At 38.4% G+C, this 144,179-nt stretch overlaps 1 protein-coding gene across 7 annotated transcripts; it reads left to right on the top strand.

Annotated features, from left to right (window-relative positions):
* The first annotated feature begins 39,673 nt into the window (after positions 1–39,673).
* Positions 39,674–133,833, top strand: UBE3A (ubiquitin protein ligase E3A). Of its 7 annotated transcripts, XM_069559111.1 has the most exons (15): positions 40,375–40,460; positions 71,315–71,378; positions 72,910–72,994; positions 73,729–73,848; positions 75,408–75,608; positions 77,098–77,142; positions 102,691–102,995; positions 109,560–110,806; positions 118,656–118,800; positions 121,275–121,480; positions 122,076–122,240; positions 123,632–123,787; positions 123,883–123,956; positions 130,697–130,840; positions 131,908–133,833. In XM_069559111.1, coding segments are annotated over exons 6-15 (2,565 nt in total). In that variant the 5' UTR covers positions 40,375–40,460; positions 71,315–71,378; positions 72,910–72,994; positions 73,729–73,848; positions 75,408–75,608; positions 77,098–77,140; the 3' UTR covers positions 132,029–133,833. The 7 variants fall into 7 exon arrangements, with proteins under 7 accessions (XP_069415211.1, XP_069415213.1, XP_069415209.1 ...); XM_069559110.1 differs by lacking the exon at positions 72,910–72,994 and having other exon boundaries at positions 39,674–40,460; XM_069559109.1 differs by lacking the exon at positions 75,408–75,608.
* Positions 133,834–144,179: the final 10,346 nt, after the last annotated feature.

The raw sequence follows: 144,179 nt of genomic DNA, 5'->3' as shown, positions 1-144,179 counted from the left end.
GGAAGATCCCTTGGAGGAGGAAATGGCAATCCACTCCAATATTCTTGCCTGGAAAATCCCATGGACAGAGGAGCTGAACAGGCTACAATTCAAATGGTTGCAGAGAGTCAGTTGTACATGCCTTCATAGACAACTGAGCACACATGCATATGATAAAGCCTTTTCAAAGAGGTGTTTAACTTAAAATGAGGCGCTATTCCATTTTGACTGCTGTTATCATAAGAAGAGGAAATTCAGACAGAGAGACGCTAAGAATGCACATGCGTGGAGGAAAGACCTTGTGAGAACACAGTAAGAGAATGACTATCTGCAAAGCACAGAAACAGGTCTTCGGTTCAGTCCAGTTCAGTTGCTCAGTTGTGTCCGACGCTTTGCAACCCCGTGAATCACAGCACGCCAGGCCTCCTTGTCCATCACCAACTCTTGGAGTCCACCCAAACCCATGTCCATTGATTTGGTGATATCATCCAGCCATATCATCCTCTGTTGTCCCCTTTTCCTCCTGCCTTCAGTCTTTCCCAGCATCAGGGTCTTTTCCAAAGAGTCAGCTCTTCACATCAGGTGGCCAAAGTATTGGAGTTTCAGCTTCAACATCAGTCCCTCCAATGAACAACCAACCAAGACTGATCTCCTTTAGAATGGACTGGTTGGATCTCCTTGCAATCCAAGGGATTCTCAAGAGTCTTCTCCAACACCACAGTTCAAAAGCATCAAATCTTCATCAGCTTTCTTTGTAGTCCAACTCTCACATCCATACATGACCACTGGAAAAACCATGGCCCTGACTAGACGTACTTTTGTTGGCAAAGTAATGTCTCTGCTTTTTAATATGCTGTCTAGGTTGGTCATAACTTTCCTTCCAAGGAATAAGCGTCTTTTAATTTCATGGCATGGCTCCAAAACTATGAGACAATAAATTTCTATTGTTTAAGCCAGCCATTCTGCTGTACTTTGTTATGGCAGCCAGAGCAAACAGACACATCTTCTGTGATTCTATCCATGTGGTTTGAATGACAGCTTTCATTTTCATAAAGATCCTATTCTGTTCATCTCAGACACAAGACATGATGAAAGCCAATCGTGGTATTTTATAGTCCCCAAGAGTTACACTAGGATATGGATTTGTGACCTGAATTAGGATAATCAGAGATATTTTTCTGTGATTTTTCAAACTGAACCTTGGATAAAGCATTTCTGATTTCCTTTCAAGAGTAGGTGTCTAATCCAGTATTCATTTTCCTCTCCATGATGGAAAAGGACAAATATATTGTATTGCCATGGGGTAACTTTTGCCTTTTTGCAGGGCTCAAAGTTGTTCAGTTGTTCTTTGCTGTTGACAGTTTAGGCACTCGTTACTAGTTACAGCAGAGAGCTCTGGTGAGGATAATTTCATGTTGTTGGGTCCATACCCACCACCCTTGTCATGCTGGCTGACTGTCCATGAGTCCACTGAGGAAGCACTGGGGCGGCTGAGGAAAAAGGAAGACAGACTTCTGCAGAATGGGTTGCTGTGCTCCCCCGTTGTTGACAGATTCTCCTGTGCTCGTTATCGGGTTACTACCTCTCAGCACCAGATTTACTCTCTTTTGCGTGCTCTGTGACAATGGATCTGGACCCTTTAGATTTTCTTTCTTTCTCTTCCTTTTATATTTTTTAAATTAAGAAAGTTTTTTTTTTTTTTTTTTTTTTGCCTTCTGGTGCATGTTAAGCTTTGTCAGTAAAGGAGAGGGTACTGAAGAGATGTTTAGGGAGGACAGGGCCCCCGTGTGCTGACTTGGCCAGCTCCTGCCCTGCAGGCAGCTTCTGCACTCTCCAGTCTCTCCAGTCCTTTGTGGTTGGCAGCCTAGCAGCTAACATCAGCATCGCTCTCCATTAGGCTGTGCCTCTGGTGAGACACCTTTCCTGAAGAGCAGAAGTTTCCATTGTCACGGCACCATAGCAGCTTCTGTGCTCTCCCGGGAACCATGGCCATGCCATCTCTGACAAAGTCTGAATCTCAGCCCCCAGACCGTTCCTCAGCCCAGGTTAAGGAGATCTTCTCTGTACCCACTATCCTTGTATTCTATAGTCTTCTTTTTACCTCCAATTAGCCAATCTCTCATTACATCAGTCCTCTATATAGTTAATTGTTCTTTAAACTTTCTGTGTTCCAATTATTGAACAGATTTTTCCCTTGATTGGACACTGACTGACATACTGTATCAGAAGTCTCTGGTGACATTGACCTGGGACCCTGATACGCTTGCAATGTAGGCACATTATGAGAGTTCTACCCTCCTACCAAACCATCTTGTTACTGATGTATCCATGTTGTTCCTTATAAGTCCCCAGTCATCTAGCTGTCCCTTAGCCACTGTGATCGACAATCTAAGAAGAGGAACAACTCAATGAACCACTCAAGTTTCTTTTCCCCTGAAATATTTATTCCCCACTAGCCTTTAAAGCCTCACTGAAGTAGAGATAAAACACTGTAATGATCAATCATTTCTAGGCGGTGAGAGTGTCTCATGCAGACCAACTGTGTATATTTGTTGTTTAGCTGCTAAGTTGTGCCTAACTCTTTTGCGACCTCATGAACCAGGCTCTTTCTGCCCATGTGATTTCCTGGGCAAGAATCCTGGAGTGGAGATTTTATCCTTACCAGGGAAGTGGGTTGCCATTTTCTTCTCCAGGAAATCTTTCTGACCCAGGAATCAAATCTGCATCTTCTGCATTACAGTTGAATTCTTTAACTCTGAGACACCTGGGAAGCCCCAGCTGTGTATGAGGCTCAAATCAACTGGTAATGATGAAATCTCCATAAGCCCACAGGTGAAATTTGAATAAGAGATGGCAGTGCGTCAAGAATTGGCCTCCTGGGAGTGTGAGGCAGCTAATTAAGCAACTTAACAAACTTTCATGGCCTACTTGAACTGTTTGTCCTGTAGACCACCCACATAATAGTAGTGAAGTTGCTCAATCATGTCTGACTCTTTGCGACCCTATGGACTGTAGCCCCTCAGGCTCCTCTGCTCATGGGATTTTCCAGGCAAGAACACTGGAGTAGGTTGCCATTTCCTTCTCCAGGGGATCTTCTCGACCCAGGGATCAAACACAGGTCTCCTCCATTGCAGGCAGACTATTTTACCATCTGAGCCACAATTCACTTGGTGGAACTTTATTGTTCAGTGGTCCAGATAACACCTAGTAGAGGAAGGCTACTCAAAATGGATGGACATTTGATGTCATATCTATCTAAGGTCAATTACAAGAGAAGAACTCTTCCTGAAAGGGAAATGTTTGCCAAAGAGGACCTAGCTTTATTTTAAAACCCTGGGGTCTTTACCATGATTTTCTAATTGTGACTTACTTCATGTAGCAAGTGAAGTGAAAGTCTCTCAGCCATGTCCAACTCTTTTCAACCCCATGCAGTCCATGGAATTCTCCAGGCCAGAATACTGGAGTGGGTAGCCTTTCCCTTCTTCAGTGGATCTTCCTGACCCAGGAATTGAACCAGTGTCTCCTGTAGTATCTAGTCAGTTACAGGCACTTCAAGTTTGAGTGGACCCATTAGCTCTTATAGACTAGATGGCAGAGATGCTTTCTTGAAGCTTGCTTCAGCTGGAGAGCCTTTTCTTGCTCAAGATTACTAAGAGTTGGCAGTCTAATAGACTCCCCAGTAAATGGTTTGAAACAGCATGCCCAAATGTGGCATATGTTGCCTCTAAAACCCAAAGAAGCCCAACAACCACTCTTTCATCTTAGCCCTTCCAGTTAGGAGACTATTTTCAGAAAAAGTAGTTAGTCAATAAACATATGAAAAAATGTTCATTCTCATTAGCAATCATAGGAATGCAAAGTTATAATGATATATAACTACTACCCTGCCAACTTGGCAAAACAATTTAAGTATAAAAAGCAAAAATTGGTAAAGCTGTAGACAAGTGCATATTTTCACACTATTTTGTGGGGAATATAAATTGATAAATTACTTTGAAAACTGTACATCATCTAGTGACGTTGGACACATAACACAACCTATGAATAAGCAATTCTACTCCTGGTTACATATCATAGAGAAACTCTTGCACAAGAAGTTTGTAACAAGGAGCTTCCCTGGTGGCCCAATGGTAAAATATTGGCCATCCAATGGTAAAATATCTGCCTTCCAATGTAGGGGTCACATGTTCAATCCCTGCTCCAGTAACTGAGATTCTACATGATGCTGGGCAATGCTCTAGGGCCCATGCAATAAGATTCACCTGCATACTGCAACAATGACCCAGTGAAGCCAAAATAATTTTTTTTAAGTTTATAACAAGATATATGTATAAAATGTTCGTGGTAGCTTGTCTGTTATACTAGAAATAGACAATAACACAATTGTAAATCAACAGTAGAATGGTAAGTAAATAATACAGGTACAATGGAATAACACAATTAAAATAAATGAAGTATAGATATCATGTTTAGTGCAGTAGGCAGAATTCTAGGATGGCCCCAAGATTCAAAACCCCTGGTATACACACAATAATCCCCACCACTTGAGTGCTGAAGGGACTTGTGAATATGATGGGATAGTCACTCCCTTGATTATGGTGTGTAACATGAGTCCACTGCAGCAGACTGGTGAGAGATTCTGCTCACCTTGAAGAAATGAGCTGCCATGTTGTGAATGGAGTGACACATACAGCAATGATATAAAAACTGAGAGTTGTCTCCAGTTGGCAGCTCATAAAAAAAAAAAAGAGAGAGAGAGAACCTCAGTCCAATAACTATAAGGAGTTAGATTCCGCTAATAACCAGTGAGAGTGAGAGAGGATTCTGAGTTTCAGATGAGGCTGCATCCCTGGTTGACACCCACATGCCATGCTGGTGAAACCCTGAGCAGATGACTCAATTAATGCAGATGGTCTGACCCATGGAAACTATGCAATAAGAAATGTGTGTTTTTAAGCCATTAAGTTTGTTATAATACAATTACAATACAATTAGTTACAATACAATAGAACACTAATACTTTAAAGTGAAGAGAGGAATCATAAAGCAAAATATATAGTATGATTTTATTTATGTAGTGGTCAAAATACCATGTATATTCCCTGGAAGCCCTATGTGGAAACAAACCTATAAAGAAAAGTAAAGGCATTATTGTCATTTGCATACTAGTGCTAAGTTGCATCAGTCGTGTCTGACTCTGCAACCACATGGACTGTAATCTGCCAGGCTCCTCTGTCCAAGGGATTCTCCAGCCCAGAATACTGCAGTTGGTTGCCATGCCCTCCTCCAGGGGATCTTCCTGACCCAGGGATTGTACCCATGGCTCCTATGTCTCCTGCATTGACAGACAGGTTCTTTGTCACTAGCACCAGCTGGGAAAAGTCAGCGCAGTGATTCGTTCTAGGGTAGAGGGAAGGTTTACCATTTGAGAAGGGCATGTGTGAAACTTCTAAGGGTCTAGCACTAGTTCATATATTACCTTGTGTAGAGCTTACATGAGGGTACACTTTATTATCAGTGATGAAACAGTGCTTATAGATGTTACATATTTCTCTGGAGGTATGACATATTCTGCAAATACAAATTTTAAAAAGCAAGAGAAGCAATGGAGGGGAAAATGAGGTAGGAAAGAGAAAAGGAGGTGAGGCAGATAACCATTCTAGGAACAGAAGTTGCAGTTGAAATCACCATCTGACTAGACCTATGATAATCACAATGTCACTCTCGAATATCCATCTGATTTTTGCACAGGGCAAACAGGAAAGTTAAACGGGAGATGGGATAGAAATCAACACTTCTGTATCTTTCAGGGTTTTGGTGGTAGCACTAATCACCAACATTCCCATCGTAGAATGGTATTAATTTGTTTGTTGTTTTTTTAATACAGGGTAGGTGCATAGCTTAATAGAACCCCACTTCATGGATCAGAGAGCTGATGTGAGGATCCTGCCAGATGACAAGCATGCCTATTATAAGTGCCATTCAAAATCTGGAAAATTAATCACAAGAGGGTTTGTGGGCCTACTGGACCTACTGAGAAATGATGCAGCTGGTGCTCACAAGTCCCCCTTCTGATTGAGGCATCATGGTGTCTTTCTGGAAAGTATGTTGTCTCTACTGAGAGGCTATCAGTCAAGCCTTGTTTAACCAGAACTAAAGTTGTACTGATCAAAAACAGCATAGTGGACTACACACCTGTCTCAGTCCTTGTACTTTCTAATCATGTGTGTGCTAAGTCACTTCAGCCATGTCTGACTCTGTGCCACCCTATGGACTGTAGTCTCCCAGGCTCTGTCCATGGTATTCTCCAGGCAAGAATACTAGCGTGGGTTGCCATGCCCTCCTCCAAGGGAATCTTCTTTCTAATTAACCTCTGTTAAGTGTCTAAATGTCTATGTAGACCAAACCATTCATATTTCTACTCTAGCTCTTTTATGTAAGACTTAAGTTAGACTTTGTAAATGTCATCTAGGAGACTTCTTAATGATATGGACAAAGAATCTCTCATTTCATCACAGTCTTTCTTTCAATAACCACTTATGTCCAGTTGACTCTAAGACATCATTTAAGTAACTACTTGGTCACTAACTGCCATTGACTTCTGTTCCATTTTCTAACACTACCTAGATTCTAACTGCCTTCAAACCAATCACTTTAGACACTAGTCCCAGATTTCTGTTTCTTTGAGGATCTTTTAGGATCAATTCTGTATCAGTAATAGTTCTCAATTGGAGACAACAGAATACACTGTAACCAGTTTAGGCAGATGTGTCAGAGTTTCCCTCCACTCCCCTCAGGCTCAATGATTTGCTAACGGACTCACAGGACTTCAGAAAACCTATGGTTATACTCATAGCTACAGTTTATGATAGCAACAGAATACAGATTATAATTAACAAAGAAAAAAAAAAAGAGATAGGACAAAGTCCAGGAGAAGCAAGACAACAAACTTCCAGATGTCTTCTCCAGTGCATTCACATGGGGGTTTGTGAAAGTTTCCCAGCAATGACGTGTGACAACACATGTGAAATATTGCCAACCAGAGAAACTCATCCAAATGTTGGCATTCAGAGGTTTTACTTGGGGTCATAATGTAGACATGTCGGAGAAGGCAATGGCAACCCACTCCAGTACTCTTGTCTGGAAAACCCTATGGACAGAGGAGCCTGGTAGGCTGCAGCTCATGGGGTCGCTAAGAGCCAGACACGACTGAGCAACTTCACTTTCATTTTTCACTTTCATGCATTGGAGAAGGAAATGGCAACCCACTCCAGTGTTTTTGCCTGGAGAATCCCACGGACAGTGGAACCTGGTGGACTGCCGTCTATGGGGTTGCACAGAGTCAGACACAACTCAAGCGACTTAGCAGCAGCAGCAGCATGTAGACATGTAATGCCTTATAAGACAGAGTGTTACAAAGGCTCAGAGATTATTTCCCAGGGTTCCACTAAAGGGCTAGTCTTGAAGACAGTCTTTTTTTAGAATGTGCAGGATTTGAACAACTCAGGTCTGTTGAGGGAACCCATTCCTGGCCAGCAATTCAGTTCAGTTCAGTTGCTCAGTTGTGTCCAACTCTTTGAAACCCCGTGGACTGCAGCATGCCAGGCCTCCCTGTCAATCGCCAGTTCCTGGAGTTTACTCAAACTCATGTCCATTGAGTAGGTGATGCCATCCAACCATCTCATCCTCTATTGTCCCTTTCTCCTCCTGCCTTCAATCTTTCCCAGCATCAGGGTCTTTTCAAATGAGTCAGTTCTTCGCATCAGGTGGCCAAAGTATTGGAGTTTCAGCTTCAGCATCAGTTATTCCAATGAATATTCAGGACTGATCTCCTTTAGGATGGACGGGTTGGATCTCCTTGCACTCCAAGGGACTCTCAAGAGTCTTCTCCAACACCATAGTTCAAAAGCATCAGTTCTTCAGCACTCAGCTTTCTGTATAGTCCAACTCTCACATCCATACATGACTACGGGAAAACCATAGCTTTGACTAGACAGACCTTTGTTGGCAATGTCTCTGCCTTTTAATACGCTGTAATTAAAGGTTTATAAAGAAATATTGCAAAGATCACAGTGAAATCAGAAGGGATGAAAGGCCAGCCTCTATTTAGGTTTTGTTTCTGTGAACATTTCTCAGAACCATTTCATAGAACTGTCCTGCTGTCCCATACAAGACTGTTTTAGTTACAAATAGAAAGTTACTACTATAGAACAGATAGAGCCTAAGTCCCCTTGCACAGAAAGACAAAAGCCTGAGGGATGTAAGACTGTTTCAATTCCACTTTGGGGAAGTAGAATTCAGAATGTGAGAAGCTATCAAAAGTGATGGCAGGATATTCAAAAGAACTGGGGGCAGCCATTAATAATTAATAGTAGATATTCTTTGAAGTGGGTTGTGGTTGCAGGGGAACACAAGGGACAAGGGTGAGGGTGTGTCTGGATAAATACCATTGAAATCACCTAAAGCATTTGGTAAAAATTCAGATTCCTGAGATCTAAGACCGACTTGTGTGTTTCATTGCTAAGTCAGGTCTGACTCTGCAACCCCATAGACTGTAGCTGCCAGGCTTCTCTGTCCATGGGATTTCCCAGGCAAGAATTCTGGAGGGAGTTGCCACTTCCTCCTCCAGGGGATCTTCTCAGATCAGGGATCAAAACCACATCTCCTGTATCTCCTGCATTGGCAGGGAAATTTTTTACCACTACTCCACTAAGACCTGCTGAATCATAATCTATGATGTTAAAGCTCCCACATTCCCAAATATTTTAGTAAGCTCCCTTTGTTAGTTTAGTACTACAGTGCTTGAATTTCTGACTTCGTAAATTCTCTGCTTTCTTTCACATACTTATTAGAGCAAAATGATTAAGCAGAGGCAGAGCAGCAGCAACTTACTGCCAGAGACAAGCTGGGTGTGGGGCTACAGTACGGAACAAGGCCAGAATGATAATTATTAAGGCTTGCCCTCCAGGGGGATTTTGGTGTTGGCCAATAGATCCACAAGGTACATAAAAGAAAAATATAGGAGCAATCCATGAAGCAATTTTTTTTATTTTTTTTTAATTTATTTAATTTATTTTCTTTTGGTTGCACTGGGTCTCTGTTTCCGCTCATGAACTTTATCTAGTCGTGGTGCACGCGAGCTTCTCTCTGTTGTGGTGCACGCGAGCTTCTCTCTGTTGTGGTGCACGCGAGCTTCTCTCTGTTGTGGTGCACGCGAGCTTCTCTCTGTTGTGGTGCACGCGAGCTTCTCTCTGTTGTGGTGCACGCGAGCTTCTCTCTGTTGTGGTGCACGCGAGCTTCTCTCTGTTGTGGTGCACGCGAGCTTCTCTCTGTTGTGGTGCACGCGAGCTTCTCTCTGTTGTGGTGCACGCGAGCTTCTCTCTGTTGTGGTGCACGCGAGCTTCTCTCTGTTGTGGTGCACGCGAGCTTCTCTCTGTTGTGGTGCACGCGAGCTTCTCTCTGTTGTGGTGCACGCGAGCTTCTCTCTGTTGTGGTGCACGCGAGCTTCTCTCTGTTGTGGTGCACGCAAGCTTCTCTCTGTTGTGGTGCACGCAAGCTTCTCTCTGTTGTGGTGCACGCAAGCTTCTCTCTGTTGTGGTGCACGCAAGCTTCTCTCTGTTGTAGTGCACGCAAGCTTCTCTCTGTTGTAGTGCACAGGCTTTTCATTGTGGTGGCTTCTCTTGCTGTGGAGCATAAGCTCTAGGCACAGGGACTTCAGTAGTTACAGCATTGGGCTCAGTAGTTGTGACACATAGGTTTTAGTTGCTCTGTGGCATGTGGAATCTTCCCAGACCAAGGATCAAACCTGTGTCCTCTGCATTGGCAGGCGGATTCTTATCCATTATACAACCACAGAAGTCCTATGAAGCAATTTCACTTAATCTGTATTGAAAAACGAATTCTTAGCTGGGGAACAAATACCAGGAAGATTCAAAATCCTGTACCAAGTCCCAAGTTGTAGTTAGTTCACAGACCCAGAGCCCCTTGAATGAAATGGAGAACCTTGAGGAAGCAGTTTCTGATAATATCATGAGAAGTAATAGTGAATTTATTCTTCCTAACATTTCCCAGTCTGAGTTATATCCAGTTAGAAGTCCAGTTGTGTGCTGGAGAATGAGAAAAACCCAGATCTTCTGTGGACACTTAGAACTAATTCTGTGGTTCACTAAACAGGGAGGAAACACAAAGGGTAAAAAATAAAAAAAAGATTTTGAGCCTATGTCAGTGGTTCACAAACACAAGCTAAAGTTATTCTCCTATGTCTGAGCATATGATTGGACTAACCATCCTTAGCAATTGTCAGAACCTTCAATTGGCTCCCTAATCAATGGAGCAAAACATATTATTGGATGAAAGACCAATGCAAACTATGGAGCTACCTCTTTAACAAAACAGAAAAACACAGCCCTGTGAAATTTCAAAGATTTTACCACATTCAAAATCTTGAAATATATAGTAGTTGGTGATTCATATCATATCTCCAGAGATCATATAGGTCTTAAAGAATGATATCATATTACTATAAATGCAATCAAATAATGATTACAATCACAGTTGCTGCCCCAGGTATATTTTCTTAACCAGAGCAAATAAATATAGTTCTTGGTTACTGGTACAAAATGATGAATCTGGAAGATGATAATTTTTCTGTCTCAGTGACCAGAAAACATCTGAATGAATTCACTGTGTCTGGCAAGAACAGTGAGACTCTGTATTCCCTTACCTCAGGGCTACACAACCTCTACCACTCTGCCAGAACAATCTGCAAAGTATTTGCTTATCTTAGCATTCTACAGGAAATCATTCTTGTCTGCTACATTGATGACATTTTACTGAGAGAGACTGGAAAACTGGGAGTGGCAGATACCAAAGATGCCTAGGGAAGGCTCCAGCATTGCAGGCAGATGCTTTACCCTCTGAGCCACCAGGGAAGCCCATAGAGATAATAGAGTAGATAAATGAGATTTCATTTGAAAAGGAAGACCTTTCCTAACATTTATCATGTAGGGAGGAAGATGCATGTTCTCAGTTAAAAACTGTAAGCCATGGTGACTCTTGAGTAAACAGCAAATCATATTTATCCTAGTCTGAAATTTTCCAATTATCTTAACTACTTGGCTCTGAAAAAGACTAAATGCCTGATAAGGGGACTTCAAGTGACTTCATGAACTGAAATTTCCATGGTGGACTACTATTTGATCTATCAAGTCATAAAGTTGCCCATGCCCAGCTGCACTCCATCAGAAAAATGGAAACAGTTTACATAAGATTAGAAGCCTGACAAATTAATCTTCCTGCAGATAATAGCTATGAAGTCTAAACAATAACAACAACATTGAAATGCCTAAAGGCTCTGGAAACTGAACAAACACATGTAGATTTGAGGAAAGAGCTGAAATTGGGAACAAGGGACCTGAAGGGAAAGTTCCCATGTTTTGCAACTTTGCCCTGAGAACAGCCACAGTTAGGGAGATGGCAATGTGAGGCAGGTAAGATTTGATAGAAAGCTTGCTATCTTCTGGGGAGAGGAACCAATGAAAGGAGACCAAACTAATCAGGGTCATCAGAGAATAAGGGGGATCCTCACGAATAATAGAATCAGAGAAGGTGAATCCCAAATTCCATTTTTAAACTCAGCCAAACCTTCTTGCTGATCACTTAAACATACATGGATGAAGCAAACTGAAAACATTGTGCATGTGCTCCCCACATCAGTTATGGCAGTTTTGAGGTTGAGTCAACCCGAGTTAAATGTCTGCATAGTTCAGAACAGTATTACATAAGCCAGAGTCTCCACAACATGTCTTCCTAATGACCAGGATATAATATAAAACAATTTGATACATAAAGTACCAGGAAAATATGACTTGGCCTCAGGGGAAAAGAAGTTGATGGATGTCAAGCAGAAATGACTCAGATGTTATCAGTCAAGAATTTAAAACAGCTATTGTACCTTTGCTCAGTGAAACAAAGGAAAATACACTTGCATTGAATGAAAAAAAATTTTAATTAATTTTTCTTTAAAAAGAAAACTTTAGAACTGAAAAGTATCTGAAGTAAATTAACTACATGGATTTAATAGCAGAATGGAGATGACAGAGTAAAGAATCAGTGAACCTGAAGATAAATCAGTAGAAATCATCTGATATGAAGAAGAGAGATGGACTAAATTGGAAAAAAAAAAGGACAGAGTTTCAAAGAGATGAAGGGCAATTTCAAAAGGTCTAATAGAAATGGAGATATATGGTGCTCTTAGACTGGAAAAATTAATATTGTTAAAATGAGCATGCTACCCAAAGTGATCTATAGATTTAATACAATCCCTATTAAAATGACAGTTTTCACAAATCTAGAACAAATAATTCTAAAATTTATTTGGAACCACAAAAGACCTTGAATTGCCAAAGCAACTTTTTTTGCAAAGAAGAAATTCAATGAGAGGTAAAGTGATAGGCAAGAAGTAGATTTATTAATACAGGATACTAGTAAGGGATACTGGAGAAGGAAATGGCAATCCACTCTTGCCAGAATTCTTGCCTGGAGAATACCAGGAATGGGCGAACCTGGTGGGCTGCCATCTATAGGGTCACACAGAGTTGGAAACAACTGAAGAGACTTAGCAGCAGCAGCAGCAGTAAGGGATACAAGCAAGCAGGTGAGGTGGCGCTGCCTGCCATTGCAATCTTGGGGGGGGAAAAAAAACTCTCCCAGACTTCAGACTATACTAAAAGCTACAGTAATCAAAACAGTATGGCATTCACACACACACACACACACACACACACACACACACACACAAGGGAACAGAGTAGAGAGGGCAGAAATAAACTCATGCACCTATTGCCAGCTAATCTATAACAAAGGAGGTCAGAATATACAATGGAGAAAAGACAGTGTCTTCAGGGAGTGGCGCTGGGGGACACTGGACAGCTACATGTAAAACAAATAGCAACCTAAGCAGCTGACTGGTGTAAAAAGGTATATATATATATATATATACATATATACATGTATATGGAAAAGAAAAGGAAAGATATACCCATTTGAATGCAGAGTTCCAAAGAATAGCAAAGAGAGATAAGAAAGCCTTCCTCAGTGATCAGTGCAAAGAAATAGAGGAAAACAATAGAATGGGAAAGACTAGAGATCTCCTCAAGAAAATTAGAGATACCAAGGGAATATTTCATGCAAAGATGGGCTCAATAAAGGAACAGAAATGGTATGGACCTAACAGAAGGAGAAAATATTAAGAAGAGGTGGCAAGAATACACAGAAGAACTGTACAAAAAGATCTTCACGACCGAGATAATCATGATGGTGTGATCACTCACCTAGAGCCAGACATCCTGGAATGTGAAGTCAAGTGGGCCTTAGGAAGCATCACTACGAACAAAGCTAGTGGAGGTGATGGAATTCCAATTGAGCTATTTCAAGTCTTAAAAGATGATGCTGTTAAAGTGTTGCATTCAATATGCCAGCAAATTTGGAAAATTCAGCAGTGGCCACAAGACTGGAAAAGGTCAGTTTTCATTCCAGTCCCAAAGAAAGGCAATGCCAAAGAATGCTCAAACTACCGCACAATTACACTCATCTCACACACTCGTAAAGTAATGCTCAAAATTCTTCAAGCCAGGCTTCAGCAATACGTGAACCATGAATTTCCAGATGTTCAAGCTGGTATTAAAAAGGCAGAGGACCCAGAGATCAAATTGCCAACATCCGCTGGATCATGGAAAAAGCAAGAGAGTTCCAGAAAAACATCTCTTTCTGCTTTATTGACTATGCCAAAGCCTTTGACTGTCTGGATCACAATAAACTGTGGAAAATTCTGAAAGAGATGGGAATACCAGACCACCTGACCTGCCTCTTGAGAAATCTGTATGCAAGTCAGAAAGCAACAGTTAGAACTGGACATGGAACAACAGACTGCTTCCAAATCAGAAAAGGAGTATGTCAAGGCTGTATATTGTCACCCTGCTGGATGAAGCACAAGCTGGAATTGAGATTGCCAGGAAAAATATCAATAACCTCAGATATGCAGATGACACAACCCTTATGGCAGAAAGTGAAGAACTAAATAACCTCTTGATGAAAGTGAAAGAGAAGAGTGAAAAAGTTGGCTTAAAGCTCAACATTCAGAAAACGAAGATCATGGCGTCTGGTACCATCACTTCATGCCAAATAGATGGGGAAACAGTAGAAACAGTAACACTTTATTTTGGGGGGCTCCAAAATCACTGCAGATGGTGACTGCAGCCATGAAATTAAAAGACGCTTGCTCCTTGGAAGAAAAGCTAGGACCAAACCAGACAGCATATTAAAAAGCAGAGACATTACTTTGCCAACAAAGGTCCATCTAGTCAAGGCTATGGTTTTTCCAGTAGTCATGTATGGATGTTAGGGTTGGACTATAAAAAAAGCTGAGCACTGAAGAATTGATGCTTTTGAACTGTGGTGTTGGAGATGACTCTTAAGAGTCCCTTGGACTGCAAGGAGATCCAACTAGTCCATTCTAAAGGAAATCAGTGCTGAATATTCATTGGAAGGACTGATGCTGAAGCTGAAACTCTAGCATTTTGGCCACCTGATGTGAAGAACTGACTCATTGGAAAAGACCCTGATGCTGGGAAAGATTGAAGGCAGGAGGAAAGGGGACAACAGAGGATGATATGGCTGGATGGCGTCACCAACTCAATGGACATGAGTTGGGTAAACTCCAGGAGTTGGTCATGGATAGGGAGGCCTGGTGTGCTGCAGTCCATGGGGTCGCAAAGAGTCAGTCACTGAGTGACTGAACTGAATTAATATATATGGAAAAGAAATGGAATGTTTCATATATATATATATAATATACATGATATACATATATGTATGTAATATATGGATATATATGTATATAGATATGGATATATATATCCAGATAAAGATAGTTCTAGGCTGAGGACCTGAGCCATTGAGGTATTAATACAGTCTCACTCTATAGTCAAAATGAAGATTCTTTCTTACTGCTGCTGCTGCTACTGCTAAGTCATTTCAGTCGTGTCCGACTCTGTGCGACCCCATAGATGGCAGCCCAACAGGCTCCCCCGTCCCTGGGATTTTCCAGGCAAGAACACTGGAGTGGGTTCTTTCTTACTAACCTAACCCTAATTAAGTACTGCTGATGACACTTGCAGCCTCAAATTCTCCTCCTGGTGCTGTGCTGTGCTTAGTTGCTCAATTCTATTGACTCTTTGTGACCCCATGAACTATAGCCCACCAAGCTCTTCTGTCCATGGGGATTCTCCAGGCAAGAAAACTGGAGTGGGTTGCCATGCCCACCTCCAGGGGATCTTCCCAATCCAGTGATAGAACCCAGGTCTCCCACGTTGCAGGTGAATTCTTTACCATCTGAGCCACCAGGGAAGCCAGTACTTGTCTCCAAATGCCTGTCCCTGTGCACATATCTTCTCAGCCCAGCATTGTGGTGAAGAAGAATATTATGGTGCTTTCTCAGAGTATTTCTCTTAGGAACCCAGGCATGCCCAAGTCCTGCCCTACCAATCTCCCTTACTTGAATACTACTCTCCTACTGTGGTAATCAACTGTCAAATCCTAACTAAAAAAAAAAATCATAGTGTGTCTTTATCAACATATCTACATATTCCTAATAACTCTCAGGATAGGTTCCAACAAATGCTATATCAAAGAACAAAGCTTTGTCCTTTATATTTAAACTCCCGGGACCAGTTTGGTCAGGCTACAAGCAAGAAAGCATGAAGCAACCATATATTGAGAGTGAGATGACTTGGACTCCAGAGGATTCTCAAGTGAATATATATACCCTGGCAAATGGAACAAAACACAGAAAGAGAGAAAAGGAGAGAGAAACAACTTTTAACATTCAGTGACTATGCCTACCAACAAAAGTAATCTAATAATTCTGACATACTTTTTGTTTTCATGTCTCTTTACTGAATTATAATCTACATATTATGAAATTCACTCATTGTAAGTGTATAGTTAAAACAATTTTTAGTAAATTACAGTTATGCAAACATCATCGCAATATAATTGCAAAACAACTGCATCACTCCATGAAGTTCTCTCATGTCCATTTGCAACTTATCCCTGCTCCCACTAAAAGCTCTTGGCAGCCTCTGATCATCTTTGGTCTCTTCAGTTTTCCTTTTTCTAGAAATTTTATACAAATGGAATTATACAATATACAGTGTTTTCTATCTGGCTTCTTCCAATTTAGCACAATGTTTCAACATTTATCCATGTTGTATGTAGCAATAGTTTGATCCTTTTTTATTGTTGATTAGCATACTATTGTACAGATATACCAATTGGTGGAGACTTACATTGCTTCCAGTTTTTGCTATTATGGATAATGCTATATAGACATTCACATACAAGTCTTGATGGGGATATATGTTTTTCTTCCTGGTGGATAGAGATCTAGGAGTAGGCCCAGCTGCTGCTGGGGTAGTTGCCAGAACCAGCGGTGGGATCCCAAGAGCCTTTCCCCACCTTCCCAACTGGCTCCTTTATTTGCTCTTCGGGGAAGCGCTGCCTCCCTTTGTGCTCGAGCCCTGGCAGGTGGAAGCAGCTTTTCTTGAACTGGACTCTGTCTTCTGCAGCACGTGTGGGGTTTGACAGACCAGCCCTAGAGCCACCACACCCTAACGGGGGCAAAGCCATCGTCACCAGAGCAGGGCAAATGCCGTGGCAGGTCGGTCCACAGAGCGCAGGAACGCAGGGCCAAGTCCCTGCCCCGGCACGCGCTCTGCCAGCACCAGCTACTGGTCAGACACCAGGTCTGCTGCTTGCGCAGGGCTCCTGCTGAGATGACAGCCCCCGTGAACAGTTACCAGGAGGCCGCTGAGAGTGACACCCTTCTCACAGCCCCGCAGAGGTGACCCGGTTTCACAGGGCAGCGTAAGTTTTCTTGGAAAGGTGGCATTTATAACAATGTGACGTGGTGGCCTTTGGATTCTGCCGGAGACAGCTGGGGAGAGACACTGCTGACCCCCCAGGGGTGGAGTCTGATTTCTGCCGCTCATGAAGGTTTCCTGGCAACTGGCTTTCAAGAAGAAGAACCTCAGAAATGCTGTCACTTGAGAGACAGAGGCGGTCGGACTGGGCCATCACGTGCCTGCTGACTTCCTCTGGGGTCAGAGACCATCACCAGGTCCAGCAGCCGAATGGTCAGAGCGCCCCAGACCTCCGCCCTCGCCTCTGCGGACTAGCAGGTGGTCCGTGACATAGATCAGACACAAATTATGTGTGTATTTCAACTTGCTGCTTCCTATCCCCACTGCGGTGTGGGGAGGGCTTGATTCAGAGGACAAGTCTCCTGAGAGCAGGGGCTGGCTTAGTCAGCCTCATGCTCCTCACTGACCCGGCGCCTGGCACTCAGCAGCCTCTCCCTAGATGCTGGCTTTCGAATCAATGCCCTATCAAATAGAACCCAGAAAGTCTACACAGCTAGAACCCCTGTTCATCCCAGGTCGTCGCTGATCCATATGCTTGCCTTTCTGGCAGCTTCCCTTCAGCCTGCTGACCTCGGTGTGGGGGACACTGGCGGGCTACCTGCACCGTGCAGCGTTCTCCCCAGCTCCTGTCCTCCCAGTTCGTTCCGTCACGGCACCCTCTACTGTGAGTGTCTGTGTCTCATGGCCCCTGGCACAGGCTTAGGAACAAAATCTGTGCCCAGTAAATATGAGGGGCAGAAGCGAGTGCAAACAACTTAAATTTCAGGAAAGATGGGAAAATGCCGCACTTCACAGATTCCTTCTGCATGCCAGATATATGAAGGGCAGCAGAGTGAGCCACCCCAAAATATATCACTTTGGCATAAAGATTACTTTGAACTGCAGGCAGTTGAGAAGAGGATATAAGAAAAGCTCTGCGTTCGCTCAGTATTTACCTAAAAGTAGGACCGAAGTTCAGAAAGGTGTCCCTTTACCCTTCTCTACCAGAAAGGACTGAAGTTAATCACTGAAAATACCTCTAGACTCTTACCAGCTCAGAGATGGCACCAGAGGAATCTACCTAACAAATTTTACTAACAAGACTTTGTCTTTCATAAGTTCCCACTCTGTATTTGCCTTCCCACAATTTGCTGGTGTAGAAATTTAAAGTCCTTTTCCTTTTTTTTTTTTTTTTTTTTTTTTTTTTGCCACGTCTCAAAGTGTGTTGTTCTTTTGTTAAGATGCCACAGAGACTAAGTTGTAATCATCCCCTTGAGTTACCCATCACTGGTGCTCCCACATGTATGTGCAATGCATATTACTAATTAACTTCTGTTTCTCAAAAAAAAAAAAAAAAGAAAGAAAGAAAAGAAAAGAAATCTAGGAGTAGCATTGCTGAGTTATATGATAAATACATGATTAACTTTTAAGGAAATTCCAAACTACTTTCCAAAGTGGCTGTACCATTTTATATACCCACCAGAAATTTTTCCACATCTTGGACAATGCTTGATATTATCAACTTTTGTGACTGAAGTCATCCTAGTAGACATGATGTGGTATCTTTTTGTGATTTTAATTTGAATCTCCATACTAATTATGTTCAATATCTTACATTAATTATTTGAATATTATATTTGGTGAAAGGACTAGTCAAATATTTGGCTAACTTCAAATTGGATTGTCTATCCTCTTAGTATTGATTTGTAAGAGTTCTTTATATGTTCTGAATACTTCCTTTATTGGATATATAATTTGCAAATATTGTCTCCAGTCTGTGGATCTTCATTTTACTATTTGTGTTTTGATAAGATTTTGAAAAAAAAAAAGTATGATGTTCAATTTATTGTGTTCTTTTATGGATTGTGCTTTGGTGTTGTCATACCAAAGAAATCTTTACAAAATTTTTTCTCCTATGTTTTCTCCTAAAAGTTTATCATTTTAGCTCTTATGTTTAGGTCTCTGATTCATTTTCAGTTAATTTTTGCCTGATATAAGATAAGAGTATAGTTCACGAATATCCAGTTGTCCCAGCATCATTAATTTAGAAGACTATGCTTTACCGCATTGACTTGCTGTGGCACTTAGTTGGAGATCAGTTGACCATAGAAGTAAATTTATTTGGAGACTCTCTATCCTGATTCATCTGTCTATAAATCTAACCTCATATTAACACCAAACTGTCTTATTTACTTTAGCTTTATCATGAAATTTAAAATCATGTAGTATACAAAAGAACAAACAAAAGAACCATTTTTCAAAAAATTATTTTGGCTAATTCCACATAAATTTTAGGATAATTTTATTTCTACAAAAAAAGTTTCATTGCATCCACAGATTAGCTTGAGAGAGACTTGAAATCTTAAGAAGATTGAATCTTCCAATCTATGCACATGGTATACCTCTCCCTTTATTTAATTCTCATTTAATTTCTTTTAGCAATGTAGTTTTCAGTGTATGTCTTGCACCCCTTTTGTTAAACTTATCTTAAATATTTTATTCTATGTGAATTTTAAAACCAGCCTGCTAACTTACACAAAATAATGCTGGTGTTTTTGAATCACAATTACGTTGAATATGTACATTGATTTAAAGATAATTACATCTTAAAATGAGTCAACTAATACATAAAGATGCAATAAATTTTATTTATTTAGAACTTTAATTTCTCCAAGAAATATTTTGTAATTTTGTATTGAGGAGTAGTATATCTCTTATTACACTTACTAAGTATTTGTTGCTTTTTCAATGCTATGCTGCTGCTGCTAAGTTGCTTCAGTCATGTCCGACTCTGTGCGACCCCATAGGCGGCAGCCCACCAGCCTGGGATTCTTCCGGCCAGAACGCTGGAGTGGGTTGCCGTTTCCTTCTCCGATGCATGACAGTGAAGAGTGAGGGTCGTGTCTGACCCTCAGCGACCCCATGGACTGCAGCCTTCCAGGCTCCTCCATCCACGGGATTTTCCAGTCAATGCTATAGTAATGTTTAAATTATTTTCATTTTCTAGTTTCTTATTGTTAACATATAGAAAAAGCTTTAATTTTTATATGTTGGCTTTGTTTCAAACAATCTTGCAAAATTCCTTACTAATTCTTAAAGTAGGCTTATAGATTCATTTGGATTCTCTTTATTATAGCAAAGTATATAATTTTGTCACCTATGAATAATAATAGTATTACTTTTTCCTTTCTAATTTCTATGCTATTTTTTCATCTTGCCTATTTCACTGGCTAGGACCTGCAAGAAAACGAATAGAAATGAGAGTGAAAATCCTTGTCTTAATCATGATCTTGAGGGAATGCTCTTAGTCTCTTACCATCTAGAAAAATTTTGTCTGTACCTCCTGACCAATTAGCTAAGTTATTTACTATTGCTCATGAGTCCATGTGTATCCATACCTTCTCTCTCCATGAAAAAATGGATGATGTACCACTCAAAGCTCTACCTATTGAGAGGCTTTCCCCTACCCTACAAAACTGGTTTTCATTTTCTCATCACATGAACGTCACAAGGTGACCCATTGTGAATCAAGTTCAGATCTTTTTCTTCTTTGTTAGCTGGTCATACAAAACACTCCACCAGGTCAAAGGTGTGAGCTAAGGGAGCAGGAACAGTGCAACAGTGGTGAATAACAAAGGAGTGAGAGACAGATGTTCTTTCAGGTTTTTAGGTCTGCTTCAGACTGATTATGGATGTATGTATCACTTCCACTGTTGGGATGAATTCATGCCAGTCCTAGCTGCAGTCTTATGACTGTATTTCAAAAAGATAATATGGAAATAAAAAAGATCGGAATTTGTATGTTGAAAAGGACCTCACTGTGCTGAACTTGGAAAACTGGTCATCTCCAAATCCTGTCTTAGTAAAACTTTTAGACATTAAAAATAAAGAAAAATCTGGACTCCATGCTAAAAGTCAAAGTTCTTACAAAGGACAGAAAATCCAGCTGTCATGAGACTTCTCTAAGGCAACAAAAGTGAAGAAAGAGCGGAGTGACACACACTTGAAGAGCACGGATAAAATGTGGGGACGTCCCTGGTGGCGCAGTGGCTAAGGCTCCATGCTCTCAGCGCAGGAGCCCCAGGTCCCAGCCCTGCTCAGGGAGCTGCATCCCACCTGCCGCATCAAGGATCCCCTGTTCTGCAACTAAGACCAGGCACAGCCACATAAATAAATATAATAAATATAGCTTAAAATGTAAAACAAACAAACAAACAATAAAATGTGAACCAAGGAACTTTTTTATAGCCTATCAAGTTGTCCTTTCAACATGAAGCTATAGGAAAACAGTTTAAAATATGTGCAAACTCAGGGAATACTGTATGCTCAATCTTTTCTTGAGGGATTTACTAAAGGACCGCTGCTGCTAAGTCGCTTCAGTCGTGTCCGACTCTGTGTGACTCCATAGACGGCAGCCCACCAGGCTCCCCCGGCCCTGGGATTCTTCAGGCAAGAACACTGGAGTGGGTTGCCATTTCCTTCTCCAACGCATGAAAGTGAAAAGTGAAAGTGAAGTCGCTCAGTCATGTCTGACTCCTAGTGACCCCATGGACTGCAGCCTTCCAGGCTCCTCTGTCCATGGGATTTTCCAGGCAGGAGTACTGGAGTGGGGTGCCATTGCCTTCTCCGATGTATCAGTAATAAGAATTAACTCAAGAAACTTCTGAACATAACACTCTGAACATCTTTATGGAAATTTAGTTTAAGGACTGAAAAATTGCAAAGCAATCTGGAACTTAGTACATTTGTAGTTGATAGTGGTATTGGTCATGTGTGTGTACCGTTAAGATAGAGAATGTGATAAATATATTGGGTTTTCATTGTGGGAGAAGAGAAATAAATACAGAACAAGAGAAGATGTGAAAGAACTCAGCATTGTTGGATATGAAATATCATTTATATATATATATATATATACACACACACACAAACACATATATATTCCATAAGTATAGGCATTGAAGAAATGACAAGTGAGATGCAATGACTAGTACCCACTTTACTAACAGGAACCAGGTTTCTGAGAAATGACTGAGTCCAAGTCTGGGACAGAAAAAGTGACCCATTGAACCAAAATCAAAGATATGGTCAGACTGATCAGGACATGTCAAAAGTATACACAATTGGCTTTAGGGGTCTGGATTGGCCAAATCTAGGACAATCTGAGCACCAAAAAGAATAATGATGTAATATATTATGCCACATGGAATAAAAAGAGAAGCTATGAATCCACATTAATACTAAACAAAAGTGGTAGTTAGGAGGACAAGATCTTCTTTACTGAAGAAAACATCTAATATACACAGAAGGAATGGAGGAAAAATTGTGATTGTATAGCCATCAGTGTAAAATTCTTTCAGGCAATGCTGCTGAAACTAGTGGGAAAAATATTGAAATGTCTAATTTTCAAAATGCCACCACTCAACTAATTTATTAATTATAATATATACTTGCTAGTTGCCTATACTGGATGCTTGATTGATAGTATGTTTATCAACTTTATTCATTGTCTCCCTTCCTTAACTTACTTCCTTACTTCCCTACTGTTTTTTTGGGAATCAGTTCCCAAAGATACTGCTGCTGCTAAGTCGCTTCAGTCGTGTCTGACTCTGTGTGACCCCATAGACAACAGCCCACCAGGCTCCCCCATCCCTGGGATTCTCCAGGCAAGAACACTGGAGTGGGTTGCCATTTCCTTCTCCAATGCATGAAAATGAAAAGTGAAAGTGAAGTTGCTCAGTGGTGTCCAACTCTTTGCGACTCCATGGTCTGCAGCCTTCCAGGCTCCTCTGTTCATGAGAGTTTCCAGGCAAGAGTACTGGAGTGGGTTGCCATTGCCTTCTCCGCCCAAAGATACTACTTGTACCCAAATCATTTTGTCAAGATTGACAATTTGACAGATTAAAACATTTTCATCCATTCACCCACTCATTCACAAGCATTTATTGAGCATTTATATTGTGTTAGGGTTTCCCTGGTGGTGCAGAGGTTAAAGTGACACTGAGCTGCTCGGGTGGTACTAGTGGTAAAGAACCTACCTGCCAATACAGGAGATGTGGAATTGCTCCTGGGGTTGGGAAGATCCCCTGGAGGAGGACATGGCAACTCCAGTATTCTTGCCTGGATAATCCCATGGACAGAGGAACCCGGTGGGCTACAGTCCATAGGATTGCACAGAGCTGGACATGACCGAAGCAACCTAGCACAAGCATGAGGCACTGACCCAAGTCCTGAGCAACACACTGTATCTTAAATCATTACAATATCATCAGTTTTATAGATGAAAACTTGAAGCGTAAAGATGACAAGCAACTGGCCCCAAATCACGCAACCAGGACTAAGTACTGCAAGGGAACAGGGGCAGAGCAGGCCGGCTGAGGCTTTCAGAAGCCTTGTTTGAACTGAACAGTATGGAAAAGGAGGGACAAGGAGCTTTCTGTTCAGGTAACAATTTAAGAATATTCTTCTCATAATACTTTTAGGAAGCAATGAATAAAAAGTGATGACTGGAAAATTGAGAAAACATTTCAATGAAACATATTCTTGAAATTCTAAAAATTTATCTTTGTCTTCTGGGAAAGCAGACACACACACACACACACACACACCTGGATTTACACCCTAGCTCTATGAAGTTTAGGCATGGAACATCAACATGTTATTTATTTTAAGCTCAATTATCTAATCCATGAAATGTATAATATCAAATATTGTCAGAATTATTATGATTTAAGAAACTAGCATTTAATGGGTGAACAAATGAAATTTGTGGAAATAAATTCATTTCAGCAACTTTGCATTAAGTACTGAAATAACAGTTGCAATCAGTATCATGCTTAGCAGGAATTATTAGGTTGGTGCAAAAGTAATTGCAGTTATGCTTTGTCGAACTTTGCTGTTTGATATTGGAATACATTCTTAAATAAATGTGGTTATACTTAGATCATTTTAATGCACATATCTTGCTTTATGCTTTTTTTGCTGATGACTTATTACTTGTTGTGTATTATATATGTATTTTAGACTTGGGAAATGTTGTTAGACAAAAAGCAAATTTGAGCGATTTTCTTATGTGAGTTCAAAATGGGTTGTAGAGCAGCAGAGACAATTTGCAACATCAACAACACATCTGGCCCAGAAACTGCTAACGAATATACAGTGCAGTGGTGGTTCAAGAAGTTTTGCAAAGTAGATAAGGCCCTAAAAAATGAGGAGCACAGCAGCCTGCCATCAGAAGTTGACAACAACCAGTTGAGAGGATCATCACAGCTGATCCTCTTACAACTAACTACAAGAGAAGTTGCCGAAGAACTCAGTGTCAACCATTCTAAGGTCATTCGGCATTTGAACTAAATTGAAAAGGTGAAAAAGCTTGATAAATGGGTGTCTCATGAGCTGACTGGAAATCAAAAAAAGTCATCCTTTTGAAGTGTTGTCTTCTCTTATTCTACGCAACGAGAGTTTCTCAATTGGATTGTGAAGTGTGATGAAAAGTGGATTTTATATGACAGTGGTGACCAGCTCAGTAGTTGGAGTGAGAAGAAGCTCCAAAGCACTTTCTAATGCCAAAAAAATGTGGGGTTTTTGCAACCCAAAATGGTCATGGTCACTGCTTAGTGGTCTGCTGCTGGTCTAATGAACCACATCTTTCTGAATCCTGGTGAAGCCATTAGGCCTGAGAAGAATGCTCAGCAAATTAATGAGGCGCATGGAATACTGCAATGCCTGCAGCCAGCATTGGTCAACAGAAAAGGCCTAATTCTGCATGACCAATGCCCAACTGCATGTCACACAACCAACATTTTAAAGTTTGAATGAATCCGGCTATGACATTTTGCCTCATCCTCTATATTCACCTGACCTCTCTCCGACTAACTCTTCAAACATCTTGACAACTTTTGGCAGGCAAAATGCTTCCACAACCAGCAGGAGGCAGAAAATGCTTTCCAAGAGTTTGTTGACTCTCAAAGCATGGATTTTTATGATACAGGAATAAGTTTATTTCTTGTTGGCAAAAGTGTGTTTATAATGGTTCCTATTTTGTTGTGGTTCCTCATTGTAATGGTTCCTATTTTGATTACTATAATAAAGATGCATTTGAGCCTATTTACAATAATTTAAATTACATACTGAAACTGTGATTACGTTTGTACTAATCTAAAAGAAGTGATATAAAATATTTCATGTCATGAATAATATCTATATTACTATCTTATAAAACTTTGTCTTTTTATAAGGATGGTTTACTGTCACAAAACAAAACTAGAAACAACAAAAAGAAGGCAAGTTTTGTTTCAAGCAATACCCCAAAAAAATCCATTTTATCATTTTTATCATTTTGGTAATTTTGTATTCTGTTAGAGTCAAGCAAGAATAAAAAAACATTGCTTATCAATTACAAACTATATTCATGATTCTTACCTTGCTAGATATTTTTAGTTGAGGTTCTCCCCCAAACCAGTAAGTACAGTTGTCTGCACTATTTTTAATAACAAAGATTTTATTTAACCAGTGTTTTCCTTTGATATAAAAAATTATTAGAATTCCTGTAAGAATCTTTTTTGGGGGGAGGGTGTTAGTTCTAAAAGGTCTTGTAGGTCTTCATAGAACTGTTCAACTTCAGCTTCTTCAGCATTACTGGTTGGGGCATAGACTTGGATTACTGTGATATTGAATGGTTTGCCTTGGAAATGAACAGAGATCATTCTGTGGTTTATGAGATTGGATCCAAGTACTGCATTTTGGACTCTTTTGTTGACCATGATGGCTACTCCATTTCTTCTGAGGGATTCCTGCCTGCAGTAGTAGATATAATGGTCATCTGAGTTAAATTCACCCATTTTAGTTTGCTAATTCCTAGAATGTTGACGTTCACTCTTGCCATCTCTTGTTTGACCACTTCCAATTTGCCTTGATTCATGGACCTGACATTCCAGGTTCCTATGCAATATTGCTCTTTACAGCATTGGACCTTGCTTCTACCACCAGTCACATCCACAGCTGGGTATTGTTTTTGCTTTGGCTCCATGCCTTCATTCTCTCTGGAGTTATTTCTCTAGTGATCTCCAGTAGCGTGTTGGGCACCTACTGACCTGGGGAGTTCCTCTCAGTATCCTATCATTTTGCCTTTTCATACTGTTCATGGGGTTCTCAAGGCAAGAATACTGAAGTGGTTTGCCATTTTCTTCTCCAGTGGACCACATTCTTTCAGACCTCTTCACCATGACCCGCCTGTCTTGGGTGGCCCCACAGGCATGGCTTAGTTTCATTGCATTAGACAAGGCAGTGGTCCTAGTGTGATTAGATTGACTAGTTTTCTGTGATTATGGTTTCAATGTGTCTGCCCTCTGATGCCCTCTTGCAACACCTACTGTCTTACTTGGGTTTCTCTTACCTTGGACGAGGTAAGAGCCCAAGAATCTCCTCACCGCCACCCCTCCTGACCTTGAACGTGGAATAGGTCCTCTAGGCCCTCCGGTGCCTGCGCAGCCACCACTCCTTGGATGCAGGGTCGCCCCTCTCGGCTGCCGTCCCTGGCCTCCAACGTGGGATAGCTCCTCTCAGCTGCTCCAGCGCTGTCACAGCCTGGCACTCTCGGCCACCACTCCTGACCTTGGATGTGGGGTAGCTCCTCTTGGCTTCTGCCCCTGACCGCAGACATGGGGTAATTCCTCTTGGCCACTGCCCCTCGGACAGGGGGTCCTCTCTGCTTCTGCCCGTGACCTCGGGTGGAGTAGCTCCTCTCGCCACGCTATGGGCGCCAGTCGCAGCCACCAGCGCTATGGACATTGTGTTGTTCGAAGAGGGTGTTTGCTATGACCAGTGTATTTTCTTAGCAAAACTCTATTAGTCTTTGCCCTGCTTCATTCCGTATTCCAAGGTCAAATTTGCCTGTTACTCCAGGATTTTCTTGACTTCCTACTTTTGCACTCCAGTCCCCTATAATGAAAAGGACATCTTTTTTTTTTTAATAATAATAACTTTCTACAGTCCCCACAGGACTGGAAAAGGTCAGTTTTCATTCCAATCCCAAAGAAAGGCAATGTCAAACCAGTACATTTCCGCTTCTGTTAGGTCCATACTATTTCTGTCCTTTATCGAGCCCATCTTTGCATGAAATCTTCCCTTGGTATCTCTAATTTTCTTGAAGAGATTTCTAGTCTTTCCCATTCTGTTGTTTTCCTCTATTTCTTTGCATTGATTGCTGAGGAAGGCTTTCATATCTCTTCTTGCTATTCTTTGGAACTCTGCATTCAGATGCTTATATCTTTCCTTTACTCCTTTGCTTTTTGCTTCTCTTCTTTTCACAGCTATTTGTAAGGCTTCCCCAGACAGCCATTTTGCTTTTTTGCATTTCTTTTTCATGGGGATGGTCTTGATCCCTGTCTCCTGTACAATGTCACAAACCTCCCTCCAGAGTTCATCAGGCACTCTATCTATCAGATCTAGTCCCTTAAATCTGGACATGGAACAACAGACTGGTTCCAAATAGGAAAAGCAGTACGTCAAGGCTATATATTGTCACCCTGCTTATTTAACTTATATGCAGAGTACATCATGAGAAATGCTGGACTGGAAGAAACACAAGCTGGAAACAAGACTGCCAGGAGAAATATCAATAACTGCAGATATGCAGATGACACCACCCTTATGGCAGAAAGTGAAGAGGAACTAAAAAGCCTCTTGATGAAAGTGAAAGAGGAGAGTGAAAAAGTTGGCTTAAAGCTCAACATTCAGAAAACGAAGATCATGGCATGTGGTCCCATCACTTCATGGGAAATAGATGGAGAAACAGTGGAAACAGTGTCAGACTTTATTTTTGGGGGCTCCAAGATCACTGCAGATGGTGACTGCAGCTATGAAATTAAAAGATGCTTACTCCTTGGAAGAAAAGTTATGAACAACCTAGATAGCATATTCAAAAGCAGAGACATAACTTTGCCAACAAAGGTCCATCTAGTCAAGGTTATGGTTTTTCCAGTGGTTATGTATGGATGTGACAGTTGGACTGTGAAGAAGGCTGAGCATCGAAGAATTGATGCTTTTGAACTGTGGTGTTGGAGAAGACTCTTGAGAGTCCCTTAGACTGCAAGGAGATCCAACCAATCCATTCTAAAGGAGATCAGCCCTGGGATTTCTTTGGAAGGAATGATGCTAAAGCTGAAACTCCAGTACTTTGGCCACCTCATGCGAAGAGTTGACTCATTGGAAAAGACTCTGATGCGGGGAGGGATTGGGGGCAGGAGGAAAAGGGGACAACAGAGGATGAGATGGCTGGATGGCATCACTGACTCGATGGACGTGAGTCTGAGTGAACTCCAGGAGTTGGTGATGGACTGGGAGGCCTGGTGTGCTGCGATTCATGGGGTTGCAAAGAGTCAGACACGACTGAGCAACTGAACTGAACTTTAAGAATCAGTATATCTTACAAATGGCATTAGAGATAAAATTCAGCGTGAATGCAGTAATCACCATTCGATCAAACTCTTTTCCAGCTACTCTCCAGTTGGGTGAGGCAGTAAAAAGACTAAAATGACGACACTCAAAGCATGATTTAATGACTTCCAGGTCCTTGCCTGAATGACTTCTTAAGTAGTCTTAGCTATATCTGCAGTTAGGGAAAATTAGTGGGTGATTAACTTACAGATTTAAGAGAATTGTGTAAGTTGGGATGTCCCTGGTGGTTTAGTGGCTGGAAATCTGAGCTCTCAGTGCAGGCTGCCCTGGTCAGGCAACGCACATACTGCCGCAGAGACCCTGCATGCAGCAACTGAAGATGGAAGAGTCGAGAGCTGCAAGTAAGACCTGATATCATCAGATAAATTTAAAAAAGAATTTTGTATGTTATCTTGTTCACTATCTTATTTTTGTACGTAATATTAAGGTTCTGAAAGTTTAAAGACATATATTTTTGCTTACTTAGTTGCTGGAGTTCACAAGTTAAAACATCTTACAATAAATTTGCCTGATTTTTCTGTCCCTGCTATATTGTAGTCTATGCCCCAAACAGTAATGCTGAAGAAGCTGAAGTTGAACAGTTCTATGAAGACCTACAAGACCTTTTAGAACTAACAGCCCCAAAAGATGTCCTTTTCATTATAGGGGACTGGAGTGCAAAAGTAGGAAATCAAGAAACACCTGGAGTAACAGGCAAATTTGGCCTTGGAATGTGGAATGAAGCAGGGCAAAGAGTAATAGAGTTTTGCCAAGAAAATGCACTGGTCATAGCAAACATCCTCTTCCAACAACACAAGAGAAGACTCTACACATGGACATCACCAGATGGTCAACACTGAAATCAGATTGATTCTATTCTTTGCAGCCAAAGATGAAGAAGCTCTATACAGTCACTAAAAACAAAACCAGGAGCAAACTGTGGCTCAGATCATGAACTCCTTATTACCAGATTCAGACTTAAATTGAAGAAAGTAGGGAAAAGTGCTAGACCATTCAGGTATGACCTAAATCAAATCCCTTATGATTATACAGTGGGAGTGAGAAATAGATTTACGGGACTAGATCTGATAGAGTGCCTGATGAACTATGGAATGAGTTTTGTGACATTGTACAAGAGTCAGGGATCAAGACCATCCCCATGGAAAAGAAATGCAAAAAAGCAAAATGGCTGTCTGGGAGGCCTTACAAATACCTGTGAAAAGAAGAGAAGCAAAAAGCAAAGGAGAAAAGGAAAGATATAAGCATCTGAATGCAGAGTTCCAAAGAATAGCAAGAAGAGATAAGAAAGCCTTCTTCAGCAATCAATGCAAAGAAATACAGGAAAACAACAGAATGGGAAAGACTAGAAATCTCTCCAAGAAAATTAGAGATACCAAGGGAACATTTCATGCAAAGATGGGCTCGATAAAGGACAGAAATGGTATGGACACAACAGAAGCAGAAGATATTAAGAAGAGGTCGCAAGAATACACAGAAGAACTGTACAAAAAAGATCTTCACGACCCAGATAATCACGATGGTGTGATCCCTCATCTAGAGCCAGACATCCTGGAATGTGAAGTCAAGTGGGCCTTAGAAAGCATCACTACGAACAAAGCTAGTGGAGGTGATGGAATTCCAGTTGAGCTATTTCAAATCCTGAAAGATGATGCTGTGAAAGTGCTGCACTCAATATGCCAGCAAATTTGGAAAACTCAGCAGTGTCCACAAGACTGGAAAGGGTCAGTTTTCCTTCCAATCCCAAAGAAAGGCAATGCCAAAGAATGCTCAAACTACCACACAATTGCACTCATCTCACACGCTAGTAAAGTAATGCTCAAAATTCTCCAAGCCAGGCTTCAGCAATACGTGAACCGTGTACTTCCTGATGTTCAAGCTGGTTTTAGAAAAGGCAGAGGACCCAGAGATCAAATTGCCAACATCCGCTGGATCATGGAAAAAGCAAGAGAGTTCCAGAAAAACATCTCTTTCTGCTTTATTGACTATGCCAAATCCTTTGACTGTGTGGATCACAATAAACTGTGGAAAATTCTGAAAGAGATGGCAATACCAGACCACCTGACCTGCCTCTTGAGAAATCTGTATGCAGGTCAGGAAGCAACAGTTAGAACTGGACATGGAACAACAGACTGGTTTCAAATAGGAAAAGGAGTATGTCAAGGCTGTATCTTGTCACCCTGCTTATTTAACTTATATGCAGAGTACATCATGAGAAATGTTGGACTGGAAGAAACACAAGCCGGAATCAAGATTGCCAGGAGAAATATTAATAACTCCATACATGCAGATGACACCACCCTTATGGCAGAAAGTGAAGAGGAACTCAAAAGCCTCTTGATGAAAGTGAAAGTGGAGAGTGAAAAAGTTGGCTTAAAGCTCAACATTCAGAAGACGAAGATCATGGCATATGGTCCCATCACTTCATGGGAAATAGATGGGGAAACAGTGGAAAGAGTGTCAGAGTTTATTTTTTGGGCTTCAAAATCACTGCAGATGGTGACTGCACCCATGAAATTAAAAGACGCTTACTCCTTGGAAGAAAAGTTATGACCAAACTAGATAGCATATTCAAAAGCAGAGACATTACTTTGCTGACTAAGGTCTGTCTAGTCAAGGCTATGGTTTTTCCATTGGTCATGTATGGATGTGAGAGCTGGACTGTGAAGAAGGCTGAGCTCTGAAGAATTGACGCTTTTGAACTGTGGTGTTGGAGAAGACTCTTGAGAGTTCCTTGGACTGCAAGAGATCAGCCCTAGGATTTCTTTGGAAGGAATGATGCTAAAGCTGAAACTCCAGTACTTTGGCCACCTCATGTGAAGAGTTGACTCATTGGAAAAGACTTTGATGCTGGGAGGGATTGGGGGCAGGAGGAGAAGGTGATGACAGAGGATGAGATGGCTGGATGGCATCACTGACTTGATTGGATGTGAGTCAGAGCAAACTCTGGGAGTTGCTGATGGACAGGGAGGCCTGGCGTGCTGTGATTCATGGGGTCACAAAGAGTCGGACACGACTGAGTGATGGAACTGAACTGAACTAAGTTGTACAGTCCGACAGCTTGTATCTGTGCTTGACACAATGGAAAGTAAAATATGCAAAGATACACTACTTTACCATATATTAGCTCATTCATTCAAACCCTTTTTGAGGACGTGCCAAGTTTCATCTACTGAGATAGACACTGGGAACAAAAAGGAAGCCAAAGGCACTCTCCTCTCTCAAGGAATTTGAGTGGAGATAGCACAGCATGGATGTGAAAAATGACATGACAGGAAGAACTGGTGTGAGTACCAATCCCACCGAAAAAGGTAAAGAGGCTTCTTAGAGGAGGTTCTTGGACTTGTCTACAAGAACAAACTGCAGGTAAAATGGCTCCAGATGATTTTCTAGTTTGTATCACTTTAGGAAGTATCCATGAGGGGAGTGGAAGGAAATAGGACTAGGAGGCAGGCCCTGTCTCCAGTAGGCCTTGTTTTTGGAGTCTGAACACTTTTCAGAAGGCTATGAAGAGCCACTGATATATTTAAGCAAGGGAGCAATAAGATTCATGTTTCTTTAAAACAACATTCTATCTACATGTATATGTATGGCTGAACCCCTTTGCTATCCATCTGAAACTATCACACATTGTGTGCTATGTATAGCTAATTGGCTATACTTCAATATAAAATAAAAGTTTAAAAAAAATTACATGATGGGGAGCTTTTTACCCATCCAGGCAAGTACTGTATCAGCATTGTGTTAGGGCTACAATAATAGTAAGATAATATGTCCCTGCCCTTCTAACCCTTCTGAAGCTTATATCCTGGTTGAAGTAAGAAACACTAAGGTTCTAAATTATGGTAGCAGCCGCCGAAGGAATTGGATGTTATAATAATAATAATGATATTATTATTGACTGAATAATGAATAACAATAATAGTGACTGCTACCATTTATTGAGTACTTCCCATACGCTAGGCACGAACACTTCACAGGTACTGTCCCTGTTCACTTTCCACAGTAGCTTGGTGAGGCTACTATCATTTTTCTTGCTTCACTGATAAGGAAACAGAGAGATTAATTGAATATTTAATTAAAGTCTTTATATTTGGTAGGTGACAGTACTGGGATTTCCATGGAATAATAAAAAGCTCAACTTTACTGAGCTTACTAAGCACGGCCGGCTGCGACCAGCGCACAAAGAGCGGCAGAGAGGAGCTACCTCACGTGAGGTCAGGGGCAGAAGCTGGGAGGACCCCATGCCTAAAAGGTGGCGGCCAAGAGGAGTTACCCCACGTTCAAGGTCAGGGGCAGCAGCCGAGAGTGCCAGGCTGCGACGGTGCAGGAAGGCCAAGAGGAGCTACCCAAGTCCAAGGTCGGGGCAGCGGCCAAGAGGAGCTACTCCGCCTCCGAGGACAGGGGCAGCTGGGAGGAGCCACCCCGCATCCAAAGTAAGGGGTGGCGGCCAGGAGGAGCAATCCCATGTCCAAGGAGTGGTGGCTGCTTGGTGCAGGAGGGCCTAGAGGAGCTATCCCACATTGAAGGTCAGGAAGGGCGGCAGTGAGGAGATACCCTTCCTCCAAGGTAAGGAGCACCGGCTGCACTTTGCTGGGGCAGCCATGAAGCGATACCCCATGCCCAAGGTAAGAGAAACCCAAGTAAGATGGTAGGTGTTGCAAGAGGGCATCAAAGGGCAGACACACTGAAACCATACTCACAGAAAGCTAGTCAATCTAATCACACTAGGACCACTGCCTTGTCTAACTCAGTGAAACCAAGCAATGCCCGCGGGGCAACCCAAGACGGGCAGGTCATGGTGAAGAGGTCGGACAGAATGTGGTCCACTGGACAAGGGAATGGCAAACCACTTCAGTATTCTTGCCTTGAGAACCCCATGAACAGTATGAAAAGGCAAAATGAAGGATACTGAGAGAGGAACTCCCCAGGACAGTAGGTGCCCAACACGCAACTGGAGATCACTAGAGAAATAACTCCAGAGAGAATGAAGGCATGGAGCCAAAGCAAAAACAATACCCAGCTGTGGATGTGACTGGTGATAGAAGCAAGGTCCAATGCTGTAAAGAGCAATATTGCATAGGAACCTGGAATGTCAGGTCCATGAATCAAGGCAAATTGGAAGTGGTCAAACAAGAGATGGCAAGAGTGAACGTCAACATTCTAGGAATTAGCAAACTAAAATGGACTAGAATGGGTGAATTTAACTCAGATGACGATTATATCTACTACTGCGGGCAGGAATCCCTCAGAAGAAATGGAGTAGCCATCATGGTCAACAAAAGAGTCCAAAATGCAGTACTTGGATCCAATCTCAAAAACCACAGAATGATCAAACCATTCAATATCACAGTAATCCAAGTCTATGCCCCAACCAGTAATGCTGAAGAAGCTGAAGTTGAACAGTTCTATGAAGACCTACAAGACCTTTTAGAGCTAATACCCCCAAAAGATGTCCTTTTCATTATAGGGGACTGGAATGCCAAAGTAGGAAGTCAAGAAACACCTGGAGAAACAGGCAAATTTGGCCTTGGAATACGGAATGAAGCAGGGCAAAGACTAATAGAGTTTTGCCAAGAAAATGCACTGGTCATAGCAAACACCCTCTTCCAACAACACAAGAGAAGACTCTACACATGGACATCACCAGACGGTCAACACCGAAATCAGACTGATTATATTCTTTGCAGCCAAAGATGGAGAAGCTCTATACAGTCAACAAAAACAAAACCAGGAGCTGACTGTGGCTCAGATCATGAACTCCTTATTACCAGATTCAGACTTAAATTGAAGAAAGTAGGGAAAAGTGCTAGACCATTCAGGTATGACCTAAATCAAATCCCTTATGATTATACAGTGGAAGTGAGAAATAGATTTAAGGGCCTAGATCTGATAGATAGAGTGCCTGATGAACTATGGAATGAGGTTCGTGACATTGTAGAGGAAACAGGGATCAAGACCATCCCCATGGAAAATAAATGCAAAAAAGCAAAATGGATGTCTGGGAGGCCTTACAAATACCTGTGAAAAGAAGAGAGGCAAAAAACAAAGGAGAAAAGCAAAGATATAACCATCTGAATACAGAGTTCCAAAGAATAGCAAGAAGAGATAAGAAAGCCTTCTTCAGCAATCAATGCAAAGAAATAGAGGAAAAGAACAGAATGGGAAAGACTAGAGATCTCTTCAAGAAAATTACAGATAGCAAGGGAACATTTCATGCAAAGATGGGCTCAATAAAGGACAGAAATGGTATGGACCTAACAGAAGCAGAAGATATTAAGAAGAGGTGGCAAGAATACACAGAAGAACTGTACCAAAAAGATCTTCACGACCTGGAAGAAGCACAAGCTGGAATTAAGATGCCAGGAGAAATATCAATAACTGCAGATATGCAGATGACACCACCCTTATGGTAGAAAGTGAAGAGGAACTCAAAAGCTTCTTGATGAAAGTGAAAGAGGAGAGTGAAAAAGTTGGCTTAAAGCTCAACATTCAGAAAACGAAGATCATGGCATGTGGTCCCATCACTTCATGGGAAATAGATGGGGAAACAGTGGAAACCATGTCAGACTTTATTTTTCTGGGTTCCAAAATCACTGCAGATGGTGATTGCAGCCATGAAATTAAAAGTTGCTTACTCCTTGGAAGAAAAGTTATGAACCTAGATAGCAAAATCAAAAGTAGAGACATTACTTTGCCGACTAAGGTTTGTCTAGTCAAGGCTATGGTTTTTCCAGCGGTCATGTATGGATGTGAGAGTTGGACTGTGATGAAGGCTGAGCGCCGAAGAATTGACGCTTTTGAACTGTGGTGTTGGAGAAGACTCTTGAGAGTCCCTTAGACTGCAAGGAGATCCAACCAATCCATTCTGAAGGAGATCAGCCCTGGGATTTCTTTGGAAGGAATGATGCTAAAGCTGAAACTCCAGCACTTTGGCCACCTCATGTGAAGAGTTGACTCATTGGAGAAGACTCTGATGCTGGGAGGGATTGGGGGCAGGAGGAGAAGAGGACGACAGAGGATGAGATGGCTGGATGGCATCACTGACTTGATGGATGTGAGTCTGAGTGAACTCTGGGAGTTGGTGATGGACAGGGAGGCCTGGCATGCTGGGATTCATGGGGTGGCAAAGAGTCGGAACCGACTGAGCGACTGAACTGAACTTACTTAACTTACACTACGTACCCACTCATTCTAGGTGCTTTTCTGTATATTAACATTTAATCGTCATTACAACCCCATCTTATAGATGAGAGGCCCAAATCAGAGAGGGTTTTATGGTTGTAGTCAGCTATTTTGCAGTTATTAATAAATTGTGAGCCTATGCTCTTAACCACTTTGCTATGCTAATTCTAAAACCAATGCGTTAAGGCACATATAACTTTGCTTGCTAACTGCCTGCAGAGTGAGGAAGAGGAAGTCTAAGATTACTAATATTACGATTGGGGACTACCACAGATGTTGGAGTCATCAGTCAAGTCAGGGAATGTAGGATGATTTGGTTTCATTCAACCCTAACTAGATGCCTATATATATTCAGCTGCTTCCTTGATTTCTTCATTTGGATATAAGGATACAAAGTCAGCTGCAGCGAAAGGTATCTAGAGTAACCATGTCTTATTACAGGGTGAGGAACTGTCTCACACCAAATTTCACACTGGTATACAAGCTGTCACTCAGAAAATCCTTGGGGCCCATCCTATTGCTTGAGCTCACAACCCTACCACACTCCATCAGAAATGGACAGAGAGAAAGGAGCATCTCATTTCTTTTACAGTATGATCTTGAAGTGGCTCACATCATTTCTGCTCACATCCCATTAGCCAGCACAGTGACATGGCTACACCTAGAGAGTTTATTATAGGAAACCATGGATCTGGCCAGGTGTTCTACTATCATGGATGAAGAAGAGAATGCACTTTAGAGGCCGACTAGCAATCACTCTGTACTACAGACATATAGGCATCTCAAATTTAACATTTTAAAAAACCAATTCCTGCTTATTCTTCCAAAACCCTCTTTCCTACACAATTATCCACATCTCAGTGAATGATGGAAAATAGGGCACAGTCAGCAGTTTGATTTCAGATGTGAATGAATTTGAGGTGAATGTAGGACATTCAGTACAAATTTCCAATATGCAGTTGAAGATACATATCTGAAGTTTCTGAGTGAGGTCAGTGTCCAAGGTTCAGACTCGGATTTCTGACTGACACAAGTGATCTCTGGTGGCTCATTCAGTCAAGAATCTGCCTGCAATGCAGAAGACTTGGGTTCGATCCCTGGGTCAGGAAGATCCCTGGAAAAAGGAATGGCAACCCACTCCAGTATTCTTGCCTGGAGAATTCCATGGACAGAGGAATCAGGTGGGCTACAATCCATGGGGTTGCACAGAGTTGGACACAACTGAGCAAGCACTCATGCTCGCACACAGAATATACATGAACAAGTTTTGTGAGCAACTGTGTAAAAATGTTGGGTCAAGAGAATCAAAAGCAGAGAAGACTAGCATTCTGTAAAGATTTGAGGAGTGATCTAAGACACAGGAGAAGAGGACGGAGGTCTCAGCATGATGGAATCAAGGAAGCAGTTTCCAGTAGATTAGCAATGTGGAAGGCTGCAAAGAGGTCAGATACCATGAAAATTGAAAAGCTACTTTTAAATTTGGTTATTATGCCATACTGACATAAATACAAGCAATATATATAGTAAAATGGGAGCAAATACTACATTTCAGTAGTTGAAGAGGGACTTGGAAGCAAATGATAATCTGATAGGTCTTCCAAAATGAACAAAGTTAAGAGGAGAATTAATGAATAGGAGAAGGAATTAATAGGAGAGGGATTAAGTCCTGAGACGCACCTAACTCCCATATACATTAGCTCTAGAAAGGAAGAAGAATGGCTCATACTTTAAGACAGAAGATCAAGGGGAGTGCAAATTTGGGTAATCTGTAGGAACAAAGGTGAAGGAGTGAAGGAGTTTATGCCTGGAGTCTGTAATGATAAACGATCACTACTGCTAGTACTAAGCACTACAATTTGCTGAGCACTTGTCCTGTCAGGCAATGGTCTTCACAGAATTTTGCTACAACAGTGTTTCTTAAATATGGAGAGCTACTCATACACCGAAAGCCTAGTCTTTTTCTACAGTTGTGTGTGTAACATTTTGATGTAACCTAAATATACCAACAGTAACTTTCATCCCACTGTATCTGACCATTTTTTGTTCCATTCTTTCAGCTTTCTCCTGATCCCAAAGGCATGCTAGGAAATAAAAATTGTCTATGCATTTTGATTCATCTGTTGTGACTCACATCAAAAAGAAATTCTGAGCACCAAAACAGCCATTTAAAAACAAAAACAAACAAACAAAAAAACACACACACAAAAAACACACACAAAAAAAAACACAAAAAAACTTCATCAGCAATCTAGAGCAAACTGTTTCATAAAAACTGTTGGGTTACTTTGAAAAGTATGTCATTTTACTGGTGTGATTTCCTCTTGGACTGTGAGTACTCACTCACAGTTCTTGAGGGCAAGGATAGAGATTGTTGACCTTTTATTGTTTTCAAAAGCCTGGCACAGAGCTTGGTAAACAGTAGAAGTTCAAAGTTTGTTAAAGGAATTAATGAGCTATGTGAAAAAAAATTAAACTGCTCCTTTAACTTTACACTGAAATGGGAAACTTAGAAACTACTGGGTCTCATTTTGCATAGAATAGTCAAACAAATTTATTACTTAACTTAGTAGGTAATAAGTTATTTTCCTGGGAAAACGTACCTGAAGGAAAATATGGGTCTTACTTGGGAAAAAATTTATTCATAAAAACTGATATATATGGAGATGGAACACTATTAGGATTCTAAGGATTCCTGACAAAGTTCATGTTGCTAATTTCTACCAGCAAAATTTTTGAAATCTGAAAATGAACAAGGCAAAGAGCACAGTGGGTTTTTGAAATAAGTCTGATACAGGTAAGAATGCCTATTTAATATTAACAAGATAAAAGGGCTATATTTCTCCAGATTCCAAGGAGGAATTGGGATCCTTTTGGATCTTAGTAAAGAATCAGCATTTAAGACATTTAACTAAGAGCAGGTTTCTCTTTAGTTTTCTGGGAACTCGGGGTTTTCTGCCATGTTTGATATTATTTTTTATTTACATTTCACTTATTTTTTACTTAACAGGAAATGTAATTGCTAAAAGAATCTTCACATGCTAGATATTGTAGTAACATTTTAACAACATCTTTAAAATTTTTCATTTGCCTATTTTGGTAACATGCAAAGATAAATCCTTGACACTAATTTTAACTAGTCTCGCCCATAAAACATGACTGAAAGTTCCCAAATGCGAATCTGTAATGGAAAGAAATGAAAAATGAAGGAATGACGTTAAAATTGGACACGACTTAACACTGTCATTTATCATTAGTTGTTTCAGAATGGGCTTCCCTGGTGAATTATCCCTTAATAATGTAAAATTCCACCAGATTATTTTTCTATTTTTGTTGGGAAGCAGTATGTGTGTCTGTGTGTGTACATATATTTATGACTATATAAAACACATGGTCTAAGAATGACAGTTAAATTCACTACTATGTATGGCTGTTGATATACAAAGTTTGAATACTAGATAAAATGGATGTCATAGTGTTTTATGGACTTAGCAGCAAAAGCTGCAAACCTTAAGACTGAATTGTTAGTGACCCCATTATAGCTTTGCTAGTGTTTCAGAGCCCTAAATCAAGACGCACGGCTTTACATGGATTCAGTCAAATAGATCAGAATTAGCCTGTATCCAGCTAGGGTCAATCAAGGGGCCACTTTCTCTTTATCAACAACCTACGAAATGTCAAAATTCCAAGAGACAGGCTTTTACCTTCCCGTAAGCTAGTGACACACCGTTTGCAGGCAAAAGTCCTAAGCAGATGACCTTGGTCCCTTGAAAGAAAGCTGGTCCGCACTCTGGGCCTATTACTGCAATGTTTACAAAAGCAGCTCAGAGCACAAAGGGCTCGGGGTCGGCGACCTAGAATATGAAGGGATCTGTCCCACTGCGAGCTTGGCAGCTACCAAAACCGCTTGGCGAAATTTCGGAAGCGATTTCCCAACAAAATCGGGAACGTCCAACTTCGGGCACGTTCCCTGGTTAGATAGCCCACAGGACTCTCCAACACTCCAGAGGGCTCCAGGGGATGTCCCAAGTGTACCGCCTGCTTTCTGTCAGGGAACAGACCGCAGGGGCTTAAAAGAGGACCTGCCCCCTCTCCTCGCTGCAAAGATGGCGACCGACCCCGGTAGGACTGCGAGGAGCAGCCAGAGAGCCACTTCCCTTTCCCAGCCGCCTTTGCGCTGCGAGGACGGCAAGCAGGAGGGGGGCGGAGCCGACGATTTGGGCGGAGCAGAGCGCGGTGCCCTCCCGCGCGCGCCCCGGCCACGCCCCGCGCCCCTGCGTCCAGGCAGGGAGCCCTCGCCGGGCCAGGCGGTGCGCGCTGCCTGCCGGGATACTCGGCCCGCCCAGCCAGTCCTCCCGGCTTGCGCCGCGGCCGCGAGATCCGCGTTTTTTCCAAGATGGTGGCGCTCGGCTCGGGGTGACTGCAGGAGACGATAGAGCCCGACTCGCCTTCTCGGGAGCATAGACACAGCGCCCTCCGCTCGCTCGCGCACCCCGCCTCTGCGTAGCCCTCCGCCGGCTCGGGCGCTCGCCATCAGCCGCCGCGCCGACTTGCGCTTCGCTTCTCCCGACGGGCGCTGAACCCGCGGGCGGCGGCGCCTCCCTCGGCTCCTCCGAGCCCCGCAGGCGGGCCCTGTGACCCCCGGTGCGGACGGACAGCGGCGGAGCGGCGGCGGGCGACGGGCGCGGGGCTTCCTGCGGCCGCTGCGCCCCCTTTCCCGGTCTCGGACTTCGGGGAACGAAGCGCGGGTCCCGCATGAGCGCCGGCGGTGGCGGCAGCGACAGGGAACGAGGCGGTGGCGGGCGGAGGCGGCGGGCGAGGGCGACGACGACCAGAGAGGCGGCCGCTGCTGCTGGGGCCGCGGCCCAGGCGCGGGGGCGACGACAGGTCAGTGCGGCCGAGGACGGCCTGCGCCGTGGAGGACGGGCCCGGGCCGGCGGCGCCCCCTTTGTCCCCGCGGCCGCCCGAGTGCCCTGCGGGGCCGGCCCCGGCGAGGGCAGGGACGCCCGCCGCCTCCGGGGCGGGTGCGCGGGGCGCGCGGTCTGGAGAGGCCGGTGCCAGGACTAGGCCTCTGTCCGCCGCGGCGGCCGCCGTGACTGTCAGTCCTGGCTAGGCGCCGCCGGAGGGAGGGTTTCGTCGCCCGAGAGGACGCGAGCGGGCCCGGGGCGGGGCGTGCGGGCAGTCGGTAGGTGGCCCTCCGAGCGGGCTCGCCCCGCTGGCCGGGTCCCCGGGCTAAGGGTCGGCTGGCCTCCTCCGCCCTAGGGGAGCTCTAATTCTCGCCGTTTTCGGGGTTTGGGCCTTAAGGGTGAAGAAATGTTTAGACGTGTGCTTTGGCGGGTTGGGGTTTTTTTTGGGGTGGACTCTTGGGGAGGGAGGGCGAATGAAGTGGTAAATCAAGCCCAAGGATTGTGTCCACAGAACTCATCCGATTCTGAAATTAAACCTGAGCTACTGGGTTTGCTGGAGACATTAAAGGCAAACCTGCAAGTTCCCCCCCCTCCACCCCCCCGCTTTTTTTTCCAGTTGTGAAAATAAAAGGGACTCGTAATGGTGTTGGAGGGTTTTGCTGTTAATGCGACAGACGTTTTAGTTTTAGTCCATAAAATTGTTAAAAGTAATTTTAATATGGACGCTGTTTGGTTAGTTTTAGGATCCTTGAAAGATAATTTAGTCCGATTTTTTTTTTCAATCCTGTGAACATGTTAAAAAATAATTACAAAGCCTGTTTGGTATTATGTTTATTAAGTGGTTAGAGTGCTGCTGAAAAGGTAAACTAATGGCATACGGGATTTATAGTCCAAAGTTACCTTCCATCAATCAGAAGGGAATTCGGGTATGACCCATAATTTCGGATCATTCCACTGTCTGCAGTATTGAAAAAAGGAAATTACTCCAGATTTTTGGCGGAGGGGTCTCGGGGGGGAGCGCGCGGAGAAGGGAGGTTGAAATGGAAATGACCTAAACTTCAGAAGTGCATCTTTTAAAAAGTTACCGGTGAAATGCACTTGAAGTACCCAGTAAATCATGTCAAATGAATTGGACAAGAAGGATGAGAAGTGTTAATCTCACACCTCTTGACTAGTAAGTACCCTTACCTAAGAGATTGTTTTGTAAACCACGTGAAAAAGTTTAGAATTTAGGAAGATAAAAAGAAGTGGAAATAACTTTAGAATTAGATCCTGCTTGTAAGTCTGAGCTACTTATCACATTTTTAATGAAATGAATATTAATGATGGTGCTGATAAAGCCCTAAGAATGACCAGAACCCCGTTAAGCTGGTTATCGTGACAGAACAGAAACAAGAGGTGGCTTCAAGAAATGATGATGTCTGTTTATAAAATTACAATGTAAACTATGAAAGTCTTACTGTGTCAGTATTTGCTAACTAGCATTAATGTGGTCAGTAGCATGTACACCATCCTCTGACATTCCTGGGTTACTGAGGAGTTTTAGCTTTACACAGAGATAACAAATTACAGTATTGTAATTCTTTTTCACAAGTTTTATGAGCTGCTTTTCTTTCATATTTCTTAAATTTGCAGGGTTTTTTTCCCCCATGTTTTAAAAAATAACTTACGTAGTTAGTCAGAAGTGAAAGGAAGATACTTTGTTATCCCACTTGCACAGTCCATTTAACAGGATTTGTTGGGTACCTAACTGGTGTCTCTGACATGTAACATTTAATCAGTTTTATTCCCTACACTATAGATCGTTTCTAAATGACTCCTCTACTCTCCCCTCCAAAAACAGTCCTCTCTCCCCTTAAATATTTGGAATAATTTATTGTTTCTCTCAATATGCAGTCAGTGGAATAATCCAAAACTTTGGATCAAAACCTAAATTTTTTTCAACCTGAGTACTTGAAATGGTGCTTACAAGTAAGTTTCTGTTTTCCTAAATGATTACGTGTAATGTTCTTCAGTCATGTTTTGCCCTTTTGTTTAGACCTATACTTGTATAGGTCAAAATGTAGAAACATGATATTAAGTACATATGCAGCTATTAAAAATTAATTTTCTCATTTTTATGAAGACAAATTTTCAGAAGTAATTTTTTTCAGTTAAAATGCTTGTGTAAAGTCTTACATGCTCTTTTCATGATGATTCAGGACAACAAAGCTTTGGCTGATTTTGGCAGTCCGTGCTCTCTCTCCACTATAAATGTAAAGTATAAAAACCAAAGACCTTATGGTGTGGATAGTGAAAATAGCTTTGGAATTAGATCCTACTTCCGATTCTGGCTTTCCCTAGTTGTCTGACACTTGACAAGTGACTTAATTTTGAGCTGCAAGTTTTGTCATCTGTAAAATGGGGTGGTGAAACTTAGAGTTGTGAGGATTAAAGTATGTGAAATGCCCATCACATAGGCACATTGAAATATTATCCTTTGACGTCTTCCTACTCAGTTTTTCTAAATGTTTTTAAATCACCTTATCTATAGTGGACTCTAGCATATTATCCTCTACATTGTTTTTCTTGCTCACTGGTTTTGAACTCAGGCTTTAAGGGCAAGGACTCCTGTTGTTTACCAGAGCGTGTGTTACCAGAGTGTGGGTGACTCAGTTATCAGTAATAGTTAGCTAACATTTATTAGGCGTCTACTGTGGCTACTCTGAGCTGAGCTAGGTGTAAGGACTACAAAGACAAGACTTATGTCTCTGTTTTTTGAAAGTGCTCAGTCCTAGTGACATCCTCCGCATAACACCATGTTATGTGAAAGTTTGTCAAACAATGGAACTACATTCTCCTGGTGCCTTTCTAATCCTTCGGCAGGTCTGTGGACTCAATGCCGCCTACTCCCAGCTCTTATTCTAAAGAATATTGCTGCACTCCTCCCTTTATATACTGTCTGTCACATGTTAGATTCTTCATATTTCAGTGGCAATCCTCCACTCCAATCTGGCACATAGTGTGTGAGTGTGTGTGTATATATATGTATAAAGAAAATAAACTTACTTTGGCCTGTATATACTCTGGTATTTTTCTGAGATGATTGTCATTCTGTCATCTGGTTATAAATTCATAGGAGTTGTAGGCCTGAAAGGGAAAGTCGCTAAGTTGTATCCGACTTTTTGCGACCCCATGGACTATACAGTCCATGGAGTTCTCCAGGCCAGAATACTGGAGTGAGTAGCCTTTCCTTTCTCTAAGGGATCTTCCCAACCCAGGGATTGAACCCAGGTCTCTCCCATTGCAGGTGGATTCTTTACCAGCTGAGCCACAAGGGAAACCCAAGAATACTGGAGTGGGTAGCCTATGCCTTCTCTAGGGGATCTTCCCGACCAAGGAATCGAACCGGGGTCTCCTGCATTGCAGGCGGATTCTTTACCAACTGAGCTATTAGGAAAGCCCATTGTAGGCCTAAGTGGGGCTGTTCTTGCTTCATACATGAGGAAATTGAATTGCAGACCTTTAAAATGATTTTCTTTAAGTCACCAGGTGGCAGAGCCAGGGCACATTTTGAGCCTCTGGACCCTGGTTAGGACTCTGCACACAATGGTACTGTTTTGTCCTATCTGTTGGGAGGAGTGTTAAACTTTGCTTTGAGAATACTCACCCACCTTTTTTCAATTACATGCTTTCTATAATATTAGTAGAATATCATACCATTAGTAGAATATCACTGCCCAAGTGGCATAGTGGTAAAGAATCTGCCTGCCAGTGCAGGAGACCCAAGAAACGGGTTGGGAAGATGCCCTGGAATAGGAAATGGCAACCCACTCCAGTATTCTTGCTTGGAAAATTCCATGGACAGAGGAGGCTGGCTGTCTACAGTCCATGGGGTTGACAGTATGACAGCACACATACATGATATTAGTAGAAAACAACCTTTAACAAGATGCCTTTTCTGACCATAGCAGTTACTGGAGGAAATGGGACTTTTTCTTCTAATATAGGAAATAAAGAAAAATTATAGTAAGTGGAATTAGTGTTAATATACAAGCCTATATCCTTTGTTCAAAATGTGTGATGTTTGAAATACTTAAAGATTCTATTTAAACAGATTTATAATGAGATGACTTATTAATAAATACATGATAAATTTCTTTGCTAACTTTTCATTTAATCTCAGAAATGTCACTTAAAGTGCTTTGATCTAAGTTATCTCTTATCTTTAACATGTAAATAGCATTATGGATAGGAAGTTTAGAGAAGATCATTAAGTATAGGTCTATTTGAAAAAGAAATAAGGCTAGTATTTTCTTTTTTGACCACTACATTTTGCACATGAAATTTAGCTGACAGTTATTACTGCTTGATTCTAAGTCTTGTGACTGTGAACATCATAAAATTATATATGAAATTCTAAGTGCTTCAGAGTCTCCACAGGTTCAATGAACGGAAGCCGTGGAGAACCATTGATGTGGAGGAAGAAACGCTAAGTTTGGTGTCGGAAGATCGTGGTTCATTCTTCTCTAATTTCCTAGTGGGTATGAACAAGCCGTTTAGCATTCAAAGGCTTGGCTCTCCTGTCAAGTAAAGGTGTTACTTTCTTTGTCTCTGAGGGTTATGATTTTCAAATGAGATCATTCTCGAAAAAGTAGATTCATAACTACAAACTGACCTTATAACTGAGTTAGTGTTTTGCCCGAGAAAACAAGTTGATTAGTAATGGACAGGTTATTGGAACCTTGGTATATTTTCATGTTTTCTCTACTTAAATTTTTAACCTTTCCATAGAAATATTATTTGGGGAAGTACTTAGTATGTGAATTTATTTTATATTTGGTAATACATTAGAAATAAACAGCAGATCTTAATAGTATTGTTAGTCCAAAGTCAAATCACTTCTGTAATTTGCTTTATTTTTGACCTCTGTTGTTGATGTGACAATAGCAAGTGAATTATAAGGTTGACCTGAAAGAAAAAGTTTTGGAGACAGACTCTTACTGTGCTTTGCTCAATGGTTCTGTCCTCCTTCCTCTCAGCGACCCTTTGGACTGAAGCCTGCAAGGTTCCTCTGTCCATGGAATTTTCCAGGCAAGAATCCTGGAGTGGGTTGCCATTTCCTATTCCAATCTTCCTAGAATCTTACTAGATAAGATTATTCCTGAAGTTCAGTTTTAGGAAATCTGCTAGAATCTTCTGTCATATGTGGATTGTAGAAGATAATCCTATGTAAGACTTCATTAATTAAAGTCAGCATCTGTGCTGCAAATAAAGCACGAAGGTGGCGGTATAGGAGCTCTAAACACTTACACAAGTAGCATAAAACTCTTCTTTCGGTGAAACTCGTGGCTAGCCAATGTGGAGAATACTGTGGTGACTTTATCTCATTGTGTTCCAGAAGTTGATCTTCTGTACCCTTTGCTATCAGTTGAGGTTAGTCAAGCACAGATCCCTTTATGTTACAGAAATAAAACATGAAACTTTTTTTGACCTCTTCGTGGTGTGTAGGCTTGTAGCTCTTTTTTAGTTCTTAATAGGTGGTGCCTTTTTACATAATTTCAGTAATTCAGAATTTCACATTGAAGAAAAGTAGTGCTGCACATGAATTATGTAGCTAGAAGCTGAATGAAGGTGCTGCCCGTACTTTACCCATAATTTTTCATTTGATAACTTTTGTCTCCTTGTATCAAAAGGAACAAGTTATCCATTTCAAGTTTCTAATAGACTTCGACCTCAGCAGCTTCCCTCTTTTTTTGTTTCTGGTTTGATTGTGTTGGGTTTTCATTGCTGTGTGGCTTCTCTCGTTACAATGTGTGGGCTCTGGAGTGTGCAGGCTCAGTAGTTGTGGCACATGGACAGCAGCCTCCCTCTTGAACATGAGAAGGTACTCTTAGAATTGCCCCTGTGACCTGTCAGAATGGCTCTCATCAAGAAATCTACAAACAGTAAATGCTACAGTGGGTATGGAGAAAACTTGCACTGTTGGTGGGAATGCAAATTGATACAGCCACTATGGGGAACAGTGTGGAGATTCCTTAAAAAACTAGGAGTAAAACCATATGACCCAGCAATCCCACTACTAGGTATAGACCCTGAGGAAACTAAAATTGAAAAAAGACACATGTGACCCAGTGTTCATTGCAGCCCTATCTACAGTAGCTAGGACATGGAAGCAACCTAGATGGCCATCAACAGATAAATGGATAAAGAAGCTGTGGTGCATATATACAGTGGAATATTCAGTTCAGTTCAGTCGCTCAGTCGTGTCCGACTCTTTGCGACCCCATGAATCGCAGCACGCCAGGCCTCCCTGTCCATCACCAACTCCCGGAGTTCACTCAGACTCACGTCCATCGAGTCAGTGATGCCATCCAGCCATCTCATCGTCTGTTGTCCTCTTCTCCTCCTGCCCCCAATCCCTCCCAGCATCAGTCTTTTCCAATGAGTCAACTCTTCTCATGAGGTGGCCAAAGTACTGAATTTCAGCTTTAGCATCATTCCTTCCAAAGAAATCCCAGGGCTGGTCTCCTTCAGAATGGACTGGTTGGATCTCCATGCAGTTGAAGGGACTCTCAAGAGTCTTCTCCAACACCACAGTTCAAAAGCATCAGTTCTTCAGAGCTCAGCTTTCTTCACAGTCCAACTCTCACATCTGTACATGACCACTGGAAAACCATAGCCTTGACTAGATGGACCTTTGTTGGCAAAGTAATGTCTCTGCTATTGAATATGCTATCTAGGTTGCTCATAACTTTTCTTCCAAGGAGTAAGTGTCTTTTAATTTCATGGCTGCAATCACCATCTGCAGTGATTTTGGAGCCCCAAAAATAAAGTCTGACATTGTTTTCACTGTTTCCCCATCTATTTCCCATGAAGTGATGGGATTGGATGCCATGATCTTCGTTTTCTGAATGTTGAGCTTTAAGCCAACTTTTCGTTCTCCTCTTTGACTTTCATCAAGAGGCTTTTTAGTTCCTCTTCACTTTCTGCCATAAGGGTGGTGTCATCTGCATATCTGAGGTTCTTGATATTTCTCCCAGCAATCTTGATTCCAGCTTGTGTTTCTTCCAGTCCAGCGTTTCTCATGATGTACTCTGCATATAAGTTAAATAAGCAGGGTGACAATATACAGCCCTGACGTACTCGTTTTCCTGTTTGAAACCAGTCTGTTGTTCCATGGCCAGTTCTAACTGTTGCTTCCTGACCTGCATTACTCAGCCATAAAAAGGCACACATTTGAGTCAGTCCTAATGAGGTAGATGAACCTAGAGCCTATTATACAGAGTGAAGTAAGTCAGAAAGAGAAAAACAGTTATTGTATACTAAAGCATGTATTTGAAATCTAGAAAGATGGTACTGATGACCCTGTTTGCAGAGCAGCAATGGAAACACAGATGTTGAGAACAGACTTACCCACGGGGCTTGAGGATAGAGTGGGGAAGGAAAGGGTGTGAGGTGTGGCTGAGAGAGTAAGGTGGAAACGTTATTACCGTATGTACATAGTCAATGGGAATTTGCTGTGTTACTCAGGGAACTAAAGGAGCTCTGTAACAACCTACAGGGCTGGAATGGGGAGGTATATGTATTTATCCCATGCAGATGAGTTTTTACCCTGTTTTAAAACATTCAAGTAGGAGGGGCATGGGTCAACCTATGGCTGATTCATGTTGATGTTTGATAGAAACCAATGCAATACTGTAAAGCAACTCTTTTTCAGTTAAAAAAAAATTGCCCTTGTGAGATGTAGCCATTATGCTAACTCATTTATTTTATATTCTTTGTGATGCAGAGTAAATCCTGAATTTTCCTTCCAAATTAAGCATACAGACAGTACAGAGAATAATAATGATTATGTGTGTACCACTCTGTATGGACAGGTGTCACATTTTGTCACTTCTTTGTACTCTCTAGCACCCTTTCTAAAAGTGATGTTATTTTCCTCTCGGATGATCGCTCTAGCACTGCAGATGCCACTACAGGAATTTCCTCATACTTTCCAAAAAATACTTTCTTAATCTCTTATATGTAAAGCATTATTCTGTTCTTCAGAAGGGAAAGGGTGAGACGCTCAGCATTGTTTTCGATATAGAGCTAATAGGTCACAGGGAGAAATATAGGTTAATTTCCAGCTTATTACCTTATTATTTTTTTTTTTAGGAATTCTGTTAATTGTGCCTTGTGTGTATTTGTCAATGTTGATAACCTTTTGGTGTGCCATGAATAAGGATACTAAATATTTACCTTTGCTAATAAGTTAAGTTTTTGTTTTGAGAATTAAAAACAAAAGGTATCTTTTGAGCAGCTGTTACATTTGACATGTATACTGATTGATAAACCCTATTTCATACAAAGAGTAATTAGATAAAATTTTTCTTTCCTAGTTTTCTGAGGTGAGTTGTATTCTGTGTTGATGATGGAAAACTGCTGTTAAAGATAATCCAAATGTAGTGCTCTTTAGAAATGAGATGCTTTTCTAATTAGTGAAGCTGCCTCATTCATATTAAATTTTTCATACATTTTGCTGTGGTTATGAGAGTTTCTGTAGCGCCCCCCACCCCCCATTCATATATGGAAATCCTAACACCCCTCCTAACCTGCTGCCATTGTGATGGCATTAAGTGGCCTTTGGGAGGTGATAAGGTTTTCAGAATGGAGCCCTTCTGATGGAATTAGTGCCCTTTGAAAAACTCCAAAGAGCTCCTTCCCTTTTTCTGTCATGTGAGTATATAGCCAGAAGACCATCATCTATGAAGCAGGAAGCTGATTCTCACCAGATATCAAATCTGTTGGTGCTTTAACTTGGACTTCCTGGCTCCAGAACTGTGAGAAATAAATTTCTGTTGTTTATACACCATCCAGTCTATGATATTTTGTTAAATAAGCAGCCGAAATGGACTAGGGCATATTAAACATGTTTAAAGGATAGAAAAGGAAAATAGAAAATTAAATGGATAAAATTGGTAGCTAACATAGGGGTATAGTGTGCTTGTTAAAATGGAACTGCTTCTTAAAAGTTGATACAATGTTGAAACTGAGAACACTTAAGTGTAATAGAAAAGCTGAGCTGATGTTAGACTTCTGTATACATAAAACTAGATTTCTGCATTTAAAGGCTTCTATGTCTTTAAATTTAACTATTACCCAGTGTAGTATATTTCAAATTATCTTCAAAATGAAAAAGCGAAATCTTAGGTTTCACTTAACTCAATGAAGAGTCAGTCTACTCCCTCCCTCTCAAAATTCCTCTTTGATCTTTTGGATAGATGAAAGGTAGGGAGGGGTGAATTTAAAAATAGATGGTTCTCAGTTGGAAAATAGGTAGGTCACATCTCAGCTAAAATTAAATGATTTATTTACTTATGGATTTAAAATTCGACATGAACAGTAAATACTTGCTGTCTCTTTTTTCTTCATGTAATCTTTTAGATATTTGTAAGTATTGGATAAATGAACTGCCTTATGGTTAGTTCAGGACTACTTTTAGATAGCTCTCGGGACTAATGAACTCTAGGCTTCAGAACTTTTAATACTTTTAAGTAAAGATGAGCTAGAAGTCAGCCTGGGCTTGGGCCAGAGACCCACTTCACTGCCTGTGCATGCCCTGAATTGACAAGGCATTTCTAGGAAGGGGTGTGTGTGCGCGTGCACCAGATTTTGACAAATTGGAGCTGATCACTCTTTAGCCTACTAAGGTTTTCTTTCAAACAATTAAGATCTAATTCCTGCATGTGCTGTTTAGCTACCTACTTTGTTTAAAATGGCAATAATTTACAATAGTATTCATTTTGTTTTCTTACTCTGACATCTTTCCTTAGTCCTTTTTTATAAAGGAAACAGGTGGGATTAGGTGATCTCCCAGGTAATTTTCAGCTTGGATATTATATGCTCACTTTCTTCTTTTTAAAATATATATGTATATTTTAATTAAAAACATTTAAAACAGAGTAAATAATATAGCAAATACTCATTTAGTCACCACACAGAACTATAAATTATGCAAATTTTGATCCTTTGAGAAACAAATGCAGTCTTACATATTCACTTGTAGCCACCTCATGCCCAAGTCCTATTAATTCTCTCTTTACCTAAGGTAATAATGATTCCGGGGTTCTTGAATTTCATACCCTTGTTTATACTTTTACTGTATATATGTACTTGTATCTGTGAATGATATATGTGGTATTGGATTTTGTGTTTTAAAATTTTTGTGAAGTGATATTGTGTGTATCTTTCAGTTTTTTTTCTTTTTACTATTTTTTGGCATATGTATGTTGATACATGTAGCTCTAGTTTAGTTTAACTGTTGTATAGTACTCCATTGTACAATATATCAAATATGTGTGTCTCACTGTTAATGGATATTTGAGTTGTTTCCTTTTCTGTTGCAGTGCTGCAGTGATCATTTGTACACATTTCTTTGCATGTATTTCTTTATAGAAAGACTCGTGGAAGTGAAACTGCTGGGAAATAGATTGTGAATATCTTTAACTTTACTAGATGTTGCTAAATTCTCTAAAATGTCAGTATATGCTTATCAGCAGTATATGGACATTACTTTTTCTAATATCCTAGCCTATACTTGAAATTGTCAGATTTTAACATTTTTGCAGATTTGAAGGGTGTGAAATGATACCTCATTTTAATTTTCATTTGCCTGAGTTATTAATTCTGGGTGCTGGATATATGGATATGAAGTTTATTAATATGTGCTTTAAGTGTTTCCTGAATTAATGTTTTAAAAGGAAAAAAGATACTGTTATACAACACTTATGTTATCAAGGATCTTGGAGATCATCTCATCCAGCATTCTTAATTTATAATGCAGCCAAGAGAGTTAAGGTTAGTCATTAGAGTAATAATAACATAGAAAATGGTACTTACTATCCATTGTGATATTCTCTTCTGGGATATAATATTTCAGTTTTTCAATTGAAGCTCATGAGTCTTCTATGATTTCTGTTTTTATTGGATTTTAATTTTTAAATTTAATTTAAAATTTTAATTTTAATGTCTGCTAATCATTGAGAGGTTTTTGTTATTTATCTTTTTGCATTTAGGTCAGTCTGGGGGGAAGTTAGGAATTGGGTTTTTTTTTTTTTTTTTTCTTTTGGTATGAAAAACTAGCATCAGCATTAAGCGTTGGATCCTTTCCTCATTATTTTCTTTAGTATCACCTGTATCAGCTACCATATGTTTGGGTTTGGTTTTAATTTCTTTATTTTATTTTCTTTAAGCACTGTTACTGTATTACTTTGTTTCAAATAACTTTATATTAAGCTTTGAAATCTGTGAGTCAGAACTTACTCTTTTATTTTCAGAATTATTTTTCTTAGACTTTCATTCTTTCATAATCCATAACATATAATGTATATGAAATATATATGGAATAATGTACATAAAATGTATATGGAATAATATATATGAAATACATATATGGAATAATATATATGAAATACATATATGGAATAATATGTGAAATATATATATGGAATAATATATATGGAATAAAATATTCCATAAGTATTTAAAACCAGTGTATCAAGTTTCTTTGGGGATATTATTGGGAAATGCATTGAGTATTAACTTGAGAATTGACATAGTATACATTGCCATTTATTTGTTGTGAGTTTTACAGTTTTCTTTATAAATTCTTTTTATACTTTATTGAATTTATTCCTAGACATTTGGTCTATGCATATTTAGGATTTTTTTCTTTTATTACATTTGATCATTGGTGCTGTTGATTTTGTAGCCATTAACTTGGGGGACCTCTCATCACTACTAATAGTTTGTGACTCTTTTAGATTATTGTAAGCAACTGATTCTTTCTCCAGTAATCTTTTAAAAATACAAGTCTTATTTTGTTACTGTTTAAAATTATTTTGTGACTTTCTGCTGCTTTTAGAATAAAATGGGAATCCTTAATTGATCTACAAGGTCCCATAAGATCTGAATTCTCTCTGCTTCCTCAGGTTTGACTCACATTCTCCTTTTTTAGAACCATCTAACAGTATTGGCCTGTATTCAGTTTTTTGAGCTATCCAATCTCCTTGTTGCAAACCTTTTGCCCAGTGCATTTCAGTCTGCTTAGACTGTGGGCAAGAATCCCTTAGAAGAAGTAGAGTAGCTCTCATAGTCAACAAAAAGAGTGTGAAATGCAGTACTTAGGTGCAGTCTCAAAAACGACAGAATGATCTCTGTTCATTTCCAAGGCAAATCATTCAGTTTCATAGTAATCCAACTCTATGCCCCAACCACTAATGCCAAAGAAGCTAAAGTTGAATGGTTCTATGAAAACCTACAAGACCTTCTAGAACTAACTGGAATGAAAAATTAAGACGTCAAAAGACACCTGGAGTAACAGGCAAGCTTGGCCTTGGAGTACAAAATGAAGCAGGGCAAAGGCTAACAGTTTTGCCAAGAGAACGCATTGGTTATAGCAAACACTCTCTTCAAACAACACAAGAGAAGCTCAACACATGGACATCAACAGATGGACAACACTGAAATCAGATTGATTATATTTTTTGCAGCCAAAGATGGAGAAGCTCTATACAGTCACCAAAACAAGACGAGGAGCTGACTGTGGCTCAGATCATGAATTCCTTATTGGAAAATTCAGATTTCAATTGAAAAAAGTAGGGAAGACCACTAGACCATTCAGATATGACCTAAATCAGATCCCTTATGATTATACAGCAGAATTGACAAATAGATTCAAGCTATTATATCTGATAGATAAAGTGCCTGAAGAACTGTGGACGAAGGTTAGTGATTTGTACCGGAGGTGGTGATCAAAATCATTCCCGAGAAGAAATGCTAAAAGGCGAAATGGTTGTCCGAGGAGGCCTTACAAATAGCTGAGAAAAGAGAAGGGAAAGGCAAAGGAGAAAAAGAAAGATATACCAATCTGAATGCAAATTTCCAAAGAATAGTAAGGAGAGATAAGAGAGCCTTCCTCAGTGATCAGTGCGAAGAAATAGAGGAAAACAATAGAATGGGAAAGACTAGAGATCTCTTCAAGAAAATTAGAGATACCAAGGGAACATTTCATGCAAAGATGGGCACAATAAAGGACAGAAATGCTATGGATCTAACAGAAGCAGAAGATATTAAGAAGAGGTGGCAAGAATACACAGAAGAACTGTACAAAAAAGATCTTCATGACCCAGATAATGACAATGTTCTGATCTCACCTAGAGCCAGACCTCGTGGAATGCAAAGTAAAGTTGGCCTTAGGAAGCATCACTACGAACAAAGGTAGTGGAGGTGATGAAATACTAGCTGAGCTATTTCAAATCCTCAAAGATAATGCTGTGAAAGCTCTGCACTCAGTATGCCAGCAAATTTGGAAAACTCAGCAGTGGCCACAAAACTGGAAAAGGTCAGTTTTCATTCCAATCCCAAAGAAAGGCAATGCCAAAGAATGTTCAAACTACTGCATAGTTGCACTCATCTCACATGATAGCAAAGTAATGCTCAAAATTCTCCAAGCCAGGCTTCAACAATACATGAACTGAGAACTTCCAGATGTTCAAGCTGGATTTAGAAAAGGCAGAGGAACCAGATCCAATTGCCAGTATCAGTTAGATCATTGAAAAAGCAAGAGAGTTTCAGAAAAACATCCACTTCTGCTTAATTTACTATGATAAAGCCTTTGACTCTTTGGATCACAGCAAACTGTGGAAAATTCTTCAAGAGATGGGGATACCTCACCATCTTACCTGCTTCCTGAGAAACCTGTATGCAGGTCAAGAAGCAACAGTTAGAACTGGACATGGAACAACAGCCTGGTTCCAAATAGGAAAAGGAGTACGTCAAGGCTGTATATTGTCGCCCTGCTTATTTAACTTATATGCAGAGTACATCATGTGGAATGCTGGTGTCGATGAAGCACAAGCTGGAATCAAGATTGCAGGGAGAAATATTAATAAACTTAGATATGCAGATGACACTACCCTTATGGCAGAAAGTGAAGAAGAACTAAAGAGCCTCTTGATGAAAGAATAGGAGCGTGAAAAAGCTGGTTTAAAACTCAGCATTCAAAAATGAAGATCATGGCATCTGGTCCCATCATTTCATAGCTCATAGATGGGGAAAGAAGGGAAACAATTACAGACTTTATTTTCTTGGGCTCTAGAATCACTGCAGATGGTGACTGCAGCCATAAAATTAAAAGATGCTTGCTCTTTGGAAGAAAAGCTATGACCAACCTAGACAGCATATTAAAAAGCAGACATTACTTTACCGACAGAGGTTCATATAAACTGTGGTTTTTCCAGTAGTCATGTGTGGATGTGAGAGTTGGACCATGAAGATACCTGAGCGCTGAAGAATTGATGCTTTGAACCGTAGTGTTGGAGAAGACTCTTGAGAGTCCCTGCACAGCAAGAAGATCAAACCAGCCCATCCTATAGGAAATCAGTCCTGAATATTCATTGGAAAGTCTGATGCTGAAATTGAAGCTTCAATATTTTGTCCACCTGATGCAAAGAACTGACTCATTGGCAAAGATCTTGATGCTGGGAAAGACTGAAGGCAGCAGGAGAAAGGGACGATAGAGGATGAGATGGTTGCATGGCATCATTGACTTGATGGATGTGAGTTTGAACAAGCTCTGGGAGTTGGTGCTGGACAGGGAAGCCTGGCGTGTTGCAGTACATGGGGTTACAAAGAGTCGCACATGACGGAGCGACTGAATGAATTGAGTATACAGTTAGCTAGGCAATGGCACCCCACTCCAGTACTGTTACCTGGAAAATCCCATGGATGGAGGGGCCTGGTAGGCTGCAGTCCATGGGGTTGCTAAGAGTCGGATGCGACTGAGTGACTTCACTTTCACTTTTTACTTTCCTGCATTGGAGAAGGAAATGGCAACCCACTCCAGTGTTTTTGCCTTGAAAATCCCAGGGCCGGGGGAGCCTGGTGGGCTGCCATCTATGGGATCACACAGAGTCGTACACAACTGAAGCAACTTAGCAGCAGAGCAGCAGCAATTTTTATCCATCCTTTTGTGCTCAGCTTAAATATTAACTCAGGGAACCTTCCTTGAGAATCTTGTTGTATTTACTAGTATAGGGCTTTCTTGTATGGTACGGTGATTGAATTCTGCTTTTCTTCAGTAAGTACTTAACTCATCTGATACTGAATGATTCTTTTGAATTGAAGATTCAATGAGAAAAATCAATTTTTTTAAAAATTGCAAATTCAGGCATTTGTGAGTGTTGGATGAATGAATGTTCGTATACTGATTGATCAAAATTGGATTTCCCCCCCCCAATTAGAGAAATATTACAATAACTGCTCAAAAGAAAATTTGTAATTAGGCTACAGTCAAGTATTTTACCCTACATTAATAGATGATTAAATGTGCTCAGTGTTTAATCTTACGTCCTTCAAGTAGAGATGGTCTTTAGAAATACAATTTTCTGTTTTTTAACAGTCTAGTTCACTGAAAATTATATTTTGTGAAATTTTGAAAGCATTTTGAAGTTAAATTAGAAGCTAATGGTCTTTTGTTATTCTTAATTTAGATTTTAGGAGTTTAGTTGCTACATTTGATAGGTGAAATGTAATAAACTGAAAATACGTGTTCATGGTAATTTCAGGGAAAACCCACCTACCTCTAGTTCTTCTGGTATATTGCATTATGAATATTTTTTGTCTGAATACTAATGTGATTTTTGGTTTTATTTTAGATTACCTTCTACATAAGATTGAACTCAGTTGTGCAGATGAAAATTTCAAAATAATAAGTCATTTGCACTATGTGTGTGGCACATTTGCTTCTGTTTTCAGAATATGGAATTTTTGACTGGAATAAGTGATTTATCATTAAAAGCTAGGAAATTGAAATAATTTTGGTAATTTCTTAAGGGTCTCTGTAAATGACATTTGAGATCTACACTAAGATAAGATTCTCTCACTGCTAATAAGTCACATAATAAACACTTCGGGAAAAGACTAATGCTGGGAGGGATTGGAGGCAGGAGGAGAAGGGGACGACAGGATGAGATGGCTGGATGGCATCACTAACTCGATGGACGTGAGTTAGAGCGAACTTCATGGTAATGGAGTTGGTGATGGACAGGGAGGCCTGGCGTGCTGCAATTCATGGGGTCGCAGAGTCGGACATGTCTGAGCAACTGAACTGAAATGAAACATTGGTGAGATGGCATTTTAATGTTGGCAGATCATGAGTTTTGTTCACCTTTTATAGTTATTCAGCTAGGTCAATAAGCATAGTTTATTTACTTTTGGAAATGTTCACAGAACCCAGATGGTGGGGAGGGTCAGGGGTCACATTAGAGAGTTCAATTCTCTTCCAGTTCTGTTATTTTGATCTGAAATTCTACTCCTGTATATATAAATGTCACTCTATAAAACGTAGATTTGCCAGCATGGCCTCAATTCTAAATAGTAGGTTATTCCTGTAAATAATAAAATCAGAACTTCTAGCACTTTAACATTTCTAGAGAGCTCTTTAATATTTCATGGTTGGTTGTGCATCCCGTCAAATATTGGTGTATAGAATTATTTTTGAGAATAAGGAAATACAAAAAGTAATATGTATTTTTTAAAGTATAAAACAGTTAGTTTCCTCTTTCTTTGTTCTTAGCCAATTCCAAAACTGAACAGTTGTTAAATTTAAGTGTAGAAAAGCATCACAACACCTGGTGAATACCAAACAAATGTAACTGTAAGTACAGGTATTTGTAGTGGTTTATAAAAATAATTCCATATGCCTTATGTAATTTCCAACTTTTGAGATATAATTCATGTGCCATAAAATCTACCCTTTATAGTGGGTTTTAGAATATTCAATTGGCAGCTGTCACCATCATCTATAGGTTTTAAACATTCTAATCGTCCCCACGAGAAGCCCTATAGCTGTCATTCGCCATTCTTGCCACCAGCCCCTGGCAGCCACGAGTTGTCTTTATTTCTTTGTGGGTTCCCTTTTCTGGATATTTCATATAAATGGAATTGTAAGGTATGCATATGTTTGTGTATGGCTTCCTTTACTTAAATGATATTCTGAAGGTTCATTATACTGCATTGTATGAGTATACACATAGTCATGGTTATTCAGTCATCTATAATTTTGGATTGTTTCCGTTTTTTTATTATGAATCATGAATATTCACATATAAGCTTTTATGTGGACATACATATTCATTTTCTTGAGTACATAACTAGAAGTGAAACTCTTTGGTCTTAACTGTGTTTAACATTTCAAGGAACTGCCAAACTCTTTTCCAAAGTGGCTGCACTATTTTACAGTTGCATTAGTAATGCATGAGAGTTCATTTCTAATTACTTCCCTGCCAAACCAGTTGTCTTGTGGATGTGAAGGTGTCTGTGATTTTGATTTGCATTTGCTAAATGACTAATGGAGCCTACCAAGTGACAGTAGTAGTAAAGAATCTGCCTGCCAATGTAAGAGATGTACGAGACACAGGTTCAGTCCCTGGATCGGAATGCCACCTGGAGCAGGGCATGGCAACCCACTCCAGTATTCTTGCCTGGAAAATCCCATGTCAGAGGAGCCTGGTTGGGATATGGTCCATAGGGTCACAAAGAGTTGGACCCGACTGAAGTGACTTAGCACGCGTGCACGCTCAGATAACTAACATTTGTACTGATCATCCATCTCTGGAGATCTATTTAGATCCTTTGCTATTTTAAAACTGGGTCATTTTTTCTTTTTATTGTTCTGGATGCATGTCCCTTATCAGATACATGATTTCTAAGTATTTCCACCACCCCCTCAAAAGTTGTGTTTTCAATTTCATGTTTTTTTTTTTCTCTGAGGCATACAAGTTAAGTCCAGTTTACTGTTTTTCTTTTGATGTCTTTGGTGTTATTTAAGAAATCATTGCCTAACCAAGGCCATGCAGATTTATACCTGTTTGCTTCTGAGAGTTTTGTAGTCTTAGTTCTTACATTTTTGTTTGTCATCTGTTTTGAGTTAATTTTTGTGTATGATGTTATATGAAGTAAGGGTCCAACTATATTTTTTTCCATGTAGATATCCTGTTGTCCCAAAACCATTTGTTGAAAAACCTGTTCTTTCCCATTGAATTGTCTTGGCACCCTTGTTGAAAATCAGTTGGCCATAAATGTAAGAGTGTTATTTCTAGACTCTGAATTGTCTTCCATCCATTATGTCTGTTCTTAAGCCATTCACACACATTCTTGATTGCTGTAGATTTGTAGTAAATTTTAAAGTTGAAAAATATGAATATTCACACTTGGCTCCTCTCTTGGCTATCTGCATTCTCTGAATTTCTGTGTGAATTTTAGAGTTAGGTTGTCAATTTCTGCTAAAAGGGGAGCCAGGATTTTGATAAAATTTGTGTTGAATCTCTTGATGTCTTTAAGGAGTTTTCTTGCATTAATATTTTTCAATTCATGAACATGGAATGTCTTTCTGTTTATTTAGGTCTTTAATTTTTTGTGTTTTGTAGTTTTCGTTGTACCCGTTTGACACTTCTGTTCAGAAAGAAATGTATTCTGTTTATATTTCTAAGATTCATTCTTTTTGATATTGAATTACTAATGAAAGTTCTAAAATTTTATTTTCAAATTGTTCATTGCTTGTGTATTTGTTTTCTGTACAACTTGGTTCCTCCCCTGCTTCTTAGCAATTTATTATAGAAATCTTTTCCCTGTGAATGGTTACATGTGCATCTCTACCTCATTCATTTAGCAAATATTTTTTAAGCACCTGTTGTGTCATGGGCATTTTTCTAGATGCTAGTAGAGACAGCAGTGTACAAAACCCACCAAAGCTCCTGTTTTGATGGACTTTTGCTTAGTAGGGAAACAGCAAAAACAAGATATGTAGAATATATTGTATGTTGCAGTTTGTATGCAGTTGCAGTATATTGTACTTCTGAGGAGAAAAAGGAGTGGGAGATGAAATATTTGAGCATGCAGGGGGCAATGCAAACTTTAGTATGACCAGAGAAAATCTCAGTGAGATGGTGATTTGAGTAAAGAACTGAAGGGGATGAGAAAGCTAGCCATATGGATAACTGAGGGAAGAGCATTTCAGACACAGAAGGTAGTGCATAAGGGAACAGTGAGGTGGGAGAGTGCTTGGTTTGTTTGAGAAACTGCAAGGTGGCCGGTGTGGCTGTAGAAAGGTCAATGATGGAGATCAAGTCAGAAAGGGGAATGTTTTGGTCATAATAAGGGGTTTGAAGTTTACTTCTGAGTGAGATGGGAAGCCTTTGAAAGTTTTTGAGTGGAGTGGAAAGTTCTGACTCACGTCCGAAGATCCCTCGGGCTGCCATGGTTAGTGCAGATTGAAAGAGAAGGGCAGAGTCAGGAGGCCAGTCGATAGGCTGCTACAGGAATACACGTGAAGAGGGGATGATGGGGGCTTGGACAGGGGGAGGCTGATGAGGTTGGTGAGAAGAGGTCGAATCACTGATACGTGTTGAAGTTCTAGTCGGTAGGATTTGGTGACGAGTCAGATTTAAGTGTGGAATAAAGGGAGAAGTAAAAGATGACACTGAGGTTTCGGCTAGAACAACTGACAGAATGGAGTTGAACAGCACTTTTTAATTATTGCAGCAAATCTGTGTATGCCATCACATACCCACATAACTACAGATAATTGAGATTTCTCTACTTTGTATTTTATCACTGATTTTTTTTGGTTAAATACAATATGGCTGTACGAAAGTGTATTTATTTATTTATTTATCTAGTGAATATTTGCATATTTTTCAGTTTTCGGCTGTTGTGAATAAAGGTCCTCTTTGCACATGTGTGTCTTTTGGTACGTGAACATGTTTTCATTCCTCAGAGTTAAAGGCCTTAAATTGGAATTACTGGGTCATGTGCTTCGTAGGTGGTGCTGGTGGTAACCTGCCTGCCAGTGCAGGAGACATGAGAGATGTGGGTTCGATAGCTGGGTCGGGAAGATCCCCTGGAGGAGGTATGGCAATCCACTCAGGTATTCTTGCCTGGGGAATCGCATGGACAGAGGAGCCTGGTAGGCTACAATCCATAAGATCGCAAAGAGTTGGACATGACTGAAGCAACTTAGTATGCACATGTTAGTTTTATGTTTAAATTTATAAAGAACTGATGAACCTTTCCAGATGGTTATACCATTATGCATTCTCACCGGCAGCACACTAGAGTTCCATTTCTTCCAAATCCTTGTCAACATTTGATATTCTCAAATTGCAGACACTGATGGGTGTGTAGTGGTATCCCATTGCAGTTTCTTTTTAACTGTAATAAAATATGCATAACATAAAATTTATCATTTTAACCATTTTAATTGTGCAGTTCAGTGGCATAAAGTACACTCACATTGGGCGACCGTCACTCTTAACCCATATTTGAAACTTGTTTGTCATTCCAAACTGAAACTCTGTCCCCATTAAACAGTAACCACCTAATTTCTTCCCATCCCTCCAGCCTCTCTTCTACTTTGAGACTGAATTTGGCTGTTGTAGGTACTCGTGTAAGTGGAATCATACGATGTTCTTTTTTTGCTTTTGGTTTATTCCAGTTAGCATGACGTTCTCAAGGTTGACCCATGTTACATCATATATCAGAATTTCTATTTCAAAGCTGAATAATACCATTGTATCTATATACCACATTTTGTTTAATCATTCATTCATTGAGACTTGAGTTCCTTTCTTCCTTTGGCTATTGTGAATAGTGCTACTATAAACATGGGGTGTAAAAATCTCTTCAAAGTCCCTGCTTTCATTTCTTTTGGTTATATAGCTAGGAATGGAATTGCTGCATCATATGGTAATTCTATGTTTATTTATTTTGAAAACCAATATACCATTTTCCATAGCAGTTGTACTGTTTTACCTTCCCACAAGGATTCCAATTTCTTCACATCTTTGCTAATACCTTGCTAATGTTATTTTTAAAAAGTAATTGTCATATAATGGGTATGAAGTGTCATTGTTATTTTAATTTGCATTTCCCTGATTAATGATATTGAAGTTTTCATATATTTATTGGCCATGTGTATGTCTTTTTGTGAATATCCAACTATTTTCATTCTTTTTCTTTTCAGGCTACAAGTTCTTTTTTAGACAGGCATGTGTTCTATATCATTACTGATTTGGGGGCAGGGTACTTATTTTATTAAGTTAGTGAAAATGAAGTCACTCAGTCGTGTCCCAGTCTTTGTCACCCCGTGGACTGTAGTCCGTGGAATTCTCCAGGCCAGAATGCTGGAGCGGGTAGCCGTTCCCTTATCCAGGGGATCTTCCCAATCCAGGGGTTGAACCCAGGTCTCCTGCATTGCAGGCAGATTCTTTACCAACTGAGCTCTCAGGGACGCCTTGATTGAGAGTAGTGTTGAAATGTTTACCTGTGATTGTGAACCTGCTATGTTTTCTTCTAGTTCTGTTCCTTTTTGTTCCATCTGTTTTCAAGTTCTGTTGTTCGGTGCATTCACATTGAGGACTGTTACCTCTCCTTGACGGACTGATTCTTTATCACTAAGAAATGTCTTTTCTTTTGGTAATGTTCTTTGGCCTGAAGTCTGCTTTGTCTGGTGTTAATATAGCTACTCCTCCTTTCTTATGATTCATGTTTACGTGTTTCTGTTTCTTTACTTTCAACTTATATGCCATTATATTTAATATGTCTTTTATAGTTTGTAGTTACATCCTTTTTGATTGTTTACAATCTCTGCTTTTTGAGTTTTTGATCCATTTATATTTATTGTAATTGTCAGTATGGTTGAGTTCAAGAGTATCAGGTTACTGTTTGTTTTTTAGTTGTGTTATTTATACTACTTCCCTCCCCCACTTCCTGCTTTCTTTTGGATTAAGCATTATTTAGAAGTCTGTTTTATCTCCACTATTAGCTTGTATCTCTGTTTTTTCCCCAGTTGGTTGCACTAGTATTTACAGTATGCGCCTTAGTTTATCTCAGTCTGCCATTAAAATAAGACCTCTTGGAGTACAGGAATTCGAGAACATTATAAATTCGTTTGCCTTTCTTCATCCTTTTTTGCCATTTTAATCTTCTATTTTGCTTTTATGTAAGCTATACATTTCCACAGTAGAATTTCTGATTATTTCTTTAAATAGTCAGCTGTTACATAAAGAAGTTTAAAAACCAGGAGCAATATTCTTTGCTGTTTTGTTCATGTTTTCATTTCATTTCTTTTGCGTAGATTTTTTTCATGAACCCAGATTTCTATCTGATATTATTTTCCTTCTACTTGAAAAAATAAAAAAATTTCTAGAGCACTAAGTCTGTTGGCCAGAAAAAACCTTTCAGCTTCTATTTGTATGAAAATGTTTTTATTTCACTTGTAAAAATTTTATTAGGAAAATTTTCAAACTTACACAGGTATGAAATAATTGTAGAATGTAGTTCTATACTTAATATTTTACTTTATTTAATGTCTCATATCTATCTGTTAACTTGTTTTATTTCTTTTTTTTTTTGTGGATGCTTTTCAAAGTTTTGTTTTGGCCAAAAAGTTAGGGATTTTCCATAACATTTTATAGAAAACTCCAAATGAACTTTTTTGCTAACTCAATAAGTTGCAGATGTTAGAATATCTCATCCTTAATTTCATAATATACAGTTAACTAGAACTTATGAAATGTATAATTATTAATTTAGTGTATTGCACTTAACTAAATTTAGTATATTTTTCTGGTTATCTGTTGGTACATAACAGATCACCCCAAACTTAGTGTACTTCAAACATCTGCAGTTATTTATTTTGCTTATGAAGCTGTACTTTGGGCAGAGATTGGCCAGGATAGCTTGTCTTGGCTTCCCCAAATTGGTTGTTTTGTTTTACACTCTTACCAACAATTATAAATTTCCAGTTGCTCTACATTCTTATCAGCATTTGGGACCCTCAGTCTTTTTGATATAGCCATTCTAGTCGATATATAATGGTTTATCTTAACATTTTGAAGAATATTTATCACTTGATACATAACTCTAGGTTGACATTTTTTTTTCCTGCATTTGTTTCTGATGAGAAGTCTGTGGTTAGACTAAAGTTTCTTCCCCTGTTCATAAAGTCTTTTCCACCCCCTCTGGCGTCTCTTTTAAGATTTTCTCTTTATCCCTGATTTTCTTTGTGTTTATCTTGCTTAAGATTTATTGACTTTGGGTATATGTGTGTTTTTTGTTTGTTTGTTTGTTTTGGTCTGTGTGCTTATGCTTTCATCAAATTTGGAAAAGTGTCAGTCATTATTTCTTCACGAGTATTTTTTTGAAGTCACTTCTCTTCCTTCTGCATTGTTTTCCAGGGACTCTGGTTACATGTATAATGTTTGATCATTAACATTTTTAGTTCTTTTTTTGTCTCTCTCTGCTTCCACTTACTTTGTCTTGTTTTTTTCCCCCTGCAGTGTCAAATACTTTGAGATGATTTATATATTTAAGTAAATATTATATATTTATATATATTTATATATGTTATTTTGTATTTCTAAAAGTTTCATTTTCATATATCCTTTTGAATCCTTGATCATATTTATAATATCTGTTTTAAAAGTTCTCATCTACTGATTCACTTCAGGGTCTTTTGACTGGTTTTTCTGTTGGTTATTGGTCTTGTTTTCCTGTTTGTAAATTTAGTAGTTTACTACTGGATACTGAATATTGTAGTATTCTGTTGTTGAGTGGCTGGATTTTGTTGTCTTTTCAAATGTTAAATTTTGTTTTGGCAGCCATCGAATTAACTTGTTGCTCAGCTTGATTCCTTCAAGGCTCTGTTAGAGTGTATCTAGAAAAGGCTTTCCTTTTGGGCTGGTAGCTACTAGAACGGCATGGCCTTTCTTAGTTTTCTGCTAAATGTCCCGTAAATGTCTATGAAATATTTTAAGTGTCAGCATGTTCTCATCACTCTGATTGGGAGGAACTTAGGGCTCTCCCTGTCTTGTATGAGCATTGGGAATATTTCAGCTCATGGCTCCTCTTTCTTCAGCTTCATGGAGTCTTTCACTTTATTCATGCCCAGTTGAGTATATAGTGACAGACTTAAAAGGACCCTCGAGTGGCAGGCTTATGGAAACTTTTCTCTGCTTAGCTCCCCTCTCTGGCACTCAGTCTTACTACATATTCTAGCCATTTTAGCCTACTCAACTCTGACCTCTTGCTTCACACCCCAGTGAGACTACTGTCTTCTGTCTGGGTTTCCCTCCATTGACTCTAGCAGAAAGTTGCCTTTGGGCAGAAATTCAAGCATTCAAAGGGTTCACCTTAACTGTTTATTCTTATGGATCACAGTCTCACACTGCCTTGTACCCAGGGTCTGAAAACATTTTTTCGTGTATGTTGTCCAGTTTTCTTGTTTTTGATAAGAAGTAACTGTTAGATACTTTTTGGATCTTTCTCTGGACTTTCTGTTTCATCTACATTTATTTATCAAGTGCACAGTATTTATAGCATACTGTGCTTTTTAAAATAAATTTTAATGATTCAAGTATGATACACATACAAAAGGATATGAGTATGCACATAGGTTGTTGAACTTTCACACACTGAGCACACAGACGTAGCCTGCATTCAGATCAAGGCATAAGATCAGTTCCTCTGAAGCCCCTTGTGCTCTCTTTGTCATTAATTCTCTTTCCTCAAGAGTAACCAGTATCCTGACTTCTACTGGCATAGATGAGATTTTCCTGTTTTTATATTTTATGTAACTAGAAACAGTCACATGTAGTTGTATCTGACTTAATCTCACACATCATATTTGTGTGGTTCATCCACACTGTTGGTTGTCGCTGGTTGCTCATCATGTCTGTATGGTACAGTTGACCCTTAAGAAGGTTTAGGGCTCGGGGTGCCCATCCCCTGCACAGTCAGAAAGCTGCATGTATGGCCTTACAGTAGGCCTTGCAGACTTGACACTTCTGTGACTTCAACCACCTGTAAATAGTGTTACTATATTAGTGTATTTTCTGAAGAAAAATCCACATCTAAGTGGACCTGCATAGTTCAAACTTGGGTGGTTCAAGGATCAGCTGTATTTTGTTTTTCATTCTGCTGCTGATGGACATTTTAGTCATTTTTGGTTTAGGGTGACTAAGACTTGTTACTCTCAATTTTCCACTAAATGTCTTCTGGTGAACGTGTGTTCTCATTTCTGTTTGATGTACCTAGTGGAATTTTTAAGTTATAGGATATGTATACATTTAGTTTTAGTAGATAACTGTCATTTTTTTGAAGGGGTTGTATCAATTTTAATTATACTATTTAATATCCTACACTTTAGTCCCTGGTACAGCAAGTTCTTTGGAAAGAGTGACGTTTCTTTTAGAAAATGAAATTTTCTTGGTGATTCTTACATCTTTGAGCTTCAGAATATACTTTCGTTAAATTGACTTGGGGTAAATTTGTGTTATTTTGGAATTAAGGGGTACTCTTGTTTATTTGTCTGTGAATTGCATTCAGAACTAGTTCAGAATCCTTTGTCAGGCCATGAGCTTTACTCTTTTTCCCCCCCTTGTACACAGGAGGTGTGGAGGCAAGAAAAGAGCCCCCAATGATGAAAGCAAACATGAAGGGCCTGCGCCTTCCCCTCAGCCAGCTTATAGTCAGAAGCACCGTGCAATGCATGCAGCTAGCTATGATATATAAGATAGTGAGCTTAAGATAGAAATTAATGTGGTATTAGGAATATATAGTGAATAATTATTTACAGAAGAGGTTAGAGAATTGTGTGGTACAGTGTTTGAAATGAGTATTTTTTAACAGGGCATAATAGGTGGGTGGGAGATAAAGGTTAGTAAAAGAGAAGTATTTCGGGGTCAAGTGTTGTGAGAAACAAAAGCGTTGAAGTCAGAAATACAGATGACTAGGAAGCAACAGCTAGAACTGGACGTGGAACAACGGACTGGTTCCAAATAGGAAAAGCAGTACGTCAAAGCTGTATATTGTCACCCTGCTTATTTAACTTATATGCAGAGAACATCAGACTGGAAGAAACACAAGCTGGAATCAAGATTACCGGGAGAAATATCAATAACCTCAGATATGCAGATGACACCACCCTTATGGCAGAAAGTGAAGAGGAACCAAAGAGCCTCTTGAAGAAAGTGAAAGAGGAGAGTGAAAAAGTTGGCTTAAAGCTCAACATTCAGAAAACGAAGATCATGGCATCTGGTCCCATCACTTCATGGAAAATAGATGGGGAAACAGTGGAAACAGTGTCAGACTTTATTTTTGGGGCTCCAGAATCACTGCTGATGGTGATTGCAGCTGTGAAATTAAAAGATGCTTACTCCTTGTAAGAAAAGTTATGACCAACCTAGACAGCATATTCAAAAGCAGAGACATTACTTTGCCAACAAAGATCCATCTAGTCAAGGCTATGGTTTTTCCAGTGGTCATGTATGGATGTGAGAATTGGACCATAAAGAAAGCTGAGCTCTGAAGAATTGATGCGTTTGAACTGTGGTGTTGGAGAAGACTCATAAGAGTCCCTTGGACTGCAAAGACATCAGAACAGTCAATCCTGAAGGAAATCAATCGCGAATATTTATTGGTGCTGAAGCTAAAGCTGCAGTACTTTGGCCACCTGATGAGAAGAGCCGAATCATTGGTGAGGACCCTGATGCTGGGAAAGATTGAGGGCAAGGGAGCAACAGAGAATGAGGTGGTTGGATGGCATCACTTACTCAATGGACATGAGCTTGAGCAAGCTCCAGGAGATATGAGGGACAGGGAAGCCTCGTGTGGGTGGGGCACAAAGAGTTGGACACAACTTAGTGACTGAACAACAATGGAAGGAAAAAACATGTTCTTTAGAATCAGACTACTTGATCTGAACCTTATACTTACTAGTTAAGTGACCTAAAGCAAGTCACCTAAAAGGAAATATTCCTCTTTTGTAAGATGTTTATCCTGAGAAGTATATTTTGTGAACATTTTCAAGCAGTGGAAGTATAAAAACAAATTATATGTGTGTTCTCTAAAAGTGTGGTCTAGTCTGAGAGAAGAGGCTGGACTGGCAGATTTTTTCCGAATCGTGTACAGTTTCATCTGAAATGCTACTCTGGAACAAAACCAACAACAGAATAATTGGGGGAAGTGTTGGAGTGTGGGGGAATTTCTGAGATAGAATTGATAGCAGTGGGTGAGTTTGTTGTACTGGAAAGGGCTTCTCTTTAGAATATGACTCAGTTTTCTAATTTGGATGACTGGAGTGGTAGTGGTATCATTACTTCCCCTGGTTTTTCTTAATATGTCTGGGATAAACATTATTCATGCCTCAGTGCTCAGTTTATATGTTACTTTATAAAGAACATCTTTACGTTTTTTCCCAGACTTAAGTCAGAATACTTTATCGGTGCACTTAATGTTGTGGTTTCTTCTTCACAACACTTAACTGTGCATTGCAGTTACCTACTTTCTTGTGGTTTTTATTGTTAGTGCCCATTTCCCCCATTACATGGGAATAAGAGCAAGTCTAGTTTCCAATTCTGGGGAGAGGGTCACTAAAACTTTATTTATAGACTGAATTTTGAATTTATTTTAATTTTTAAAATTACTTAATTTTAACTGGAGGCTAATTACTTTACAATATTCATAGTGGTTTTTGCCATACATTGACAGGAATCAGCCCTGGTGTACATGTGTCCCCATCGTGAAACCCCCCCCCCCCCCTTCCCGTATCATCCCTCAGGGTTGTCCTAGTGCGCCGGCTTTGAGTGCCCCACTTCATGCATTGAACTTGGACTGGCAATCTATTTCACATTTGGTAATATACATGTTTCAATGCTGTTCTCAAAACCATCCCACCCTTGCCTTCTCCCACAGAGTCCAAAAGTTTGTTCTTTTATCTGTGTAAGAGCATGTCTAGTTTCCTTACCAGTATGTCTTCATCCACTTGTAGACCTTCAAACATATTTTAAAATTCAGGCTATAATTGACATATAACATTGTATTAGCTTTAGGTAGTAGACATTCTTTGAGTGATCTTTAGTATCAAACGGTACAGTGGTTGGGCTAAATAAAAATGAGGAGGGAAATAATGGCACCATTTTTTCTCATTTTTCACCTTTTTTTTTGTTTTTTGTCTTTTTTTTTTTTTACCATTTTTCTTATCTGTAATTAGTAGGAAAACAAGAGTAGGAAGAGTAGGCATATCAAGATGGAGTGAGGTTTTTTTTAAATAATTGACTTTGATTTTATATGCTAATGAAACATCCCAAGTGCATGTGTACCATTGGTAACTGAGAGTAGCAGGCTTATAACTCAAGAGATCAAGGCTTAAAAGGTGTAAAGGCTCTTAAGATGTAAGGGATCTTAAAAGATGTTGCAGCTGCTGCTAAGTCGCTTCAGTTGTATCCGACTGTCTGCGACCCCATAGACAGCAGCCCACCAGGCTCCGCCGTCCTTGGGATTCTCCACGCAAGAATACTGGAGCGGATTGCCATTTCCTTCTCCAATGCATGAAAGTAAAAAGCGAAAGTGAAGTCACTCAGTCCTTAGCGACCCCATGGACTGCAGCCTACAGGCTCCTCCATCCATGGGATTTGGCAGGCAAGAGTACTGTAGTGGATTGCCATTGCCTTCTCTGTAAAAGATATTAGGGATCCTAAATATATAGACAGGTGATACAGGAACAGGTGCTGACCTTGTCCAGAAAATTAATTTAACCTAAATTAAATAGCGCCTTTTCTTACATTAGGAAAAGGGCTACTGATGGAAACTTAGAGGCTGTGGTTGGGGAGTAGGAAAATGAACTAGCAGAAGACTTAGTTCCAGTCAGAGGTAGAACACTGACAGGTACAGCGTTATGGAAGCCAGGAGGGTTGAGAAATGGTTAGCATTGTGAAATATTGCAGAGAAAAAGTAGGATTAAGAGGTCATAAGATGTAGGACATGAGAATGATGATGACTTTTATAAGAAAACTTTCAGTATGTGAAGTTTTGTATGTTAGCATCTGAGGTAATGGTTTTTCTGGTGGTTAAAGGAAGGTAATGGTACTGTAAAGCGTTAATGGAGTTGAGGGAATTATGATGGAAGTACTATAAGAAAGTAATATTTAAAAATTTTAGCTTAACTGCAGAGTGAACTAGAATGAGGAGAACCTAAAGGCAGGAAGATTTGTGCAAGAAAATTATTGGGAACACGCTTTTGTTGACAAATTTACAAATGTACAAAGCTGAATGAGTTTGTCAACAAGTAGCTTTCCCATAAATTTAAGACACTGCAAACATGGCATAAATGAGAACAGGATTGCTAAGTGGGCATAATGAAAAAGTGATAGAAAAAGTAGTCTGGAAATTTAGTTTGTCCCAGGGTTACATGGAGGTGAAGGAAGTAGGCTATTGGAGAGGAGATAAAAGACATGACAGAAGTGAGAATAGGCAGATGGACTGTTTTAAGGATAAGGGAAAATGATAGCAGGACAGGTGGATATAGGTTCATATTGACGTTTCTTATTTTTAGATGCATTTCTTATTCTTTGATTAATACTGAGCCCTCTGTTGAATATGAAGAAAATGAAGGCGCTAGGTATGGCGTAAGAGTGCTAATGGCTAAATGTACAGAGTGCAGCTAGCATTTTTGGTGCTTACAGTTTCTGTCACTTATCCTGTATCTTCACAGATTTGGTATATTTCTTTGATGATTATGTGTTCCTAATCCTCTAAGGCAAAGTATCTCAAATTGGGGTATGCATATCACATGAAATGTGTGTTTAAAATACAGATCCCTATATCCCCATTTTATATACTGAGTCACAGTCTCTGGAGGTTGAGATCAAGTAAGTATCTGCATTTTTTTTTTTTTTTTACAGATTCTTTAGGTGATTGTATTATAGAAGAGAGTTTTGAGACTCAGTCTGTTAAGATCTTAACATTTGATTAATTTTAAAAACAGTAATTATGCTGCTGCTGCTGCTGCTGCTAAGTCACTTCAGTGGTATCTGACTCTGTGCGACCCCATGGACTGTAGCCCACTAGGCTTCTCTGTCCCTGAGGTTCTCCAGGCAAGGACACTGGAGTGGGTTGCCATTTCTTTCTCCAATTATATGCAGTATATTCATTTTCTGACAACAACCTTTAGGATGCTGGGTGGGTTTCCTGACTTGGTGGGGAACTTGGTTTCTTCATATGTAGTAAAAGGAAATGTATTAAAAAAAAAAAAACTTCAGTTCTGTTCAACTGAGACGTGCTCTGATGGTGTACAAATGAGATAAGAATTTACAGTGATTATTTGGATCCATGCTGAAACTTAAAGGCTTCAAAAATTTTTTTTTGATAAGAGAGAAGTTTTGATAGATTAAATGTTTGATTTAAAAAATAATAATTGCTACCATACATTGAGGCCCTATTATGCTCCAGACAACATTGTCTTACATACTTAAAAAATATTTTCACTAATACAACAATCTGACACCTAAGATTTACAGGACACTCCCAAGCTGCTACTCTAGAAGGTGGCTGGGCAGATGCTCCTGTATGTACCTAACGTAACAGATGCTCAGCATATAGAATTTAGTTAAAGCTTAACTGCTATAGGTATCCGAAGGAATTCGAGACACGTACTTAAACAGTTGTCATGTATTTTCAGCCATGTTGGAGAGAGATAGGAGTAAGGAAATGGAGAGCAGTAAACTCTGTGGCTGAAAATGGGCATCACGGTTCTGCCCGCTGGAAGCACTCAGGGCACAGGGCCTGCCTCACGACCTGTCCATACATCCTGGCAGCAGCACTTAGGGGCATTTGTCTCTTGATATGTTTTGAATATTCACAGATATTACAAATGAGTTTGCTTCTGTAATTTTTGAGCAATTGTTTTTCTTTGAAAGTTGTCTATTCAGTTGTCTATGTAAAAAGAATTGAGTGAGGTGTTTTATGTTTTAGGTTAAAAATCTGTAAGAGCCTGATTTTAGAATTCACCAGCTCCTCAGAAGTTTGGCGAAATATGGTATGTTTCTGTTTTATTTTTTGAAAGTCAAAATTGCATGAATATCTTAATGTCATGATTAGGATAGTGATGTATTCAGCAGATTTGGATGACTGCCATTTTTAAAGGATGATTCTGCTAGGTGCTAAATCACTGTGCTGCCAGGTAGACTGTGTGAGGGCTCCAAGTGGGATTCAGAAAGAAACTTAGAGGTTAGTGTGCTATCAGGGGTAAAATAATTATATAAGAAGATTGAGGGGGCGAGTTTGGCTGTTAGGCTATGAGTTAATAATAGCTTCCATTTATTGGGCTTTTTCTATGTGCCAGACACTGTTTTGAACAAAATACATGTTTGTTCATCCTCATGACAGACTTCTGAAATAGGTTCTACTGTTACCTTAGTTCTGTATATTGGGAAACGGGCTTGGAGAGGTTAAGAAACTTGCCCAAGATTTTCCATTGAGTAAGGGACCAAACAAGGCCTTGTATCCAGACTGACTCTGGGAGCTGTTTGCTCTGTTGAGCACTGGACTATGAAAAAGGAAGTCTAGAAGAGAAAAGTTGCCTCAATATTTTTCATAGAACATGTAGCTCTGTAATGAATTAATTCATCTCAGTTAATCAATTAAAAGGTATTTTGACTTTTTCATTTTTATGTTTTACAGGTTGGAAAGTTAGACTTGGATCTTTTAAATCCACATACACTATTAGTCTTATGAAGACTCCAGAGGAAATACTGTTTGTTTCAGGGGGCGCATTACCTCTTTTCCAAATGACCTCAAGAATCTTCTAGGTTGTTATTAGGAAGCATGTAACATGACAGGAAAATCTAGGAAACTTGATATCTTCCAGGGATTATAGATCCCACATATTTTGGCATACCTCAGAGGCATTTCAGGCTTACTTCTAGACTACTGCAGTAAGGCACATAAAGCTAGTCAATGAGTGACGTTTCTGGCTTTCTGGTGCCTGTGAAAGTTACATTGACAGATGCTTACTACAGTCTACTAAGTGTGCTATAACATTATGTCTAAAAAATAGTGTACATACCTTAATTTAAAAATACTTTGTTGATTAAGAAAAAGTGCTAAACATCATCTGAGCCTTCAGCAAGTTGTTACAGTAATATCAAAAGTTACTGATAATAAGTCACCATGGCAAATATAATGATGAGGAAAAAATGTGAAATATTGCAAGAATTAACCAGAATGTGACACGGAGACATGAAGTGAGCAAATGCTGTTGGAAAGATGGCACCCGTACACTTGCTAGAGGCAGGCTGCCACAAACCTTCAGTTTGTCAAAGGCGACGCACATTATTTGTGAAGTGCAATAAGATGAAGTATGTCTGTATGGGAGTCCGTGAAAGTTACTTATGTATTCTTTGGCCAACTCTTAACCCTTATCTGAATTTGAAGCCCAAATTCATAGGCTGCAGAGTTACAGGTTCAAGCATTGATGTTTCATCCCTTAGTATTCTCGGATAGCTTCCTGTTTTATAAATGTCAGGGGTCTTTTGTTTCTGTCTCCTAATTTTCTCATCTTTCCTTAGATCACTTTTCAGATTTGGCCTGGATATATAGTTTGGTAGGGAAATCATCCGGAGGAAAAACTAGTTGCAGGATATGAAATTGAATGTGAGTGGATTTATGACTGATAAGGAGAATATAATATTTGTGAAATACCCAAGGAGTTTTTGCTACTGTTAGATTATCCTATGGAATAAGTAGGAATAGACTTGATGTGTATGTGTGTATGTGTGTGTGTATGTTTGTGTATAACTATTTCATTAAGCATTTGACTACCTGGAAAACTCTATTACTATTAGTCCCATTTAAACTATTGTAATTGTGGATTCTCAATTTGTATTTTAAATCTTTGCTTGCTTACATATATTTAAATCTTGAGACTCTAGAGCAAAACTAAACAAAATCACAAAATACTAATTCTGGTTAGGAAGTCAGTATAGCTAGGTTTTAGTCCTAGGCCTGGCTTCAACACTAATACTAAAATCTTGGGCAAGTCAATTAATCACTCTAAGGCTGCTTTGTTTTTCTGTTTTTTAAAATTCTTTCTATCCTACTTACTTATAGGTTAGTGCCAGAGTTGTTTTGAGATTTAAGGTGTTGACCAAAGTGCTTTTGTAAACTGTGACACTTCATAAAAGTACAAGATTATTGTCATTGTTTTCTCAAGTGAAGAAATAATTTAAGGGAAAAATACTGGAAAATAGTCCTTGAAAGCATTTCTATAATTATTCTTCTGATGAATGTTACATTGGCACCTAATTTGAACCTGTGAAGATTTTTTTTTTTGAACAATGAATTGAGTTTATAAAGTGTTCTAACTAAAGATTTGTTTAATTTATTAGAGTTATTAAACCTACGCTCAGATCAAGTTAGCAGCTAGACTGGTGTGACAACCTGTTTTTAATCAGTGACTCAAAGCTGTGATCACCCTGATGTCACCGAATGGCCACAGCTTGTAAAAGGTAATTTTGAATGTTATTTTACAGCCTTTAAAAGGCTGCCATTGTAAAATACATGCTGTTTAAAAAAAAGGAAGAAAATGTATAGTTGACAGGGATATTGACTGCTAAGAATAGTGAACCTACGAGTTGACCTGCTTCTCCATTTAATCTTCCTAAAATACTTTCTGCCTTTTCCCCAGACTTATCTGTATGAATAAATAGGAAAGTATTTCTGAAAATTTCCAAGTTTTTAAATAAAGATTTTATTATGAAGATTTAAAAAAAAACTATGAAAAAAGTCTTAATATACATTTTAAGGTATGCTTTTCACGTGGTGAGAGTTTTAGTAACACTGGTATACTGTTCTGTCCCAGAGAGTTACAGTGGAAGTTAAAGGAGGGGCTTGCAGTCCCGAGAAGCTGCACCTCATAAAAATCTCTCTTCTGATTTGTTTTTCTGACAAACTTTAGGTTAACCTAAGTCAGTACTTCTGGGGTTTTTTTCATTTGATTTGTGTCCTCAATTTGGTAAAATTACAGCTGACTCAATGGATATGAGCTTGAGCAAGCTCCAGAAGATGATGGAAGGGAAGCCTGGTGTGCTGCATGCAGTCCATGGGGTTGCAAAGAGTTGGACATGACTGAGCAGCTGAACAACCAGATCCTTACTTCCCATCATTTGACAGTAAAGACTCTTCAGGGGCTAAATGAAAGCTTGGAAACTATTGTTAGATCTTAGGTATTTTATTTATTTATTGGAGTTACGGAATTTTTTTTCCCCAAAACTTTAAACTTATTTTGTATTTGGGTGTAGCCGCTTAACAGTGTAGTGGGAGTTTCAGGTGAACATCAAAAGGGCTTAGCCATACATAGACATATATCTGTTCTCCCCCCAGATCTTATGTACTGTATAATTTTGAGTGTTTGGATCCTAACTTTAGGATACTCTTTGGTAAATCATTTAGAATATTACAGACAGAATACAATAAGCAGAATGACTAGAAATTTATACAGGCAGGTACTATTACTTATTACTCACTTTAAAAAAAAGTGCTTTCTTTTAGTTCAGTGTTTATTCTTAACCTTTTTCTTGATTAAAAAACAATTTCCGTTTTGAGTGAAAAACAAATGCACTATGTTTAAGAGTCTTAGGGTAGATTGTTTTAAGGTAATCTTCAATTTATATTATTCTTTTTTTCTTCTTGAATTGGTTTAAATTACTTGGTTTGACTTTAAAGTGGTTTTGGTAGTTACATTAATATATGTTAATATTAAATGATGCTAATATTTACGTATTCTCTTGTTTAGGGAACAGACTTTGGAAATTACAGTGTAGATACCATTTGATGTATTTAATCTCTATTCCATTTCAGAATCTCAAAATTTTACAATAATTACAAATTGTGCTTCTGAGACTTGGATTTGTGTTTCCTCTTGCTTGCATCTTACCTTTTTGTAGTAGTAGTTTAATTTCCCTGTCAATGTGTCCTCAGTTTCCCCCCCCCCCCTCTTTCCCTGTTAATTTTGAAAATTTTGCCGCCTACGTGTTTAAAAGCTTCTAATCTGCCTCTCTTCCCTTAGAGCCAGCAGGTTTTGTTTTTTGTTTTGCAAGCCTGCTCTGCCTCCTTACAGTATGACATCTGATGCTGGAGGGTCGGTCGCACTTTCAAAAATGAGTCAGCTGGTACATGGGGTTATCATCACTTTTTAGCTCTTCTGTCTGAGAGATACAAGTTTGGAAGCAATCTTGGGGTACTTACCCACAAGGCTGGTGGAAACCAGGTGTGTCACAAAGGTGATTTGTTTGCTCCCTGGGGGAGAGGGTGGAGTGAAATTTTTGCATTTGTGTCACTGCCAAGTCACTGCCACCTCCAGCATGCCCCAGGTTTTAGTTCTAATATCATTTTGTGCATAATTGAAAATGTGAATATACTGCAAAGAAGATCTAAAATAAATATTTGAGCTGCTGGACTCTTACATTTTTTTTGCATTCTTTCCCTTGGACCACTGCAATGAGAAATAATTCTGAAAGTGATAAAGACGTGAGTTTTTTAAAACTGAGAAATATGGGAAACAGATTATTTCTTTTCTGGTGGCTCTGAGTTTAAGATTCTTTTGTTAAAAGCTGTTTGGAATTTGAAGTCTCAAGTCAGTAATAAATTTACAAATCAAGTCCTTGTAATATCAGTTTGAAAATTTAGCTTTTGACCTCTAAAAAACATTTTACCTATTCTGTGAATTGAAAGTGTTGAAATCAGTATTATGCTGATTCACCTATATGTTGACTGATGCTGGAGTAATAGGAATTTATTTTTTTTAATATGTTGGGAATGGTAGGCAGAATTGGTTCATGCCCCAGAATGAAAATAAAATATTTCTTACTGTCTTAGAATTTTGAATATTTCTACTTAAACTAGCAACAGTATATTGGAAAAAGTAGAAAAAAACTGGCAACTGTTTATAGCTGAAGTCATTCATACTTATCCACAGCAAGATTTTTAATGCCCTGGAATACAGTTGACAGGTACACACGCTGCCAGTGTATTTTCAGGGCAAGCTACTTTCGTTGAAATAAAGTAATCATGATCAGAATGGTAAATCAGACTTTAGTGTCTCAAAATTCATGAGGCTGTTAGGTTTAAGTTTGTATTATCTACAGCAGAGATTGGCAGACTTTTTTTTTAAGGGCCAGGTAATAAGTATTTTAGGCTTTGTGGGCCACGTGTCTCTGTTTCTCAGCTCTGCTCTTGTAGTATAAAAGCAGCCATAGACAGTATGTAAATGAATGAGCATGCCTCTGTGCCAGAGCAAGTTCACAAAAATAGGCGGCTGACCCAGGCCTTAGTTTGTCATCCCAGGCAGTAGTTTGCTGATACTTTATCTAAAGTTTGGGACCACGAATACCAGTGAATACCTTTGATATTGTGAATAACTGATACTTGGCTATAGATGGTTTCAGAGTTGTATGTTTTTATTATAAATATTTGACTTTGTAAATAATTATGATTTGTTACATTGGTTTATACATTGGTACCTAAATAGTGTTTAATTTCCTTTCCTTAAAAAAATGAACTGAGTTTTTATTACTCTAGCCCTTAACGATAAATGTGTTGTATGGCAATCTGATCTGACCACGTTTTTCTCATGTTGAACTTTTAAAATTGTTAACCCATTAAATCTTGGTTTCAAATTTGTCTTCCAAAATAAAATGTTTGCTCCTTTTTAGAAATATGGAATATTTTGCTTAACTTTTCTCAATTGCATTTTACAGATCATCAGGAGAACCTCAATCTGACGACATTGAAGCTAGCCGAATGTAAGTGTAACTTGGTTGAGGTTGTGGTGTCTGAGTTGCTCTAGATTGCTTTAAATGGTATCACATTTTTTGAAAACAATTTCCAAAGAGAGTAATACTTTAGAAAGTAAATTGGAAAATAGGAATACACATGTCTCATTTTCCCTACCAAATAAATACCTCTAAATCTTGGTAACATATTGATTTCTACTTCTAGACAGATAATTGCATACCCCTGGATTCTTACATATTTTTGCTCCCCTAGAAGTTTTAGTCGGTTCAGTGTGAAAGACCTAGAAGCGCATCATTTCATTCATAGTGGTAGAAGGATCCCACGATAGAACATGAACATAGAGAAGTACCAGTGTACTCAGGAACCTTGATGCAATAGGGACCTAATCCACATGGCAGAAAACGGGTGATCAGGGAAGGCTAAGTTAAGTCTTGAAGTGAGACTGGGAGTTAGCTAGCACATTCTAGGCAGAAGCATGAGCACTTAACAAAGCCGCATAGTAAACATAGGAAACAGTAGGCAGTTGAGGATTTTTAGATTATAGACTAACCGAAAGGTGGGAAATTAAAGGAGATGAGACTGGATAAAAAGGACTAGGTGCTTGCATGCTATGTGAACCGCCTTGACCTGTCTCTCATAGGTATTTGGGAGTTAGTAAAGAATTTGCTAAGTAGGGTAACCTTGTTAAATATATATATTTTTAGTAACTTTGCTGGCAAGGAAACGGGATTGAAGAGAAATCATATGGTAGGATGACCAAGTTTTAGTCGATGAAAACCTAAATAAGGGCAGTAGTATATTAGGAATTCAAGATAAAGTTTTCTGGTTTAAAGAAAAGTATTTAGAAAGTGAAGTAGGTAAGACTTCAGTGATTAGTTGTGAGAATATAAGTTTAAAATAACTAGAGATGGTGATTATTGAAGCAGGGCTTTAAGGTAGTAATGGTTGGAATGAAAAATATAGGTATAGGGATTTCTCTTGAATAAGAGCAAAGACCCTTATGAATCTAGAAGAGGGAGATAAGGATGACTATGTGATAGTAAATGTATTGGTAGGTAGGAATGGGGAAGTCAAAGCCATTGTACCTAAACTGTCAATTTTCTTAGTAAATTAGGTCAGCTACACCACTGTGTGCTTCTGGAAGAAGTGGTTTCATTGTTGATTAAGCTTGGGATGTACAGACTTAAATAGCAGATTTCTTTCCTGAAAATTGTGAAAAATCCTTTAGAATGCTATACATTGTGCATCTCCAAGAAGGAATTATAAAATGTATTTTTCAAACACATGTGTCCATGTAACTTAAAATTTTTTTGTGCGGTAAAATACACATTACAGAATGTCCAGGTTAGTGGTAATTAGTCACATCTATATTGTTGTGCAGTGACTGCCACCATCTTCTCTGCAACTCTTTTCATCCTGCAAAACTGAAGCTGCTGTCAGTTTAAACCTCACTCCCCTTTCACTCTTCTCCCCAGGCCCTGGCAGCCACCATTCTGCTCTCTCTGGTATGGACAACAATTCCTCATATACTCTTGAGTGCCCACAGTGTTCGTTTTTATTTTACTTACATAGCGTGATATCAAGGTTCATCCACGTTACAGTATGTCAGAATTTTCTTCCCTTCTAGGAACTGAATAATCTGTTGTATGTATGTAACATTTCATTTATCCATTTATCTGCTGATGGACACCGGTTGCTTGTGTTTTAGCTACTGTGACTAATGCTGCAATGTATGAATACCTCTTCGAGACCCTGCTTTTATTTCTTTGGGTATATGCCCAGAAGTCAGATTGCTGGATCATACGATAGTCCTATTTTTAGTTTTTTGCACAAGGAACATTCATACTGTTTTCTAGAGTGGCTGTATCACTTTAACATTTTGACCACATAATGCACAAAGGTTATAATTCCATACGTTCTCAACATTTGTAATTACTTGTGTTTTTTTTTTCCCTTCACTGTAAGCCATCCTAATGAGAGCATGGGTATATCTCTTTATAGTTTTTTAACCATGTAACTTTTTAAGAAACATTTTAAAGTAGTTTTTGTGGAGTTTGGTTAGGGGGTTTGAAAAGACTGAAAACTTGGAAAGTTCTTGGGGAAAATGGGTGAAGTGGACCAGATGTTGAGAGTCTCAGGCTAACAGAGTACCCAGCTAAGATTAACTTATCCATACTTGCAGTTTGGTGACTTTTCTGTAATAGCCAGAAGAAGGTGCATGGTATTTCACCATTGGCTATTAGAGCAGATGGGAGTGGCATGTGTGTAGAGTGTTAACATTGGAGTAGTTGAATTTACATGTTATCGTGATGGCCACTGTTGGAAAGGTTGTGGTGCCAGATGAAGATGTTGGGTTGGTTACAAAACGCATGATGGGTCAAAAAGATAGTTTCAGTTTAAGTGAAACTCTTGCAGGCATAGATGATGATGATCAGAGCCTAAGGTAGTGATTGGGTGAAACTGAGAGGAGATGAGGGACCCTCAAGTTAAGAAAGTCAAGTATTTTGGGGGCTCAAGGGTTGGGATAGATCATGCATACAGGCATTGAGGTCACAATGCCAGTGATATAACTGGGGCAAAATAGAGGCTTTAGTATATGGGTGCGATTTACCACAAAGTTTCTAAGTATAAGTTATGTTTGTGTGTGTGTGTGGTTTTTTTTTTTAAGTGGGGGATGGGCATTATTTTTAATACAGTGAATAAGAAGGATAACGGTACATTTAGGGATTTGAGTTGTCTGTGGAAACCTCACTTAAAAGAATTATAAGAAGTGCATTTGGGGGCAAGTTAGGTTTTAGTGAAAGCTAAGAGATTGAGAAAACGTAAAGCAATTGAAGATATCATGAATGTGTTTCTGGCAATCTTGATGGAAGAGGTTGGATGGATGCATCAAGAGTAAAGAATGAAAAGGAAAGATGAGGCTTGTGTTTTGTAGTATGGCAAGAATGTGAGGTGTGGTAGGATGTTTATCGTGAGGTTCCAGGTGAGACTCCGGTGTTAAGTTCTGGTTGAGTTTAGCAAGGTGTCATTCTGTTGCCCATTGTAAGGTGGAGTAACTACAAATTAGATCTACCAAAGATTTCTAAGCTTCTGGCCATAATTGTGAGACTATAGCTCTAAGTTTTCATGTCTGCCACAGTTTCTCAAATTTCTATAACTGTAGAAACCATAACTAGGCAGTAGTTTAGTAAGATTTCTTCTACCTTAAGCTTATGTGTCTTGATTTACAAAATAGGTGATGAAGGAGTCTTGTTTTTATCTAAGAATTAACTAGTGTGTTTTATTAATGGCAGCATCTTATATTTATTAAAGCATGATTCTTTTTACCACTTTGAGATATATTTGCATTTGATATCCTTTAGGGAACACCTTGAATACATTGTAAATAACTATATAAAATTAAAGAATATGCTTGTTTTTAGAAATTCCTACTGTCACCCATTTCCTAGAGCACAGAAAAACATAGTTTTTAACAGCTGCATGCTAATTTATAGTTTAGCCTCAAAATAGAACTGACACAATAACCCAGATCTTTTTATTCAATTATATAATATACTTGGATTTTGTTTAAAATCTGCATACCATGTAGTAGTCTTTTTTCACATACTAATTTAGACTCTTTAATTTTCTTAATGATTTCAAAGCAATTCTAGTAACTTCAGATTTCTTGTCTTTGGTAGTTACTCCGCAACCTTAACTCCTAACACTTCGGCTATGTTTTTAGGTATATAATTAAGACTGTAAAGGGAACCAAGGGTAAGTGTATCAAGTGATTTATGGTTCAGTATTTGGAAATGCTATTTTTTTTCTAAATGTTGGCATGACCAAGGTCTTAGTCCTCAGGCCATTATTATCTATTATCTATAGGTAAGAACTTCATAGGGCTTCCCTGGTAGCTCACCTGGTAAAGTATCCACCTGCAGTGCAGGAGACCCTGGTTTGATTTCCTGAGTCAGGAAGTTCCCCTGGAAAAGGGATTGGCTACTCACTCCAGTATTCTTGGGCCTCCCTGGTGGCTCAGACAGTAAAGAATCTTCCTGTACTACAGGAGACCTGAGTTGGGAGGATCCCCTGGAGGAGGGCATGACAACCCACTCCAGTATTCTTGTCTGGAGAATCCCCATGGATGGAGGAGCCTGGCAGGCCACAGTCCATGGAGTCACAAAGAGTCGGACACCACTGAGCAACTCAGCACATAGTACACCAACCACAGTGTAAACGGAAATAGCTAATTGTTATTGGATCAAAGATTGAAGTTATTAAACCCTGTTACTTATGCTCAAAACCTTTCAGAGGTCTCTTTCTCAGAGTAAAGTCCAAGGATCTACAAGGCTGTATGTGCTTCCTTTCACTTTCGTGACCTTTGTATTTTCTTTTGCCTAATTTTATCCTCACTTGCTTTATGCTCTTGCCCTTAATGATTTGGTGTTCTTAAGATGTGTGCCTGTTTCCTATGATCCTTCTCTCTGATAACCACATGGCTTCCTTTCTCATTTGCTTTAGAGCTCTCTAATGATTCTTATCAGAGAGACTTTCCTTGACCAACTTTCTTCAAAGAATGGTCATGTCCTGTTTTCCCTATTCCTTCTCCCATGCTGTATTTATCTTCATGGGATTTAATGTCATTTGACTGATTTCTTTGTTGTCTGGCTCATTTAATACCAGCATGGAAGTCTAATGTTCTTTAAATGTGTTATGGTGTGTTTTTTGGCCCAGAATGTGGTCTGTTCCATGTGAGTTTGAGAAGAATGTGTAATCTGTTGTTGTTGGATGAAATAGTCAAGAGATGTCAGTTGTATCCAGTTGATTGATGGTGCTCTTGAGTTCAACTGTGCCGTTAATGATTTTCTGCCTGCTCCATCTGCCCATTCCTGATAGAGAGGTATTGAAGTCTCTGACTGTAGTAGTGGATTGCTCTAGTTTTCTTTGTAGTTCTATCACTTTTTGCCTGAAGTTATTTGATGCTCTGTTGTTTGGTGCATACACAAGGATTGTGATATTATCTTGGAAAACTGACCCATTTCTCCTTGTGTAATACCCTCTTTTAGCCCTGATAACTTACTTTATTTTATTTTTAATTGGAAGATGATTGCTTTACATTGTTGTATTGGTTTCTGCCATACAAGGTGAATCAGCCCTAAGTATGTGTGAGTCCCCTCCCTCTTGAACCCCCCCAGCCCCACCCCATCCCACCCCGCTGAGTTGTCGTAGAGCAGCTCGGAGTTGAGCTCACTGTGTTAGGCGGCAGCTTCCCACTAGCTCCCTTGTGCATATGACTATATATATGTTTCAGCGCTACTCTCTCAGTTTGTCCTACCCTCTCCCCCCTGCTGTGTCCACAGATCTGCATCTCCATTCCTGCCCTGCAAATAGGTTTATTAATAACATGTTTCTAGATTTTCATATATATGCTTTAATACATATTTGTTTTTCTCTTAATGACCTAATATATATGTGACTTTCTCTTAATGACTTTACTCTGTATAACAGGTTCTAGGTTCATCCACTTCACTATAATTGACTGAAATTCATTCCTTTTTATATTTCAGTAGTAATCTATTGTATGTGTACCACAACTTCTTTATCCATTCATCTGTTGATGGACATCTAGATTTCTTCCATGTGCCACCTATGATAAATACTGTTGGAATGAACATTGGCGTACACGTATCTTTTTTAATTATGATTTTCTCAGGGTATATGTGCAGTAGTGGGATTGCTGAATCATGGTAGTTTTATTCCTAGTTTATTAAGAAATCCTATTCTTCATAGTAGCTGTATTAATTTAAATTCCTGCTAATTGTGCAAGAGGGTTCCCTTTTCTCCACAGCCTCTCCAGCGTTGATTGTTTGAAGATGGCCATTCTGACCGCTGTGAGGTGCATTACTCTAACTAATGAGTGATGTTGAGCATTTTTTCATGTGTTTATTGGCCGTCTGTTCACCTTCTTTGGAAAAGTGTCTGTTTAGATCTTCTGCGCATTTTTTGATTTGGGTTATTTGTTTTTCTGCTGTTGAGCTACATGAACTGCTTGTATATTTTGGAGATTAATCCTTTGTCAGTTATTTCATTTGCAGTTATTTTCTCCTGTTCTGAAGGTTGTCTTTTCATCTTGTTTGTGGTTTCCTTTGCTGTGCCAAAACTTTTAATTAGGTTCCATTTGTTTATTTTTGTTTTCATTTCCATTATTCTTTATTCAAGGAAGTGTGACCCTGATAACTTTTCTGTGGAGTCTACTCTGGCTGAAATTAATATAGCTACTCCTGCTTTCTTTTGATTATTATTAGCATGGTATATATTTTTCCGATTTAATTTATATGTGTCTTTATATATAAAGTACAGATAATGTATAATTGGGTCTTGTTTTTTGATCCACTCTGACAATCAGTGGTGAAGAATCCACCTTTCAGTGCAGAAGACATAGGTTCGATCCCTTAGTCAGGAAGATGCCCTAGAGAAGGAAGTGGCAACACCTTCCAGTATTCTTGCCCAGGAAATCCCATGGACAGGGGATCCTGGCAGACTTCAGTCCATGGGGTTGCAAAAGGGTCAGATACAACTTCGTGACTAAACAACAACAACATATACACATACCTGAGTAGATACGCACACACATATGTACATATACATAAGTATTCATAAACCAAATACATAGTTGATATTATTTTAAACAACTTGTATGTCTTAGATTAGTTAAGATTAAGAAAAATAAAAGGTTTTCTTTTACTTTTCACTGATTTATTTATCAGTGCTTGTCCTTCTTTATGTAAATTTGAGGTCACAGTCTGTATACTTTTCACGTATTTCTTTATCAGTACTCATCCTTTATGTAAATTTGAGGTTCCAGTTTGTATCATTTTCCTTCTCTTTAAGAGAATTTCTTCTAACATTCTTGGAAGGCAAGTGTGCTGACAACAAATTCCCTCAGGTTTTATTTGTCTGAGTCTTTATTTCGGCCTCACTCTTGAAGAAGAATTTCACAGGGTATAGAATTCTAAGTTGGTATTTTTTTCTTTCTCCATTCCCCCCATCCCCCTTAGTACTTAATATATTTCATTTCACTCTCATGGTTTCTGAGGAGAAGTCAGATGTAATTCCTATTTTTGATATTTTGTAGGTAAGGAATTTTCCTCCTCTGTCTTCTTTCAGATTTTTTTTCTTTGATTATCTGTAGTTTGAAAATGATATCCCTAAGTGTAGGGTTTTAGAGTGGGAATTTTTCCTGGTTGGTGTTTTTTGAGCTTCCTGGATCTGTAGCTTGGTGTCTGATACTAATTTAGAGACATTTCTTAGTGATTGTTTCAGATATATCTGATGGTCCTTTCTTCTTTTTCTAGTATTCCCAGTATGTGTGTGTTATACTTTTTATAGTGTCCCACAGTTGTTAGTCTTTGTTCTCCTTGCTTTTCAATTTTCGAAGAGTCTGTGCTAAGTTCAGAGATTCTTTTCTTAGTTGTTTCCAGTCTACTGTTAAGCCCTCAAAAGATATTTAAAAATTCTGTTACAGTGTTTTTGATCTCTAGGTTTGTTTGTTTTGGTTATTTCTTAGGCTATCCATCTCTGCTTACATTTACATGTGTCTGCCTTATTCATTGAAAAGATCATATGGTTTTTCCTTTTTAGTCTGTTGATATGGTGAATTACCAAGCCAGCAGTCCTGTGATAATCCAGTTTGTGTGTTAGTCACTCAGTCAGTTGGGTCAGATACCTTGTGACTCCCATGAACTGTAGCCTGCCAGGCTCCTGTCTGTAAAATTCTCCAGGCAAGAACACTGGAGTGGATTGCCGTTCCTTCTCCAGGGGATCTTCCCCACTCAGGGCTTGAAGCTGGGTATTCTGCATTGCAGGCAGATTCTTTACTGTCTGAGACACCAGAGAAGCCCTGCTTTATTCATTAAAGCTTAGTAACTTATATATTAACTAGTTGGTTTAAATTCCTGGTATGATAATTCCAACATCTCTGCCATTTCTAATTCTTAACGCTTGCTCTGTGGTTGCAAATAGTGTTTTTTGCGTTTTAGTACGCTTTGTAATTTTTTCTTGATAGCTGGACATGATTTCCCAAGTAAAAGGAATTGCTGTAATAGGCCGTCAGTATTGTGATAGTAAGATGTAAGCGGAAAGGAAGCATTTGATAATATCCCATCAGGGTAAAGTATTTTTGCCTGAGGACAGGCCTTGATAAGAAAAGAGGCCGCTTCAGTTCAGTTCAGTTCAGTTGCTCAGCTGTGTCTGACTCTTTGTGACCCCATGAATTGCAGCACGCCAGGCCTCCCTGTCTATCACCAACTCCTGGAGTTCACTCAAACTCTTGTCCATCGAGTCAGTGATACCATCCAGCCATCTCATCCTCCGTTGTCCCCTTCTCCTCCTGCACCCAATCTCTCCCAGCATCAGAGTCTTCCAGTGAGTTAACTCTTCGCGTGAGGTGGCCAAAGTACTGGAGTTTCAGCTTTAGCATCATTCCTTCCAAAGAACACCCAGGACCGATCTTGTTTAGAATGGACTGGTTGGATCTCCACTGGTATATCTCAAAATGGTTCCTTTCTCTGCCCACCTGCTAGAAGCATGAGAGGAGTTTTGTCAGTACTGGCTCTGAGAACCTGCTCAAGCTCCTTGGGGTAATTCTCATAAAAATTCTGGGGGCTCCCCTATGACTGTTCCCTCACTCTATGGCGTTTTTAACTCCAGATTTTCTTAAGGCCGAGCCTCTAGGAATTCGTCAGTTACAGTTAAGGTTTTTCTGTCCTGTCACAGGTCCCTGCTTGTGGACCTCTGCTTCAGTAAACTATGACTCCCTATATTTGCCTTGGTGTTATGTTCTTCCCTCATTTAGGAATCCAAGAAGAGTTATGGAGTCCTTTTGTCTCTTCATCGTTTTATTTGTTACTGGATTGGAGTAATTACTTTCTAGCTTGTGAACCAGAAATCAGAAGTTGAGATGTAGCTTAGATGCTCTTTTGTCTGTGGAGTGGAAGAAAATATTTATATACAACTCCAAATTAAATATATGTGTATAAAAACATTTTTGGATTAAATATTGTCTTGAAATACATTCTGAAGTAAAAGATACAAAATAAAGGTGGCTGTTCTGTTCCCAGGATTCCCTCCTGGGTTCTGACACCGTGTTCTTGCTCTCCAGATTGAGCCTTTGTATGCACCTTTGTGTGCCTCTGGTATGCCTAAGGAACTGGGAGGTATCCTGATACCTGCTTCCCTTTATGGTTAAGTACTAGAAAAAAATAGTTAATTGACACTGCTTTCTAGCCAATATCAGGAGAGAAAATGAAGAATCCTCACTGAGGTTCTGAAATTTGCTAGATTCTGAGAACGTAATTGTAGATAAATGGTCAGATCATGTGTCTCAGGGAGCTTACCATGTAATTAATAGGCACTTATTATAAAGTGTACTGAAAATAGGTACAGGTTACTGTGGGAACAGCAGTCATGATCCTGAAATGATACTAAGCTGAATCTTTAAATAGAAGGAGATATGCTTCTGGTTCATGGTAGCGATGAATGCCTCTGAATGAGTCTTCTCAGAAGGCAGAGTGAGCACAGCCCTGCTATTTTGTTGAAGTACTCCAGCGAAGCAGTTTTTAGCATCAGTGCAAATTTGCATTTTATTTATTATAGTGTACATGTCCTTAAAAGATTGTAAGAAGTGTTAGTGGGAATAGTTTACAGTCCTCCTAGAATACTTTGGATTAAAGGCCATAACATGCAAAACCATTCACTATATTAATGAATTTTTATTGTTTTTGTTATTTCAGCTCGTAACAGTACCTTCTACTCAGGTACCCATCCCAGAAAACCTAGGTACTCAGCTTTTTCTATTCATTACCTCTATGCATACATCTTTTAAATGTTTCCTGCATCAGTTTCCTTTTCTTTTCTGCTACTTCTTCACTCTTTGTCTGGTCTCTAATAGTAGTCATTACCCAACTAGATTGTCTGCCTCCAATTTTGCCAATTTTGGTCCCAGTTTAAAACATGGAATTATCATAAAGACAGATTTGACTTAGTCGTTGACTTACTTAAAGCCCTTTAATGACTCCTGCTGCAGATGTTCTTATCTAGTGGTTTATGAAAACTGTGTGAATACTTTGGAACTTCTTGCCAGATGAAGTATATATGTATCTTTATGGGAAGAAAGTTACTGACTTTGTCAGATTATTCCTCTGCTGGCTAAAATCTGAATTCCTTATCATATCTTAAAAATTCTCCCATAATCTGGCCTCTCCCTGCCTTTGCTTAGTCCTTGAGTCCTTCCTTGAACTTTATGCTATTGAACTGCATCCTGTGGTCTTAAGACCATGTTCTCAGGCTCTTCTGCCTTCACTCACTCATTTCTCTCTTATCGGAAACAATATTCCCACCCTCTTTGTCATCTGTTCCCCAGTCGTCCTTTGCAATTCATCTTGGCTAAATTGCCTCTTTTTATATTGCCATACCTCCTGAGTCCTTGTGATGTTAAAAATCTCCTGGGTTCCCCCCCACCCCCTACCCTTTAAACAGTTCCCTGAAGAAAGAGCTCATAAAAAATAGCCATAAGACCTGAAATAGAAGTTCTGTTTTCTCAGGCAGAGTTTGAAATATACTGAAGACATTTGGAAGTCATCAGGTATTGCTAAAACCTTGAAAGATGAAAGTCTCCAAAGAGAAATAGAAAAGAGAAAATGTCTAATGGCTTGTCCCTGGGGAGTATAGTGAAAGTGAAGTCGCTCAGTCGTGTCCGACTCTTTGCAACCCGTGGACTGTAGCCCACCAAGCTCCTCTGTCCATGGGATTCTGCAGGCAAGAATACTGGAGTGGGTTGCCGTTTCCTTCTCCAGGGGATCTTCCCGACCCAGGGATTGAACCCAGGTCTCCCACATTGCAGGCAGACGCTTTAACCTCTGCACCACCAGGAAAGCATTTCTAGATTAGGAAGGGAAGTATCTGAAGAACAGCCAGAGAGAAAGGAAGTCAGGAAATAGTGTCCTGAAAGCCCATAGTTAGTAAATTCCAAAAGACCTACATTTCTTAGCAAGGTTACATAAATTTTATACACAATTTTAAGTTTGATATAGCCCCATTTGGCTATTGTTGCCTATACTTTTGGTGTCATATCAAAGAATTCATTGTCCAAATCTCATGTCCTTTATTCCCTTATGTTTTCTTTTAGGAGTTTTGTAGTTTCAGCTTGTATATTTAGGTTAATCCATTTTGAGTTAACTTGTATATTATATGGTGTAAACTAAGGGTCCAGCTTCATTCTTTGTGTGGGGATATTCAGTTTTCCCAGCACCACTTGAAGAGACTATTCTTTCCACAGTGCATACCTTTGGTACCTTTGTTGAAGATCATTTGACTGTTACGTTTTCAGGGTTTATTTCTGGATTCTCTGTTATGTTCCATTGGTTTGTATGTCTTGTCTTTATACCAGAACCGTGCTGTTGTGATTACTGTAGCTCTGTAAAGATGTTTTGAAATCAGGAATTGGGAGCCTCTGGCATTGTTTTCTTTCTCAAGATTATTTTTGCTATTTGGCATACTTTGAGCTTCCATATGAATTTTAGGATTGTTTTTCCCCATTTCTGAGAAAATATCATTGAGATTTTGATAGGAATTGAACTGAATCTTTAGATTTCCTCGGGCAGCATGGACCTTTGAACAGCACTCACAGTGCTGCGGTCGATGATTGCGGGATATTTGTGTCTCTAGCTTCTTGCAGCCGTGTGTTGTCATTTTCAGTGTACTAGTCTTTTGCCTCCTTCAGTAAGTCTGTCCATAAGAATTTTATTTTTGATGCTGATATGGAGGGGGATATTCTCTTAATTTCCTTTTCAAGTTGATCATTGTTAGTTCATCCTGCAACTTTACCAAATTCATTTATTCTAACAGTTTGTGTGTCTGTGTGTGTGTGTGTGATCTTTATGGTTTCCTTTGGGCAGAGATAATTTTGTTTCTTCTGTCCTATTTGGATGCTTTCACTGATTTTACTTACCTGAATGTGCTGACTAGGATTGCCAGGAATCCTGTGTTGAAAACAAATGATGAATGTAGGCGTCCTTGCCTTGTGTGTGATCTTAGAGGGAAAGCTGTCAGTTTTTCACCATTGGGCATGATGCTGACTGGACTTTTTATATGGCCTTTATTATGTTGAGGTAATTTCTTTTGTGTCTAGTTTGACTTTTTCTTATGATAGGGTGTTTGTCAAATGCTTTTTCTGTATCAGTTGAGATGATCATGTTATTGTTGTCCTTCATTTGGGCAGTTTGGTATATGACATTGACTGATTTTCATATGATGAAACATCTTAACATTCCAGAAATCCCACCTGGTGGTGGTGTATAACTTGAAAGTGTTGTCAGATTTTACTTCCTAGTCATTTATTGATTTTTGCATCCATATTCATCAGGGTTATTGGTGTGTATTTTTCTTGTCTTAAATATGTCTCTCGTTTTGGCATCAGGATTATGCTTCCCTCATAGGTAAATTTGGAAGGGTATCCTTCTTTCCATTTTTGGGGATGAGTTTGAGAAGGATTGGTGTTAATTCTTCTTTAAATCTTTGGTAGAATTCTCCAGTGAAACTTTCTTGTCCTGGACTTTTGTAGAAATATATACTTATTTTTTTAAGGTTATTCAGCTCATTGGTGTATCTTGTTGTTAGTGGTCTCTTATGATGTTTTCTATTTTTGTGGCATCATTATAATTTATCTTCTTTTATTTCTGATTTTGAAAATTTGAGTTTTTTCTTGGTTTAACAAATGATTTGATGATTTTCTTGAAATCCCCCCCAAACAACTGTCATTGGTTAGTTTTTCTCTTTGTCTGTGCTCTATTTCATTTCTTTGTAATCTTTATTGTTTCCTTCCTTCTAACTTTGAATTAGTTTGTTTTTTTGGTTACTTGAGGTCTAAAATTAAGTTTTTGATTTGAGGTCTTTTCTCGTTTTTAATGTGGGTGTTTACCTCTGTGAACTTCCCATGTTTCCTCTGCATCCCATACATTTTGATATGCTGTATTTCATAGTTGTCTTTCAAGGAATTCTGTAATTTTTTTTTTTCCTGATTTCTTCTTTGACCCATTGGTTGTTCAGACTATGTTTTTTTAATTTTCTTAGTGGCTAGTTTCAAGTTTTCCTTTTAATTGTGATTTTTTTATTTCATTCTGTTGCAGTTGGGAAGGACACAGTATGATCACCATCTTCTGAAATTTTGCTAAGATTGTTTTGTGGCGTGGCATGTGCTCCTCCCTGGAAAACGTCTCATGTGCAGTTGAGGAAATGTAGGTTCTGCTGTTGTTTTGTGCAGCGTTTTTTATTCGACTGTTAGGTCCATTTGTTCTATCATAGTGTTCAAGCCCTTTGTCCCCAAATGATTTTCTCAGGCAGATACATACACTATGGGAAGCGAGGTACTAAAATGTCGCACCAGAATTGCTCCTGTCTGTCTCTTCCTTCCATCTGTCAGTGTTTCCTTAATTCATTTCAGTGCTCTGCACGTATATTTTTAGTTGTATCTTTCTGGTGAATTGATCATTTTTTTAAAATTATATGTTATGTTTGTTGTTTCTTAATGACAATTTTTAACTTATAGGTCTTTATTTTCTCATATATTATCTGCCTTCTTTCAGTTATCACTTGCATAGTATGTTTTTTTCTTTATTTCACTTTCAGCTTGTGTATGTATGTCCTTGTATCTGTAAAGGAACTCTTTTGTATACAGCATTTAGTTAGTGTCTTGCTGATCGTGCTCTTGCCGCCAGTTGTCCCACTGTATCTCACTGCACACTGCTCATTGAACCCATGGTAGACAAGGCACAAGTGGGGAAGCTGGAAGAAAACTCCAGGAGCCGTGGGAATTGCAGACCCATATATTCTTTAGTCTCATCTGGCTGGCACAGTAGCCATAGCAGCAGAACTGCTGTACTCTCTCCTCTCATGGCTGGCCTCACGGGCACAGCCATGACGCAGCAGTAATGCCGCCGCTTTCTAGGTGGAGCTCACAAGCGCCAACAGCACAGAGTAGCCTGTGACCAAGCAGTGCCTCATGGCACACATGCATAGTGTGATCAGTGATCTCAGCTGCTGCATGCTCACTGTTTACAAAACCTGGGGCAAGAGAGCCTGAACATGCCGTCTTGGCTCATTTACTCTCTTCCCCGTGGTTGGGTTTTTCTTTTTTTTAAATTCATTATCCCATTTAGCCATTCTGTATCTTTTGATTAGGAGTTTAATCCATTAATATTTAAGGTAAGTGCTGATGGGAAAGGATTTACTATTGCCATCTTGCTAATTGTTTTTTGTATATCTTATAATTATTTTTTTCCCTTTTTTCCTGTGAGATGTCTTCCTTTGTGTTCTTTTTTTCTTTTCTTATAGTGACATGCTTTGATTCCTTTCTTTGTGCATCTTTTATAAGTATTTTCTTTGTGTTTATGTGCTAAGTCATTTTGGTCGTGTCTGACTCTTTGTGACCCTGTGGACTGTAGCCCTCCAGGCTCCTCTGCATGGAATTCTCCAGGCAAGAATACTGGAGTGGGTAGCCATTCCTTTCTCCAGGGGATCTTCCCAACCCAGGGATTGAACCTGTGTTTCCTGTGGCTGCTATTACAGGCAGCTTCTTTATAACTGAGTCACTGGGGAAGCTGGTGTTTACCATTGTGTTCACCATGGTGATTACATAAAATCTTAGAATACTAGTGATGTATTTTAAACAAATAATTATTTCAGTTGCATACAAAAACTTTACAGGTTTCTCCTTTTTGTTATGTCATAAATCGCACCTTTTTGTGTTTCATATCCATTAACGTATAGCAGAGTTTTTAAAAAATACTTACTTTATTTGACTGTGTCAAGTGCTAGCTGCAGCACTCAGAATGTTTGTTGCATCGTATCGGATCTTTTCTTGTGGTTCACGGACTCTCTAGTTGTGATGCATGGGCTTAGTAGTTGCAGCACAAGAACTTAGTTGCTTGGCAATAGCTGGAATCTTAGTTTCCTAACCAGGGTTGAACCTGCGTCCTCTGTCTTGTCAGGTGGTTTCCTAACCATTGGACCGCCAGAGAAGTCCTTATAGTTGAGTTGGTTTTTTTAAATGTTGCTCTGTTTTAACTCTACCTGAATATAAAGTGATATACTCATCACCATTGCAGTATTACAGGATTCTATGTTTGTCTATAAATTTACCTTTACCAGAAGGCTTTATATTTTCAGATGCTGTTTTGTTGTGTATCCTTTTGCATTTCTTGTAAGGCAGGTTTAATGGTGATGAACTAGTTCAGCTTTTTTTTAATGCTGGGGAGGTCTTTATATCTCCTTTGCATTTAAAGTCAGTTTTGCCAAATAATATTGCTTTTGGTTGGAAGTTACTTATCTCCAGCACTGTGAATGTCATCCTACTCTTTTCTGGCCTGCAAGATTTCTGCTGATAAGTCTATTTATAGTCTTATGATAGCTTCCTTGTGTGTGACCAGTTGTTTCTGTTCGGCTGCTTTCAGGATTCTCTCTTTTGCATCTTACTATGTGTCTCTTTGCTGCTGCTGCTGCTAAGTCGCTTCAGTCATGTCCGACTCTGTGCGACCGCATAGATGGCCACCCACCAGGCTCCCCGGTCCCTGGGATTCTCCAGGCAAGAACACTGGAGTGGGTTGCCATTTCCTTCTCCAATGCGTGAAAGTGAAATCGCTCAGTTGTGTCCGACTCTTCATCCTAATTGGAGTCCTTTGAGCCTCTTAAAATTGGATGTCCGTTTTCTTCCTCAGATTTGGGAGGCATCTGGCTATTAATTTTTCATTTAGCTTGCTTCATTCTCTCTTCTCTAGCTGGTATTCCCCAGTGCATATGTTGGTCAGCTTGATGATATTTCATCCTGGAAGTCCCTTTGACTTTCTTCACTTTTCTTCTTCTTCTTCTTCTTCCTTTTTTTTTTTTTTTTTTTTTTTTGCTTTTTTCCATTCTGACTCAAGAATTTCAAAGACTCACCCATCAAGTTCATTGTTGTTTGTTTTTTTTTTTTACTTCTGCTTGATCAAATCTGAAATTGATCCCCTCTTTTGAATTTTTCAATTCAGTTATTGTATACTTCAGCTCTAGAATTTTTGTTTGGTTCCTTTTTTGTCTCTTCTTTTTGTTGATGTTCTCATTTTGTTCATGCCTCATAATTTCATCCAGTTGTTTATTTATGTTCTGTTGTACTTTGTTTCCTTATGGCAATTATACTGGGTTTTTTTTGTGTGTGTGTCATTTTAATTTGTAGAACCCTAATTTGTTTAAGGTCATTTTCTAGAACTTTATTTTGTTCATTTGACTGGATTGTGATTCTGTTTTTTATGTGTCTTCTTGTTGTGGATTTTGCGTTTGGAAAACACTTTCTCTTCCATTCTTCATGGACTGGCTTCATAGAGGGGAGGATCACATCATTCAGCATAGCTAGAGAATCTTGGTACCTCTAAAATCTTTCAGGGGGTGCATTTTCTCTGGATTTCTCCTTGTAATTTCCCAATTGAAAGGGTTTATTATTGGTTGTTTTTTTCAAGAGTGTATAGTCTTTTGCCCTCTCTTGTGTCTTTCTGTCTCACGGTTCTCTGGGTCTACAGCAAGCCAGAGACCTGCCTTTTGTCTTCCCTGGGCATCCAGTGTATTCTGGGTCCAGTTCTCTGAGTTAGGCTAGACAGAAACTAGTCCCTTGTGCAGCCCCTTGAAAAACTGGAATGTTGGACGTAATTCTTCTCTCTCTTTTTTTCCTGCTTATCAAGGGTGTTGCTGCAAATTAGGCTTTTCATCACTATTGTGAACTGTGCTACTTGGGGAGAGGTTGAGGCAGTTGATATGGAATAACTTTTCTTACACATTTCTGACTGGTTTAGTCTTTGAGTTTGCTGGGGGTACCTGCGGCTTTCTGCAGGTTTTGGAGCTCTCAAAAAAGTTTTGGCATCACATTTAAGTCAGAGTTTCTGTGGAAGAATCTGTCTGGAGAAGGAAATGGCAACCCACTCCAGTACTCTTGCCTGGAGAATCCCATGGAGGAGGGAGCCTGGTGGGCCCATGGGGTCGCAAAAAGTCGGACACGACTGAGCAACAAACTACTAATCTGTCTGGTGCTTCCTTTTTCTCTATCCTGCTGACTCAGTTCTGGTTAGCTGGTTAGTTTTTTATCTTTTCTCAAATAATTTAGTCATTGTACAGTTCAGTTAATGGAGGAATATACCTATGGGTTCATTTATCATCTATACAAAACTAACTTTGATATATATTAAATAATCTTTAGTATAAATTAAAAGATCTGTCTTAATAATTTTTTCACCCTAACTGAAAGAACTCTAGGTGTTTTCTCAGCAGTGTATATTAAATCTATTAAGTTTTTAAATAACTCCAAGTTTTTCTGAGCTCCTAACAAAAAGATTATTTTATAGGTGATCCAGCTATTTAGAATTGCAAAATAGTGAGCCAGACAGATCTTTATCACAGAAATTACAGCATATTGCCTGATCCGTGGTAGACATTCAAGTGTATAATTAGTCATGGGACAAGTTTTGTCTTGATTGTCTTTGAATCAGAAACAGAAATCAAAGACCATATTTAATGATCATCACAGAGAATTAGTAGTTGCTCTACAGTAATGCCAACATGTGCTTTGTATTCCTTTCCCTTTCAGATCTCAGTTGGAGGGAGATGGATGGATATATTTTACTGTTTGTTTATTATAAGTTTTTTCTACAGTTTCTGTGTATACTGTGTAAGAAACTATTTAGGCAGTGAGATTATAAACCTCAGTAAAAGAGTACTCAGGAGTTATTGTTAAACATATTTCTAAAGTAAAATGTACCAATTTAAGTAAAAACTTTTTGGTGGAAACTATATCGTATTCTGTAGTTAATGGTTCATTGTTTGGATCATGGTAATAATGAGTTCACAATTCAGATAATTTAATAATTCATTTTGGTCCATTGTAACAGTCACTACCTTAAATCTGATCATAGCTGTGTCACAGATGTTTTTTCATTGGATCTGTTTCTATAAGGCCTACTAATATCTAGGATAACATTGGTAATTGTTAAAATTTTTTTATGTTAAGTAAAACTTTGGGAAAGGGGATGGCACATTTACAGAGGTAACATTCTAAAAGAAACAAAGGTGTTCTGCTTACTCTGAGGCTAGTAAACAGTGGTTATTAGCTTTATAGACTGATAATACAAGTCTTGGGCCCTTTGTGTTTTATCTCTGACGTCTTGATTCCTCACATCATCATTTGACTTTATTTTCAGTTAAAGTCCTTATACTTAACATTCACATGTTCTTTTGATCTTTGCCTTTTTTATCTCCTTTCATTATTCTATACTTTGTCCACCAGTAGTTTTTACATTGCAGTCACAGTTTCTGATTCTTTTAAGTTCTATCATTCTTTTTAATTTTAATTCCAGTCTTGTTTGCTCATTGTTCACTGATACATTTTCACTTTCTGACAGTTGCTTTTTTTTTTTTTCTGGTCACACCATGCAGCATGCTGAATCTTAGTTCCACAACCATGGATCAAATACATGCCCCCTGCATTGGGAGTGTGGAGTCTTAACCACTCAGGGACATCCTCTGATAGTTGCTGTTTATTTCATCTTCTTTGTTCTTGTATTTATTGTTTATTTTCCAGCTTCCTATTAAGTTCAGTTTAAGGTCATTTTCAACTTCCATGCTATATTGCCGACAGTTGTTTCAGTGGTTCTGACTTCAGTGGTTTGCTGTTGGTACAGGAACGTTAGCATACTTTTCTCGTATTTGTTTCCTTACTAGACAAATTAAGTTGTGGTACCTAATGTGATCAGAGTATAACTCTTATTATTACAGGGTTTTTTGAGTTTTTTTGTTTCTGATAAGTACTGGACTGTTCCAGAAACTGAGTCAGCAAATGTGGTATTTGTGTCATTGATGATGATGGTTTTCCTTTTCCTTCGTTGATGACTAAAACCATTCCCTCTGCCATTTATTTGATCTGTTCTCTAAAAAAGTTGCAATATGACAACAGTATTTTCCCCACATGATTTATTTTAAATATTTACAAACAAGCAGATAAGTTGATGCCATGTGCCTATCATCTTTTTGTTGCTCAGCCATGGCTGACTCTTTGCAACCCCATGAACTGCAGCACGCCAGGTTTCCCTGTCCTTTACCATTTCCCAGAGGTTGTTCAAATTCACGTCCATTGAGTCAGTGATGCCATCCAACCATCTCATCCTCTGTCGTCCCCTTCTCCTCCTGCCTTCAGTCTTTTCCAGCATCAGGGTCTTTTCCAGTGAGTCAGTTCTTCACGTCAGGTGGCCAAAGTATTGGAGCTTCAGCATCAGTCTTTGCAATAAATATTCAGGACTGATTTCCTTTAGGATTGACTGGTTGGATCTCCTTGCAGTCCTTTCTCCATCACCACAGTTCAAAAGCATCAATGCTTTGGTGCTCAGGTTTCTTTATAGTCCAACTCTCACATCCATACATGACTACTGGAAAAACCATAGCTTTGACCATATGGACCTTTGTTGGCAAAGTAATATCTTTGCTTTTTAATATGCTGTCTAGGTTGGTTATAGCTTTCCTTCCAAGGAGCAAGAGTCTTTTAATTTCATGGCCGCAGTCACCATCTACAGTGATTTTGGAGCCCAGAAAAATAAAGTCAGCCACTGTTTCCACTGTTTCCCCATTTACTTGCCATGAAGTGATGGGACCAGATGCCATGATCTTCGTTTTTTGAATGTTGAGCTTTAAGCCAACTTTTTCACTCTCCTCTTTCACTTTCATCAAGAGGCTCTTTAGTTCCTCTTTGCTTTCTTCCATAAGGGTGGTGTCATCTGCTTATCTGAGGTTATTGATATTTCTTCCTGCAATCTTGTTTCCAGCTTGTGCTTCATCCAGCCCAGCATTTCGCATGATGTACTCTGCATATAAGTTAAATAAACATGGTAACAATATACAGTCTTGATGTACTTCTTTGCCTCTTTGTAACCAATCTGTTGTTCCCTGTCTGGTTCTAACTGTTGCTTCTTGATGTGCATACAGGTTTCTCAGGAGGCAGGTAAGGTGATCTGCTATTCCCATCTCTCGAAGAATTTTCCACAGTTTGCTGTGATCCACATAGTCAAAGGCTTTAGCATAGTCAGTGAAGCAGAAGTAGATGTTTTTCTGGAACTCTGTTGCTTTTTCTGTGATCCAACAGATGCTGGCAATTGGATCTCTGGTTCCTCTGCCTTTTCTAAATCCAGCTTGAACATCTGCAAGTTCTTGGTTCATGTACTGTTGAAGCCTTGCTTGGAGCATTTTGAGCACTGCTTTGCTAGCATGTGAGATGAGTGCAGTTGTGTGGTAGTTTGAACATTCTTTGGTTTTGCCTTTCTTTGCAATTTGGAATGGAAACTGACCTTTTCCAGTCCCGTGGCCACTGCTGAGTTTTTCAGATTTGCTGGCATGTTGAGTGCAGCACTTTCACAGCATCATCTTTTAGGATTTGAAGTAACTCAGCTGGAATTGCATCACCTCTACTAGATTTTTTTCATCTCATTTGTCATCTAGATTCTGCTTTTATTATTTACATTGCTTTGTCACATATCTACCCTTCTACTTTTATTCGTCAATCCATCTTTTTTATCCCCATACATTTCAGAGTCACTGACATCCCTTTCCCTGAAGGTGAAACCATTCTTAAAAAGATTTCTGCCAAGTTTTCTAGAGTAACTTGCCCTCCACATGTGATTTATTCCATAGAACATATGATTGATTCCATGTCTTAATGATTCATAGAAATAAAATAAGTCAGTGGAAAGTACTGTTCGTTTTAAATGTGTAAGTAATGTCAAGAGTCACGATCATTGAGAGCACTCTCACTAGATGGTTTCACAGGATTTGATAAGAAAAAGTACCTTTTATAAAAAGTCAGTATGTTATAAAGTACTGGTTTGTTTTTTCGCATTGAATAAAAGTAAGATGTAAGGAAATTATGGAAAGTAAGCCAGAACCCATTTTGGGATAGTTTTGAATGACCCATAATATGTCACTGAAGGAACCAGTAGGGAAAAGACCTTTCTTCATATCTTTCCTGTTTTCTCATTTTCTTCCTCCTCTTTGTCTCTCCTTGTCCCTTCTTTACCTTTCCTCCTTCCCTTCTTTCTTCACATTTGAGGGAGTTACACATTTTATTGCACTGATTTGCTGATTGAAAAGAGTGAGGAGGCCACGTGATTGGATGGAAGCATCACTGGAGGGCACAGTGTCTAAATTAAGAGTTGGGAAATTGTTTCTGTCACGGCCTGGTGGTATTTATTTTAGGCTCTGCAGGCTAGACTGTACAATCTCTGAAAACTACTCAACTGTGCTGCTTTAGTGTGAAAACAGCAGTAGGCAGCATGTAAATGAATGAGCATGGTTATGTTCTAAGTAAGACTGGATGCTAAAATTTGAATTTCATGTAATTTTTACATGTCGCAAGATATGCTGCTTTTCTTAACTGACTTTCTCAACCATTTAAAATTTAAGAACAATTCTTAGCCTGCAAAGCTTTTAAAAAAACAGGTAACAGATTGGTCCATGATCTTTGAATTGGTAACTCTTAGTGTACAGGGATTAATCTTGTACAGGTTATTTACCAAAATGTCATTATTAACATAAACATTTCCCAATGTCTAGACCTTTTAATATGCTCTTAATTAGATGGGGATACAGAATTGTGTACAGGTAATTCCAGGTGTCAGTGAAGTGAGGGAAGAAGAAAAATATTTGGTATGGTTGATCCCACTGATAACATGGAGATTCTGGCTTGGCCTTTCAGTCTTGTCTCATCAGTCTAGCTGCTGTTTCTAAGTCTTGGGGCAGAGAAGTGGATCAAATAGAGGGGGCTACTCTTAAATCTATTCTTAATGGTATTAAAGGCCCAAGGTTTGGAGTCAAACCTGGGTTCAGATCTCTTATAAGATGTGTGATTAGGTATATAACTCCTCTGAGCATAATATAGACTTTTAGGATGGTAGTAACAATTATAACAAGAACGGTGGCTAACATGTGCTTAAATTGTGTGCTGTGCAGTGTTCTAAGGACTTTTTATATATATAGTAACTCATTTAGTTCTCTCACAGCCATAATAATTCTATATACCATCATTTTTAAGATGAGAAAACTGAGACATAGGAGATTTAAGTAAACGTATTCAGGGTCACATAGTTACTAAGTGGCAGAGCCAGCATGTGAACTTGGACATTCTGGCCTGAGTGTGAGGTTTTAACTTACAGGGTTTAACCATCTTCCAAAGTGAAAGTAAAATGCCTATTAGGTCTTCAAAAAATAGATATGTTTACTTTGCTGAATAGAGTGCTTGCTACCTGTTCCTCAAGAAGCTTGTGTTCTTGTGTGATGCCAGATATTCCATAAATATGAGATTCAAATTATGGTTTTTCAGAATGCATTTTACTTTTTTGAGTTACATACTATTTATGGGATTTTTTTTTTTCCATAAAAGTTTTTTAGTAAGAATTGGAATTGAAATGTATCACCTTCTGTAAGACAGTATAGTCGACTTAGACTCTGAAGCTGGAAGGCCTCTTGGACTCCTGTTTTTATCCGAGTTGTTCTGCAGTTACCTTTGTGTGACCTTGGATGCATGGTTTGACTCTGTCCCTTTTTGGCTGTAGACTGAGGATAATCCTCAGAGTCATGGAACTCAGATGAGATAACCTGTGTTATGGTGCCTAGCAGTATGTCCAGTATGTTACCAGCTATTCCATAAATGCTAGTACTTTGCTCACCTCCCTGTTACAGATTTAGAACTGAAAGGAGCCTTAAAGATTGGAAACTGAGGGCCCGATAGTACACCTACTTTGAGACTTAGAGCCAGTTTTCTGATTTCTCAGTCTTGTTCTGTTTTTGGTGTTCACACTTGTATATGTATTGCATTCAAAAGCATTATGTATATGACTTTTTTTTTTTAAAGAACAAAACCCAACATTCTAAAATAGCTAAATTATTTTTGGTATTTTGAACTTTGAAACTAATCTTTTAAAAATCATATTGATAATTTAGTAAACCTGGAAGCCATTCAAATCACATATATGAAGTTTTAAAACCACTAACATTTCCTCTTTCATATTCATTAATTTTAATAAAGTACTGTTACAGAAAAAATAACTTACAAGCAACATGATAGAATAATTTAAAAAACCCATCCAACCACATTCAGAGAAATGGCTATTAACACTTTGAAATAGAAAAGGCTAATTATGACAGTACTTTGTAACTGACTTTTACAATTAAAAGATCAACTAATGATCTATGCTAAATTCAGATCTTGATAATTTTTATTTGTTCCATTGTGTGGATGGTTATCAGTTCCTTTTAGTAATCTCCTGTTTTTATGGCATGTCAGTTTTTTCCCAGGCTTTATAGAAACATCGTATTTTGCAAAACTGCCCTATTTCACCAAAAATGGGATCTTTGGTTCATATGGTTGATCCTCGTATTCATTTTTAAGACTTTTGATGCATGTTAATAATTTTCCGCCAGAAATAAAATTCATATTTATTTATCTTCTCACTAGGGAAAGCTATTGCATTTTTGAAGAAGCAGCAATGTGTGGCATAAATCTTATAGATCCTTTATATCTCTTTACATGTTGTCATTTTAATATTTAGCACAGTGATATATTTGGAATAATATATTTTAATTTTCAGGAGTGGAGTAATTTATAACTGCATATAATAAGATATCTCAAGTCATGTTCATGCAGTTTTTAAGAGCACTTTGTGGGTTTTTCTTTTTTCCTCTATTTGCATGTAGTGAGTGGTAAATCTGCATGGAACATCTGAAAAACAGAGCGGCAGGATGAATTGAATGTGTTTATTACTGTTTGTCACTTACCTTGATAGTTTAGAGACAAAGTCCTACTTTTGAGACAAAATTGAACTTACTAATGTGTCCCTTATTTGTCTTCTTGTGAGTTGTTCCGTTTCTCATGATTAACAAGATGTATCTCACGATTAACAAGATGGAAACTCTAATACTGTTTGCCATTTAGTCCTACATGTGTGTGAGATAATTGTAAGAACATCTTAAGAATTAAATTAGGTAAATTATTTTTTCTAGTTATGATTATTTGATGTTTTTATTCCTACATGTGTATTTGGAACCAAAAGGAATAGCTGTGAATTATGGGTTTTTTAAATCAGTAGACTAATCAAAGTTATGGTCATCTTATCACATCAATAGTAGAAGTATATAGATCTTAAGATTTGAATAAACTGTAAAGATAGAAATCTAGTCCAGCTTCTTACTTGACGAAATAACCCCTTCTTCAGTATTCTTGCTGGGCTTTCCTGGGTGGCTCAAATGGTAAAGTTTGCCTGTAATACAGGAGACCCAGGTTAAATCCCTAGATCGGAAATATCCCCTGGAAAAGGAAATGGCAACCCATTCCAGTTTTCTTGCCTGGAGAATTCCATGGACAGAGGAGCCTGGTGGGCTACAGTCTCAGTTCAGTTAGTTCAGTTCAGTCGCTCAGTCGGGTTCAGTGTTTGGTGACTCCATGGACTGCAGCATGCCAGGCCTCCCTGTCCATCACCAGTTCCCGGAGCTACTCAAACTCACGTCTGTCAAGTTGGTGATGCCATCCAACCATCTCATCCTCTGTCGTCCCCTTCTCCTCCTGCCTTCAATCTTTCCAAGCACCAGGGTCTTTTCCAATGAGTCAGTTCTGCAGTCTACAGTGAGTCAGCCTGCAATGAGTCTGTGAGTTGCAAAGAGTCAGACATTACTAAGGGACTAACACTTTCACTTTCACTGACCTTGCTAGGTCTTCTGGAACAGCAGTAATGAAACATTCATTCACATACATTAAGCTCACAACGTAAGAGGGATATAAGATTTTGCTCTAAAGAGAATTTAAAATATTTGATATTCCCATGGCATAGTATTAATGAGGTATTAATGGTACTATGGTAAGGTTTAATGACACCTTTTGGGTTCAGGGTAGTATGTTTTGAGCCTCTTTCTTGTAATATAATAACAAGCTTGGAATATTTTATTTATAAATATCTTTTTAAATTCTCCATATAGTGAAAGGGGGGAGTCTTTTTTGTTCCACATGGAAGTTCTGTGTTACCTATCAATCAAGTATTTACAGATGTTGAAACAAAATGGGGATTATATAAAAGAAAGCTGGAATGGTACTTTGGACTCTTCATTTTCTTAGTGTTAATTTTAAAGTGATAACATACTAAAACTCTTACCCACAAAACTTTTCAGCTGTTGTGCTAAACAATTAAAACACATCAAACAAGCCCCACTCACCAAACCAAAGGAAAGCATAGTCTATGAAAACAGTATTTTGACAAGCATTGATATTCATAGGTCTTAAGAAATAGCTATCAAATATTTCTCCGGATAAAGGTTTTGTGTAAGTAGTGCATCTCCATTTTCTATACTTCATCTTAATATGCAAGTTTATTACTTCAGTGCCTGACTAACTTTCGCCTTGCTGATGATCTGTTGAGCTTTGTACCTGAAAGCTGTACTAATCACTGTGCTTATTGTTTGAATGTCTGGTACAGGAAGCGAGCAGCTGCAAAACATCTAATAGAACGCTACTACCACCAGTTAACTGAGGGCTGTGGAAATGAGGCCTGCACGAATGAGTTTTGTGCTTCCTGTCCAACTTTTCGTCGTATGGATAACAATGCAGCAGCTATTAAAGCCCTCGAGCTTTATAAGATTAATGCAAAACTCTGTGATCCTCATCCCTCCAAGAAAGGAGCAAGCTCAGCTTACCTTGAAAACTCTAAAGGTGCCTCTAACAACTGCTCTGACATAAAAATGAACAAGAAGGACGGGCAAGGAGCAAGAGATGATTTTAAAGGTAAGCTGTTCTATTTTTAATTGAGAATTTTTGACTGAAAACCAAATTAGAGATTTTCAAAGTGTGTGAGGTGTTAACTGTTGTCATTTGCTTAGGACATGTCTATAGTGGAATTGATTTTTATGTGGAAAAGGGCAGACCTAAATAATAATTGAGTTAATGATTTAACTCTTTCACTATTCTTATGGTCTCTAATTAGAAGCAGATTATATTTCCAAAAGTTCCTTTCTTAATGGATTGATTAGAAATATTAAATGTTTTCCACTAGGAAAAACGTATTACATAGTAGTTAATCACACAGACTGGCCATGAAGTCAGTTAGCTTAGACTAGCTGGCTTAAGTATGTGGAATTTATTTTGGAACCTGAGCACTATGTAGCAGACGGAGCAGAAAGAGGAGCTTCTATTTCTGAAGACACAGCAAATGTTGTAACAGTTACCTGAAGAATACTGGTTTTCCTTCTGATCTATTCTTTCCGTATCATGCTCACCTTCTCCCAGGCATTTAGCACACTCATACTGCCAAGAATCATTACCTAACAATGGTAGACTCTACCCAAGCCTTACTTGGCTGTCTAAATAATCCTGTATTCTGAAACTGTTAAATTTTTTTTTCTTTTAATCACCCAAGCTTTCTTTCTCCCAGTGAAGGCAAATCAGTATTAGAAACAAGCTAATTGAATTTCTGAATGAATGACAGCCCTGTCAGAGGTAATTCTGTTTTAAAGAGAAACCTTTTTGTTTAAGATGTATATAAGTTAAATTTCTATAAAATTTTTAGTACCGTCCGTCATTTGAATCAAGTTTAAATTAATTAGTGAAATGTAGTTGTGTTATAGCCTCTGTTTCCACAATAAAGTAATTCTTATAACTTTATACAACTTTATTGTGTGAATATTTCTAATTCTATGAATTAGCACACACCCTAGATAAATAAGGGAATGTTATTAATATGTATAATGTAAAAGTAGGGCTTCCCACAGAGCTCAGTCAGTAAAGAATCTGCCTGCAATGCAGGAGACCCGGATTTGATTCCTGGGTGGGGAAGATCCCCTGGAGAAGGAAATGGCTACCCACTCCAGTATTCTTGCCTGGAGAATCCCATGGACAGAGCAGCCTGGCGGGTTACAGTTTGTGGGGTTGCAAGAGTCAGACACGACTGAGCGACTGAACCACCAGCACATTATGTGCATTTTCCCAGTAAGTGTGTATCACGAGAACAACAGTTACTGTGAATGTAGGGTGTGCCGTCACAGTTGAATGCAGCAAGCCATTGGGGGTTATAATACAGGATGGGTGTACCTGTCTTCTTTTTGGCTATGTGCTTTTTCTGGATTAGAGGTACTTACTGAGTGGTTATTCCCAGTCTTCGTGTACTGTTTAAGCTCAAATCTGTATAATTTAGCAGTTTGTTCTTCCAGTCTGCAACACTCTTCTTCCCGCCCCCTTTTTCTGGTAGCATCTGTATTCACTGTCGTATGTTTCCACTAGGAATCATGAATGTATCAACGCCACTAGTACTTTTGAGTGCTAATTATATTTGCTGGCTCTAGTTTCAGTTTTGGATATTGAATAGTCTGCCCTAAACTCTGATTTTGCATGAGAATTTAAGTATAAAATGGTATAGATTAAGAGTATTATTCACATATACATATATCATAAAATATATAGGTATATCATACAAAAATGTCTCAATTATTGTTTTCTCAGTAGAATGCCTCATTTTATGGATACCCAAATGTTAGAATGTTTATATCTCAAAATGCAGTGTCTTTTTAGCTAATTTATACTTATGTCTGAAAGATTCAGCTTAACATTTTAAGCAAAACACTATGTGGATAAAATATTGGTACTTTTTATGTAGAATTAGTAGAATGTCAGAAACACTTGAAGATGTTCTGAAGGGCATGACATGTTACCAAAAGGGTGTGTGGGTCTAGAACGTTGCTGTCCATAACATAAGCCATGTTTACGGCATGCAAAGTGTTAACAACTTTATGATTTGATGATTAGGAAGCACAGTGTCCTATGTCTTCACTGGATAGTTATTTATAATAGCTACTTACCATGGATTGGTTGCATATTAAGAAATTAGGATTTTTTTTGCATTATCTTAAAAGAATCTGTTGTAATTTTTTTCCCATTAAAATAATGGGAAATACCCTCCAGTTAGCAGTTTCACACTTTCCAGGAAGAGATTACTGAAGTTTAGAAGATGCCTATGTGTTTTTAATAGAACAAACCTAAGGATTTTTTCTTAAAGGATTGTGGCCATAAAAGAATTGTATTGCCAGTCTGATATCAAGGACCGAAGATTAGATTTGTGGTGTGATAAAATGTTGTATTTTGGTGGTTCAGCATTTGGAAGCTGTTCATTCACGAATTATTTGCATTTTAAAATGTCTTTTACTCTAAAGCAAATATAAAAGTAGAGGTAGGAATCATATTAAGAAATTTTATTTGTTGGACAGTACAAGGGTCCATTTGTTATAATGACGATAATTATCTACATCACTAAAATTATGCTCTGTGTAAGTGTTTGATGACAAAGCTGTCATTCTTTTGATTAAAGGGATATATTAAGATTTTTGTCAATAACATTGTTTTAACCAATATATTTTCTTAAAGTTAATAGACAAAATATATCACTTGTTCTCTTTCCTATAAACATATCTGAATAATTTATTCAAAATTACAAAAACTATTTGGAGTGCGTCATTTTTATTTCTTCCACAGCTTGATAATTTTTACTAGCCAGTATGAAAAGTGATCTTGAAATGTTCCCAGGTGGTGCAGTGGTAGAGTATCTGCCTGCCAATGCAGAAGACTTAAGAGACATGGGTTGGATCCCTGGGTCAGAAGATCCCCTGGAATAGGAAATGGCGATCTATTCCAGTATTCTTGCCTGGAAAGTTTCATGGACAGAGGAGCCTGATGGGCTACTGTCCATGGGTCCCAAAGAGTTGGACACGACTGAGCACAGCACATTGGTTTTTAAATTTGTCGAAGAACAGTTTTATGATGTGCAGATACCTCTATAATCTTTGTTTTCATAATTTGAAATGGTGATACTAGTTAGCTTATTTTATCTACTAATAAAAAGCAAATGATTTTTTTCTACTCAAAATATGAATTAGTCATGTTTGCTTCATTTATCAGGAAAGCAAACCTTCAGAAGTCTACTGATAGACTTCCACTGAGGTCTGCATACGTGTTTCATAAATCGGTCCCCCAAGTGCAAGAGGATTGGAATACTAGTGTTTAGTTTTTGCAGTTTCTTTCATAATGGCATGTCATGATGAAGATTGGTGAATGAATTTGGAGTTAGCCAACATAAAGTATCTGCCTGGATGTATTAGAGAGCTGGAGGGAAGAGAGCAGTTTCAGAGGATCACATTTCAGATATGAAGTGATTTTAGTCCTTCTTTTGGAGTTGAGGTAATTACAGTAGAAAATGTAAGTTAATATAGCCATGCAAACTAAATTGATATGTCTCAAGACACAAAAGTCTTGGGGTATTAGCCAGCATTAAACATAGACCTTCTTCTGTTAGTTTAGAATGAGATACTGTGTTTGGTCATTAAATATTTCATATCCTTTTAGTAATTGGTTAATCTTACCTGTCAAACATTTGAGTACTTTGAGTAATGCCAGACATGTTTGATAATAATTAAGGATCAGAGTACACACACACACAAATACATGGAACTTTCAGATTTTTTGATTATCTTTTCCCAGAGTATTTATTCTTCTCTTTGCTATTGATTTGTAAAGTGAAATTTGGTTTTTTACTGTTGTAAAGGCTATTTTCACTCACTCCTTTTTATTTAATGTAGTTATTCGACTATAGCATTGAAACACTTTTGCTTATTGTACTTTCATTTAAAATACATTTATTATTGTACCCCATAATTTGTTCTTAAGTTTTATTTTATTGACGTACTTATAATATGCAGTAAATTATTGACTATTAAAACATTTTCTTTTATACCTTGGGGCTTTCCCAGTGGCACAGTAGTAAAGAATCTGCCTGCCAGTGCAGGAGATGTGGGTTCAATCCCTGGGTCAGGGAGAATTTCTGGAGTAGGCAGTAGCAAACCACTCCAGTTTTCTTGCCTGGAAAATTCCATGGACAGAGGCTGATGGCCTACAGCCCATGGGATCACAAAGAGTCAGACATGACTGAGCACACATTGTTTGATATTCATGCAGGTCATAACAGAAAACGTGCTGTTACTGAGGTATATTTCTCAGCTTTGGTAGTGAAAATTTGTAATTATATAGGCTTATTTCAGATAATAGGATGGATTTTTCTGATTTTTTTTTCTTAGTTGATAATCAATTATGGAATGAGTACATTATAGTTAATTTTAAAGTTTTTTTTTTTTCTTAGTTGAATTTCATGGGAGTTTTATGAGGTGTTAAGTCAACACATTGCTTATTGTATGATGTTCCCAAGCATTGGGGTTTGCTACTTTTTGAGTTTGAATGTTTTACATTGTTTTCCACTTCAGTCACTCAGTACCTTCTTTGAAAAGGTCAGACACTATAAAAGCTCAGATTAAGTTGCACAAAATAAACCAACATTTGAGTGAGATGAGAACTCGGAGTTTTAGAAAATAGTGTGTTAAGATTCATTTTTGTGTATGGGCTTGTATTTTTTTCTTGAGTAAGAAAAGTGTGAGAGAAGAACACATGGAGGTTTTTTTTTTCTAACGTATCTCATGCAGTGGCGCTCCTCTTAGGTACTCATGCATTCTATAACCTTGCATATTGACTCTGTTCCTCTCAAGGGAATATACATACAGATTTAAATTTGTCATTAAAGATAACGAGAGTCATAGGCTTGTCTGTTTTTTCTGAAAGAGGATAATGGCAGATAACAAAAAAGTCTGATAGCAAAAGCTGATAAGTAGGCCTAAGCTACATTATTTAAAGACAGATATGAGAGGGAAGTAAAGTGAATTCCAGCAAACTGCAACAAACTTTTTCATGTCTGTAACAGTCCATTGCTCCAGATATTTTTATCTCAAAAAATCCTTGAAGTGTTCTCTTCTTTTTTATTTCTTTTGTGATTTCATTAGCATTTCACCTTGTTAGCATTATTGTAACTGTGAAAATATGTAGTAAGTTGAATTCAGTCTGGCCATTCATGACCTCCTGTCATTTTTGCCTTAGGATATTATTTCTTGATAGGGAAGAATGGATATAATAGAAAATCTTAGTGAACTCCTATGGATTTAAATATTACAAGCTGAAGAAACAGTGGTAACATCATTTTAGGGGAGATAATCATTACTTGTATTTTAAAGACACTGAAGTCAAGGTGGGGGAAATGAAAGGTGGCTTGTAAGGATCAGCTAGACTGCAATATTAAGTAGACTCCAGAAAGAATGCTGTCTTATTACAAACAGTGGAAATTTATTTCTAGCTTGTCCACCAATCATAATATCCTGGATTGGCAGAGAGTTCTGATTCACGCAGTAGTCATTCAAAGACGGAGCTTTATTGGCAACTGTTATCCTCAACACGATTTTCAGAACCATCTTAGGAGTGTCATCCCATTAACCAGAAGGAGAAAAACCTTGGCTTGAAAGTAGCACTTATCTCAGAAAGCTGGGAAAGAAGGAGAATGTGTCCAACTCTGTACCCAGAAAGGAGAGGAAGTAAATTTTGGTGACTACTAGTGGTATGTTTTGGAGAAGGAAATGGCAACCCACTCCAGTGTTTTTGCCTAGAGAATCCTGTGGATGGAGGAGCCTGGTGGGCTGCTTGCTATCCATGGGGTCGCACAGAGTCGGACACGGCTGAAGCAACTTAGCAGCAGCAGCAGTGGTGTTTCTCTTGTCTGTTTGTAAGTTGTCTTCTTCCCACTCTAATTTTTAATTACTATGTAACTATTTCCTGTTCCTGTGTAAGATTTATTCCAGCCTATTACTTGGCTGCATATGGCAGTATCTGTCAACTTCAGAGTGTATGGTTAGTGATATATTAATTCTTCTCCGTCACCCACAGAATGATCACCCTGGAAAAAAAAAAAAAAAAACTATAAAGGAAGATTCAGAAAGGAACTGGTTTGGTTTTAGGACATGGGATGTTTCCAAAAGAAGACTGAAGAAACCTTTCTGAAAACATTGCCTCAGTCCTAGCCTTTTGAAAACAGTAGTGAAATGAGAAACCTCTCAGAAATAGCTGTTGTTTCTGGTCTACAGTGAGAAATGTGATGAATCAGCACATGATATCCTTCATTCATATTTACAGTTAATGGTGCATGTTAATATATGCCATCATTGTGAAAAGAGTTTGCGCTCATTAAAAGCTGTGTATACGAATGTATATAGGATATGAAAGAATGAGTAAGGTTGTACTGCTATTACTAGTACATTGGGGGAAAAAGATAAGCATGTTTTGTTTGTTGAAACAAAGATACTTTTTAAAAATAGTTGTAAATCATAAGTGGTATTTAGTGTAAAATATTTGGCTGTTTTGTTTTTCACTGGAATTTATTAAAGCAAATGTGCGTGTATGTTATGAAAATAAATGTTCTCTCTTCTGATTTTCTAGATGTGACTTACCTAACCGAAGAGATGGTGTATGAAATTCTTGAATTATGTAGAGAGAGAGAGGATTATTCCCCTTTAATTCGTGTTATTGGAAGAGTTTTTTCTAGTGCTGAAGCATTGGTACAAAGCTTTCGGAAAGTCAAGCAACATACCAAGGAAGAACTGAAATCTCTTCAAGGAAAGGACGAAGATAAAGATGAAGATGAAAAGGAAAAGGCTGCATGTTCTGCAGCAGCTATGGAGGAGGATTCAGAAGCATCTTCCTCAAGGATAAGTGATAGCTCACAAGGAGATAACAACTTACAAAAGTTAGGCCCTGATGATGTGTCTGTGGATATTGAGGCTATTAGAAGGGTCTACACCAGATTGCTCTCTAATGAAAAAATAGAAACTGCTTTTCTCAACGCACTTGTGTATTTGTCACCTAATGTGGAATGTGACTTGACGTATCACAATGTATACTCCCGAGATCCTAATTATCTGAATTTATTCATTATTGTCATGGAGAATAGAAATCTCCACAGTCCTGAATATCTGGAAATGGCTTTGCCTCTGTTTTGCAAAGCAATGAGTAAGCTACCCCTTGCAGCCCAAGGGAAACTGGTCAGACTGTGGTCTAAATACAGTGCAGACCAGATTCGGAGAATGATGGAAACATTTCAGCAGCTTATTACATACAAAGTCATAAGCACTGACTTTAACAATCGAAATCTAGTGAACGACGATGATGCTATTGTTGCTGCTTCCAAGTGCTTGAAAATGGTTTACTATGCAAATGTAGTAGGAGGGGAGGTAGACACAAACCATAATGAAGAAGATGATGAAGAGCCCCTTCCTGAGTCCAGCGAATTGACACTTCAGGAGTTACTGGGAGAAGAAAGAAGGAACAAGAAAGGTCCTCGAGTGGACCCACTGGAAACTGAACTTGCTGTTAAAACTCTGGATTGTCGAAAACCACTTATCCCTTTTGAAGAGTTTATTAATGAACCACTGAATGATGTTCTAGAAATGGATAAAGATTATACTTTTTTCAAAGTAGAAACCGAGAACAAGTTCTCTTTTATGACGTGTCCCTTTATACTGAATGCTGTCACAAAGAATTTGGGATTATATTATGACAATAGAATTCGCATGTACAGTGAACGAAGAATTACTGTTCTCTACAGCTTAGTTCAAGGACAGCAGTTGAATCCATATTTGAGACTCAAAGTCAGACGTGACCATATCATAGATGATGCACTTGTCCGGGTAAGTTGGGCTACTGTTTAAAAATTAGTTCTAGATCCAGTACTTAATGATGGGCATGCTGTAATACAGTTCAGTGAATTCATTTGATAAGTGACTTTTTGGGGAGGTGGGTGAATGTATATGATACTATATAGTATAGGAACGCATTGACTTTTTATTGTAAGTACTATACTTATGTTGTTGCCCCGTCCAAGTTTATAAATGTTCCACGAAATATTGATTGTCTTGTATCGTGGTTAACTCTCTCTTTGAAAAGAATAAATTTTCTAAATTTGACAACTAACCCCCGAAGTTTTTTCATTCAGAAGAGAAGTGGATGTTTTAGAGCACAGAACAAGGGGACTTGGGAGATAGCCGATAAGAAGTGTGAATGTTAAGTCTTAATGGGGAGAAGTGGTAGGATAATACCACACCATAAAATAGAAGTGGTGTCTAAAAACTCCATCGTGTACAGTTTGTGAGGTAGATGAAGTGACCCAGCCTGGAGCACGCTGCTAGTGAGCGTCCCGCTGGGTCACCCTCAGTGTTTCTGTAAAGCACTGCTGGGCTGTGGGTTTCAACCCACTTCAGCATACAGATAGACTATGCAGGGCCTTAGAGTCAGTTGGAACTTGTGGGAAAACAACTATTCCAGGAATCTTATAATTAATGGTACCTGTATAATCATTCCAGTCTAGAGAGATTAAACTAGGAGAATGCTGAGAATACATGTACCCTCTTTCAGATAACGTTGCTTTTTGTTCATTCTTTACCTCCACAGAAAGTAAAAATTTACTGTCCTCATTTAAGAATATAAGCCTGACTAGAAGACAGAATCCAGTTGCCAATCACATGTACCAACATTTACATTTGTCAGAGGGTTCTAGATCACAGAGTGTTGTTGTATTTATAATATTAGGTATACCTGGTATTGCTAGTTGTATTTCATCAACTTCAAGTAAAATTTAATGGCAACTAAAATGAAGATATAGTCCGTCTTATATACTTATAAGGAAAAGAGCCCATGGCACAGATAACTAGAAAGTAATGATACTTATTTCAAAACATACTTTAGTTTTAGAATTAGATTTGTCTAAAACTGAGAATTTATAAAACTAAATCATTGGGGAAAGTTGTTGGACATCTTGGAAATTTAAAAGGTGTGGAATTCTGTACTTCTCTGTTACTGTTTGTGTGTGTGTGTTTTTTAATACAAAATATACTTCTAGTGTTGAAGATTCTACATTATTTAAGAAACTCAGGCAGTTTTTCACCGGAGACAAGAAAGGGCAGTGGTTGCTTGAAGTAATTACCATTGCTGCTCTCTGGTGCCCTTTTCGTTTTATTTTAGTGGTTTTGGGCTACATAAATAACTAATAATGTACTATACTTAATAACTGATCTTCAGGCAACTAGTAACTTACTTTCTGTAGTTTAGCAGAATGATAGGATATTGTATAAGGAAGTGATGATGTTTTATAGAAAGCATGTTGAGGTCTTTCTGTGAATTTCCATTGTTAGAACAGAAGAGCAAATCCTTAAACTACACGTTTTACCTTTGTCTTTTTGGAGTTTGGGATCCTTTCATCTGTTTCCAGCAAAAGCTATACCTGACCTTTAAAAGCAATGAAATTAACTCTGTAAGACTCAATTCAGAGTTTCAAAAAATTTTCTCCCTTACTAACTGCCTTCTCCTCTGAGATTTCTGAGAGCCTTACTCTCTCCCTCAGCCCCTGTCCCATTCCCTCGATAAGCCAGTAAAGCAAGATGAAGAACCTACAAAAGTTTAGATGCTTATTGTATAATTATTTTATTCTATTTAAAAAATTAACCTCCAGAATTTTGAGCAAATGACTGTTTTGGTTTATAAGGACTTCCTTTGAGCAAGTGTTAGGGTAAAGTTAACTGTGAGCTTTTAAATTATGCCAGCAAATTTTTTTTCCCCCCATATGTTTGGCTTATTATATCAAAGCTAATTAGTGTTCACTGGGTAACATCTGTACTTGAATATTACTACTTCAGAAACCCTTTATGTGAGGCACTTTGCTAAGCGGTAGAGATGTAAAGATGAATCATGATTGCCGAGGAGCTTAGGGGCACACATTAAACAAATTTAGTCTCATTTTCTTCCACTCTTCACTTCTCTCCCTCCCTTCTTTCCATCTTCTGTAACAGTGTGAAAAGATTTTTTTTTTATATTTTTTAAAGCATCAAAATAGATCATGGAAGTCAAGTTGATAATCTGCAAATGTTGAGGGAACATTCCTAGCAGGTGGTGTAACAAGTAGTGTAAGGTGATCCTCTCAGGGTACACTGTAGAAAATACTGATGGATTTTCAACATCTCGTTCCCCAAAGATCTACTTTGCCTTTTTTAAGCCTCATCTTTTTATATCACAATTTGATAAGCAAAATAAACCTACTGACCGCTGTCTTGTGTGCATGTATGCTAAGTTGCTTCAGTTGTGTCTGACTCTTTGTGACCCTATGGACTATAGCCCACCAAGCTCCTCTGTCCATGGGACTCTCCAGACTAGAATACTGGAGTGGGCTGCCATGCCCTCCGGGGGATCGTCCTGACCCAGGAATTGAACCTGTGTCTCTTATGTCTCCTGCATTGGTAGGAGACACTTTACCACTACTAGTACCACCTTGGAAGCCCAACCACTTTCTTACCACCTGCTAATTTTGAACTACAGAGTACGGCCAGGGAAAGAAGAAGAGATGAGAAACTTTGTGGTGGGTTCAATATTAGTAGTTAAATAATTAAGGTTATAGAGTCTTAGGCTTTTAAGAGCTAAAAGAAGCCTTAAAACCTGTCTACTCATTAGTTTATAAATGAGTCCTGGAAATTATACATATATGGCACTCTTGAGTATGTTTTCTGTTGAATCTTATTAATTGTAAGACTGACTAACTTGAAGGGAGAGTTAGTAACTTCACTTACTGATTACAGACTTTTTATTTTAAAAGAAAAATAGTATTCAGTGGTTTCATGTCCTATGTAATTCAAAGCAGAGTAGCAGATTGTTCCCTAACTGGAGTTTTTGGAGGAATGTTTTCCGATGACAATAGGAGTATTATTAGTGTTTACAGTATTTTTATCAAACTTAACATATCATTCACTGGTTGTAGGGCACACTTGTTATTACCATTAAAAAGAAAAAATGCCAGTTTAGTTTTGAGATGCTATCAATTTTATGTTATATCCTGATTTCAGATAAATAAAAGTATAAAAACAGAAAAGCAGATTTTAAGAATCAGTGAAATATAATGTATCAGTTGTCTTTCCACAAATAGATATCAGGATTCTTTAAGAACTACCCCTACACCCTTAAATTAGTGGAATATTTCTCCCTGGAACTTACTTTCACTATTTTTTGTTCCTTAAGAAAGAGTACAGTGTTGATGTTGCTTAGTTGCCAAGTCATGTCTAACTCTTCTGGGACCCCATGGACTGTACCCCGCCAGGCTCCACAGTCCCTGGGATTTCCCAGACAAGAATGGAGTGGGTTATCATTTTCTTCTCCAGGGCATCTTCCTAACCCATTATTGAACTCAACGTCTCCTGCATTGCAGGCAGATTCTTTACCACTGGGCCACCAGGGAAGTCCCGGTACAGTGACAGGTAGGCTCAGAAGTCAGCTTTCAATCTGAATGAGAACATTTCTAATGTGATGAGGCTATTTACCTCTTTGTGTGCCTCACATCTGAACAGGAGATATAGAATTGCATAGGAGAGTCCAAAAAAGATGAAAGTTGATGAGGACAAATGACTGGACTGCCAAGAGATCATGCTCAATCTCTTCTAAAAATCACTCACCCATTTTTTTTGTTTTTTTTCTTTTCACTTTGCTGGTACTACCTAATCTAGTCCCCAGCATTTTCCTTGTTAGAAACCCTTAGTTATTGTTGAAACAAAACTTGATTCTTTGTCAACTGACCTACTTTTAGGTAGTTCTTTAGGAGTAAGATTAATCTGTGGCCCTTTGGTGTGCTTGCGTATATCTTCCACATTCACTGTATTGTGCTCAGTGCAGTGGCCATTCTAGTTCCTTAAGATTGGTTCTAGTTGAAGAACTTTATGCTTGGTTTATGTCCTTTAAGTAGAACAAGAGAATGAAGTAGATCTACATAGATTCTCAGCACCAAACAATAGTTTAAAGCAGTGAAACTTGTCAGACTCCTTAGTATTTACATGTGAGGAAAATGAGACTCAGATTCTGACTTACAGAAATTAATGGCAGAATTATAAGTAGAACTAACGATTCCTGGTCTCAGGGAGATGTGATTATATATTTGGCTCTTACCCAAACATTTATAGTTAAGATAAAGCAACTTCATCTCTATAATTTATAGAGAAATGAAACAACTAAATGTGTCTGGATAATCTAAAAATCTTATTCCAGTCAATAATTTGATGTGGTAAAGAATCTAATACAAGAGACGCAGGTTTGATCCCTGAGTCGGGAAGATCTTCTAGAAAAGAAAATGGCTACCCACTCTAATATTCTTGCTTGGGAAATCCCTTGGACAGGAGCCAGGTGGGCTACAGAAGAGTTGGACACAACTTAGTAACTAGACAACAAGAAAACCTGTATATAAAAATAAATGAAAAAAAAAAGAAAAGAAAAAAGAATAAATGAAGGATGCATATAAATTCTCCTTCTCAGAATGTTCATTGACATATTCTTCCAATTATCCTACTTCAAGATAGCGTTTGATTTTACAAATTCAATTTTAAATGGTATGTGTCTACTACATTAAGTAATTTACCTTTGCCATTTAGTTCTTAAGTCTTTTGTAATTGAATAATGAACTAGAAGTGCTTATTTTCAGAGAAATAAACATAAATGCAGTCCCTTAATAATGACCTTTGTCAAAATAGTTATTGCTGAATTTTATGCTTTGTGTTTGTTACCACAATCAAACATAGTTTTTGTAAAAGATAGACTTCGTGTCATAAATGATACCATATTTTACAGGACCACGTTAGATATCTGATAATCTAAATAATAGGAAATTTTCACCCAATAAATTCAGATCCTTCTTTTTATGAATATTTGCATTTGACTGTATTAATTCATAATATATATTTTTTGTGATATATACTTAAAGAGAAATACAGAAGTGCATAAAGGAGAGAAAATCACTCAATATTTTTAAAAAGGTTGTTTCTAATCATTGAGGAGGAATAGAGCATAGTAAAGAGCTTGCTGCCTCAACTAGAATCTCTGTTCTACCACTTACTGACTAACGAGCAAGTTTATGAATCTCATTTCTTCAGGTTATGCACTGTAAAATGGGGTTAATAACATTAGCAACCTGATAAGGTTCTTGTGAAAATTAAGTAAGTTGATACATGTAAAGCGTGCTGCCATATTAAGTGCTGTATGTCATTTTGTTGTTAAAGTCGTAATAGTTTTGTTCTTTAATGGCTGAGTTGTTAAGTTTTTAGCCAAGCCTGAAAAAAATCTGAGAACTAATAAAATACAAGTAATAATTTTACAGGGAATTCATATAAGTGTTTCATATACATTTACTTACATATTAGTATATTTGTATGCTTCTTTTTACAAATAAAACTGAAACAGATAAAGTGACCTTACTTTAAAATTACCATAATAATAGAACATATTGCATTAAATTCATTTGGCATTCAGGGTGGGGGATGGAGAGTGATGATTGGTGGAAATGGAGAGACGTGTAATATGTTATTAAGAGTGAAGTTTAATTTGCTTCACTTGTCTATATGAAGTGTCTTGGGTAGAGCTAAGACTGGAAAATAAGGACCTCAAGTATCAGTCACATTGATTATGGAGTTATCTCTCAGTCATAAATGCTAGTGAGGAAGAGACAGAGGACACATAAGTAACAGGTAATTATATTTTTCCACGTTGAAATACCTTATAATTGATAGAAGCCCATTTGTCTTTGTATTAAAGGTGTACATAAACGTTGATTGAGATTTCTATAACGTAGGCAGGTGGAAATGAGCAGTGGATTTCATGGCAGTATGGAATATTGGCCTGGTGGGTAATCCACATTTAAACTAAAATGATAATTCTAACTTAGTCCTTAGAATTCTTTATAGCCAGTGACTTGAAACAGATTTCCAACTGGAGCTATTTTTTTTCCCGTAAGTTATTTCCAAAATTTGAGACTACGGCTATAAAATGAAGTTGAGAATCTTTTGTTAAAAGAGTGAAATTGTTTTAAAAGTTAAAAACATGTACATTATCTTAAAAATATCACCCACTCTAGAACTCTTTCTCATGCATTGTTTCTAATTAAGCCTTCACAGCTTTGCAGTAGGAATAGTACTAGCGTGTTATTTTTTTTCTTTGCAGATGAGGAAACAGGCTTGGCTGAGTTCTTTGCGAAAGTTTAAAGGTTAAAACTTAACATTAAGTGATAGTTGGGACGAATACAGAGTATTTAACTTAATCTTTCCACAACAACACTGTCTCAAAAATTATCTTAATGCAGCTTGGCATAAAAATGATTTTGCAAGTGTTATAGACCACTGTTGTACAGAACAGACACTCCTTAAAGATTCTAAATTCACAGAATCAGAATCCTGCAGTTGAAGATTTCCAGATCATTTTGGCCTTTGTTCAGATGTTTTTGATTGCAACCCCTAAGATACGTTTCACTCCTGTGCATATTTGCCTGTATGTATAATTGAAACAGAAGTTTCACAGAACAGTAGATGCCAGTACTGTGTAATGCATTCTGATTTTTTTCACTTATTTGGTTTGCATTGAATGGATTGAGCTACCCACTAATGAATTGCAGTAGGCAGCTTGAAAAACATTTACCTAGGGCAACTGACCTGAATCTTGAATTTATGAGATTTTATTTTTTATAGACACATTAGAATGTCCCAAATAGTGATATTATCTAAACTAATTACTTTAGGACTGACTATAGTATACTTACTCTGATGATGTTTGCCTTGCTCAAAACCATTTTAAAGATTCTTGTAGTAGTTGCAAAAATCTGAATACCCTTATTCTGTTTTGACAAATTTAAAATCACTTTGCAAATAAGATGGATAATGAGTCAGGCATGCTATTAGTAAATTACAGATACATAAGACAAATTGCAGTGTAAATGTTTCACATTAGAATATGGTGTTGATTTTCTGATTAACTTCATAATAACAGAGAGCAATCACTATTATTTGATAGATACAAAAGGCATTTGATAAAGATTTATAGTTGAAGAAATGTTGAAACTAGGATTTGATAACTGTTAGTAAGAAGAGTAAGGATATCAGCAAAAATAATGCCTCATCTGCTTTCAAAAAAGTGAATATAAAATGTTTCTAATCCATTAAAATGGTAATTTATACTAAAGTATTATTAAGAGACCATAAACTGCTTCCCTAAATTATTTTTCTTGATTGAAATTATTTTACTTATGATTTAATAGATAGACTTAATTCTTGAGTTTATATTCTAATAAAGAATTAAAAGTCAACAGTTTTGAAGTCAACTTCTACGCGCCTTTGTTTCTCCTGAAATAATTTGAGGCATTTTTGCTATCTTGACTTCTTTCCCCATTTCCTAATCTTAAAACCCAGGTTTGTTATATACAAAATTAACAGGAAATCTAATTCTAATTTCATATCAAATCACTAGTTAAAAAGTAACCCTTTTAGAATTCTATGCCAGTTTCTTTTGTATCCTATTTTTCCATTATCTGTGAGACAATCTTTGCCTTACTGGCTTTTTACCAGTTTGCTTCCTGTTTCCATTTAAAATATATCAAAAGCATTATCTTTTATTTGCTCCTGCCCCTACAATTTATTTTGTTTTCATCCTAATACTGGCTTTCATCTTCTTTCCACTTTTTCCACTCACTAGCTAGAGATGATCGCTATGGAAAATCCTGCAGACTTGAAGAAACAGTTGTATGTGGAATTTGAAGGAGAACAAGGAGTTGATGAGGGAGGTGTTTCCAAAGAATTTTTTCAGCTGGTTGTGGAGGAAATCTTCAATCCAGATATTGGTAAATATTTTAGTGATGTGATCATGGTATCATATCTTTTTGAATTAAGAATTTATTTACTAGATTTACAAATATTTTCAGTTATGAAGAGCAACAGAAGATTTTGGTATGAGGTAACTAGAATCACAGATAATGACTGAATTTGTGGGCTTTTGGGATTGATCCTGCATCACTCATTCATTCAAGTTCTTATTTAGATTACTTAGTAACATATTTTAATATAGGAAATTATCTCTTAGATAAAAGAAATTGAAGACATTTTAGAATGATACATTAGAACAGTTGAAGAAATGTTTTGCTCTTTTTCAGTCTAAAATACTCATCACCCATAGCATTTCTGAGACAAGAGTTTTATAGAATAATGGTCTGAAGACTTGAGAATGTCTCACAAGTGTATCGTGCTCAAAATTTGGGTGTACTGATTGATAGCAGATTAATTTGGTTTATTTCCTACAGCATTTCTTGGGTTTAATATTATAACATTTTCCCACACGGAACTCCAGAACCCTTTTTCCATCCCACATCTAGTAGCTTTTGCTTTCCAGAAGAGTTTTCATTGAACATGATTTGGGAGAGATTGATCTATAGTATGTCAGTCTGAAAATGAATTTGGGTTTCACTGATAGACAAAATAATTTGGATAATTCTGATCTGATTTAATTTCTACAGTATAAACCTTGGTTACTGGGGTTGCTTACTTTTAAAATCGAATGCATGACAATTAGAGGAAAAGAAGTCCTCTAAAGGTACCATCATAATTGTGAAGAACGTGGCATAGAATAATGCACATCATTTCCTGTTGATTCTCAGTGTGTACACTGAATTGACTTTTCTATATTTGTTGTTAGTCTGCTTATAAATGGAAGTAGACATTTTGACTTCATGACATAAACATAGTTAAGGTAAGACTTAGTATTTTAGCTAATGTTTTTTAATAATCTGAAGACTATGTCATTTATATATAATTTGCTCAAAGTAAACTTAGATGTATAAATCTGTGCTGTTTTTGAGATAGAAAATTAATTTATAAGCTTCATTAAAAACCATGGTGTTTGTGAGATATGAAGCTTTTAAATTAATTTTCTATCTTTGGTGAACTTTAGCTCTAGGTCTTTATGTATCTAAAAATGTTAAACATTAGTTATAAAGTATATTTACATTATATGCAGAAATACTTTTAAGAAAAAACATACATTAAACAATTTTGCTTGATAGTAAATCAGTTAAAATGATGACAATAGAAATACCAAAAAGGAATATTTTAGAAGAGCCACCCTTTATGGAGCTTTTCTTAACTGTTCTGATCCAGTTAATACCATATTTATAATTAAATGAAGTTTTTAGCACTTCACTAGATTTGTAATTTCAGCCTGTAAAAAAAAGTTGGATATAAACTGAGATTCAAGTATAAATTAGGTAATTTATAAAATTTTGTTTCGTGAACATTAAGTTGCATTAGAAAAATGTCTTAAATTCATGTTCTTAGGATCAAGGGGACCCTTTAAACTTCCCTTTATATTTAAATTCAACTAAATGTGAAAATTAAACATTTTAAAAACTGTTTAAAAAACTTAAAAACTGGTTGATTTCTTTAAAAAATGTTGATTTTTAAAGTTTATTCTATTGGAACTTCCCTCTCTTTCCTAGATCTAATTCTTGAAATATTTTCATTTAGTTTCACAGTAGCAACTACAAAACATTTTATAGTAAAATGAAATTGTTAAGTCAATTAAAATATCATTTTACATTTATCTTAGATATTTCTTTACAAGGAAAGAGATGAGTCTACCATGGTAATGGCTATTTAGATTACTATTTTTAAATGAGTGATATAAATAGTGAAGACCATGTGAAATTAAAAGAAGACTACAAATTAGTTTTGTTTTACTTTTTGGCTCACAGTTAATGTGTATATTAAATGGCTTTGGTTTTGGACATAAGTTTATCAAGTTTGCCTGAGTTTAAGTACTTGGTATCTTTGTTAAAAAGGTGCTTGAAAAACTTCATGGAACCATTATGCAATTTGGAGGAAAAAGACTTTTTCTTAATGAAATTCAAAATTGTTTTTTAAAGCAATGCATGTGGATTAAATATGTTTTAATAAGTGGAACATTTTCAAAATATGATTCTTTTGCGTTTTTCAACCATTCAGTGGTAAAAATATGAATGCAAGTTAACTTCTGATTCATGTTAATAGAAGATTAGAGAACTTGAATTTAATGAACAGTTTTCCTAACTTAGAAAATGCCAACAGAATGGCTTATTACTTTAAATATATGCTATACAATTTGTAGCATTCATATGTACTGGAACTTTGTTTTCGTAAGTCCTGATATAACAGAAAAAAGCCCTAATGCAAATAAGTTTACATGTGTAATTATTTTATATTTATTTTTGTATTTTATATGTATAATTATTTGTTCATCTGTAATAAAATATGAAAGTAATGCATTTTAAAAAATCATTTCTTACAGGTATGTTCACATATGATGAATCTACAAAGTTGTTTTGGTTTAATCCATCCTCTTTTGAAACTGAGGGTCAGTTCACTCTGATTGGCATAGTACTGGGTTTGGCTATTTACAATAACTGTATACTGGATGTACATTTTCCCATGGTTGTCTACAGGAAGCTAATGGGGAAAAAAGGAACTTTTCTTGACTTGGGAGACTCTCATCCTGTAAGTCTTGTCATTTTTTATTCTTTTAGATTTTATTTAAAAGCAAATACAGATTTTAATTTATATAAAATTTTTAAAGCTTTGATTTGAAATCTTTGTTAATATTTATACCTAGTAAGATAAACTTGTTTTATTATCTATCTGAAATGCCATAAACACTTAAAAACTTGAAGGAGAACTTGTTACAAGCAAGTCAGCTTTACAAGGTTGATTCTGTAGAAAAGTGTTTCTAATTTTTTTTTTTTTTAATGGAATCATGAGATTGCTGGGTTGAGTCAGAGCTGCCCTTAGTCAGTGGCTCTGGTGGCTGCAGCTAGCCCCCCCCTTACCCTTGAGATGCCTCTAAGGGTCTCGGTAGAGCACAGTGTGAGACCCATAGCTAAGTAGCTGGTGTGGGGTTTCTCAGCAGAGGGACGCGTTAACCACTGACTGACTGACTTTCTTTATGTCTGCATAGAAACTACTAGAAGAGGGGTACTGTTTGTGGTTTAATTCTTACTGTTAGTTTTTTGAATCTTTTCCCAAGAAGAGTGATACAGATTGTTGTATTTTATAGTTGTGTGGTAACCTTAATTTTTCCTTTTCTGATTGGTAGGTTCTGTATCAGAGTTTAAAAGACTTATTGGAGTATGAAGGGAATGTGGAAGATGATATGATGATCACTTTCCAGATATCTCAGACAGATCTTTTTGGTAATCCGATGATGTATGATCTAAAGGAAAATGGTGATAAAATTCCAATTACCAATGAAAACAGAAAGGTAATAAATGTTTTTATGTCATCCTTGTCTTTGTCTCTTTAATAACAGAATTTTAAAGCGTATATGTGTGCGTTTGTGCGTGCACTGCTTCAGTTGTGTCCCACTCTGTGAGACCCTATGGACTGCAGCCCAGCAGGCTCCTCTGTCCATGGGATTCTCCAAGCAAGAACACTGGAGTGGGCTGCCACGCCCTCCTCCAGGGAAAGCACATACACTTGTAGTTTTAAGGAAGTTTCTAATGTCAGCTCTACAAAGAAATCAAGTAACTAAGTTCTTTTTCATTAAATGAAATAGCCACAGTTCTTTAAACCTTGACTAAAGGCTGGTATGAGAGCACGTGGTTGGGCACTGAACTCCTCCTGGAGAGAGAGGCCCCGAGTGGGCGACAGTGCACAGATGTGGGTGGCTGTGGGTAAAGCAGGAAGAAGGCTGTCTCTCATATTAAGCTGTAGAGGGGTAGGAAACAAGGAAGGTCCTTATAACCAAATGGTCAATAATTGCTTCTAATGCACATACAAATACACGTGCCTTAAATAAACATCTGAAAAGTACTAAAGAATAAATATTTTAAAGAAATCAGTTTTGTGTTTTCTGTTGACTAGAAAAGTATGCATCTGGAAATGGGAATTATGATATATATAAAGTCTTTAAAAACAATGTTTATATTAATACAATTTTTGATAAAATATTAGTTAACTTGGGATACAGAGTTTATTTTCCTTTTTTTATTTGGTACAATAGCTTGCTCACCAAGTGAAACACTGATATTTTTGTTGAAACAGATAACGGTAGGCAGCTTCCCAAATATTCTAGAATAGGAAACATGAAAGACTTCCTTATTTGCTCATTTCCAGTACACTGCACTCTTATTAAAAATGTCAGCTTTTATAAATTTATGTATAAATGGTTTAAATGTTTTTGCATTTGCATAACCTAATTGAGAGAACTTTAAAATTGTATCAAGGCCCAGCTTTTGTTTAATATCGAAGTTGAAACTTATATGTGTGTGGCCTCTTTGGTGGCTCAGAGTGTAAAGAATCTGCCTGCATTGCGGGAGACCTAGGTTCAGTTTCTGGGTCAGGAAGATCCCCTGGAGAAGGGAATGGTGACCCACTTCAGTATTCCTGCTGGAGAATCCCATGGACAGAGGAGCCTGGCCAGATACAGTCCATGGGATCACAGAGTTGGACATGACTGAGTAACTAACACTTTGTCTATCATAGAGAGCTGTGAAATCGTTAAAGGTATTTTCCTTTGTGTGTGTAAAATATTTTTTAAAATATTCTTGATTGTGTTTTCTTTGGGAAAATAAAAATATGATGCAGTCCAGTAGCTTGTATTTTGTTGTATTACGCATCATAAGACCTTCTTGTGGTTAATGTTTTCTGCAGGAATTTGTCAATCTGTATTCTGACTACATTCTCAATAAATCAGTAGAAAAACAGTTCAAGGCTTTTCGGAGAGGTTTTCATATGGTGACCAATGAATCTCCTTTAAAGTACTTATTCAGACCAGAGGAAATTGAATTGCTTATATGTGGAAGCCGGGTAAGAAAGCAAGGGTTTCCAGAAAAATCTTCTGTTGATCTTTTCTTTGTAATGGTGTGGTGTAGATGTTAAGATGTGTTTTCTTGAATTTGCAGAATCTAGATTTCCAAGCACTAGAAGAAACTACAGAATATGACGGTGGCTATACCAGGGACTCTGTTGTGATTAGGTGAGGTTCTTAATTCTTAAAAGGAAGAATTAAAATTCACCAAAGGGGTGTAGGCTTTATGTTTTAGACTTTTGCCTCCAGGTTTTATTTCCCAAATAAGCAAACTCACAAATTCTCAATGTATAAAATTAAAAGTATATTTGTAATATAATCACCAATTCCTATTGTTAATCTTGTGATTTATTTCCTGAATAATGTTTTATGTAAGTGGCATGTTTTCTTCTGCATTGGGGGTATAAAGTAGCTAATATTCCTAGTAATTCTGGTTACAGTGTGCTTAGTGCAAGTTAGATGATGATGAAAATAGAACTACCTCTTCTGAATATTTCTCCTTTCTTTTGAACTCTGGGGAATGTTACCTACCTACCCTATATGAGGCAGCTTTTGTGTGAAATGGTATATTCTTTGATTTAATCCTTATTACATAGCAAGGTACATACTAGAATTTTTATTTTATTTTGAAGACCTTGGCTCCAAATTCTCACAGCAAGGAGAGATTCCGAGTCTTAACTGTTCTCAAGGAGTTGCTCTTGCTATGTACCGTCTGCTTCTCTTTGCTACTGTCCAGTCCTGAGAGACACAGGCTTCTTCCTCTCCTGCTGAGATGGGTTAAAAAGAGACACATGCCCCTTTGGCTGTCACTGGTAGAGTGTGGTGGGGAAGCATTCCTGGAGATTGTCTCTGAAAGTTATCCCTCTGAGAATCAAGTATAGGAAGTCTGTAATGAGTATCACTTGTATCGAGAAATGAATATTTTATGTTCTATTATTTCCTTTGTTTTATTCTTCACTCTGGTTTGTGTGAGGTTATTGATGTTTCTTCTGTTGGGCATACCTTTGGTCATTCCTAGTGGCAGTGGTGGTTATTTACTTTTTGCAATTACTGTTCTGCTATTTACTTGAAGTTCAAAGGTGACCCATAAAAGAGTTGAAATAACATGGATAACAACAACAAAGGGTAGCGTCACTTGTGAGTATTATCACAGCACTCTCTCTGTTAGTGATAGTATTGATCACAGATAGTTATGACTTTGTGGTGTCTTAATGTTTCTCTGAGAATAGATGAAGGTATCTTGTGCTGCTCTTTATGGAGAAATTGCTTTTTAAGTTAAGGTGTTATGTTATTCTTTTAGAATAACATAATTCCTACTTGATATATTATCTTAACATCATATGTGAATGTTTTTTAAATGTTTTTAATTGAATTATAGTTGATTTGCAATATTGTTAGTTTCAGGTATATAGCATATTTTTTTTTGCAGATTATATTTCATTATATGTTATTATAAGATTGGGTATAATTCCTTGTGCAGTACAGTAAATCCTTGTTGCTTGTCTAGTTTACATGTAGTTGTTTGTGTTAATCCCATATTTGGCTCCCCTTCCCTATCCCTCCACCATTATATAAGGTCTCTCTTTATGTCTTGTGATTTTTCTTTGCTCTGAATATCATATGATGTAACCATTCCTGATTTGTTTTGCTTTGCTCTTTGTTCGCATGATATATCTTTTCCTTTCTTCTTTCAACCTATCGATGTTCTGAATTTGAAATGAGTTTCCTACAAATAGCTGAGTCATGTTTTTTCACTCTGTCAGTCTTTGCCTTTAATTGTTGTATTTAGACCATTTGTGTTGAGGGTAATTATTGATAGGGTAGGACTCAAGTCTGCTATTTTATTTGTTTTCTGTTTCTTTGTTCCTCATGGTTCCTTGTTGTCTTTTTGCCTTCTGTGAGTTACTTAGTTACTTGAACATTTTTAAGGATTTCTTCTTGATTTTGGTGTTCTGCTTTTGTGTGTGTTGCTTAGTATAGTGTTCTTCATGGTTGCTGTTTGTATTTGTATCAACATTTCTTCCAGTGAGGTATGGAAACCTTGTTTCCATTTGAGTCTCTTACTTTCCCCACATTTAAATACAATTGTCTTGAGTATTAGTGCTGTTGTAATTTTTGTATCAGTCATCAAATCTGATTTATAAAATTCATGAGGAGAATTATAGTCTGTTGTATGTCCCTTCGTTCCTGCTTTTTCTGTTCCGTCTGCCTCAGAATCCATCTTTTATCACTTCCTTTAGTTAGTATTCAAAGGCAGATCTGCTAATGACTAATTCTTTCCGTTTTCCTTTGTCAGGGTGATTTCCACTTTATTTCTGAACAGTTTTGTATATACCGTTTGAAGTTTCTTATCTTCTTAAATCTGTGTGCTTCTGTCTTTCTTGGAGTGTTCTTTGTCATTATTTCTTGAAATGCTTTCTCTTGGAGTGTTCTTTGCCATTATTTCTTGAAATGCTTTCTCAGTCACACTCTCTTTTTCCTTTCTTTCTCCACCTCTGCTGACACCAGTGTTCAGTCATTTGTCACTGTCCCGTGTGCACCTAAGGCTCTTAGTCCGTTCAGTCTGTTTTCTCACTTGCTCAGGTTTTGATCTTCGGTCATCTTGCCTCTACTATTGAATCCATCCAGTAGTTTTCTCTTACTGTGTTTTTCAGTTCTGTAGTTTGCATTTGGCTCTTTTTTAACTTAAATATTTTGCCAAGACTTAGTTTCTGATGTTTCAGTATTGAAACACTAGAACTTATAATTGCTTATAGAATAATTTTTATGATGATCTCATTAAAATCCTTGTCAGTTGCAGTATGTTATTTATCCCATTGTTTGACATTGGTTGATTTTCTTTCTTTCATGTAATTTTCATAGTTCTTGGCTTGACAAGTGGTTTTGGATTGTATGCTGCATATTTGGCTGTTTTATTAGGAGACCCTGGGTCCTATTTACGTCTTTTACTTTAGTAGTAAAAAATAATATGGGTCAATACTGTCGTGTTGTGTAGATAGACACAGTAGTTACTTCCAGCTCTTTGCTGTTAGAAGTCACAGTGGATGATTTCACTGAGTATTCCATACATAACATCAAACATCATCAAATTGGGAATTGCTGCTAAAAGTGGGATTGTTGAACTAAATGGTAGATATGTGTGTGATCTTGCCAAGCATTGCCAAATTCTCCACAGAAACTGTGACATTTTGCACTCCCACCAGTAATATACATGCGTATCTCATTTCCTACAATTTTCCCAACCCAGTGTGTTCTTCAGTTCAGCTGTTTGCATGTTAGTTGAGAAATGGCATTGTGACATAGAAAATGTCACAATTTCTGTGGAGAATTTGGCAATATTTAGCAGAATATTTAACTCGGGCCATTTTTTTGTCAGCTGCTTTCATCCCTTTACAGCCAGAGGCTAATTTCAAGGGATACTTCCGTCTCCCAGGGTGCCTCCTGCCCCTGTCAGGCATGAAGTCTTTGTGAGATTGCCATTTTTGGTCCAAGATGCTGTCCTGTTGCCAGTGCTCTTACCTGCCCTTTTGGGGTGACCCTCAGCCCATGTTGTTCTGCATACCCCACTTTTCCACAAAGCTCTTCCTGGACTCTGCTAGTGTGGGCTCAGGTGTATATAAACAATTTTAATGTAGAACATGACACTTAATAGGAAGAGAATTTTGCTCAGTATTTTCATTATAAAAACTGATAGTAACCCTAATGTTTTAAGTTCTAATTTTTTAGAAAGAACCAAAGGAACAGCTGAATTTGTCTCGACGACCACTGCTGGTCTGCTACTGCCTTTAGGATCTGCCTCCTCTATTTAAGGGCACCTGTTGGTCTGCCTCTTCAGATGGGGCTGATTCATTTAGGCTTTAGAACACTCCTGAGGAGTGAGGAGATTTTTTTGCCCTGACAGAGGGCTCTGGGTTACTGCATACTTCGTTTCCTTGCCAGCCACCCAGAAAGGAATAGCCTAAAACTGTGGTATGGTTTGTTTCCTTCCTGACGGAAAGATGTGCTTGTATGATCCATGTTCAGTTTCCTGTTGTATTTTTTGTTTTCTCTAGATGGGTGGGAGGTTCTTGAGAACTAAAGGATGGGGAGGATATTAGAATGTCAGGGAAGAGAAATGGCAAGACTTTGAAGAGAGCCAAGGATTCTAATAAAGCTGCTAATCTATGTTAGAAATAATGGCATTGCACCAACAGAAATACCAACATTTTGGTAAGAGAAATTGTATACTGGAATACTAGGGTATCAAAAATTAGAATTGTAACTGTGTGTAGGAAGTGTGACATTTTCTGTCAGATTCTGGAAAGCACTTTCAAATAAATATTAAAATGCATTTCTCCAAAAACTACTAGAGTTCATCAGTGAATTTGGTAGAGTTGCAGGATACAAAATTAATATACAAGAATCTTTTGCATTTTTATATATCAACAAAGACAAGAAAGACAAATTAATGAAATAATCGCTTTTACTGTTGCATCAGAAAGAGTAACATGCCTAGCACTAAACCTATCTAAGGAGACACCTGTACTCTAAAAACTGTAAGATCCTGATGAAAGAAACTGAAGATGACACAAACAGGTAGGAATACTACACTCTTAGACTGAAAGATTCAGTGTTGTCAAAATAACTATACTACCCAAGGTAATCTGCAGATTCAATGCAGTCCTACCTATCAGATTACTAGTGGCATTTTTCACAGAACTAGAACAAAAATTTTTAACTTTGTATGGAAACACAGAGACCCTGAATAGCCAAAGCAGTCCTGAGAAACAAAACTGCAGCTGAAGGAATCAGGCTTCCTGATCTCAGACTATACTCTAAAGCTTTTGTAATCAAAACAGTTGGTATTGGGAAAGAAACAGAAATACAGGTCAATGAATCAGAAAGCCCAGAGACAGACACCTGTGGTTGGTTAATCTGTGTCGGGGGGCAGGAGTGTAATGCAGAAAAGACGATCTCTTCAATAAGTGGTACTGGGAGAATGGGACGGCTACATGTAAAAGAATGAAGTTAAAATATTCTCTTTAACTATACACAAAAATAAACTCAAAGTGGATTAAAGACTTAAGCTATGTACTATAAAAATCTGAGAGGAAACCATAAGCAGAACACTCTTTGACATAACTTTCAGCAGTATCTTTTTGAGATAATGAAAATAAAGCCAAAAAGAAGCAAATGAGACCTAATTAAACCTAAAAAACCCCTTTCCTCAGCAAAGGAAACCATAAGCAAAACAAAAATACAACCCACATAATGGGAGAAAATATTTGCAAATAGAAAAGACTAATAAAGGTTTAATCTCCAGAATATCCACACAGCTCATGCAACTCAATATCAAAAAAGCAAACAGTCTAATCAGAAAATGGACAGAACCTGAATAGACATTTCTCCAAAGAAGACATACAGATGGGCAAAAATCACATGACAAATGGTCAACATCACTAATTATTAGAGAAGTGCAAATTGGAACTACAATAAGGTATCACATCATACAGATTAGAATGGCAGTCATCAAAAAATCTACAAAAGATAAATGCTAGGAGAGTATGTGGAGGAAAAGGAACCCTCCTATACTATTAATAGGAATGTAAACAGTTTTTGCCCCTTTGGAGGGCAGCATGGAGGTTCCTTAAAAGTAGAGCAACCATATGATCCAGCAATCACACTCCTGGGCATATATCCAGAGATAACCATAATTCAAAAGGATGTGTGCACCACAGTGTTCTTTGCAGCACTATTTACAATAGCCAGGAAATAGAAGCAACCTATATGTCCATTGAGGAAATGGATGAAGAAGATACGATACAAAAGAATATTACTCAGCCATAGAAAGGATTGAAATAATGTCATTAGCAGCAACATGGATGGACCTGGAGATGATCACACCAAGTCAAGTAAATCAGAGAAAGATACATCATATATCATTTATATATGGAATCTAAAAAATAAAATGATACAAATGAACTTATTTACAAAACAGAAACATACCAACTGAAACAAACTTAATGGTTACCAAGGAGGAAAGGTGGGGAAGGGATAATTTAGGAGTTTGGGATTAACATACACAAACTATATATTAAAGAGAATCAACAGGGACCTACCATATGACACAGGGAACTCCACTCAGTATTTCATAGTATCATGAGAAAAGAATCTGGGGAAAGATGGATATATGCATATGTACACCTGAAACTGCATATGTTAAATTTATGGAAACTTTATTATTGAAAGTATCGATTTCAGTTGCTCTTTTTCAAGATTGCTTTTAATGAACTTGCATTTTGTTTTTAGAGTCAATTTAACAAGCATCATTATAATGTGACTTCTGTCACACAGGTTTTAGGAATGCCAGGGATTAAATTATTCTCAGTATAATTGCATATGATACATATATCAGAATAACTCCCAACTCCCTTCCACAGCACACATAGTATTGATAAAAGTATCCTCATTTATATAAACACTGTGTCCTTCTGTGTTAGTACTTTAGGTATGAGGGTATTTGTGTTTTCTTTTGTCCCTACTCTGTGCCTGACCTCCCCTTGAAGTTATTACGTAAGGCATGAGTAGACAGGGACATAGCTGTCATCTTCAGTTCACAGGACTTTGGTTTTGCCTTTTGTTTGTTACTGACTATATTTACAGTTTATGTAATTGTTTCCTTTTGTTGTTGCCAGTTTTTACTGTTGCAGATAATGTAGCAACGAACAAAAGCTTTTATATTTTTGAAAATAGTTTTCTTAAATTTGCATGAGTGGAAGTCCTAGATCCCCAGAAAAGAACCTTCAGGCTCTTGATATTGACCTCCAAGTTATCTCCTATTATGGTTTTAATGAAAATCACAGATTTAAATTAGTGCTAGCAATAATGAATGCCAAACTAAAATCGGTATTTTTATCTTTTCTCATTAGGGAGTTCTGGGAAATTGTTCATTCATTTACAGATGAGCAGAAAAGACTCTTCTTGCAGTTTACAACAGGCACAGACAGGGCACCTGTGGGCGGACTAGGAAAATTGAAGATGATAATAGCCAAAAATGGTCCAGACACAGAAAGGTAATTATTAAATTGTGACTATATATTGAAAACCTTGGCTTCCATATTATTACACATGTGTGATCTATCCAGAAGCTTCTGAGCACATTTGCAGTTTTTAATAGAAATTTCCAAGTCACATAAAATGTTAGTTTAGCCAGTGCTTTGCTGCTAATGTTCAAGAAAATCTTTACACACTGGGCAGGTTAAAAATTACAGAGTTCACTTGATTTGAAATTTTATAAATTGGTATGATTCTTGCTAATGTTCAAGAAAATCTTTACACACTGGGCAGGTTAAAAATTACAGAGTTCACTTGATTTGAAATTTTATAAATTGGTATGATTCTTAAAGTTTTCGGTTGAGAATTTTTTAATTGAAAGCCATATTAAGTCATGTATTTAGAATAGTCAAGTTGAAGTTCACAAGATTGTTCAGCCCTAGATTATGCTAGTACCACCAATTTCAGTGTCCTTACATTAGTCGTGTTTCCCCTATTGTGTGAGTTAACATTTGGTGTGTAGTGGCCATATATGAGCAGTAGTATACTTAATAATTTAAATGCATAGAAACATTTCTTTTAGTGTTCTACATGATTTGATATTAATGTAAATTTATTTATTATCAAATCAATTACATAGTCATCCAGGAATATTTCAAATAAGCACTAAAGAGCCCAGACTGAAATTTTAGAACTGAGATTTGAATATTGTCTCCACTTAATGTTACTACTTAGTGATTTCAACTCTACAGTGGGGAAACTGACCATCTGTAGGTTTACTGTGAGGAAGGTTAGTTAAATGAGCTCTCTGGATTAAGAACCTATTAAAACAGTATCTGGTATGTGGTAATAACTTTGTGGATGGAATATGTTATTGTCAACCATCATCATCATTAGCACTGAGTAATTTATGAGGTAAAGACAAACTGCTGTTTGGTAGCTGTATGGCAAAATCAAAGTTTATGACTTGCATTAATGTGTAGTGTGCTTTGCATCTCAATGTATATACCATCTAAAGTAGGATCATTTAGTACTGAGTGTATGTCCCATGACTTACTTTCCTGTTTTTCCCCTTTCTCTTATATAGGTTACCTACATCTCATACTTGCTTTAATGTCCTTTTACTTCCGGAATATTCAAGCAAAGAAAAACTTAAAGAGAGATTGTTGAAGGCCATCACTTATGCCAAAGGATTTGGCATGCTGTAAAAAAAAACAAAAAATGGAAAGAAAAAGAAAAGAAAAAGAAATTTAAAATTTTAATAAATATAACGAGAGGGATAAAATTGGTGGTGATAGTGTCCCAGTACAAAAAGGCTGTTAAATAGTGAACCACAGTAGTCACCTATGTCTGTGCCTCCCTTCTTTATTGGGGATATATGGGCTGGAACAGCAGATTTCAGCTACGTATATGAACAAATCCTTTATTATTATTTTTTTTTTTTTTTTGCGTGAAAGTGTTACTTATTCTTTCACTTGTATGTACAGAGAGGTTTTTCTGAATATTTATTTTAAGGGTTAAATCACTTTTGCTTGTGTTTATTACTGCTTGAGGTTGAGCCTTTTTGCATATTTAAAAATATATACCAACAAACTACCCTCCCAAGGAAAATATTGCCACCATTTGTAGACCATGTAACCTTCAAGTATGTGCTATTTTTTTTTGGTCCCTGTATCTAACTCAAATCAGGAGCTGTATTTTCTTTTTTTTTTTTTTTTAAACAATTTGCTTTTGAAACTTGGAAGTCTTGAAAACAGTGTGATACAATTGCTGCTGTTCTAGTCCCCAAAGAGTCTTCTGTGCAAAAATCTTAAAATCAATAAAGATGGAAGGGAGAACTTGGAATGTTTAACTGCAGCCCTCAGAACTTTACTTTAGTAACAGCACAACAAATTAAAAACAACTCATGCCACAGTATGTTGTCTTCATGTGTCTTGCAATGAACTGTTTCAGTAGCTAATCCTCCTTCTTAGTATATGGAAGGACAGGGATTTGTTGTTGTTGTTTTAAGTTTATTGGGGAAAAGTGCATTTGGCCAAAAGAAATGATAGTCAGACCCTTCGCAAGAAAGATAAGTTTGTTGTTTATTATAAGCGTAAAGCATGTGAAAGTGCACTTAAATTTTTTATTCTTTGCTTATTAACCACATTTTAGACAATCCAAAGTCTTCCCTTCTTGTCGCCATCATCTTATCCAGTCAGCCATTTTATCAAGGCACATGATCAGTGTTGGAACATAGTGGAAAGAATGGCTATTGTGCCTTGTTTTACTTAATCATACAGTAAGCAGAGACTTGGAAATGAATGGAACTGTCTTTTAAGTCCTATTTACATCGTCTGTCCCCAAAGATTAAAGTTTATTTCAAAAAGTGTTAAATACTACTTTCACGTACTGTGGAAAAGTACAGGTAGATTTAAATTACTAGACCTTCAGAAGTAAGTAGTTTCCCCTTCTAGTCTTCTGTGTCTGTGATGTTTATTTCTTTTATTGCGATATAAAATAAAAGGATTATGTATTTTTAACTGAGGAGAGACATATTGATATATCATTTTACTACAAGTTACAGCTCATGTGCTGAGCTTGTACCTCGATTGTTTTAACTGACCATGACAGATTAGTTTGATGATTTGTTTGAAATTGGCAGGAAAAATACAGCTTTCAATCATTGGAAGGGGAAAGAGGATGTCTTTCAGAATTATTTTAGTTTTTTTAGTAATTGAGACTTAACTGTTAATGTACCATAATGCTAAATAAAACAGTGACATTTTTCACAATAATTTAGTGGGAAAAGAAAACATTACTTTCCATATTGTGATAAGGCAACATGGGGTTTTCTGGGCCAGCCTCGAGAACACTGTTAAAAATATGTACACTACCTGGATTCAAGGGACCCTCATGCTACGCAGTCACCTGAAAAGGCCTCTCATTCCTGTGCTTCTTGTGTATAATGAAAGTGAGAATACGAGAAATCAAATACTCTGGGGGCTTTTTGTATAATAAATTCGTGAAGAAATTTGTGTTCTTCAGTTCTCAAGTTTTATTATCACTACAGTCTTGAAGTTATCCAATTGTAATCACATCTGTGTGAAGTTTTTGAATGGTCATTGAGTACAGATCATCAGGTATAGAATTCATATCAAATAGACTTCTAACAAACAGTTAAAAATAAACCTACCCTTGAAAATATTCTAAGAGAAAAGTTCATTGGTTGTCCAGACTACTTGCTCTCACTTGCTCAGTTTCTGTTTGTCCTGGGCATTTTACCACTTCTTTTCTCATTGCCTCCTTTCCCCTACTGTCTACAAAATGTTCCCTGAACAGTATCTTAAGAGGGAACAAATAGAAATTTTGACTATAGTGGTTACTCCCTCTATCCCAGATGTCGTGTTATAAAGTACTCTTTGTCCCAGATGACCAGGAAACTCTGGAGGAAATAAAAAACTGAAAACTAATTGGTGTTCCAGGTGAAATACACAGTTTCTCCTACATATCATTGTTAGAGAATATCTCAAGCATACAGTAAAGACAGGGACTGTGACCAAACTTTTATGGAGCCTGGTAGCTTTGGCCAATGAATTGTATTTCCTACCCTATACAACTTTACTCGGCTCTGCTTAATTGTGTGATAAAATCCAACGACAATTTCTATAGCTTTACTTTGGGATACATACTAAGGAGGGAGATACGTGAAGTCAAGCTTCAAACAAAACTTGCTGATGGTATTCATTCCCCTATCGGTACACATCCATCTTACTAGAAAGGAAGGATGAGTGTAACCTGGCACCATCGCTCACTGTAAGAGCAAGACTGTGCTGGGATTTCAGGCCCTTTCAAGGGCTTTTCTCAAGACTTTCATGCAGACTCAGGAAGGGTAGTCTTCCGAAGTGAAAGTGAAGTCGCTCAGTCGTGTCTGACTCTGCGACCCCATGAACTAGTAGCCTACCAGGCTCCTCCCTCCATGGGATTCTCCAGGCAAGAGTACTGGAGTGGGTTGCCATTTCCTTCTCCAGGGGATCTTCCCGACCCAGGGATCTAACCCTGGTCTCCCGCATTCCAGGCAGACGCTTTAACCTCTGAGGCACCAGGGAAACGCCAGTGTTCCTAAGGCTACTCCATCTGTAGTCATGATCCCCTTAACCCGTTTACCTTAGGTATCTTTTTGACCTTCCACCAACCTCTAAGGACCATCTCTTAAACTCCTGCCCCTTCCCTGAGCCAATAGAGGATTCAAAATGCAACTTCTTTCTCTTTCCTTCTTTTACCCACAGTGTTAGTGTATGGAGAATTTCCTGGGGGAGTCTAGAGAAAGTGCAGAGTCTCAGTCTTTTACTTCTTTACTGTTCATATCCAGTAGTTGGCATTTGTTAACCAATTGCAGGACGATTTTGGTGCAGATATGCCCCTGTGAGAAATGCTGCTTAAAACTTTTGCTATGCCACTGAAATAGCTCTCCTGAAAGATTCTTAGAGCCTCCTCTGTTGCCAGTGAGAATTCTAACCTTGGCAGCACCCTGAACTTGGTTCAGCTGCTACCCTGTTTCTTTTTCAGTAGGGTGGATACTACTGTAATTCTAAAATTCTGACCTGTACTTGCCCAGTTCTGTCTGGTAAACCTCAACCACTCAAAAAGGTGGTTCTCCAAATCCGTGTCTTCTGCTCAGACTCTACCCCCAGAATATCTTTCTGGTATCTTAAAATCAATACACTTCAAAATGGAACTTTTGTCTCTACCTATCATTTATTGTTTGTTCCTTAAAAACATCCCTTTCGACCCAGTCTTCAGAATCCCTCACCTTTCAATTGTCACAGCTTGTATCAATTGTTTTCCCCTCTCTGTCATACTTCTTTCGGCCTCTGATCCCCTAACTCACCTTGGCAGTATTTGCCAATCTTTCTCATTCTTCTAGAACACAGTTTTGTTCATTTAAATATCCTTTGCTTCAAAACTTGTTCCCCTTTGAGGAAATCTGCAAGGATGATATCTGCAGCCCTCCGTAGGCTCAGCCCCACGTACTTTTCCAATTCTACCATCAGTTACAGGCATCTTTCCCTGTGTCCTGACCCACATCATCATGCTGTGCTTAATCATTTCATATTTCTCAAGTAACCTTAAAGGCCAAAACGTTAAAAAAAGCCCCTCACCCATGAATTCATCAAACTTCAAAATGTCTCTGTAACCTAATAGCAACTTCATGGTAGTACATGCACATTGAGCAATGAGGAGTCACTGGGATTTTTGTTTTTTTCCCATAACCATTACGTGGCATGTGGGCAGGTTCATGGGGAAGATTGTTTATCTTTGTTCCTGTCCCATATAGTAGTTGCATAATAACTGTTGACAGAACGAGTGCTATTTTTTCCAGTACCTCAGTCACCACCTGAATGATTGAAAATGACAGCTTGCCATTCAATGAAGCATCTGTTTTCACCAAAGATAGCCTCTGTCTCCTGTCTCCTTATCCTACCCCCAAAACGTTTTATTTTAAAATATTTGAGTATTTAGTGGCTAAAGAACTTGTTCCTGGAGGAAGTGAGTAACTGGTTCTGTCATTTCAGCCTGTGAAAAGAAAATTACTAAAAGGGAAAGGATGAAATGGACCAAGTCCTTGGAAGCAAGATTTCTGTGTGACTTCCCCAGTCCTTTTCGGGATGTGCTCTGGCAATCTGTAACCTCTGTGTGGTCAGCCTCTGTGACTACACTCCTCTCCTGTTGGAGATGGGAGCAGGTGTCTTAAGTCATCCTGCTGTTGCCAAACCCTCACGTGTCAAGGAGCTGCTGCTAAAAGTCACTTCAGTCGTGTCTGACTCTGTGCGACCCCAGAGACGGCAGCCCGCCAGGCTCCCCTGTCTCTGGGATTCTCCAGGCAAGAACACGAGTAGGTTGCTGTTTCCTTCTCCAGTGCGTGAAAGTGAAGTCGCTGAGTCGTGTCTGACTCTTAGCAACCTTATGGACTGCAGCCTACTAGGCTCCTCCGTCCATGGCATTTTCCTGAATGCTCTGTTTTCTGTAGTAAATGAAGCACTCACCATGATGAATGCCTGGTTTGCCAGAACCTTGTAATTACTGCTACAAATCAACCCTTAAGTTGGGATTCTTAGATTCAGCTGAACAGGACCATAGGACGGGAGTGATTATCCTGGCTATCTTTCAGTCTTCAGAAAACCACAGAAAATGCAATGGGCGTGTGTCAGTGAGCAGTGCACGGTGACTGAGGGCACAGCCTTCAGAGTTGGGTGATGGTCTCAGTTCTGTCTGGCTCTGCCCATCCTTTGGCTTGGATTAGCATATCCAAGCCTGTGTATGTATGTCACTGATGGTTATCAAGACTCAGTGAAGTTGAGACACAGGTGCTACCTGTTGCAAGACAGAAGAAGGAATTCATTGAGAGGTTGAAGATGTTTGTAATGATTTCTTTTGCAGGATTTGACCCTCATCTATCTAAAAATGCCGGAGGGATGCTTTCTTTGATTTTTTTTTTATTAGGATAATTCATGTAACGAAATTCACTCCTTTAAAGTGTACAATTAGTGGCTTTTAGAAGAGCCACAAAATTGTGTGTCACATTATATAATTCCAGGGCATCTTCACAACTGCAAAAAAAAGAAAAACGCTTGTATCCATTAGAAGTGATTATCTTTCCCCACCTTCCAAGACTTAACCACTGATCTCTTACTCGTCTGTAGATTTCCCTATTTTGGACAGTCCATAGAAATAGAATCACACACAAGGTGCATCTGTGTTGTAGCATGTATCAGTACTTCGTTTTATGAATATTTCAGTATATCAATTACCATATTTTTATTCATTTGATAGATGGTTGTATTGTTTTCACTTTCTATTATAAATAGTACTACCATGAACACTGTGTACAAGTTATGTGCACATAAGCTTTCATTTCTTTTGGTAATGTACATAGTGAATTCCTGGGTCATATGCCCAGGCTTTTCAAGGAACTGCCAACTGTTTTCTGAAGTGGTTGCACTTTCTTGCAAGCATCTTGTGAATTCTAATTTCTCCACATCCTGGCCAACATTTTGAGTCTAGCCTTCCTATTGGGAGTGAAGTAGTATCTCATGGTTTTGATTTGCATTTTCCTAATGACTAATGATGTTGAATATCTTTTCATGTGCTTTTGGCCATTTGGCCATTTATTCAGAAACTTTCCCTATATTTTGATTCAGTTATTTGTCCTTATTATTCAGTTCCTTATTCTGATACAAATCTGTTACCAGATAAGTCATTTGCAAATAGTTTATTCCATTCTTTGGATAGTATTTTCACTTTATAGATGGTGTCCTTTGAAATACAACTTTTGAATTAGGGATGTTGAGTCTTCCAACTTTGTTCTTTTTCAAGGTCATTTTGGCTATTGAGGGTCCCTTGCAGTTCTATGTGAATATTAGAGTCAGCTTATCATTTTCTTCAAAATAAGCATCTAGAATTTTGACAGGCATTGTGTTGAATCTATAAATCAATTTGGAGAATATCACTAATTTGACAATATAGAGTTTTCCAAGTGATGAACGTGGATGTCTTTGGATTTATTCAGGACTTTGATTTTTTTATTGTTATTTTAGATTTCAGTGTACAAGTCTTGATTTCTTTGGTTAAATATTTTCCCAAGTATTTTATTCTTTTTTTGATGCTATTATAAACATAATTGTTTTCTTAATTTCATTTTTGGATCATTCATTGCTAGCATGTAGAAATGCAATGGAAAAAAAATGCAATGAAGTTTTTTATATTGATCTTATGTGGCTTTTCTTAACTAAATATGTTTTACTTTTGATTCTTTTGTATATTCTATATACAAGATCACACATCTGCAAATAGAAAGTTTTACTTTTTCCCTTTTGTTCTGGATACTTTTTTTTCTTTCCTAAGTGCACCTCTAGCACAGTATTGAATAGAAGCGGCAAGAACATACATTTTTGTCTTAGTACTGATTTATAAGGAAGGCATTTAATTTTTCACCATTGAGTGTCATGCTAACAGTAAGTTCTTCATAGATGCTTCAGGTTGAGGAAAATTTCCTTCTATTCCTAGTTTGTTTTTATCAGGAAAGGATATTGGATTTTGTCAGATGCTTCTGCTTCTATTGGGGCTCAGTTGGTAAAGAATCCGTCTGCAATGCAGGAGACCCTGGTCCAATTCCTAGGTCAGGAAGATCCCCTGAAGAAGGGATAGGCTACCCACTCCAGTATTCTTGGGCTTCCCTGGTGACTCGGCTGGTAAAGAATCCACCTGCAATGTAGGATGTTAATCTGCTTCTATTAAGATGGTTGTGAGTTTTTGTCCTTTATTCTATTAGGGCTATATTGATGGATTTTGGTATGCTCTACCAACCCTCCATTCCTGGGGTGGTTCTTCAGGTTCATGGTACACAAACCTTTTAATATGCTACTGAGTTTGGTTTGCTAGAATTCTGTTTAGAATATTGCTGAATAAAGGGCACATCTACCAGTGATGAGGCTGAAATGTATATTTCCCATAGGCCACATGTGGTCACTGTAAGAGATAGGTCATGGGCCATCTGACCCTGCACAAGTGGGCTTCCTGTTCTGGAGCCAGACACCCAATATCTGAATACCCTCAGACGGAAGCTGTGAGAAGAGGAGAAACTAGAAGGGACCAGCCAAGCCAGAGGCTCTCATCTGGGGTTCCCTGAAGAGTTTACTTCGTGAAAGAAAGCCATTAACTCCCACCTCTCTCTGAAGGCTCAATATCTTATGACAGTTACACCAGCTGGATGAGGCAGGATATTTTCCTTTGGATTTCCTCCCTTCCAAAAGGGCCAGAAACAGCTTTTGAGTGAGAAAGAAAGTAATGTGACGAAGAGCCTGTCTTCAGGCCTCCCACCCAGAAGCAGCTCTGAGCAAGAGTTGCATTTTCAGTTAGGAGAGAGTGGCATTTTTGATGTTTCACTAATACCCAGAAAATAGATGCTTTGCTTATTATCTGAAAGTGACCAGAAAAACTACATACCTGAGGTTTCATTCCTGGAAAAACAAATCCAGAGCCAGAGCAGACCAGCAAAAAAAAGTTGTGTTGAGCTGCACCATCACCCTTACTCGCTTCCTTCCTGTCACACACGTGCCGCCTTATTTAGTAAATCTCATTACTAAATTAGTAGATCTATAGGAAGGACGTAGGTACTCTTTGGATGGTGCTATGGAAAGATCTCCAAGGGAGATCTCAAACCTGCTTCTAGTCCTATTCCAACTGAAGTGTGAAGATTTTCTGTTTACTAACATTTACCAGGTAAATAGAATTCAATACAAATTGAATGCTAATTCAATACCAATTGAAAACTGAATGCTAAGCAGTCCTGAGTGTTCATTGGAAGGACTGATGTTGAGGCTGAAACTCCAATACTTTGGCCACATGATGCGAAGAACTGACTGATTGGAAAAGACCCTGATGCTGCAAAAGATTGAGGGCAGGAGGGAGAAGGGGACGACAGAGGATGAGATGGTTGGATGGCATCACCAACTCGATGGACGAGAGTTTGGGTAAACTCCGGGAGTTGGTGATGGACAGGGAGGCCTGGCGTGCTGTGGTCCATGGGGTCACAAAGAGTCGGACATGACTGAGCAACTGAACTGAACTGAACATACCAATTGAATGCTAATCATGCTGCAGGTTTGCTGGAGGTTTCAGGTTGGTTTCACAGCCACTTTGTTCAGTCAAGGAGTCTTTTTATGGGGAGACTGAATCTGGTGGACCAGATATACAGAGAAACCACTAAGGGTTATAGAAGTACATAAAAATACAATTTGGACAGAGAATTCAGATCCAAAAATTGTCCAAATAGGAGGTGAAAGATTAGTTGATAGGCAGACAAGACGGTGTTCAGTATGCCTGAGTGTCAGATTCAAAGGTATCAAGATTGGATTGGAATGGAAGGCAGGTCAGAGCATGAAAGGCCTTGTAGACCATACCAAGAACTTTGAACTTTGTTTTGCAGATATTGAAATACAAAGATAATTCATTTTACATTTTTTTGTATCTTATAACATGGAATTGGAGAAACATAAGTGTCATGCAATCTTTGTACTTAGGAGATTTTGCTAAGTCATTCAGTCATATCTGACTCATTGTGACACCATGAACTGTAGCCCAGCAGGCTCCTCTGTCCATAGGATTCTCCAGGCAAGAACACTGGAGGTGGCTTCTTTACTGTCTGAGCCACCAGGGAAGCCCAGTTAGGAGATGATTGCCATAATTCTAGTTATATCCTCAGATATATAAGCCTGAGGATAGAAGAGAGGGGACGTTCTAAGACATGTTTGGGACTGGGACTGGGTGACTGATTCGATATTCCAGGGAGAGAGAGGAGTCAACCCACATTTTTGATTTGCATGACAGGGTTGGTGGTGTGGTGGTGTGGGATCTACAGGGAAACAGATTTTGGGCATGTTTCAGTTGAAGTGTCTAGGAAATATACAAGTGGAATTGTACAGAGGCAGTTAAAAAAATACAAATTTAAAGAAAAGCCTACAAAGAAGATTTAAATGTATGGTTTTTCAGCATAGATGGAGGTAGTCACCAGGGAAAGGTAATAAAGGGAGGAAGAAAAAACATGGACAGAGTCCCTGGAAAATGTTAGCATTTCAGCATTAAGTAAAGAAAAATGAAAAGCAATTCCCTAATTTGCTCATTTTTATCTGTGCTTCACTAGAAACCAAGCCTGATGAGGGCAGGAACTTTGTCTTACTCATGGCTGTGCCCCTAGTACCAAGAGCAGAATGTGAACAAAGTTCATTAAGCTGCACAGCAAGCCAGGGTGTCTCAGAAACCCCTTCCCATCCTCTTCCCTGCTATCCTTTGCGCCTTGCTGACACCCTCCCCCACCTTAATTCTTACCACAGTTTTTAAAGGCCCACATTGTGTGTGTGTTTATTTACTGTCATCTCAGGAAGATATATCAGCTGAGTGAACGTATTTCATAACTGTTGAGATGTGATATATATTAACTTGCAAATCTGCCTAGCTCTGCTGGGTTTGGTCCCCTTACCAGTGAATCAAGAAGTTCACAGTAAGTGCGATCAGATCTGTTTCCTGAGGCAACTGAGAAGGCAGCCTTGCCCTGGAAATAATCACCAAGGGCAGGAAATAACCTCAAATGCTTCCAGCTGAGACTGAGCTGGAGAATCCCAGCTCATCATAACTACAAGTGTATTCTTGGGACTGTCAAGTGGAAGTTAGTCCATTACCTAAAAATGCATTTCAGAATTGTCCCTATGTGCTTGCACCTTGTACCCAAACCCAAAGAAAATACCATTTGCCTTAAATATGTATTTTTAATAGGATTGAAGTATTTTTCAAATTTAAACTGTAGTCTCCAAAATAATCATACTTCCAAAACGCTTTTCACAGGGTATTGTTTTGCTTACTTCATTATTGCCTAACTCATTCCTTAAATTCTATTCCATGAGAGTAGAAATATATTTCACCCTGGTTTTCCTCACCCTGGTGTTCAGAACATATTTTTCAAATGAATGTATGAATGAAATTATGCTTATAAAACCAAAGAGCCTGATTTATCAGTTGGACTTCCAAATCTCCAGAGAAGCTACCAGTAAAAGTAGTGTAACAGTTGTTCCTGCATGTGAAGAGCTTTTCCGACATTCAGATACTCCTCACACCTTCCCACTGTTCAGCAACAGTACCACCTTATACTGCTCTTATGAATGGATCTAGTTTTGGAAAACAGTTGAGGGAAACCAGTTTGCCATGTATCCCTAAGAAGTGGTAAGTAAACAGTCACGTTTTCCTAAGCACCTTTAGTTTTAAGAGAACCTCTTTCTCTCCACTGTAGGACCTCATCCCTGCCCCCACTCTAAAATTACACTTATAATCTCATAATTCAATAAGGGTGGCTTTTTTTTTCTCATCACCACAACCACCTATGTGCTTTCAGTATTTCTATGCCAGTAACCCATGGAGGAAATTAGTAAAATTCATACTGAATCCACATGAAGTGGTTGCAATCATTTGGGACAGTGCAGATCACTGCAGTGATCCCTCTGACTGCAGATCTGATTTCAGACACGTTAAGCCTGCAATTATTTAGCCACATGCTGTACAACATGAATTCCACTTACTTAGATTGCTGTCATAATGGGATTTAACTACTTATGAAATACAGAGAAAATATTTAAAGAATATGAACTATGAAATACAGAGAAAAAATGTTTTAAAAATATCTACCATTATTCATTTAAATGTAAAAGTGCCACTTCTCTATACATTTGCCTCATGACCATCTAATTGATAATGAAGACTTTAACTTCCTTATATTACCTCAGAAAAGTTTGAAATGTTAACCAACCACTGGACTGACCACTGGAAGGACAAAAGACTGAAGATGTTTTATTTTGCTCAAGGGCAGCCATCCAACATCTGCTTTTGGGACAAGTTAAAAGAATTGTATTGTAGAGGTATAGGGGTAAATATGACCTGAAAGATCATCTTCTCCAACCCTCATTTTATAGATGAGGAAACTAAGGTCTCAAGCTGTGAAGCATTTTGCCCAAGATTACTCTGATCATTGCATTCATATGAATTCATGAAGCTAGAAAACAGAACCTCTTGTCTCCCACTTGGTGTTCTTATCACACCTTCAGTCCTCTTTCTTGTTTCAACATTTTTTGGTTCACTGAATGTAGGGAGTCTCCCAGTAGGGCCTGCCTGCTGGGGAACGGGGCACCAAGGAAGAGTGAGAGAGAGGGCTCTCCTAGTTTTCAAGTCGACTAGTTTACACTGGTTTGATTTTATTGAAGAAGGCTAAAAGTCAGACCAAGGTTCCTATTCCCTTTCCCTCCCCAAGCTACCGAAGAAACAGATTTGCTAACTTTCCGAAAATCATTGTCTTTCACTCTTTTTTTTTTCTTTTTTTTTACAGTAGGAGTATTACTGGCAGAAAGTTTCCCAGCAGCATGTGCCCCCTAGATACTGCTCCTGGACGCGGCCCCCTTGCCCTTCCTCTGCGCACGTCTCGGTGTCTCCGCATGAAGGGCTGCAAGGACCAGGCGTCACCCAAGTCCACGTTCTTACTGTTAGATCCTGCTTTGGTTGTCCCAGTTTTATATAAGAGGAGAAACATTTTCTCCGTGAGTTCCGGAGCAGTCTTGAGGTCAGGGGTAAGAGTTTTCTTCGTAAGTATTAAGTAGAAGTTGCTGAATGGCAGAGGGGTAGAAAGGGGAAAGGTGCCTTAGGAAAAAAGCTTTTTGCTCTTGGTGATGGACTTGCTTCCAGTTTGTTTTCCGATCTCTTCGGGAATGATTTTCTGCCCTCTTCCTGCACCCTCTGTTCTGATTCCTGGAGCATGCACTACTCCTTCAGTTCCTTTCTCCC

The sequence above is a fragment of the Ovis canadensis genome, chromosome 18, assembly GCF_042477335.2.
Source record: "Ovis canadensis isolate MfBH-ARS-UI-01 breed Bighorn chromosome 18, ARS-UI_OviCan_v2, whole genome shotgun sequence".
NCBI lineage: Eukaryota > Metazoa > Chordata > Mammalia > Artiodactyla > Bovidae > Ovis > Ovis canadensis.
Note: the sequence above shows the minus strand (reverse complement) of the source record. Positions and strands in the feature narration are given on the sequence as shown.

What these genes read in the sequence shown, in the direction of transcription:
- UBE3A (XM_069559108.1), top strand. Translation starts at nt 73,829, where the DNA reads ATGGCCACAGCTTGTAAAAG. An exon ending in ATGGCCACAGCTTGTAAAAG is followed by an intron (nt 73,849 to 77,097) that starts GTAATTTTGAAT and finishes TGCATTTTACAG; the next exon opens with ATCATCAGGAGAACCTCAAT. An exon ending in TTACCAATGAAAACAGAAAG is followed by an intron (nt 122,241 to 123,631) that starts GTAATAAATGTT and finishes TGTTTTCTGCAG; the next exon opens with GAATTTGTCAATCTGTATTC.